The sequence below is a fragment of the Sus scrofa genome, chromosome 13 (assembly GCF_054392235.1).
Source record: "Sus scrofa isolate SSC_HxYL_T2T_F1_AM1 chromosome 13, Sscrofa_HxYL_maternal_Yorkshire_Landrace_v2.0, whole genome shotgun sequence".
NCBI classification, from domain to species: domain Eukaryota; kingdom Metazoa; phylum Chordata; class Mammalia; order Artiodactyla; family Suidae; genus Sus; species Sus scrofa.
Window position 1 is genome coordinate 48,490,850 of NC_139395.1, and position 124,506 is coordinate 48,615,355.

Here is a 124,506-nt window from a genome sequence, read left to right on the forward strand (position 1 = left end):
GGAGTCACTTCCCCACTCCTAAGAGTGGTCATGACACCAATAGCCTTCCTTGCTGTACCCATTGACACTGCTGTGGTTCTTGCTTTGGAAACCAACATTAGAGGCCTGCAAAGCACAGCCTAAACTCTCGTTTAGTCAGCAGCGCCCCCTGGTGGTCAAAAGGCTGAGTTGGACTAGGAAACATGGAGGTTTTGATTGATCCTCTTTGAACAACTCAGTTATGCTGGGACTTAGCCTCCATGGGGTTTACCGGACTACAACTCAAATAGTTCAAAAGTCTCGTGATACAAAAGCCCTTGTGGTGTTTAAATGATTTCTTGAGGAGTAGCCACCATTCTTTCCTGCCCAGGGAAGACAGCAGTGGGAAGCAAGTAAGATAGTACAATTAGAAAATCTAGGAGTTCCTGTTGTGGCGCAGTGTTAACGAATCCGACTAGGAACCATGAGGTGGCGGGTTCAGTCCCTGCCCTTGCTCAGTGGGTTAACGATCCGGCGTCGCCGTGAGCTGTGGTGTAGGTTGCAGACGCGGCTCGGATCCGCGTTGCTGTGGCTCTGGCGTAGGCCGGCGGCTACAGCTCCGATTCGACCCCTAGCTTGGGAACCTCCATATGCCGCAGGAGCGGCCCAAGAAATAGCAACAACAACAACAACAACAAAGACAAAAGAAAAAAGAAAAAAGAAAATCTAGTGGTAGCACAGAGTATCCTTTTATTTTGGCACCAGAGGGGCCTCCATAACATGGATACAAATCCTCAGCACAGCCTCTGGGGCCTACAGGCTGCTCTCCTTCCATCCTAGCCCCTGCAACGTTTATCAGGATTTTGAGTGCACAGATCTGGGGTTGGCCTCATGAGCCAGACTGTGAGCTCCATGAGGTCAGGGACCATGGCCAAGCTGAGCAAGGCAGTACACCATGTTCCAGCTGCATGCCTGGTGCGGGACGTGTATTAGATAGCAGTTAGATGTAACTAAGTTGGTGTAAGGGGTCTGTGTCTCTGTGCACACTCAGTGGGGAGTCACCCTGTCCAGAGCTGGGGCCAGCAAGACTCAGGGAGCATTCAGTTTCTCACTGGGAAAGCACTATAGAAAGCAGTGGTGTTAGGAGCATTTTTCCTTTTTTCTGTACAAAGCCATCTTTTTGAGGTTGCCTCAGAGCACACGTTCTAAAGTAAAATATTAAAATCAGTAAATATCCCAAAATAGTAGCAATTCAGGCCTGATTTCTCAAAAAAGCACACTCTACTCATTCCCTGTGAATGAAGGACAGTTTTTACACTAGGTCTTAAGGCTAGCCCTGAGTTTCTACAAGCAGACCAGCTGTGGAAGAAGTTTGCCTAAATATTAATTGCATTACTAGTTTTTAACATGTGCCTTCTTCAGCATATTTAAGCCTCATATTTTTGGACTAAAATGGATACAAGAGGAATTTCTCAAGAACTCCTGAGGCAAGCTGGCTGCAAAAGACCTTTTTTTAGTTGTACCCTGACAGTACCTGGACAGCACACTCCCAGGAGTGCTCAGAGACCCTGGTTATATGGACACAGAGCCTCAAGAGCTGCAGGTTCACCTCTCAGATGGAGCCCATGACCTAGTCTCAGCTCCCCAACATCACTAAGAGAACACCACAGAGAGGGGTTTCAACCACCTGAACCAGCCAGAGGCTTCCAGGTTGCCAGTGGACAAGTAGGGGGCATCAGGGTGACCCTCCCATGAGGAGTCCAGAAGACCCCACTAGTTTGTCATGAACAAGCTGGTATCTGTCACAATGAATGATGCCCATTTGGAGGGCCTTCTAAATTATATATTCCCAAGGAAGGCCTACAAGTTTATTCTCAGTACTTGTGTGGAAAGCCCCCTTGAGGTCCATTGGTTAACAGGTTCCTGGGTCTGCAGCTATGACCTGCATTGATGGGCACTGAGCCACACCACATCTGGCATGGTCTGGCCTCTATAACAGCCCCCTCAGACCAGAGGAGGTCACCACAGAGGCCTCACAAGAGAAGAACGTAGAGCAAGTCAACTAAAGAGCCTGGGTTAAAGCTCCACAACTCCCAGACCAGCTCCATGACCTCCAAGTTCACGATGGGCAAGTCTTAGAGTGAAAAGCCCTGGAGAGCCCCCTCTGTGCAGGGTCTTGGGCCCCCAGCCAAGCTGGCTGGGTCTGCAGCCGGACAGCCCAAAGGCAGAGGCCAGGCACTGAGGGCTGGAATCTGGGAAAAGGCAGTAGGGGCCAGCTGGGAATAGGGCCCATGGTGTCTGGAGAAGGTAAGTGTGGGGAGACACAGAGTGTCAAGTAAGAACTGTGCTGCTGTTATCTGAGTGTGTCTTGTTTCTGTGTAATGGCTCCATTGCAAGCTGGCCTAGGCCCCTGCCTGGGCCTCCTGAGAGAGTCCAGCATCCAGGCCACACCCATATCCCAAGAGTGCTGGATGCAGAGGGCCCCTAGGGCCCCAGCTCCAAACCCCAACTCTCCTCGCCTCTGAGCATGGTGAGGGAGCTGTCAGTGGGTCTGCGACCTCGTCTGTAGTAGGTCTGCCTTGGCTGGGATGCCAGGCGCAGCCCCCACCACCATCTAAGCACCAGGCTCTGCTTCATTCCTCCTGTGCTTGCTGAGCTCATCCTCACCCCAACTGCAAGGGGGCATCTATCCTGGTTCCCTAGCCGTAAGGATGCTTGCCCTCTGGACCCTCCATCTGTGGCTTGTCATCTGTGCGTGATTGTTCTCACTTGGTTACAGGCTCTCCCTCTCTGCCAGATAAGTACCGCCATGCTCGGGAAATGATGTTGCTGCTGCCCACACACCGGGATCGCCCAAGCAGTGCCATGTATCCAGCAGCCATCCTGGAGAATGGACAGGTAATAGACCCAGCCCACTGACTGTTCTCTGCTGCAAGTGTGTTGGTCTGGGCTTCCATCATTGCACTTGCTAGGCTCTCTACATTTCCTTCATGCCTCCCTCATTCTGCCATGAGACCCTCAGGAGGCTGCTGGGCTCCCTAATGAGAACTGCAGTGAATCTGAGGACCAGAGTCCAGAAGGAGTACAAGCCTTGGGTAGAGTGGTGGCCGGGTTAGAACGACCATTGTTTGTGTGGCTGTTTGTCCTTCTGGATAAGCCTCCTGGACTCCTCATCTGTAAACAGTCTGAGCACATTGGTTCTTTCCTGTCTCCAAAAGGCAGTTGTGGATGTGGACCTGGAAAATAGCTTTCCTGTATGTGTGAGGGACATCCTCATTGGGGCAGACTCTGCCTCTTTCATCCATCCATCCACCTGAAGCCCCCATCTACCCACTGGGACTGCTCCCCACGCCATTTACACAGCTCTCCAAATATCCTGTATGGGGCCCTTGAACAGGAAGCTGCAGGGATTAACCCCTTCCCCTGTCCACTTTGCCCTGCCTTTTTAGCAGAGTCCATGAAAGCTACCTCCAAACAATTGTTACTAGTCCCAGAGTGCCAGGACGTTCTCAGCAGTACCTCCCTGGGCCTGGTCAGCCCTGCCAGGTGGAAGGAGCAGGTCAACTTGGCAGCTGCCCATCACAACAGTGGCTCCCGTCTGTGACTTCAGGCCTGAGTACTGCCCCTTCCCCTATTCTCAGTGGGAGGCCAAACCTTCCTGTGCTCAGGGGTGAAAGGGGTCCCTAAATCCTTTCGATCAGTGGGTCTCCTGGGTAGGACAGAAGGATGCAGTTACATATCCTCAGGTGCCTGTGGCCTTTTTCTTGGCCATGGCAAGACAGCCTGGAGCCCAGCCAGACACTGGAGGGTGGATGCACATGGCAGGACTCAAACGATGCACATGGCAGGACTCAGAGCCAGATAACATGGACAGCTTTCCAGCTGGCCTGAAGTTCTCAACACATCTCAAGCGTGAGCTGTACCACTGCTTTGATTTTCCCATCTGATCCTGGAATGTCCTGGCTCCTGTGGCCCACCACACTGCCCCCCACAAAGTATAACTGGTCGTTTTCACTCTTTGATGTTTTTCTCCTTCCCTCAGCTGCCAAACTTCCAGCGGGCCCTGTTCCAGCAAGTGGTCGGAGCCTGCAAACCCTGCAGTGATCCCAATCTGTCAGTGGCTGAAAAAGGTATTATTCTCCCTCCCAGATGGCCTCCTCCCATGTTTATCCCCATCCTGAGTGTCTGACTCTTGTCCCTGAGCACCAGCTGGATAAGGCTGAGCCACACTCTTAACACCCAGGCCAGTCTATCAGTTCAGAGTCCTGACCAGTTCCTGTGTTCACTGTTTAACCCATGTCTGGCTTGATGCTAAGGTTTGGATCCTGTTTGTTTGTATCTTTCTGTCCCCAGGACCCACCCTCAGAGAAGCCCCAGCTACCACCTGCCCTGAGCCCACCTTTATGGAAACTCAGACTGCTGTGTGCAAATGGTGGGCAACCACTCCCAACCAGCCCCATAATTCAGCAGGCCCTGTGGCCCCTTTGGTCCCTCTCAACTTGGGCCCACATGGACCTTTCCTAGTTGCTCAGAACAGGCCTATGACCAAGCAAGCCCCCAAGAATAATGGGAAGGACAGGCCATGGCAAAGTGAATTTCCCAGAGACAGTCCTGTCCGAGGGAAGCCCTGGGTACCCTGAGAAAGCTAAGTCCTCCTGTAGTCGCTCCTGCCCACAGCTACTGCGAGTCCATTTTCTACATGCAAGCCCATCAGCTATACTGTGAGTCTGGGCAGTCCTTAAAATGAGACTGTTTAGAGAGTGGAGTTTTACCCTGTGTTCTGCTCCTGCAAACTGATGGAAGAACCAGGCTTGGCCCATGTGACCCCAGTCCAAGGCCCCAGACATGGAGACCTGAGTTAACTGTAACTCTCCTGTGCCGGGACTATGCTAGGTCTCCCTGCTACACAGAATGTGACCCCATATCAGCGCCTTGCCTCTCCCCATCTGTTAGAGTTTAGGGAACACTTAGTCCCCAACAATACAACCTGCTGTCCCATCAGAACATGTCCTTTCAAAGCTGTTGTCATGTTGTCATTGCACCTCCTCACCAAGTGTGCCTGCTGTCCCCACTATCATTGTTCCTCCCTTGCTCATCATGGAGGATGTGCCTTTATGTCCTCTTTAAGGAGACCAGACACTGGGTCCATGACCTTGGTATCTGGTAGGCGTCTGCACTGGGTGCTCAAGCACAAAGGGCATGGAGATTCTGGCTGAAGATGCCTTCCTAGCCTCAGGGCTGCACATCCCCAAAACATGCAGCTTTCTCGCCATCTGCACCTGCACCTGTGCCCCATAACAGAGTGCCCTTTTAGCCTCAAGGGCCGGAATCCACAGTGGCTTTTCTTTCTCTGAATTGTGGAGTCATCTCAGATCTAGCCAAGACACAGATGGGCTCAGAGCTCAAATGGGTGCTGGTGGCCAGACCAGCACCTTATACCAACTGGACCCAGAAGAGCTTCAGGCCTCAGAACAAGCTGCAGCAAGAAGCTGGATATGCCCATCCGCTAAGTGTGGGAAGGAAAGAGGGTTGTCTCCTCTCAGAACAAAGGCTGAGCCCAAAGCAAGAATATTCAAGCCATAAAGCCAGCACTTAGTGGGTAGCAAACTAGACATTCGCCTAGAGGGAACACATAGGCCCGAGTAATAACTCCCTAAGCCTCTACCTGGATCCTCCAGGGCAGGAACTGTGCATCATTTATTACTCTTCAGGGTCATTAGTCCCACGAAGACTCACTGCTCACTCCTATCTCTCTTTGCTGGGCAGTGACTCCCAGACCAGGCAAGCCTGCCCTCAAGGCTGTGGGCTCTACACTGAGGACCTCAGGTCAGCGGTGGCCTGTAGCAGAGAGAGAAAATGGCCAGGACACAGTGGGGATTGCCCCCTCTTCTCCTAGTACAGGACACTGCATCTTGGGTTTTCTACCAGCCCTGCTGCCCTTGTGCTGCATGGCAAAGGTCCACTGGTCTTGCTGGTCACCACCGCAGGTCACAGGGTGAGCTTGATGGTTTCTGGTTCACATGGAGGGACTCAGGCAGGCACCCTTTGTAAGCGATTTCAGCCTTGCCAGCTTCCTTCCCCCATAGTGTTCCTGCCCACAAGTTCTTTTGGGCCCTTATGAGTAAACATTTGTAGCCCTATAGTTCTTCCAAGGCCTAGATGTGCATGTGAGATCTTGTCAGAACCCCTTTGGGGAAGCTTCAAGCTTCTTATTCCCTGGGATTTGGGAGCTTTTTATGGAGATGGAATTTTTTCTCTTTGGGAAGACGGAGCCTCAGTGCTGAGGACCAGGAAGCTCATGCTGCATCATAGGGAGAGCCTACATGATATAAAGGCCTATCCTGTTCTTAGAGTGGCTCAGGCCTCTGAGGAGGCCTTCTGGTGGAACCTACCTGGTACTCACCAGAGTCAGAATTCTTTCCTCCCTTCAGTCCATGCCTAAGTGCCTGTCTGCCCAATAACTATCAAGCCCTCCCTCCTACCACCAGCTATCAGCCATCCCCTGAGACTGAGCCATCCTCCTCAGAACTGAAATCGTTGAGGTGGTCGAGTTCTCCCCTGTGTTCTGCTACAAGCCCAAGGCATTTCTTGCCCAGCGAGGAAGACAAGGGTGGACATCACCATGTTATCCCTGGACCTTGGGGGTCCGAACCCTTCCTGGCCACATCCTCCTCAAAGGCTACGCTCCAGCTCCTTCCCTTTCAGAGCCTCTCAGGTCCCATTAGGCCCTGCATTGCCCACTCAGTTCCTGGAGGGGGAAGAACCTGAACCCCACCCTCCTCAGGCTCTCTTTAGCTCTGATCAGAGCCAAGCCAATGGGTAGGGCATTTCTCTCTTGATGCTGAGAACCCAAAAAGGAAATTGTACCTGCCTGGCTTGGCCAGAGGAAGGGCATTACTTCTTATCGGTGGTATTTGTTCTTGAGGAGGAATCAACCAACAGCATACACACGCTCCCTGATGCTCCTACAGAGTGGCACTCGGACCCCAAAGTCTAGCCATTCCTCCTCTCCTCTCCCCTCCTACAAAGTCACTTACCCTAGCTGTCGCTGCTGAGAGACCAGTATTCTGGCACCGGACCCCCTTCTTACCATAGGTGGACGGACACCCTATGTTTCCCTTTGTCCAGGGCCCACCTTACCCCACATTCATAGCATGTGGGTGCCAGGAACTGGGCCTCTCTACATGTGCGAGGGCACCCATGGCCTCCACAAGGCCTCGCTCCTCTCTGAAACATTAGGTCCAGCTGGACCTGGGCCATGACTCTTTCCCTCCAGCAAGCACAGTGAATTCTGGTCCTTGCCTAGAAAACCCATCCCAAACCTAGCCAATGGGCACAGAAGCAACAGAGATGGGCAAAGCTTGTACTTTACCGGTGGCCCTTTGTGGAGCCAATTTAGGGGAGATTTCTGTCCACTCCCTGCCATGCACCAGCTGTGGAAGGAGGCAGTCTCTGCTGCCCACCTATCCTGCTCCCAGCTTTTCCCATTGGGCCAGGGCTGAGGGAGAGCCCTGACTCTTGACTTTGGTAAGAAGCTCCATGGTGCCTCAGTCTCCCTCTCTCCCTCCCTGTGTCTCTCTCTCTCTCCCCTCCCTCCTTCTCTCTTCCCCTCTCCCCTCTCAGTCTCATTGGCCTGTTTGACTTCCCTCTTCCCCTCCTGGCAAGTCCTGGAGGCTGAAGACATTCTCCTTGCTTGACGTTCTTTCTCAGGTTTCCTCATCCTGAGAACTCTTCAGACATCAGTTCACTCTGTTGCCATCCTCTCCAGTGGTTTCTGTCCCTGGCCAGTGGGCCACAGTGTCTTGCTTGGCCAGTGTTTTTTGTCCCAGGAGCTGGCGCGCCACTCCCACACATCTGAGCACCTGAGCATTCCTCACCTGGAGAAGCCATAGGCTGTAGGATGGGCTTCTCCCAGAGGGTGGCTCAAGAAGTAACCTCCCTGCATGCCATCTGTTTTCACCCTTCAGCGGTGCCAGCAGCCCCCAGCAGCTGGAGCCTGGATAGCGGAGCCCGAGAGGCCCAGCCCTTCCTGTCTGCCCACACGGGGTGCATCCTGGCCCCCCCAGTGCCTCCCCGAAGCCTGCTGCATGGTAAGAAGACCTCCAGCGGGTCCCCCAGATAGTCCTTGGTCTCAAATTCTGTTCAGGGGCAAGGGCAGCAGCCCTCAAGGCTGAGAAGATGGGCTGATTTTGGCAAGGAAAAAACATCCCACCTGTAGAAAGATCCCACTGGGCTTTGGGGTCAGTGAGGTTTCCAAGTGGAGCAGGTGAGCTCAGTAAGGCCTTTCCAACCAAGGAGGCTGAAGACAATGGAACTATGCCAAGCCCACCAGCAGGCTGGAAGTCACCAGCCTGCCATCGCCTAGCAGCAGGCAGAGACCTGCCACCATCTGCAGCTTGTTGTTCCACAGGTTCTGATGCACTCGACCTTCTTGACCTCCTGTGTGGCGTGGGTGCCTTGATTTCAACAGCCTGTGTTTTGGAGAACTTTGGTGAAAAGAGAGGTTGTCCTGTGGCCTTCAATGCTGAGGGGTCGCAGGAGACTCACATCTGTCCAGTTGGCCTGGCAAGATATGCTGACATGCAACCCAGGAGGGGCCCCAGCTGAGGCTCTGGTTCTGTTCCCTTGCAGGTCATTACTCCCTACACTTTGACGCCTTCCACCACCCCCTGGGTGACACACCCCCAGCCCTCCCAGCCCGGACCCTGCGCAAGGTAACGTACCGCATCCCCACCAGCCTGGGAGGTGAGTCCTCTCAACTGCTGGAATCACCCCTAAGGTCTGCTTCCCCTGCTCCTGTCCCAGAGAACCTAGCCAGGCAGAGCCATACTAGGGATGCACATGACCAGTGTGTCCTGCAACAGATGTGATGGGGGCAGGGGGTCAAAGGGTCCTGGAGACAGCAACACACGGTATGGGGAGTATGTGCCCAGTGAGCAGTAAGAAGCCAGGGCTTCTCTGTGGCACCACAAGACAGCAACACACCACAGTTCAAAAGCTAAAGAAACATTCCTGTGGTAGATCATAGACCACTTTAAACTGGAGTCCAGTCAGAGCAAGAAGCATCAGGTACCAAACCTTTATGAAAAGCCCATTAATTTTTCTGCAAATTGGAAAAGACTGCTACAGATTTTTAGCAGCACAATGCACTCATTTGGTCCATGGCCCATTAGGGTTCTTCCTACCCTCCCGAGCTGGCCTGATGACCCAGCCCTTCTGTCAGTGCCTCACTGGGACATGCCTTCAGGGAGCACAAATGCCCAGCAGCCAAGTTGGGGCCTTTGTTGGCCCACAGAAATGCAGGTGATTCTGGAGCTCCATTGGCTTGCTGGGGGCAGGGAGGAGCCAGAGGCTGCTGCTGATGAAATAAGAAACATGCTGTTGATGAAGGTTACTTTAAAATTCATTAATAAGCAGACTTAATTGGTCTTCTCTTCACATGCTGGGCCAGTTAGCCTGTCTGGAAAGAGGGATGCTAACATTTCTACCTTTTTTTTTTTGCAGTCTCCTCTCCACCCTATCCCAGCCTCCCCCACAAGCCCCCAGTCGGGCCTGGATGGCAGCAACTCTACGCTGTCTGGCAGTGCCAGCAGCGGTGTGTCTTCCTTAAGTGAGAGTAACTTTGGGCACTCCTCGGAAGCTCCTCCTCGTACCGACACCATGGACTCCATGCCAAGCCAGGCCTGGAATGCTGACGAAGATCTTGAGCCGCCCTACCTCCCTGTCCACTACAGCCTCTCTGAGTCCGCCGTCCTGGACTCCGTCAAGGCTCAGCCATGCCGAAGTCACTCAGCACCGGGATGTGTCATCCCTCAGGACCCCATGGACCCTCCTGCGCTGCCACCCAAGCCCTACCACCCCCGCCTGCCGGCCGTGGAGCACGACGAGGGGGTGCTGCTGCGTGAGGAGGCTGAGAGGCCTCGGGGCCTGCACCGCAAGGCCTCACTGCCTCCCGGGAGCACCAAGGAAGAGCAGGCTCGAATGGCCTGGGAGCATGGCCGAGGGGAACAGTGAGGTGCAGGGAGGCAACTGGGACACCACCCTCCATGAGCAGCTTGTCCAAACACTCCAGGTCTGAAAAGCAAGTCCCCCTGCAGGGAGCCAGAGAGGCCTGGCACTCAGGAGAGAACCATCCCAAGTCTACGTTCTACTGCCGTGAACTCGTGTGTTGCCATGTGCAGAGGCCACAGCAGCATGAAGGGTTGTGGCTTCTCTTTTTATTTCATTTTATACATTTCCATTTCTATGGGTTCCCCTTTTTCCTTTGTGCAGTAGATGCTTTCTTTCTCCTGCAGTTCCAGACCACATGGAGCTATATGGAGATAGTGCACAGACAGAATTGCTTTGCAGCTTTGCAGGGCCCCGGGGGTAGGAGCCCAGGCCCTCCTTCCAGGGTAGAGATGCACAGAAGAATGGGAATTGCACTAGCAACCTCTTCTTTTGGTGCGTGGACAGAAGAGCTCATGGCTATTATATTCAGGGATTGCAAGGACCACGTGGACTACGTCACAGGTGGACAAAGGGGCTACAAGCCATTTTGCACAAATGCCTGCCCACCTGCCCACTCTTCCATCCAGGAGTATGCGACTGGGGGGCTGTCTGGGCCAACCTGCCGGCTCAGTCATGTGACCTGGCCTAACTGCATGCCCAGGGCATACCGCCAGGCTTCCATTGGCCAGCCCTGCCTCCTACTCTACCTTGGACTTTCCCCTCCATCGTTTTTATTTCTGACCATTTGCTCCCCTCCTGAATATACCCCATGCCCTGCAGCAGCACCCCGTGCCCTTGGTGAATGGATCCGCAGTGGTTATCTCCTGCCTTCTCGGGCTTGAATGGGAGCGTGGAGACAGAGGGACTACCATAGCTACCTTTCTCCCCCGGGCCTGGGCAGCCACGGGTTGAGACAAGCTGGCATAAGGATGAGGCTGAGGTATAGCAGGAGCCAGAAATCCTCGGGGTTTTCAGAAGTGGCCAGAGTGCCTGTCACCCAGCTCCTGCATCAGGGATTTTCAGCACTACCTCCAAGCAGTGGGGTTGTCTGCCCAGCCAGGCTTCTAAGGAAGGCCTGAGGACTCCTGGTCAGGTTCAGCAAGCTCCAGGGTGAAAAGAGTGGGAGGGAGCTTCTTCTTTTAGAAGGAGAGCCACACAGATTGAATTATTCTCTCCCAGTGGCCAAGTGCTGGACCCCAGTTCCAGGCCCATGGGGACTGCCACTCAGGGTCAGGGTGGGCAGGAAGGCAGTTGCTTAAGCCTCTCCAGTCTTTTGGGCAGAAGACAGTGGTATCTTTATAGGAAACTCAGGTCAGAACACTGATTTTCCTCTTGGTTTATTATTTAGGGGGATAGGGTAGGGTGGTAATAGTGTTTTACCAGGGTGCTTCTAAGTTACTTAAAAAACAAAAAGTCTACAAAACATTTCTTTCATTTGCTTGAGTTCATGACTTTGACGGTCGCAAGCCTGCCTTCTCCTAGTTGAGCACGTGTGTTCTCCCCTAGCTCCTCTTTTGTTGGCCCATCTGACCTCTATGGTTAGGGTGTTTTTCACATGTAAACAAATGTAGCTTGCCAGCAAGTAAGGAGGAAAGATGGGGCTGGGGGAGGACCACATTACCTTCAGGATGTCTGGAGATATCTATCACCAGTGTAGATCCTTTCTTATACTTTAAGGGAGACTCCAGGCAGAGTGGGTTAGTCTGGCAGGCCTGGACCATCTAGTGTTCACAAAAGTGTGACAGTTGGGATTAGCTGTGAATTTCTTAGGTAGGATGGCATCTCTAGATTTTAGGGCACTTCTGAACCTCAATCCCTGGACAAGACAGTCATCACATAGGAACAGCCACTTCTTCACCTGGTGGCATAGGAGGGTAGAGAGCAGAGCGTGGCTTTGTTTGGCCTTGGCTTATGTAGGTTGAGCCAGGTTTGTGTTTTCCCTGTCTATTTTCCTTAATTGGATAGAAAGGATATATTCCAAATCCAGGTTTGTGTTTTCCCTATTTTCCTTAATTGGATAGAAAGGACATATTCCAAATCAGCCAGTCTGAGGGGAAGTGGAAGCCAGATATGAGAATCCTTTGAAGATCGTGAAATACTGACTTTCATTCTTTCAAGCTTATTTGTAAATATCTATTTGAATGCTGTGTATTTGTACAGGAATTTGAGCAAAAAATGTATAGAGTGTGATGTCCTATTGGTATTCAGCCCTATAAATGTGTTTTTAACCTCTGGCATTCTGTGCTTATTTAAAATAAGAAAACTTCTAACCATTTCTTTTGTGTATTTATGTTTAAAAGAAGTGACTTTAAAATGGTCTTAACCTGTACCAGAAAGCAAAGTTAAAAGAAAAAAAAATTTTTTTGTGCTAGTGTCCCAAAAGGTATTTTACTGTATATATTGTGGTAGCATGTTCTAAATCTAACAAGTAATGTGAATTTTAGATGTAAATATCTGCCACTTGATTTCCCCCCTTCCCCTACTCCCTTGACTGCTGTGATGTGAATTAAAGATGAATACCTGATACTGACCCACTGAATTCACTGAATGGGAGCAGCCCAAGTGCCCCCCACCAACCCTTGTCGCTGGGCTCCAAGCCCCACTTAGTCCCATAGAAATCTCTTTTCTGCCCTGAGCACAGAAACAACCTTTCCCACGTCGTGCCTTCAAGGACAGGTAGCCCATCCCTGCACCAAAATATAGAGGAAGCAAAGAGAAAACCACCTCCACTGCTTGTCCGCCGACCCACAGAACCCTCCTAAGGAAGCGCCCTCGGCAGCCAGGGCCCCTCCTGAGCGGTCGGCTGGGAAGCTGGAGGAGGCGAGCCAGCCTCCTCGGGCAAGGCTCCGGAGCTAGTGAGGAAAGGGGGAGACTCTCCAGCGTCGGGGACAAACCTCCGAAGCCCCAGGCCTCCCCACTGTGAGACTGGATGCACCTGACCAAAAGCAAGCAACAAGCCCTGACCAGGGCGCCTCTCTCAGCTCCAGGACGGCCCAGAGTCCGTCTACCCCGGCCGGGGTCCTCCTGTCGGCCGTCCGAGGCGGGCTCCGGCCACCCCTGGACCAGGAGATAGGAGCCTGAGCGGCTAGGACAATTTGGATGCGGTCAGTGGGCCTCGCAGGCGCTCCCCGAAGACTGGTTCCCCTGCCCACGTGATCGTCTACGAAAAAAGAAACCTCTTCCGAGCCGACCGCCCTCCCCGCCCTGCTGGGTTGAGTCTGACCCCAGAACCCCTGACCAGCGTCACGAGTTGAGGCCCGGGAGGGAAGGTCCGTAGGGTTTTTTGGGCGGGCGCCAGGCCTAGAACACCGAATCTGTAGGGCAGTTCAACAGGCGCGGGGCAACAACCAAACGCCACCCTAATCCCCCGCCCTCCGCCTCAGCCACAGCCGCTGCCCCTAACCAAGATGGCGGTCCGAACCGCTTCCGCCGCTGACGCAGCCGCTTCCGGCGGGCCTCCCTGGTTCAATCAGCGGCCGACAACTGTCTAGGGCCGAGGGCGGGCGACGCCACCAGCCAATGGAGAAGGGCAGCGTGGAGCGGCCCGTCTGGGCTCCGAGGCGCGTGGACCAATGGGGGCGCGGTGTGTGGGAGGGTGCGGGGGCCGCCCGCCAATAGGGAGCTACGGCGCGCGGCCGGGACCTGGAGACAGCGCCGCGCAGCGGGCGCGGTTCAGTCGGGCGGCGGCGGTGGCGGCGGCGGGTGGTGGAGAATGTGGTTCACTCACGGGCTGGCAGTGGCGCTGGCTCTGAGCGTGCTGCCAGCAAGCCGGGCCCTACGGCCGGGCGACTGTGAAGGTGCGGCGGGGTCGGGATCCGCGCGCCGTGGCCGGCCTGGCGGCGGCGCTGACTCCAACCAAACCACGGAGCGGCCAGGATGCTGGGGCAGAAACGGGCGGGGGTGCCCCGGGAGGGCCGATGCCGGGCCTAGAAAACATTTCCTGGGCCTAAAAAACATTGGTTCGATGAGAAAAAAGTTGGGACTAAATCATACAGAAAACTTGGCTAGAAATTTAAATAATGCCGGAGTTGTGGTCCTTTCCCATCACTGGGCAGAGGCGCCCAGGAGCGGCCCTGGCCCGGGTCGGGAGTCCTGAGGCCGGGCAGTAGGCACCGCGCCTGGTCTGGTTGCGAAGCCGCACCTCGGGATTCGGCGTTGTATTTGGAAATGAGCAGCATTCGGATCTTTTTTTCTCTTGGGCCTCGAATTGTCCAATTGCGAGGTCACAGTGGGTCCATCTCAAGGACACGTGTTCAGTCTCTGCATAAACTTTATGGAAAAAGCGAGGAGGAGCCCTTTTGTGGGTCTTTGGGTGATGCTCTTTCCTTGCATGCTCCAGGTGTACCAGGGGACTTAGCAACTGGAGCGCGGTTCCTTCTACCTGTGGGCACCTGAGAAAATCCGGTGATGGAAGAACTCCTCTCTCCGTGTCACCTATTAAAATTGCGGATGGAGTTCCTTCCTGGTGGATTGGGGTGCAACTCCATGATTGCTGATCATCTTCCTTCCTTCTCTTTTCCAGTTTGTATTTCTTACCTGGGAAGATTTTATCAGGACCTCAAAGACAGAGATGTCACATTCTCACCAGCCTCTATTGAAAAAGAACTTACAAAGTTCTGCCGTGAAGCCAGAGGCAAAGAGAATCGGTTGGTGAGTAGCTGGCCCTGGCCAGTGTTGAACCTTTCCTTTCACAAGCCTTTCAGTAAAAGGCCCTGCCCACCTGCCTGTTCAGGTCACCTGTTCTGTCAGGGAACTAAGATAAGACTGAAGTGCTTTCTGTATTCTGCAGTTGTGATGTTATCCTCTTAGTATTGGTTAAACACCTACTGTGTGGTGGGCACTGGGAGTATCCGGGGAGAGAAATGACAGGCAAATGATGCGGTGGGATGAGTGTCATGAAGAAAATGGGCCAGGATGGTACAGTAGAGAGGGTAGGTGCTGATTTAGGCAATAATCAAGAATTCTTCTGAGAAAGGGTCACCATTGAGGTAAAGGAAGAGCATCCCAGGCAGAGGGAACAACCAGTATGAGTGCCCAGAGGCCAGAGCTATGTTGAGCATGCATGAGGACAGAAGATAACAAAGTGTGCACAGGGTAGGCCACGGCTGAATCGAGGACAGAAGCCCTAATGAAGAGATGGCCTTTGTAGCTTTGACTCCCCTGGCAGTCTCTGGTTTGTCTTTTCTAATTAAAGCTTTGAATCCCGGTGACTTTTCAATTCCTCTAGTGTCTTGTCAGCTCTGGGACTAAGCATGTGTTAAGAGCCTGGCTGAATCTGACTGCCAGTCCAGGCGGGACATGGGAAAATGAGGCCCTGGCAGAGAAAGATTTTTTTGGGGTATCAGTATGTTGGAGGAGACAGCTCTGGAGCGGCACCTCCTGAAGGCCATTGTCCTTTCTTGCTGCAGTGCTACTACATTGGGGCCACAGATGATGCAGCCACCAAGATCATCAATGAGGTGTCGAAGCCCCTGGCCCACCACATCCCTGTGGAGAAGATCTGTGAGAAGCTCAAGAAGAAGGACAGCCAGATCTGTGAGCTAAAGTATGGTGAGTGTGGCCTTATTTAACTAACACTGCACCCCACTCTGCAGTAAAATTAATGAAGTTTACTTTCTAGTTTGGGGAGGCACATGATAAATTAGAGCCTTTTTGAGTGAGATATATGGCATGGTAGGTTGTGCTTAATGGGGGTGAGGAGTTGCATGTATTTGATCATTCATCATGGTGGGTGGAGGTCAGAATAGGCCTCATTGAGGAGGTGACATTTCAGCAAACTTTGAAGGAGGTGAGGGATTTACTAAGGACACAATTAATGGAAGAGCACTTCAGGCAGAGTAAACAGGCAATGTAAAGGCAGCCAGTGGCATGACTCATGGGTGGGCAAGTCACAGGGGGCCTTGCAGATTGCCAGAATTTGGCTTTTAGTTTGAGGAAAGATGGGAATGTTCGTTTTTGAGCAGAGAAGGGGTGTGGTCTGGCTTGGCTTTAACAGGGTGCAAGCTCTGCAGGCCAATGATCTTTATTGCTTTGAAAAGAAAGGCTCTTTCTATGGAGTTCCCGCGGTGGCTCAGTGGTTAACGAATCCGACTAGGAACCATGAGGTTTCGGGTTCAGTCCCTGGCCTCGCTCAGGTGGTTAAGGATCCGGCGTTGCCGTGAGCTGTGGTGTAGGTTGCAGACGCGGCTTGGATCCCTTGTTGCTGTGGCTCTGGTGTAGGCCAGCAGCTACAGCTCCGATTTGACCCCTAGCCTGGGAACCTCCATATGCCGTGGGAGCACCTATTAAAGGCAAAAAGACCAAAGAGGAAAAAAGAAAAAAAAAAAAAAAAAAAAAAAGGCTGTTTCTCAACGGGCAAGCGCAAGATTATGGGTGCAAGGCATCTCTTTTGCTGAATAAGTCTCTGGTGGGAAAAACACTCTTGGACTTCGGAAAGGAGTCAGGGCCAAGAATAGTTGTCATTTTCGTAAAATTTAAACAGCACCAACAAGAATTCTCTGGTGGATCAATAGGTTAAGGATCTGGCATTGTCACTCTTGTGGCTTGGGTCGCTGCTGTGGCACAGGTTTATCACTGGCCTGTAAAGTTCTCCGAGTGCAGGCATAGCCAAAATAAAAAGTGACTAAACAGCACCAGCACACTTGATTGTGAACTCATTGTCCAAGGGCTGTGTTTGCCCCTTGCCCCCTTGGGTCAAGGATTACTGGTCTTCTGAGAGTGATCCTGGTTCAGTGCTGATGGCTTGCAAGTGGCCATGGGGAGTAAGCTAACTCAAGGGCCTGACCAGGGTCTGTGCTGGGACATTGGAGCTAGGGGATCTATCTGTGCTGTCACCCTGGAGCTCTCATTCTACAGTGATGTGAGCTCTACTATTTAAAAGGCACTTCGAGTGGAAGTCTCATTCCTCTTGTAAAGTTCCTCTTGTCAGGACCATGTGGCCTCTGTCCCTGGTCAACACTGCATGTTTGTGGTAGACATTGCCACCGTGAGACCCACTTTCCTAGTGAAGTGGGGGCAGTGGGCACTGACACACACACCTGCATGTGTTGGCAAGTGTCTCTCCCCATGGGACAAGTAGGGCCACTTGTTTGATGGGATGTTTTCACTGCAGAGGACTATTAGAGTCCATAGTTGCTCCCACCCAGCTGGTTATTCTCCTTGCTCTCTCCTCTAGACAAGCAGATCGACCTGAGCACAGTGGACCTGAAGAAGCTCCGAGTTAAAGAGCTAAAGAAGATCCTAGACGACTGGGGGGAGACGTGCAAAGGCTGTGCAGAAAAGTCTGACTACATCCGGAAGATTAATGAACTGATGCCAAAATATGCCCCCAAGGCAGCCAGTTCACGGACTGATTTGTAGTCTGCCCAATCCCTGCTGCACCTGAGGGGAAAAACAGTTCATCTGTGTCTTCCCCAAACAGCCTTTTTGTAATTTATTTTTTAGGTGGGCTCCTGACAAAGTCAGGTGTGAAGCCTGGAGGAGCTTTCCTGATGATGCTGAGTCTACAGCGCCCCCTTGGAGGGGATTCACTTTGTTCTGTTGCGGGTTTACACTAGGACTTCCAAGTGTGTCTGGAATTTTTTTATTAAAGGAAGAAAATTTCTAGCTGTCCTTGAAGAATTAAAGAGAATACTGAAATAGGGTTTTACCCATAGTGAAGATTTCACCGGTTTGTGCTTTCCAGTTTACAAAGAGTTTTCAGATGCATTCACATTAGTCCTTCAACCATCAGTTAGATACGAGGGTGGGACAGGGGATTGAGGCATGTGGGGTTGTGCAGGACTGGAGGGAGTGCTGGGGAAGAGGTTCAGCTTGATACCCCACCCGGCAGGGACTGTCCTCTTGAGAGGAGCTGATATCTGGGCTCAGCTGAGGGATGTTGAGTGTGGTTTTCTGTGATGATGATTTCAAAAACTGTATGTTCAGCACCATCGCATTTCTAAAGATGCTCATCGCCTGGCTACCTCTACCAGTCACCGGCCAGATGTGGCCATCTACTTGTTCATCTGAGTTTGGTCTAGTGTCAGTCCCATTTGGGATTTTGCAAGTCTGGCAGAGTTGGACTGTACAAAGAGCCAATGAGAGGCTGCTTTTTACCTTTGTTTACCCAAGATAAGCATAACACTTAGGGGTCCTGAGAGTTTGTCCCAGAGTGTCCCCAAGATGGGCTTTTTAGTTGCTCCCTTTGAGGATGGTGCTTAGGAAACCCAGTTGTCAATGTGAGCCTTGACTCACCTCTGAGACCCCTGTTCTCGCACCTCAGGACCACCTGGAGGAAAGGCCTAAGAAGCAGTGCTTTCCAAGGAATTGCCCTGGCCTGGGGTCACAATTGTGCAATTTCTAAATTCAGTTTGCCTACATGAAGTGCCTCTCAGCCTGCTGTGGCATCCACTGATGCTTGTCAACAGCAGGACTGCATTTTCCGCCCTTGCAGCAACATGTCTGAGGAAAGCAAAAAGTTTGAGCCATTTCTCAGGCCAGGTCTTCCAGATTTAGACGAAGTAGATGAGCTGTTAAATCTAACAAGCATAGAGCATCCTGAGGCCCTGAAAGGTGCCAAGGAAGGTCCATGGCTGGAGCCAGAACTCCTACGAGGTGGAGCTGTCTCAGCACCCTAGGTCTGTGTTCCATATCCTCCAGACCACACCAAACGGAAAACAGGCCAATTAACTGCTACCCTCGGGCTGAGCTACAAGTGTCTCTGTCTAGGAAGGGGTTAACTCCTGGAAGCAGATTTCAGAAATGTTACAGGTGTTTCTTCGGAAACATTAACTCTTGGACCTGCCTCAGTTGCTCCGGGAGTTGCTTTCTCTGTGGGAGGAGGGAAGAACCGTGGTGCGTTTTGCTCACTCCATAGTTTCTGTGGCTGAAGTTGGGTCAGGTTCTGCGAACCCTCCAGCAACCCTGCAGAATGAACGCTTCCCCAAGGGGCTTGGATGCTGAGCAGGATTCTCCCTCCCCTCTCCTCGGGAACATATTCCCAGTCATCTCGCCATCTTGGAAGTGGATAGGAGGACGCTGGCCAGTGAAAGGTAAGCATGGCAAGCTGGGTAAGCCCTGGGTTTATTCTCCGCCATTGTTTCCGTGGCCCTGCCCTTACAGCTCTCTTTCTGCTCGAAAGCTCAGGGCAGAGGGTGGGGCCCCATGGCACCAAGGAGCCTGGTGCCACTCGGGAAACCGCCGGCATGTCTCAGCTTTCCGTGCCTAGGGCTTCTGCATGCGTGGCCATGCTCCTCATATGGCCTTTCAGAGGCCTGCTGTAGGTGTGCCTGAACGCAGGGGATGCTCAAGATATGGGGCGTGGGTCCTAGGGGGCGGCATGCTTTGGTCCTCAGGGTTGTCCATCCCGGACGACGGTCAGGAGACTCGGGCGAGGTATGGGAGTCACGCAAACCTAGTCTTGGAATTGGGAATATCACGTAAAGAGGCCGCTACTCCCGCTTCCATCCGGCTACCCTGGCCGCCCAGCCCGGAGCCAGAGGCCTAGGTGCAGCAGTGCTCTCGACACGACTATGATTTCCATAGAACTCCGGCCACGCGGTGGCGCCAGAGCTCACTGCCTAGACAAGCTCGCTGGCTTGCAACGGGGATCACGTGGCACGGGGCGGCGCATCCCAATGACGCACACCCGGCGCAGCTCTTGCCCCGCCCGCCTCAGAGTCACGTGGTGCGGGCGGCGCAGCCAGATAACGCGACACCCGGCCCCTGGGCGCCGCTCCCGCCCCGCCCCGCCGCCACCGCCGCGCCGAGTCCTTTTGTCCAAGATGGCGGCGCCGGGGGCGCTGCCTCCTCGGCCGCCGCCGCCGCCGCCGCCGCTGTGAGAGGCCCGCGGGCCGCCCGCCCGCCCGCCGCGCCGGCGCCATGAAGAGGCAGAGCGAGCGAGACTCGAGCCCAGGCGGGCGCGGCTCGTCATCATCGGCCAAGCGACCGCGGGAGCGCGAACGGGAGGCAGAGGCGGGCGGGCGGCGGGCGGCGCACAAGGCCTCGGGCGGCACCAAGCACCCCGTTCCAACGCGGGCCCGCGAGAAACCCCGCGGTAGCGGGGGCGGCGGGGGTGGGCATCGCGACGGCCGCGGCGCCGGGGACGCGAATCATCGTGCGAGCAGCGGCCGCGCCTCGGGTTCGGGCGCCGGCGGCGGGGGACGCGGCGGCAAGGCCTCGGGGGATCCGGGCGCTTCAGGCGCTTCGCCCCGCGCGTCTCCGCTGCCGCCACCTCCCCCGCCGCCCGGGTCCGAGCCCGCGGGTCCCGGCTCTTCCGCGGCCGCACCCGAGTATAAGACGCTGCTCATCAGCAGCTTGAGTCCCGCGCTGCCCGCCGAGCATCTCGAGGACCGGCTCTTCCACCAGTTCAAGCGCTTCGGCGAGATCAGCCTGCGCTTGTCGCACACGCCTGAGCTGGGCCGCGTGGCCTACGTGAACTTCCGGCACCCACAGGACGCACGCGAGGCCCGACAGCACGCCCTGGCCCGCCAGCTGCTGCTCTACGACCGTCCGCTCAAGGTGGAACCCGTGTACCTGCGCGGCGGCGGCGGCGGCGGCGGGAGCAGCCGAAGAAGCAGCAGCAGTAGCGCCGCCGCCTCCACACCGCCCCCGGGGCCGCCCGCGCCGGCCGATCCACTCGGCTACCTCCCGCTGCACGGCGGCTACCAGTACAAGCAGCGTTCGCTGTCACCGGTTGCTGCCCCGCCACTGCGAGAGCCCCGCGCCCGCCACGCCGCCGCAGCCTTTGCCCTGGATGCTGCCGCCGCCGCCGCCGTAGGACTATCCCGGGAGCGGGCCCTGGACTACTACGGGTTGTATGACGACCGCGGACGCCCCTACGGCTACCCGGCCGTGTGCGAGGAGGACCTGATGCCTGAGGACGACCAGCGGGCCACGCGAAACCTCTTCATCGGTAACCTGGACCACAGCGTGTCAGAGGTGGAGCTGAGACGGGCTTTCGAAAAGTATGGCATCATTGAGGAGGTGGTCATCAAGAGACCCGCCCGTGGTCAGGGCGGTGCGTATGCCTTTCTCAAGTTCCAGAACCTGGATATGGCCCATAGAGCTAAGGTGGCCATGTCAGGTCGGGTGATCGGCCGCAACCCCATTAAGATAGGCTACGGCAAGGCGAACCCCACTACTCGCCTCTGGGTGGGTGGCCTGGGACCCAACACCTCACTGGCGGCTCTGGCCCGGGAGTTTGACCGCTTTGGGAGCATACGGACCATTGATCACGTCAAAGGAGATAGCTTTGCTTACATCCAGTACGAGAGCTTGGACGCAGCGCAGGCCGCCTGTGCTAAAATGAGGGGCTTTCCCTTGGGTGGTCCAGACCGCAGGCTGCGGGTGGATTTTGCCAAAGCAGAGGAGACTCGGTATCCCCAGCAGTACCAGCCCTCACCCCTCCCTGTGCATTACGAACTTCTCCCTGATGGATATACCCGTCATCGAAACCTGGATGCCGACCTGCGGGTGCGGGATAGGACCCCCCCACACCTCCTGTACTCGGACCGAGACCGGACCTTCTTGGAAGGGGACTGGACCAGCCCCAGTAAAAGTTCTGACCGCCGGAACAGCCTGGAAGGGTACAGCCGCTCAGTGCGCAGCCGGAGTGGCGAACGCTGGGGAGGAGATGGTGACCGGGGCCTGCCCAAGCCCTGGGAGGAGAGGCGGAAACGGAGAAGCCTTTCCAGTGATCGAGGGAGGACCACCCACTCCCCTTATGAGGAACGGAGCAGGACCAAGGGTGGTGGGCAGCAGGCTGACCGAGGCTCTGACCGTACCCCTGAGCGCAGCCGCAAGGAAAATCACTCCAGTGAAGGGACCAAGGAATTGAGCGGCAACTCCCTCAGCAACAGCAGACATGGGGCTGAGGAGCGGAGCCACCACCACCACCATGAGGCTCCAGACTCTTCCCACGGGAAGAAGACACGAGAGAGCGAGCGCAATCATCGGACCACTGAGGCTGAAACCAAGCCTCTGGAAGAGCCAAAACATGAGACCAAAAAGCTCAAGAATCTTTCAGAGTATGCCCAGACACTGCAGCTGGGTTGGAATGGGCTTCTAGTGTTGAAAAACAGCTGCTTCCCGACATCTATGCACATCCTAGAGGGGGACCAGGGGGTTATCAGCGGTCTCCTCAAAGACCACACTTCTGGGAGTAAGCTGACCCAGCTGAAGATTGCCCAGCGCCTTCGACTGGACCAGCCCAAGCTCGATGAGGTCACACGACGCATCAAGCAGGGGAGCCCCAATGGCTACGCAGTGCTCCTAGCCACCCAGGCGACCCCCAGTGGGCCTGGCACTGAGGGGATGCCCACAGTGGAGCCAGGCCTACAGAGGCGGCTTCTCAGGAACCTGGTCTCCTACTTGAAACAGAAGCAGGCTGCAGGGGTGATCAGCCTGCCAGTAGGTGGGTCCAAAGGCAGAGACAGCACAGGCATGCTCTATGCCTTCCCGCCTTGCGACTTTTCACAGCAGTACCTCCAGTCAGCACTGAGGACATTGGGCAAGCTAGAAGAAGAACACATGGTGATAGTTATAGTAAGAGACACAGCCTAGCCCAAACCTGTCTTTTCCACTCATTTGTGTCACAAAAGCAGTTATTTTAAAATCTGATCCCCCTCCCTTTTTCCCATCTTACCCCTTGGTTTGAATTCTCTGCTGGGTTATTTCAGTTGGTTTGGTAGGGGACCAAAGTCCTGTCCTCCGCCAGAACTAAGTTCTTAGGTTTGGGGGTTTTTTCCTTTTTTTACAGTGATGAGAAGGGACTCCTGTCATGTTGGTTTCTAGTGTATGAAATACTGTCTGCTGTGTTCTGTATTATTTTTTGACTAACTGTATGGAAAGTTGTCAGTAAATACTTTGTCAGAGGATGGATTTTTAATTCTGCTCAGAATCCTGGTTTAATCACAGGGTTTTGTTTTGTTTTGTTTTGTTTTTCCCCCCAAAGAATGGAAAACTTCCCTGCTCCATGCACACAAAGGCCCTTCATCATCTTTGCACCAATGGTGTATCTCAGTCCTCCTGCATTGGTGGCTCTCAGCTCCTCAGCTCTTTGGGCGCTGGACTACATCTGCATTTGTTTTTTATCTTGGCTGAGAGCAGATGGGTTTCATTTTGTACCCAGTCCATGCCGACCAGCGCAGAGCTCATGCACGGGAAGGGTTTGAGTCTGAAGGGTAGCCTGCGGCTGTGGTAGTTTTTAGCTTTTGTTTCCCTGTCCTAAACAATGTGTGTGTATCCATCAGTTTGAGCTGTAGCTACAAAGCACCCATCTTTAGGCCTTTTTGAAAGCAGGTAGTCTTTAGCAGTTGCGTGGTCTTGTCATGGGAGGAGCAGTGCAATATTAATGCCAAGGGGTCTTGGGTGCCATGGATCTGCGCCACCTCCTTCTCTTGTTCAGCCTCCCTTCTAGCCTTAATGCAGCAGCCCGGGGATACCCAATTGGAGACAGCTGCCTCGGACTCCCAGGCACATTGGAAGCCACTTGCTGGAATGGAGAATAGGCGGCAGCTTTCATGGGTTAATTCTTGAACTTTTCCTGGTGTTTGTGAATTCTGGTTTTTCCTTCAGCTGTTTGGGGCTGATGTGTCAATGGACTGGGCTTCTGCGCAGTCACTGGAGCTTTGTGAGAACACTGAATTGCTGGCCTGAAGAGTTTTTGAGGGAGTCCTGTGGGCTATAGGAAGATGCTCTTGTTAACTGTCGTAACTTTGCCAGGTTCAAGGTGGGAACGCATGCCTTGGCCTCTTGCCCTGATACTGAGGAGGTGGGGACCCCTGGAAGATAGGTGCTTCTGTGGGGAAGTGTCACAGTTGCCGAGGTGTTGGGCAGTGCCAGAGCTCAAAGCCATTCAGGCTGAGCTGGGGAGGAATGTGGAGGCATCCTCAAGCTGGGAGGGAGAAATGGTTTCAGAGAAGTCTCACGTTCTTTGGCCACTTGTCTCTGCTGAGGGTATGACCAGCATTGGCCGATAAAGCCAGCAGTGTCAGGGACCAGAGAGGGAAATCAGTCACACAACAATTGTCACAAGAGAACATAGCTCAAACACCATTTTCCAGAATGTTTGTGGCAGTTGAGATGTTCCAAAAGATGTTCCAACTTGTTCACAGTCAAGGTTGAAGGAGAGCAGGAGCTCCAGTAAAGGAAATGAGTCCCAAGTGACCAGGAGCTCTGGGTTCTGTTGGTCCTGCCGTCCTCTCTGGGTCTGGTCCACCACCCTGGCTGGCACGAGGCAGCACGGGTGACAGCTGGGATGTTTTGAGAGTTTGTAAGGTAGAGGCAGGGCCTCAGTGTGCATTCATGGAGGATATGTACCTTTCCACAGGACAATGAAAGAGGTGACTTTTCCAGACCTTAATAATTGAAGCAGGAAAAGGAAGGGGCCTGGGAAGTACTCCTTGGGCTTCAGCTGATGCTCATGAGAGAACAAGCATGTTCCTAACAGAACATTTAACACAGGGAAGTGTTAGATGTGCTTGTCTGTTTGTACTTGAGCTTTGGTCACCACTGCCAGGTATCTGAGCAAAGCAGTGCAGGGCACAGGCCGCAGCTGCACCATTCCAGGCATTGGCACCACCAGAAGCAGGAGTGGGCCTCATCTTGTGTAGAGCAGATGAGGCAGAGGTGAAGGCACACTACCAAATGTCTGGGTCACTGGCCAGAGCTGCCAAGCTCTGTTTAAGCCCCAAACTTTTCTGGGCTCTTCCTTTATAGAGTGGGTGCTTGGGCCCCAGAGTACTATGCCTCCCAGCCTGTCTAGACAGAAACCTGCTGGGTAACCTGGTTGGAGAAGACACTTAAACCCTTGCTTTATTCACCGTTCTTCAGGGATAGGTGCTCTCCAGCCCCAGAATGAATGACTGTTTTGGCGAAGAACCACACCCCGCTGTCTGACCATCCTCCTCTTCCCTGGACCCTCTTCTCAACTCCTTTCTTCTGCTCTTAAGACACAGCAGATTCTGTAACAGTCTCTCAGAACGGCCTTGGCCAGCACCAGCAAGGGTAGGTCACGTGGTCAAGGCCCTGGCTGGGTGATGGTGCTGCTGCCCCCGAGAGAGAATGATGTGGCTGCAGGCATCCAGTGCCGCCTCCGGGGGTTCAGGTCCTAGCTGAGATGTGGCTTAAAGGCAAAATTTGTCCCACTGGTGGTTTGCTACTGTTCTACATGTTTCTTCCTCAGTGACTCAGATTCTGAGCCCTGGCAGAGTAAGAAAGGGCTGATGTTTCCGTAACCTCTTCGGGCACTTCCCTAAGGGTGTGTTGTCAAGTCAACCAGGATTCTGCTTCCTATTAGAGGTCCCCATCTCCACCTGAGAGACCTGCAGTGCTCCCAGGAGCAGCTGGCAGAGTTCAGGGAGACAGTGGCTTGCTTGAGTTAATAATTAGAATACAATGCTTTTAGTACTGCTTGACTTTAACCTGTTTTCTTCTAGTGTATCAGCAGTCAGATATTCCACGGGTTAGGTGTTAGCAACGTGTTTAAGCTGAGGCATGAAGCAATGTAAGAGCTGAGACCTCTGCTCTCTAGAGGACCAAGAGGTGCCTGTGTGACACGGGCCTACTTCATGTGTGTGATGACCTGTATGGTGCTCCGAAGCCCAGCAGGGCTTTACCGGCCCCTGGTGAGTTTTAGCTGTCTTGTCTTGCTTGTTTACTTCACATTTGTCCACTTTTCTCAGTAAAGGGGGAAAAGTCTCTTAAGCTATAAATAACTCTAGGATAGAAACCCTGTGAACCCAAAGGAAGAGAGAGCCTAGGGTCTCCTAGAAGGGGGCGGAGTGGGGCGGGGTGAGTGAAAAGGTAAGAGCACCCGGTACTTTTCCTGTTGGTAGCACAGTTTAATCACAGGCCAGTTTTAGAGGCCTGTGAAAGACCTGCAAACCCAGCCTGACCAAGCTCCAGATGCCCCTAAACCACCAAAACTGAAGAACTGCCTGGGTCTACTGTTGTACTCCCTTAAAAAAGGTCACGAGAGTCACCCAACTATGGGGATGGCCAAAATGCTTTCACTCCTTAGCTTTGCCAGCTCACTACTCCAAAACGTCCCAGGACCCCTAACTCTCCAGCTCCACCAAATCTCTACTCTGGAGCTGCCTTCTTGCTTCAGAACCTAGGAAAGAGAGGTGTGGCCAGTGGACAGTGCCCTGAGTGACCCCTCCGCCCCCTGCCCAGTCCTCTGGGGGCAGGAGGCAGTCCAGGGCTGGACACTGTGCCTAAGCTGCTTTTCGCCTCAGAGTGCTTTATTTGGGCAGACGGTGTTCTTCTCCCATCCTGGACTGCCTCTCTTGGAAGGCGTCTTCTTTGTTGCCTGGCTAGAGCTGAAAGGAAAGGGACAGACCCTACTTTGGTAAAAAAAAAAGAACAGGGAAAGGCCATAAACAAACGAAGACAGACTTGTAGTTTATTTTGTATTTTTTTTAAATAAATACACTTTACATTAAAGAAAAAGGCCTTTGATTTGTAATTTCCACATTGGGGAGAAAGGGAAGAAAAACAGATTTTTGAAAAACTGAATCACAAAGAAAAATAGAGGGAGTGAACTTATATCCTAAGTTCCCTCAACTCCACAAAACCAATATCCACAATGACCTTGCTGCCCCCAAACCATGAAGGTGGGTGAACCTAGGCATTTACTCAGCAAACAAGCAGTGTCTTCCTCCCCCCACCTCTGGCATGAAGGAAAACAAATTAACTTGACAGCATATGAGGCAACAAAATGGGTTAAAAAATCATATATTATATTTATAATAAAATATTCTTAATCCTTATCAATTTAAGAAACCACGATTTTCCTTTTCATTTAAATACGTATGTAAAAATGCCTCTATATTGTTCTTTAGACATCATTTTCTTCCATAGAAAATGAAGTGCCGGGACAAGAGACCTGGTGGATATAAGTTCATACCCTCAGTTATAAATGCCTTTTTTTTTTCTTTTTAAGTTTTATAAAAAACTATTTCTTGTTCTTTAAGTAAAGAACATTATACAAAGAAAATATATTGTGAAATAACCCCAGAGACATGTTTTGTTTTGTTTTTTTCCCTTGAGGAAAGATATGTCCATCCTAGGAGAAAGGGGAAGCAGAATAGGGCCTAACCCCTGTTGTCTTTTTTTTTTGTGGTTGTTATTGTTTTTAGAAGGACCTTCAGATTCCAGTGAGACTCTCTAAGCCATAATCCTCTGAAAGCAGGGCATGCAGTTCCTTATAAGAGCCCTGGGAGAAAGGGAAGGGAAGATGTTCTGAATTCATTTGACTTATTTTCTCGCCTGCTAAGAATCTCTTCCATGTGGCTCCTCACTCGTTTAGAGATAAGATGATGTCATCTTCCAGATCAGAGTTGTCAGAGGTGTCAGCTGAAAGGTAAGAAAAGGAGAGACTAGGTTATGCACTAGGCTTAGAAGCTTTCAGGAAGAAAGCACCTGCATGCACATACATTTATGTGTGAGCAAGGGTAATTAGCAGTCTCCAGAAATAAGAAAACACATCAATTAACTTCTTGGAGCTGGCTCTGGAGAATATACTGTTTTGGCAGTGGTGGTTACCTCTGGGACCTCTTGCTGGCTTACCTTTTAAAGGGCCTGGAAGCAGGGCCGTCTGCTTCCTAGAGGGTCTTCCTCCTACCTGAATGGCCCAAAAGGAACCAGGCAAGCCCTCTCTGAAGCTTTTGCCCATGGCACTTTGAGTGGCTGCAAAAGGTCAGGGTTGCTGGGAGCAGTGAGTGAGCCTACGTAGTCCTATGGCCTCTGGAGTCCTTCGGGGTGGGCAAAGGCCTACGTGACCCCCAGGACCGCTAAAAAGGCAGGCTGAACCCAAGCGAGGATGAAATTTCTCTTAAACTCCTCAGCCATTTTGTTCTCAGAAAGGCAGAGATAGCCTAGGGTTCATTCCTCTGCAATTTCTGAATATAATCTACAGGCAACAAAGTCCCCAAAAGGTACAAGCCAGCTTGCAGCAAAACCAGAGAAGGAGTACCTGAGAACTCCCAGCTAGGAGGAAGTGGCTATGACAACTCCAGAAGGTGGCAGGCATGGTGCCTCTGGCACGAGGAGCCCTTTGCTCAACCATGTGCCCTCCAGGCAATGAAAAGACCACATGAACAACTCTGGAATGATCCCTCAAGAGTGGATAACAGAACCCTCAAAATGAGGTGGATAAACCATGCCTGGCTGATCAAAACTGGAGAAACAGTACCTAGTCTTTGCCGAGGGAGGATATAAGTCAGGTCTTAGTGCCCATTTTGACCATTCACAGCTCAGGAAGCTGTGAAACAATTTTAACAAGGTCCCCAGGGCAGTAGGACAACAGATCCTTAGCTGGAGCCCTGCAAATGCCAACAGGCTCTGGGGTCCCCATGTGGAAAGGGATTGACAGGTTCCAAAGAATCCCTCATCTGCCCTTTCCCAAATATCGGAGAGACTCAACTCGGGGAAAGCTGAGGAAGAACTGCAAGTTTCCAAACCTTCATTCACTACAATCTCTTTTAGGAGGAGAACTGAAGTGGATAACGTAAAACCAAGAAAAGCGTGACTGTGATTAAACAAAGTCCTGAAAGTAAGCAAAAGAGAAGGTTGGAAAAAAATCAGTATTCCTGGGTCTAAGAGGGCACAAGTACGGCCAGACAACTGATGAGGAGTGAAGGGAAAGCAGGATGGAGATCAAACTAATACCTGACACAGCCAAACCACAAACTAAGCCTCATCACTATCTTGCTGAAAATCCCAGGCGGAAGTGTCTGCAGGGAAGGGGATGGGGAATCAGAATCCCCCTGGTGCTCATGTGATCTATGAACCAACAATGCCAGACCCACCTGCTTGAGATCTGTCTAGCCATCAGCTGTAGAGCTACTAAGAATTAAAAGGCTTAACAACTTGGCATCACATCTAAAGAGGACTGTAAATGCAGTAAGAGGAGGATATCACAATCTAAGCAAGTAACTGTCAGGCACAGAGTTTGGGGGAGAACCTTCAGGGGTCAGGCACTGACTCCCCTCCTGGTGGTCAGGTGGCAGGACTCCTTTCTCTACCTTCCTTAGCCTTTTCTCATCCTCCAAGTGTTGAAGATACCCAACCCCAGACCCTGGCTGGCACCTTTCCCTCTGGAAAGCCCTGAGGGCAAAGGCGGTTGAAGTTACAGTCAATCCCTGCCACGTTTAACCTGTTGCTCCACAACATACAGGCTTAGAGGGTGGCGGGTGGGAAGCAGAACTGACCAGAAAAGAGAAACATGACGACCTCAGAATGAAGGTGTTTCTCTTCCTAGGGCTGGGCTTCTGCATCTGAAATCAGTCACTGGGTCTCTGTGGGATCCAAGGTCTATGGCAAGGTTATGTGGAGGGTATGGGGGTGTGGTTTTCTATCCATCACAATGGTTTTCATCATATCTTAAAAGAGCTCCTTAAGCCTCAAAAGGTTAGAGCTAATGCTCTCGATGATGAGTATGAAGCAAAGTATCAGCAAACCAAGGGTATAGAGAGTGCTCCCTCTGTCTGCTCTGTTGCAGGCTACCATCAGTCTCTAAAACAGAGCAATGGGGTACACACTGCACATGCCACTTCTACATCGCCTCCTCAATTCTAGAGCCCAAACTGACATGTCCTCAAATTGTCAGCTACAAGGGCATTTTTCACAAATTTTTATAAATACTCCCAACGAAGTTAAAGGCACATCCTCATTGCTGACAGAATGAGGGTTTTCCAGATTACCTCTTAAGCTTGAAGGAATTTCTTAAAGAGTCAAAAGACTAATAAAAGAAGCAGGAATTTTACAGGCCAAATACAAATTTAATTTATATTCAAACTGAAAATGGAAAAATCAGCAATCCTTTTAGGTCAGAGGTACCAGCTGCCCCCCAACCTACCTTACTATAATTGGAGGAAAACAGAACTTGTGCACCACATGTTACAGATGACAAAAAAGTTCAGTAAAACTTTCCCTTTTGGGGGGGAAGGGGGACACTCTGAGGCATATGGAGCTCCCAGGTCAGGGATCAGATCCAAGCTGCAGCCACAGACCAGGGCACGGCTGCGCTAACGCCAGATCCTTAACCCACTGTGCTGGGCTGGAGATTGAACCCGCATCCCAGTGCTCTCAAGACACTGCTGATCCCACTGCACCACAGCGGGAGTTCCAAACTTTCCCTTCTGTTCCCATCAACATTGTCATGTGTCCCTTGCCCCTCAGTCCCTCTTACCTGGCTCTCTGACCATGGCCAGGGACAAGGCCAGTCCTCCTTCACTGAATCACCTCAACCTCCAAGTACAAAAAAATGGAAGTTGGCAAACAGCAGATGGGCAGACATGAGGCACTCCCTCCCAGCCCCACAGAGCTTCCTCAAAATACAACTGTGGCAAGAGGCCTTACGAAAGAAGGACAGTCTCCCCTAAGCCAAACTGCCTTCAATCTTGAGGGCTAGAAGCATGTATGAGATTTATCCCAAAGAAAATGGTTTCATGTCACTGGAACAGGAGAATCTTTCACCCCATATGCTTTAATATCTGCCGCCACCTCCCCTCCCCTCTCCTACCACACAACACACTCCCTCTTCCCACCCCACTGCTGTTCCCTACCACCAACACCAGTGGTTATGAAAACCAGGCATCTACTCTGAAGAGGCTTGGCATTTGTTGGGCCTAGGCACAACAGACATTTCTGTAACAATGTAAATGCTCTATATCTGTGCTATTCAATGTGGTAGTAGTGCACTTGAAGTGTGGACATGAAAATGAAGTGAATTTTTAATTAAAATTTTAATGGCCACACTGGCTACACTATTAGGCATAATACCTACCACGGCTGTGAGAATGCTGGCCAGGTTATTAAATACATGAAAAATGGCTGGATATCACAGGGATTGCTCCCCAGTCAGGCAGGGCAGCACTAGGAAGAACCAGGGCCAGAGTAAGCATGAGTCTGTCAACAGTGACAGGTGTGACAGTGATGCTGCCCAATATGTCCTCTTAAAACATGCACAGTACAGCTGCAGAGCTCACTGTCTCTTAGAACCATTATCTGATTTACTCAGGATCCATCAGTATAAGCAGGGGATGATGGACTTCAAAAACTGTACTACTGGGAAAGTACCAGAAAAACTGGAACTTGTTCTTCATAACTTGAAATAAGGAAAAGAAAAAGGAAGAAAAAAAGGGGGGGGGGGGAGTTTACACAACAGAAGGAGAAAGATTTGTCCCCGGGTCTTTAAGGACTAGGCAAAAGCAAATGCAAAAGGGCTCCAACCCACAAAAGGGCTTTTATTTCTTTATAACTTAGAAAGGAGCAGGTACAGCACCTCCATGAGCAGCTGCATCCAACGATGCCAGCCTGCCTCTCCGGAGAACTACACTTTGCCCTTCCATTCGAAGGTTAATCCTCTGAAGCTGGGGTCAACAAACTACATACAGCCCATGGGCCAAACCAAGCCCCACTACCTATTTTTGTAAATAAAGTTGTATTTGAACACAGCCACATCATTTATATCTTGTCTCTGGCTGCTCACACACTACAACAGCAGAGCTGAGTAGATGCAAGAGAGACCATATGGCCCACAAAGCCAAAATTACTTATAGTCCAGCCCTTATGGAAGTCTGCCAACCTCCTTTAAAGAGATAACAGCCACTTGGTTATCTAGTCGTCATGAAAGTGTGCACAGGATCAGAAATATGAAACTGCTTTTCCTCGAGGAGTCAGAACCCTGGTGTGGCTTGTCCTCTGGGCTAGGCTAGCACAGGGAAGGAACCTTTCCCTGGGTACCAAGGTTTAGCCCCATGGTCAGCCCTAGACTTACTGTCCCCCAGGATCAGTTCCACTTCCTCATCTGCATCGGAGTCTTCATCCTCCCCGTCCTCTCCCTCCTCTAGCAGGTTTGCTAGCTCCTCATCAGAGGGAGAAAAGTCATTGTCCCCATCCTCCCCTGCGTTTTCGTTGTTGTCATCCTCCTCCAACTCCGCCTCCAGCAACTGGTCAGTGTCAAGCTCATCTAGGTCATCAGTGTCGTCGTCATCTTCATCATCATCTTCTTCTTCCTGTTCTTCCTCTTCCTAGTAAGAGAGCATGAGGTCCATTAGAACTAACATAGAGATCCAGCCCATGAGGGCCACATACGAAGTCTCTCCCTCCTTCCCAAAGGACAAAGGAGGAGACAGTCAGTAGGTAAAGGCTACTAACTAGGTTAGCCAACTTCATGGGTCAGCTAGGTGTGCCATTGAAGGCTGAGATGGGCACATACATGTCCCCAAGACACTTGAGCACCCCTCAGACAAGTATCACTAGTCACTCTGTGAAGTCATTACTGGCCATGCAGCCCTTATCCAAGGAAATGGACAACTTGATTCACAGTGGTCTCTGCCATCAATACTCAATGTTCCTAACTAAAAAGGGGCTCTTCTCTCTTTCCCTCCTGCATCAACCAAACTAATGAAGTCAGTTGAGGCACTTGAACAACAAGCTTCTACCTGGATTCTAATAAAGCAATGCTTAGGAAAACAGGAAGAACACAGCTGCTAAGTCCTAAGCCCTTCAAATTTTTGACCTTGCTCTTGTAACCACAGATGTGTGTAAACTTCTAACAGTGTTACCACAGCATCCAATGGTCTAAATGTCCAACAAAATACTTTTACCATATAGAATACTAAGAGATGCTCACATTTCCTGTTACAAGTCACGCACACACACAGTATGCTAGAGAAATTGTCCATTCTTCCATTCTTAAGAAAACTTCCCAAAGGCAGGAAGACTACCAGAAAACTAAGTATATACTTGGTTCAAGGTGCCCTGGGCTTTGCAAATTATACATTTTGGCATCTGCCAGACTTCAATTTTGCAGTAAGATCCAAATTGTTTCCCTTTAAGCAAGAATGGACACAAAGACACCTCTTTGCTTTGATAAGGATGACAGGTGGTCCCAAATGTGACCAACATTCAGTCACTAATCCTCTTGCTCAAACATCAACTGTCAGCATTGCCAGTAGCAAAAGGATTCTAATTCCTGCAATAATAAAATATAAAATCCATTTAACACAGCAGCCTAATAAAAGTCAACACAGACTAAGCCCTTTACATAAGCAAGAAAAATATTTTAAAAACATTTTTGAAAGCTGATGCATTCCAATCACTTAAAAACCAGATACTCTGTGCTTATTCAGCTACTAGCTCATCAGCTGTAATGTAAATCAGGTTCACAATCAACAGAACAACTCTGCTTTACAAACTTTTGATAATTTTGTGACCGCCATTTAGACTTTGATATGCTGTTCAACCCACCGATTAATACTTTTCGAAAATTTCTGGCAGCTATATGGGAAAAACTTGACCCCTTTAAATACTTAGTAATCCTAATGCTTGTACAAGAATGTGTACGGTCCCTCCTAGAGTTTGCACAAATGTGTGAATACACACCCATTGACCTGAGACCACTGTTCCACAGCCTTGCCACACACCACCTCCACACGGATGGCTACTAAGCAACTGCCACTGGAAAGGAACTGAGAAAACTTGGAGGTAATAACAACACACTGAGACACAGACAAGTTTCTGGCCCCTACAAGCACATCAGCTCATATAAGTAACTGGGAAAGGAGAAGGGAGTCATAATAAATTACCACAGTTAAAAACAAGTACATTAGAAAGTGAGCACTTTGTTTCTTATGCCTCTAGGAGACAGAATAAGTACATTTAAAATTGAAGATAGTGTTAACTTTTTATTTTTGATTCTGAAGTTAATTTAAGACATAGTTATTGATATGCACACTCATTGTTTTCAGAGTACAGAATAGGATAAAATGCCTAGGCTTTGGGAGCTAACAAGCCTGGGTTATAATCCTGGCTCTGCCAACCTCATGCTGTGTGAACTTGGACAATGCACATACATTTTTAGTATTTCAGGATAGTATAACTTTAAAGGCCCATGCTTGAGGGGGTATATAAAAGGTTTAAGAGTCAAAACAGGCATCTGTTGGCAAGCAAATTTAAGGAAGATCACTCTTCATTTCTAAAAACATCAAAGCTTAGCTGATCAGGGAGAACTAAGAAAAAGGTCCCAAGTCAAGAACAATCATAGAAAATAGGTCAATCAGGGTCTAAGCTTTCAACTACAGATACCATTCCAAATTCTTCCAGGAGCTTACAAACCCAATCTTTACTTAATCTTGTAGCAGAAGTACTGCTATAGTTTATAGTCTCCACTAGGCTTCTCACCTTCTCTGAAGAGATTCAGCTTCCCCAAACCTAACAACTTCTCAATCTACACAGGCTTCCAACTCCTTCTATCAGTAGACTTCTGAAAAAGGTGACCTGGGAGTTCCTGCCATGACACAATGGGTTAGGAACCCGACTGCAGTGGCTCAGGTCGCTGCAGAGGTGCAGGTTTGATCCCTGGCCCAATGGAGTGGGTTAAATGATAAGGCGTAGCCAGAGCTGTGGCAGCTGTGGCTCAGATACAATTCCTGGCCCAGGAACTTCCTTATGCCATGGGTGTGGCCATAATTTTTTTTTTTTTAATTAAAAAAAAAGGTGACCTGAACTCTCTTCCTGGCCTCTGGGTCCTCAGCTGCCACTTGCTCATTCATCCACTAACTCTATCTTCTCTTCCTCTAATACTTGACAGTCTGGCTTCTGCCTATAGCACTCTACAGTGTAGCAGTTAATGGTATGTGCTCTGGAGCCAGGATGCCTCCACAATATCCAAACTCTACTGACACTATGACTGGCTATGGAGGGACTTACTTAGCCTTATGAGGTTGTTGTTAGGCTTTAAAGGGGGAAAAAATGTATATGCAAGTATGCATACGAGCTCTTTGGAAAGTGCCCAGCATATACTAAGTGGTCAATTAGTCTGTTCTTCCTATTACAATAATTGTAATCTTTCTAAAGGAACATGAAGCCCTCAATGGCCAACCACAGGGCTTTTCTATAATGACTGACACTAACCAATCCTGGCCTCCACACCAGGCTGATCTTTTGTTTTTTAGGGCTGTACTGGTGGCATACAGAAGTTTCCAGGCTAGGGGCTGAATCAGAACTACAGCTGCTGGCCTACAGCACAGCCACAGCAATGCTGGATCCCCAACCCACTGAGCGAGGCCAGGGATCAAACCCTCGTCCTAACAGATACTAGTCAAGTTTGTCACCATTGAGCCACAACAGGAACTCCAGGGCTGCTGATCTTTATCTAATAATAACCTGCAAGATCTCCTAGGCAGAGATGTCCTTACAACTTCAAATTTATTTCTAGGATTTCCCTCATGGTGCAGCAGATTAAGGATCTGGTGTTGTCACTGCAGCAACTCAGATCGATGCCGTGGCGTGGGTTTGATCCTTGGCCCCCAAGTTCCACATGCCACAGATGCAGCTAAAAAAAAATGTCTTCATATTTCCTCCAATTCGTAAATCCTGAACTCTCATTAGATTGCTCTACTCATTTGTACCACAGAAACTTAAAATCCCTTAATTCTAAACTGAACTCCAGAGTTCCCTCATGGCTCAGCAGGTTAAGAATTCAGTGTTGTCACTGCTGTGACTCTGGTTACAGCTGTGGCACGGGTTCAATCCCTGGCCGGGAAACTTTCGCATGTAGGGGACACAGCCAAAAAATTAACAAAAACTGAACTCCAAGCACCCCTAGACTGAACACCTTTCCTATACCTCCCCAAGTTACCAAGTGAAATCTCAAGCACATTCCATTTCTGCCACTTCTACAGCCTCACACCCAGTTAACTACCACCTCCCACAGTTCTGGGGTGCCCCGTACTCCCTTTTCCTTGCATTCATGTACTACATTCTCCCTCCTGTCTCTCCAACTCTCTGTGGTCTTATCCCTGCCCAGACCAAAAAACCCAGGAGCTCCATAATGCTGCCCGTGTCTCGGAACTACAACAGAAGCACTGACTATTTACTGAACATCCAATTAATGCCAACTTCTCTAAATCCCAATTTCTCATTAAATAAGGTGATTTTCATCAGTGGTTCCTACTCAGGTATGACCATCAGAATCATCTGGGAATGTTTTCCAAAATACACAGGCCAAAGCCCCAGCCAAAGTCCAGGCTGACAGAACCAGTCTTCACAAATGAAGCTTCCACAGGAGGATTTTTAGAAAGGTTCCCCAGAAATTGTGGAGTGCACCATAATGAAAAACCACTGCACAAGATGACCTGTGAAGTACCTTCTGGTTCTAAAGTTCTACTTTTCTGTAATAATGTACCCTATGCAAAGATTCCTAATGACAGAGCCAAAAAGGTGAATGCAGGCATACCTTGTTTTATTGAAATTACACTTTGCAGATATTGCATTTTTTACAAATTGAAGGTCTGAGGCAACCTTGCATTGAGCAAGCCTATCAGCATTTTTCAAACAGCATTTGCTCACTTCATATCTCACATCACATTTTGTAACTCTCCAAATTTCAAACTTTTCCATTATTATTTGTTATGATGATCTATAATTGGTGATCTTGGATATTACTACTGTAAGTCACTGAAGACGGAGATGATGGTTAGTATTTTCAGCAATAATGTATATTTTAATTAAGGTATGTATACTGTTTTTTAGCCATAATGCACACCTAGTGGACTACAGTACAGTGTAAATACAACTTTTGTATAAAAAGCCCTTGGAAACCAAAAAAATTCATGTGACTCACTCACTATACTGTAATATTCGCTTTAATGCAGTAGAGTCTGGAGTTCCCATCATGTCGCAGCAGAAACGAATCCAACTAGGAATCATGAGGTTGTGGGTTCGATCCCTGGCTTTGCTCAGTGGGTTAAGGCTCTGACGTTGCCATGAGCTGTGGTGTAGGTTGCAGACACGGCTCAGATCCTGTGTTGCTGTGGCTGTGGTGTAGGCCAGCAGCTGTACAGACAATTGGATCCCTTGCCTGGGAACCTCCATATACTGCAGGTGCAGCCCTAAAAAGAAAGAAAAAGAAAATTCTATAGAGTATGGAACTGAATCTGCAATATCTCCAAGGTATTCCTGCACAGGTATTACCACTGACATTCCCCCCTACATCAAACTGTCTTCCTCTCTGAGACTTAAATTGAGTTTTTAAAATTAGTTTCTAGGCCATTCAAAATTCTTCCTGAATACATGTCTGTTTTTCAAGAGAAATAGCTTTCAGCCTGTGCTGCCTTCAAAAATATAAGTCTCTTAGAAAGCCAAACCTCTGGTCATACTTTAAAAACAGTTACTCTAAAAACTACGATAGCTTTTTTAAAAATGCAATACCTAAGCTAACTGTCTTGACACTTCAACATGTTATATGTGCAAAATTTAAACTCCTGCTTCTCCTCCTGAAAACTTGTTCCTGGTGCTAACTATCCTCAAAAGCTATAGATTCATTTCAGGATCATAAATGCTTGTGTTTTTTTCTTCTCACCAGCACAATCTAACTCACATATATTTTAAATTTTTAGAAGGGAGAAAAGGCTTTTCAGGAATCATGACCAAGCTTACAGCAGGTGTGTAATCAGTAAAGACTCTTACCATCCGCTTCTAGGCAGTGGAGAACACACAGGAAGCACAGCACACAGTGTGTCCCAGATTCCAAAACGGAGTGGAGAAAAGAAAGCATTATTCCCTTGGTTTTTTTGTTTTTGTTTTTTTAAAGAAATTTAAGATTAACTATAATTAGTTGAAATATAATGGATCTTCAAAATAGGAACAATAATCACTTGCTAATCTTTGGTTTTATATTTTCCTTAAAGTTGACTGGATTTTTAAAAACAACACAGATACCAAATTCCAATGGATAGTATGAGCTTTGATAAGTGAGTGGCTTATCTCTGCTTTCATCAAATGCCTGAAGGCTGGCAGATTAGTAGCCTCAGGAATCAAATATTTATAGCTGTCAAATACATTGTATATGTTTTCATTCAACAATGCGGTGGTACAGTTTACCCCTTCTTGTTAATCTCCAAGCTTATTTAAATATAATGGTAAAAGACAACCATTTTTATGGTATGTAAATTATATCTCAACAAAGTTTTTTTAAGCAACCAATGAAAACCATTTATACAGGCGTTTTATGTTGGACTACCTTATCAGATCACAGCTGACTATTTAGGCCTCTAAGTTTATTTTGCTAAGATGAACAGGCAAATTCAAAGGTGTTGGCCCCAGGTGCCTGCATCCCTGAGCCATGTCATACCTGGGACATCTGAGAAGACCTGAGAGCAGATATCTGGACTAGGACAAAACTTTGAATAGCAAACAATTCACATGAAAATGAAGTATCCAGTTTTAAAGTCAGGTGAAACAAACAAAAAAATCAAGTGGCTACCAGGAAGAGATAGAGGGAAGAAATCTGATAGAGCCAGTAAATATAGGAAAACACTACTGCAAGATACTAGGAGGACATGAGAATCAACAGAATTAAGGTTACAAATGAAGTCAGTTTAAACAGATATAGTATTATCCCACTGAAACATCCCTAACTCAAAAATCAAAATGTCTAGGGCTTAAGACTAAAAACAGTTCTTTAATGGATGTCCTTCAAACATGAAATGTACCAGCTGATGCTTAAGGACAATGATATCAGTACGTAGTACAATGTGCCTTTATCCTAAGAAATCCAGAAACAACGATAAGTCACCCACATTGCACACTTACACAGACACCCAGTCGTCTTCCAGCTAGAAAGCTTTCAGGTTCTTCCACAGACTGAGCCCTCAGGCCACTCATTAGGGACCTCCTGAATCTGCCCCTCTCGACCTTGGCTGTCTATGCTCAACCTCTATTTTTCCTTCCTGCACCAATCAGAAGTCCTAAAAACCACCATACCCCTCTCTCTAGTATCTTCATCCCTTAACCTCTCAAAACTAAAGTTAAACAAAACCCAGAAGATGAATAAATCAGTCTCTTCCCTGACCCAAGCCTCCCTGGAGTGGGTAGGCTCAGAAGAAAGGAACACTTAAGGTATTCCTTTATGGTGGTCTCTTGCTTCCACAGCCAGTCACCCAAGATTCAGTTCTCATCCATCATTCCACACCAGCAAGAAGAATGAAGCCAACCCCAAGAATAGCCCTCCAGGATCCAAAATATCTAGCTTTTCTTTTCTTGACTTCCTCCTTAAAGATAGACACTGGTATCAAATAGACCTAGCTACAGTTCCCAGAGAAGACTGTTGCCCACTGTGCTATAAATTGGAAGGATATGGGAGAGTAAGTATAATGGAGTTGATAAGTAAGTTTAAATAAACCCAGTTTTTGCTTCAACATGCTCGAACTTGAAGCTTGAGACAAAACTAATAGCTTGTAGGGATCAATATAAGAGGGGTAGTGATGCATAAACCCATGGAGGACAGGACAGTCTACAACCACCTATACCCCTATGATATACCAATGAACAGTATAACATCACCTTCTATAGATAAATTACATCTACTCACAGATAAATTACATCTTGAATCATGACAGCTAAAGTGGCAAAGAGTATGCATGAAGGGAAGGTGGTGTCTAAGGAAACAAAAGGCCACAAGAATAAAAGAACAGACCTTATTAAGAAACTGGGAGTTCCCATCGTGGCACAGTGGTTAACGAATCCGACTAGGAACCATGAGGTTGCGGGTTCGATCCCTGCCCTTGCTCAGTGGGTTAACGATCCGGCGTTGCCGTGAGCTGTGGTGTAGGTTGCAGACGCGGCTCGGATCCCGAGTTGCTATGGCTCTGGCGTAGGCCGGTGGCTACGGCTCCGATTCGACCCCTAGCCTGGGAACCTCCATATGCCGTGTGAGCGGCCCAAGAAATAGCAAAAAAAAAAAAAAAAAAAAGAAAAGAAAAAAAAAGAAACTGACTCAAAGCAACCACACGATGTCTGGAGGATCTAATACCACTTGCAAACTCTGGTATCAAGAAATACTAGCAACATGTACAAGTTAAATAGCACAGCACTCAAGAAAACATGAAGAGGAGTTCCCATCGTGGCTCAGTGGAAATGAATCTGACTAGCATCCATGAGGATGCAGGTTCAATCCCTGGCCTTGCTCAGTGGGTTAAGGATCCAGCATTGCCTTGAACTGTGGTTTAGGTCGCAGACGCAGCTTGGATCCCGCCCTGCTGTGGCTGTGGTGTAGGCTGGCAGCTGTAGCTCCAATTAGACCCCCAGCCTGGGAACCTCCATATGCCACTGGTGCAGCCCTAAAAAAGACAAGGAAAAAAGAAAGAAAGAAAAAGAGAAAACATGAAGATCCATGTCGCAAATAAGTCAAAGATCTCAAGTATCCATATGAAGACCTCTCTCTTTTACCCATATCTCCTAACTCACATGAGGTTTATATGTGGATTCTTCTCATCCATGAAACTAAGGAAATCACTGAGGCCCCTACAGGCCATGCAGCTGGAAATCATTAAAGGAAATCCTTTCTATAACAGGGATTTCCTAGCTACATCTGGCAAAGTGGCTTAAACTCAGGAGCCTAACTGTCCTTTATCATACATATAGAGTTTAAAAACTTATGGTACCGCTGGTTTCCAGGCATCTAAGAAGCTACAACTCACTGAACAAACCAAAAAAAATCAGTTAACTCCTCTTAGATTTGACAAAGAGGTGAGGTGACAGCAAACCACTACCCCCAAAATTGGAGAGACCAACATGCAAATGCAGAGGACTGAACCCTGCCAGAGCATAAACCCTGAAACACAAAACTCCATAGAAATCAGTGCCAAGGTAGGAAAACTTGAACTTTCACTGACCACTGGCTGGAGACAATTCTGAGGAAAGTTTAAGAGAAAAAACTTCTGGGGGACCCAGTCATCAGGGTCCCCACACTTTTGTTTTCCCTGGTTCTCATGATGAATAATGGAGAAAAACCCCCTTGTGCTTCTGGCAGGGGAAAGGTAACACTTTGAAATACAGCAAAACACACTGTTTTTCTTAACAAGGACTGCCCTTAGGAGAAACTATCTGACCAGAGCCTTATCTGCTGGGATTTTATCAGAGCCTAACTGACCTGTGGGAAGGGAAATATCCAACTCAGGCCCACTCTAACCGTCCAGTACCACCAAAAGGGAGTGGAAAAAATGGAAAACCATGTGTGAAGTTCACAGTACAGAGGTACAGACTCATTACAAGACTGAGACCTGGTTATAGGACTATAAAATGCTTCCCCTTTCCCCACATCTTACCACATTACTAAAGACCTACAATAGTTCCTTTTATCCAGCACATCGTGTCTGGTTATCAAGAAAAATCACAAGACATACTAAGAGGGAATAAAACAGTATGCAGAGACAAAAGCAAGCATCAGAACCAGAATCAGATAGACGGGATTAAGAGACCGAGAATTTAAAATACCTACGATTAAGATGCGAAGGGAAGTTCCCGTTGTGGCGCAGTGGTTAACGAATCCAACTAGGAACCATGAGGTTGCGGGTTCGATCCCTGCCCTTGCTCAGTGGGTTAACAATCCGGCGTTGCCGTGAGCTGTGGTGTAGGTTGCAGACACGGCTCAGATCCCGCGTTGCTGTGGCTCCGGCGTAGGCCAGGGGCTACAGCTCCGATTCGACCCCTAGCCTGGGAACCTCCATATGCCACGGGAGTGGCCCAAGAAATAGCAAAAACAAAACAAAACAAAACAAAAAGATGCAAAGGGCTTTCTAAAGGATAAAGTAGACAGCATGCAAGAAAAGATGGACAAGAGAAGCAGAGAGATGGAAATTCTAACAAAGAACCAAAACGAAATGCCAGCAATCAAAAATACTATGGCCAGAAAAGAAGAATGCCTTTGATGAGCTTTATTCATGGATGGATACTGCTAAGGAAAGAATCTCTGAGCATGAAGGTATCTCAATAGATACCATCAAAACTAAAAACAAAGAGAACAAAGACTAAAAAACCCAGTAGAATATCCAATTAACAGTGGGGAGTTTGTAGTTAACAAAAGGCATAACATACACATAATGGGAATTCTAAAAGAAAATAAGGAACAGAAGAAGTATTTGAAACAATATGACTGAAAATTGCCCTCCAAATTAATGTCATATACCAAACCATAGATCCAGGAAGCTCTGAGAACAATGAGCAGGTAAATGCCCTGCAAACTCCTGAATCAAATCATTTTCAAACTACAGAAAATCAAAGATAAAGGAAAAATCCTGAAAGAAGCAGGAGGGGAAAAAAACACCTTATGTATAGAGGAACAAACAAAAAAATTACATCCCGTATCTCCTCAAAAACCATGAAAGCAAGAGGACATGTAGTAGAACATTTGAAATGTTTAGAGACCAAAACCACCAACCTACATAATTCCATACCTGTGAAAATATCCTTCAAAAGTGAAGGAGAAGTACTTTTTCAAACAAATAGAAACTGAATTTGTTGCCAGTAAACTTTTTTTGCAAGAAATGTTAAAAGGAATTCTACAGAGAGAAAGAAAATAATCAAGGTTAGCTAGAAACTCTGGGGTCTAACTAACTCTGTGAGGATGCAGGTTCAATCTCCGGCCTTGATCAGTGGGTTAAGAATCTGGTGTTGCCACAAGCTACAGCCTTGGTCAAGATGCAGCTTGGATCCAGTGTTTCCGTGGCTGTGGTGTAGCCCACAGCTGCACCTCTGATTCAAACCCTAGCCTGGGAATTTCCATATGCCACAGGTACAACCATAAAAAGAAAAATAAAAAACCACTCTAATCTATATTCAGGAAAATCACTGGCGAAGGAATAAGTGAAGACAGAATAAACATCTTATTCTTATTCTTAACTGATCTTTGTTCAAAATAATAATACCAATGTATTCAATTATGTACACTTTTATATGTAAGTAGAATGAATGATAGCAATATAACAAGGGGCAAAAGGAAAGAATTTAGGACTACTTATTTTGTTATAAGGTGCTTGCACCACTCATGAAGAGTAAGTGCTGTCTGAAAGTGAACTTGGATTACTTGCAAATGTATATTGCAACCTCTGGTGCAACCACTCAAGAAAGTTAAAAAAAAAAAAAAAGTGTAACTAATATGCTAATAAACAAGTAAAAATACTCAATTAAAACGACAAAAAGCAGGAGTTCCCTTGTAGTAAAATGGGTTAAGGACCCAACAATATGTTGTCTACAAGAAACTCACTACAAAGACACATATAATTTAAAAATAAACGGACACAGAAATCTGTATTATGTTAACATGAATCAAAAGAAAGCCAGGGCAAGGAGTTCTCTGGTGGCGCAGTGGGTTAAGGATCCAGCATTGTCACTGCAGCGGCTTGGGGTACTGCTGTGGCACAGGTTCCATCCCAGGCCCAAGAACTTTCACATGCTTCAGATACAGACACACACACACAAAAAAAAAAAAAAAAAAGCCAGGGGTAGCTGTATTAATTGTAGACAAAGCACCTTCAGACCTTCACAGATAAAGAAAGGCATTATACGACCTAATCAAACTTATAAGCTTTTACACAGCAAACGAAATGATAAACAAAATTAAAAGACAAACTACAGAATGGGAGAAAATATTTGCAAATGATGCAACCAACGAGAGCTTAATTTCCAAAATACACGAATACCTCATACAGCTCAGTTATCAAAAAAAACACAAACCCAATCGAAAAACAGGTAGAAGACCTACATAGACATTTCTCCAAAGAACACATACAGGTGGCCAACAGGCTCATGAAAAGATGCTCAACATCACTAATTATCAGAGAAATGCAAATTGCAACTGCAATGATGATACTTCATACCAGTCAGAATGCTATCATCAAAAAGTCTACAAATACATGTTGGAGAGGGTGTGGAGAAAAGGAACTCTCTCCTAAACTGTTGGTGGTAATGTAAATTGATGCAGCAAGTATGGAGAATAGTATGGCAGTTCCTTTAAAAAGTAAAAACAGAGTTACCATATGATCCAGCAATCCCATTCTTGGGCATATTATCTAGAAAAGATAAAAACTCTAATTCAAAAAGATAAATGCACCCCAGTGTTCATTCAAAGCTGCACTATTTACAATAGTCAAGAATAGAAGCAACCTAACTGTCCATCAACAGATAAATGGAGAAAGAAGATGTGAGGTGTGTATGTATGTGTACACAAAATGGAATATTACTCAGCCAGAAAAATGAAATAATGCCAACTGCAGCAACATAAATGGACTTAGATTATCATACTAAGTGAAGTCAGAGAAAGACAAATATCCTATATCATATCATTTCACTTATATATGGAATCTAAAAAAATGATACAAATGAACTTATCCACAAAACAGAAAAAAAAATTACGGTTACCAAAGGGGAAAGGAAGAGGAAGAGATAAATTAGGAGTCTGGGATTAAAAGAAACACACTACTATATGTAAAACAGATCAACAACAAAGACCTACTGTAGAGCACAGGGAACTATATTCAATATCTTATAATAAACCATAATGGAAAAGAATCTGAAAAAGAGTATGTATATCACTCAATCACTCAGCTGTATACCTCCAACACACCTATACCTCAATTAAAAAGTAAAAAAAGGGAGTTCCTATTATGGCTTAGTGGAAACAAATCTGACTAGCATCCATGAGGACGCAGGTTTGATCCCTGGCCTTGCTCAGTGAGTTAAGGATCCAGCATTGCCATGAGCTGTGGTGTAGGTGGCAGATGTGGCTTGGATCCTGCGTTGCTGTGGCTGTGGCAAAGGCCAGCAGCTGCAGTTCCCACTGGACCCTTAGCCTGAGAACCTCCATATGCTTCGGGTGCAGCCCTAAAAAAAAAAAAATGATTGCTCGTAAAAATTATTTTAAATCTTAGGTACAAGCTGCTGGAGAAGGATGCTATTCCATTAGCCCTAACCAATGGGCATGACTTACCAACAAGGGAGGGATGAAGATGAGAGAGCAATGGCAGCACAAACAGAAGAAACTATGCTTCCTCTTATCCTATGGTGGCCTCTGCCCTCACCCAGAGCGTATTTGTGCCCTTAAAGAGGAGACAAAGCACCAAGACCAAGCAATACCATCGTGGAAGAAAAAGTAGAAATGAACCCAAGATCTAGAAAAAAGAAACTTTAACTGTTTCATTATCTACAACAAGAAAGTAAAAACCTAGTCATTCATTTTCAACTCTATACTACTCAGCAATAAATATTTCTCAGATTTGTCTACATAATCAGGCCTAGAGAGTGTATGCTTGCAAAGAGAATGTGATATGAGCCTAGTAGACAGGAAAGATCTGCTGAAACTCTTCATAACGTGACATCAACTGACACCAACTGACACACCACACAGATAAGCACCTAGCATAACATGACCATAAATTAAAATCCCCTATGAAAAAGGAAAAGGCAAAACTCTGTGGAATACATCATCTACCTACAGTTTAGAAATATTTAATTTCTCAAAAGCATCAGTATCTTCTCTTCATCTATAAACTCCATTCTATTACTCTGAAAATAGACTATGCCATAAAACTGAGAAAATGCAAACCAGAACTTTATAAAGATTAAGCCATTTCTATGATCCATCTCAGCAGAGTGACTTTTCTATTTTTCACTGACACTATTTTTCATTGATTCCCCACTGGGTAAATGGCAGCTTGCTTATCCTGAAGCAAGAGCACTGGCTCTGAGGGTTAAGTTCAAGGAAATCTCTAAAACAAAATCAGAGGTTGCTGACCTGCAAATTCATTTATAAATGGAACTCACTGGACCATCAGGTACTGATAAAAATCTTGCAATAACAAAAATCTGCTTTCTTCTGACTTTCAGTGATCAAAGACACATGACAGGCCTTCAGAATATGCCAATAGATAGCAAACACTCCTACAGCAAAAATATTAAAAAAAAAAAAAAAAAAAAACCCACGAAAAACGCAAAAAACACTACCTACAGCAAAAAGCAGAAGAGCATAATCTATAAAACATCTTTCAGCAGAAATAAATTTCAAAGAGCACTGACCTGGTCTTCCTCTTCATCCTCATCCTCTGCCAGACGCTGCCTGCCCACTTCATAAAGCCTGCACACCGTGTCCATGTTCAGAGAATCCATGCTGCCTTGGTTCTGAAATAGAAAACCCAGTCAGTCCACAAGGAGCAGTTAGTTTTCAGAAGGCTCACACCCACACCTCAGCTATGACTGGCACTCATGCAATCTTGACCCTGTAACTATCAAAGCTTGTGATACCCAAAATTCTAGAACTATAAAAATATTATGCCTAAGACACAGAGAAAAAGAAAAACAGGATGAGAAGGGCTGGGCATTAAGGGAGAGACCACCATCTCTAAACAAATCTATTCCAAGGATCCTGTGGTGCGAGATCCAGACTCTTCTAAGAAAGGGATGACAGTGTGAGCCCAGGATAATAAGGGATGGGACTCTCCAAATTGTTCTGTGTAAGGATTTTCCTACTACTTCTCTATACTGTACATCATCCCAACAAATGAGTATGTTATCATAATCTACCACCGGGAATGCATAATCTTTAGAACTTATGTTATTTCAGAGGAAATGCTTGATTATAAATGAGTGTAAGTTGAAAGTGATCTTAAATATCAGAATAAAGCAGTAGAGTTTCTGCTAGCTCCCTTTACCTCAATGACAGCAAGATAGCAGTCTTTGGTGTCTGTACACAGGTCAAAGATGTTCCGTTTCACATCAATGGTTGCTGGAAAACAGAATGTGATAAGATTCAGCATTGGGCTACTGCTGTGTTTTGTTTTGTTTTCTTTTCTTTTTTGGCCACACCCACAGTTCCCAGGCCAAGAATCAAATCTGAGCTGCATCCTTAACCCACTGTGCCAGGCCAGGGATTGAACCTGCACTGCTGCAGAGACAAGGGATCCTTAACCCACTGTGCCACAGCAAGAATTCCTACTTCTGTGATCTTAAGACCAGCCTTTCTGTTAAGGGAATTCGAGGTGACTGTTCATTAATATTTCTATAATTCCTCTGCTTTTCAATAAAAAATTGTAACTCTCTCAGAAAAATGGAGGATCTTAAATAAGGAACACCAATACATGACAAAATCAATGCCTGCCCCTTCACACTTACCTATAGGTTTGTAGTCAGTTGCATTAAATGTTCTGAAAGATGATCCAAAAGGGCTTTTCATTCTCTCTTCCATTAAATCATCTTCATCATCTGCCTGCAACATAGCTGATTGGGAGAGAAAGGGGAAATGGGGCAGGGGAGCAAAACACTATTAGAATCAGAAACATCCGGAGTTCCCATCGTGGCTGAGTGGAAACAAACCCCACCAGTATCCATGAGGACAGGGGTTCAATCTCTGGCCCCACTCAGTGGGTTAAGGATCTGGCATTGCTGTGAGCTGCAGTGTAGATTGCAGACGTGGCTCAGATCTGGCGTTGCTGTGGCTGTGGCATAGGCCGGCAGCTGTGGATCCAATTTGACTCCTAGCCTGGGAATTTCCATATGCCGCAGAGTGGCCCTAAAAAGCAAAATATAAAATAAAATAAAAAAAAAATCAGAAACATCTTTTACTCACAACTGCAGAAAATATTAATGGACAATCAAGACTTTAGTGAGTTTCCCTGTAGTAAATTCACTGTGCATCTAGTTAGTTCCTCTCAAAGCATCCTCCCTGCATATCCAAACAATATCCTCAACTTCTCATCTAGCTCCCAACGACTGTCATAGACAAAGGCTTAGAAAATCACAAGACTAAAAAATGCAAAGATTTTTAAGTTCATAATGCTACACATGGAAAATACTGCAGGAAATTTATTTCTATACAAGATTTACCCATTACTTTAAAAGCCAGTAGTCTTTTACTCTCAATCAACATTATTTTTATCAACAAATTTTGTCACTATTTTTAACCATTATTTTATCTTTCATGTTACAACTTTGAAATGTTTTCCAATTCACATTTGAGAGATATTTCTAAACAGGAAGTATCAAATTAAGTGAGTAGGGAGAGAAGAGAGAAAGAATAATGAAAAGTAAAAAGTTGATTACCTCCATACATCACTGTCCCCGTGTGGTTAAATACCACCCGACACTGATCCAGAGCAGGAACTGTGTGTAAAAGATGAAAAGTACGAAGGTCCCACTAGGAGGAGGGTGGTCAAGGAAAACTTTTACCCAAAACTTACTAAGTGGAGTTCCCATCATGGCTCGTGATTAACAAACCCAACTAGTATCCATGAGGACGCAGGTTCCATTTCTGACCTTGCTCAGTGTGTTAAGGATCCTGCATTGCTGTGGCTGTGGTATAGACCGGCAGCTGTAGCTCCAAATGCACCCCAGCCTGGGAACCTCGATAAGCCACAGGTGTAGCTCTAAGAAAAAAAAAAAAAAAAAAAAAAAAATCTTTCTAAAGACATATAAAATTCAATTTGACACTTGGGGAAGTAGGAAGCAGTAATCTGGTCACTCTTCCTAATACAAAGAAAATACACTAGTAAAAGTCATAATTACCAATACTGATAAGAATCCACTGGAGATTCACTAGCACTTCCAACCAAAGGAAAGGCAACAGGTTATTAGCTATGTGGGTATTTCAGCCAGGTATTGGTAGAAAGATAATCTATTTCTGCATTACAAACTAGCTAACAAATGGCAAGTAAGACATGGGTATAAAGGATACAATCTCAGTATTAATGATGACCTCCAGCCCATTCGGATGGAAAACACCACTGATGTTCATGTTGAATTTGTCAAACTTGTGGATGGCCTGTGCAGAGCGGACATCCCAGAGGACGCCATCATTTAAGACAAGATCATCTGTAGGATTAAAGGTGGCACAGTTCCTCTTGTAGTTGTTGGCGAGATCTGGGTTAAACAGAGTCAACAGCTTGTTGCCAGTCTGAATATCATAAATCTTTAGAGAAGAAGGGGTGGGAAGAGAAAAATCAGACCAATCCAGCCTCTGACAAATTCAAACAGAAACTGTGTAAAATATCTATCCCATATTTTCCAAAGCCCATTGAAATTATAAAAGCCCTAATATTGTAAATTAACTGGAAAATAGGAAGACCACAGCCATCCAAGCAAAGTTTATGAGCTCTGGTTCCCATTCAAGGTTTGAAGTCTCTTTCCCGCAAGTTAAGAAAATGAAAAGTAAGAATGCAGTAGGGATAAGAAAATCCTTTCTTCCCCATCCCCCTTTCAAGAAATAGAAAATGTTTTCTAAGACTGAAATACAATTCTCCATATGGATTAACCCACATTACCCATTGAATACTCTTACAGGTTTACTTTTTGGAGGAAGGCATCAATGAAATATGTTTTTCTCCTTTAAATCTCCCAGTATACTATTTTAGCTCTACAACACTAAGAGTCCCAAAGTCTACAATATCCAAGCCATGTAAAGACCAGATCTTTCTCATCAGCTTAGAAGACATGCTACAATATTTCCAATCTTTTTTTAAAAAAATCCTCCTTTAATAGAGGAACAAATAAGGAGACACCACAAGGAAACAATCAAACAAATCCAGATCACGGGACAAGACAACTAGCCTGGTCGCTTCAAAAGTCAATGTCATGAAAACTGGAGAAATGGTTCTTGGCTTTAAAACATTACTAAGACATAACAACCAAATGCAATTATGTGAATCTTGGCTGGATCCTGGTTCAAAAAAAACCCAAAACATTTGAAACCAAACATATCAGGAACAATTGGGAAAAATGATATTTGGGAATTACTATAAATTTTCTTATATTTGATAAGAGTGTGATTATGCAATAAAATGTCATTATTTGTAGGATATACATGCTATAAGACTGAGGGACCAAATGTCACAATGTCTCCAACTCACTTTCAATGATTCAGAAAAACACACACATTTATACTGAAAGAAAATACGGTAAAATACTAAACTGATGAATCTAGATGGTAGTTATATGTACTACTATTTGAACGTTTAGTTTGGGAGAAACTCTCCCTTTACCAAACCATATTCCCCCACCTCAAGCTACTACCCCTATTTCTCTGCTTTGTTTTTCAGCAAAACACTTCAAAAGACATTTAGACTCAGGGTCTCTCCACTTCTCCTGTTCTCTCATGAACCTACTCTAATTGGATTTTCATCCCAGTGCACAGAACTAGCTCCTAACATGGTTAACAATAACCTCCAAATAGTTAAGTCAAAGGTCATCTCTCAACTGTTGAATCTTGTGTAACCCGGCAGCAGTTTCTGACCCAGGAGATCAATCCTTCCTCAAAGTCTTCCTTTGCCTTCTTCTTCCTGGGGTCTCCTGCTACCTAACTAGCCACTCTCTCTGTTCTCCTTCCCAAGTTCCTCTTTACATGGAAATTTTTAAATACTGGCACATGCCAGGAACTCTGTCCTCACACTTCTCTTCTCTAGCCTCCTTAAGGATCTCATCCAAGTTCATGGTTCATATTATAGACAAGTGAATAACTCCTATATTTATTATGTCCCATCCCAGACTTTTCTCCTGAACCCCCAATCTGTATATTCAAATGCCCATTCCCTACTTGAACATCTAAGAGAATCACAAGCTTCATGTATCCAAAACCCCAGGGCCCAGCCACATCACAACCCATTGCCTTCGTCATGCACACATGCACCCAGCCCCAATGCAGCTCTCACATATTAGCTGGCACAGCACCCTCCTAACTGGAAAGCCTGCTCTAGCTTCTCTCACAGAAACCAGACTCACACTTTAAGAATTTGACATCCAGTCATATGCCTCCTTGCTTACCTTCCAGTGTCTTCATCTCAGAGGAAAAGCCAAAGATCTTAAACAATACTACATAATATGTCCTCCCCACTCCCCACAACTGACTTCAACTCTTACCCCTCCTTCTTTTCCCTCCCACCTCCCAAGTAAGGGATTTTCCCTTGCCATTCCCTGTCTTACATCATTTTCCCCAGATATCTGCATGATGCCCGTATGTCCTTCAAGATGCTGCTTAAACATTACCCAGTGACACTGACTTATCCTAGATAAGAAAGTAGTCCCCCAAACCCCACCAAGCACTTCCTACATCTTACCCTGATTTCTTTTCTCTAGCAGGACTTACCACCTGATGTACCATATTATCTGCTTCATTTACTGTCTCCCCAATGAGACTCCATAAAGGCAAAGATTTTTTTCATCTAAAACTTAGTGTTTGAAAATATTTGCTGTGCTAATGAAATTGTTCTCAAATTGCCAGATTAAGTTCATGTTCAATCTTTTCACATTTTTCCCATACAGCTTCACTATACTTCTAGATTCTACCTGGAAAGAGTATCACCGAGTAATTTCTCATCACCCATGGGACTTAAGTTCTCACATTCAGTCCAGAAAATTTCAGTATGAACAAAAAGGCAAATCAGTTTGAAAGCAATAGATTCTTAAGTACTTACATGGGCAATGTCTCCTTTTGTGCCTATGACCCGATCCTGAGAGTGCTTACTGAACTCAACATAGTGATCTTCTGTAAAGGAATGCCTACAAACAACAGAAGTACTGATGTAACTGACCTTCAAGACATACTTACTCAACTGACAGAAAATCAAATGATCCTCAGCCTCCTGGCATGACTATATTATCCGAAAGATTCTCACCTCCCAAAGAGAAAAACATTGTATGCTTAAATTTCAAAATAAAGTTCCCTCCATCAGTTTGTCCAAGCAGATCCAAAATAATTAATGAGCACTACTTAAAGAAATGGCTGGGTAGATGTGCCTTTGAAATATGCTTCAGCAAAGAGTGCAACTTTAAAATGTAAACATGAGAAAATACAGTTATCATTTGGGACTAATGAAGAGTCTGTTGTGTGATGGGATGTATATACCTGGTAAGAATATCCAGGAATTAAGAAAAGTAGCTCTAAAAAGCAAAAAAGAAAGAAAGAAAAGAAAAAAAGAAAAGAGGAAAATCTTATTAAACATGTGCCACAGAAAATGATGAAGAGAGAGGTCAGCAATATAACTTACAGCATTCCTCTTTCTCCCAAAAGACTCTGAGTCAAAGAATCAGATGAAGGGGGTAAATTGTAAAACAGACTAGGTTATAAAAGTAGATACATACTTCATATCAAATACTGATTTCATTCCCCAAAGTGCAGAAAGAGGCTGGCTCCAAGTAGCAGATGTCAGCAGCAAGGACCCGTCCTAAAAGGAGATGGAGGCCCAAAGTGAGTAATCACATATTTATATAAATGTCATCTGCCATTAGCATTCTAAAATACAGGCATAAAATACATTGTTGGATTATTTAAAAAATAGGAAAACTCTTAGGAACAAAGAAATGGTCAGAAGCTGCTAGGATTTAGGTTAACATGCACCTCTTATGTCCTAAAGAATAACTAAATTTAAGAGAATATTAAATGCTCCTGAACTAGTAACATAAATATAACAGTTACAAGGGTAGGGGGAAAAAACTTGGAAAAATGTCAAAGATGATTCCTCCTTTCCTAATATTTGGCCATACTTCTCCATCTCCCTCATTTGAAACATCAGTCAACTGAAAACAACTTATATTTTTTAGCTAAGGATTCTTAAAGGTTTCTCTTTTTCAAAGAGAAAGCCCAATACAACGTGAGCCTCCTTTACTCTAAAATCATAAAACCATTCTAGTCAGCCTTTTTTTTTTTTTTTTTTGGCTTTTGTCTTTGTCCTTTTAGGGCTGCACTCGCGGCACATGGAGGTTCCCAGGCAAGGCGTCCTAATCAGGGCTGTAGCTGCCAGCCTATGCCAGAGCCCCAGCAATGCCAGATCCGAGCCAAGTCTGCGACCTACACCACAGCTCTTGGCAATGCCAGATCCTTAACCCACTGAGCGAGGCCAGGGATCAAACCCACAACATCGTGGTTCCTAGTCAAATTTGTTACCATTGCACCATGACGGGAAATCCTATCCTTGTCATTTTAACAGTCCTGAATTTTAGAAACAGCAAAGGCATCAATTTCACCCATGGACTAGTACTAATATGCAATGACTCACCACTGGAATCATGTCACAATTGTTTTCATAAAAATCACAGTACTTTATATATCTTCAGATCTTAGAACAAGGGTTGGCAAGCATAAGGGGCACATAGTAAATACTTCAGGTTTTGCAGCCCATATCATCTGTGCTGTATGCAACTACAGGACTCAACTTTGCCACTACAGCACAGAAGCAGCCTTGACAATACATAAATATATGAGCATGGCTGTGTTCCAATAAAACTTCATGTACAAATACAGACAATGAGCCAGCTCACATGCCTATAGTTCACCAACCTATCCTAGAAGAATGATGGAGAAAAATCTAGGAAGGGACATTTACCCTGGAAGGTTCAAGGTGTGTGATAGCTGAGTTGTGACAGTTATAGCTGGCCTCCTCCTGTCCACTAAACACATTATACAGCTTCAACTGCCCAGTGCAGGTGCCAAGCATCAGGAACCGCTCCCGTGCTGAGAATGCACAGCAGGTGAAGCCACTCTCATCCTCATTGGCTTCCCGGAACACTGAAATAGGACGGAACCTAAGCAAAAAACAACAACAACAACAACAACAAAAAAAAAAAAAAAACGAGAGAGAATCAGAGACAAAAAGCATGCAAGGACTCAGAAAAATAAAACTTTGTTAGAAGGACAGAGGAAAAACAGCATTTATGTTTCAAATGTTCTTCCAAAATATCATAGTGACCTTCAGTGGTTCATCTTCATTTTAAATGAGAGAAAAGTACCTACTTAAAAATTTTAATAATAACAAAAATTCCCATGTTTAAAATCTGAGATTCCAGAGTTCCTACTGTGGCTCAGTGGAAATGAACCCAACTAGTATCTATGAGGACACAGGTTTAATCCCTGGCCCCAGTAAGGGGGTTAAAGGATCTGACATTGCTGTGAGCTGTGGTGTAGATCACAAACAAGGCTCAGGTGTGGATGTTTCTGTGGCTGTGGCGTAGATAGGCAGCTGTAGCTCTGATTTGACCCCTAGCCTGGGAACTTCCATATGCCTCAGGTGTGTCCCTAAAAAGCAAAAAAAAAAAAAAAAAACCAAAATCTGAGATCCTGTAACCTTTGTGTAATATTTGTAAAGAATCAAAATAGGAGACAACTTGGATAAACACAAAAACAAATTTGGGAGCCTAGTTAGGGACAGAGTGTTACATGAGCTCTAGAAGACATACTAGTTAGAACAAGAACACTGAGTGTCTTATAAATATATTGCCAATAGTCACAAAAGGAACCTATTGTTGATAAAGGGAACAGTCACTTTGCTCATGTATTCACACAAAGTGTTAATTCCTAGTATTTCAGGCCAACAAATGGTTTTCTGGACTAATTACTCTATGCTGATATTGCCCACATACTTTGATTTAAATAGAGAAATCAGGAGTTCCCATTATGGCAGAGCAGAAATGAACCTGACTAGTACCCACGGGGATGGAGGTTCGACCCCTGGCCTCACTCAGTGTGTAGGGAATTCAGCATTGCTGTGAGCTGTGGGGTAGGTCCCAGACGCAGTTCAGATCCTGCGTTGCTATGGCTATGGTGTAGGCTGGCTGCTAGAGCTCCAGTTCAACCCCTAGCCTGGGAACTTCCATATGCAGTGGCCCTGAAAAAATGAAATAAATAAATAGAAAAATCATTCCAGTTTCCAAGGAGTGAGATAACCTCTCCTTACCTGCTAAAGATAAGGTGCCTATCAAAGCATCCGCCATCCACCCCTCCATACTTTGGAAATGATGCCCTGCGGTTTAGCCTTGAGGTAAAGTTTATTGGCGCTTGCCGCCTCTGTTTTGGCTCAGGACACTGATGAGGAGTAAAGAGAGAGAAAGGTGGGCAGGTGGCAACTGGGTTCTTGCAGCGAGCATGCTGCTCTCTAAGATATTCTGTGATGATACTGTCCAGCGTAGGTGGGGAAGGAAGATGTCTGTCCAACTGTTTTTTTATGGCTGGGCTTTGGCTGTAGGCGCCATGGTCCGATTTCTGCCGCAACACTCTGATTTTCCTGCCATTACAGGGTGATGGCCTCTCTCTGATAAAACTGATCCTACCAATCAAAGGGGAGTTGCCTACATAAGATGGGCCAGGCAGAGCTAGTGAGCCCTGGGGGGCCCGTGGCTGAGGATGAGCAGGGGGGGCAGAAGGGGCAGAGGCACCCACAGCAGCATGGCTGCCCAGTCGAGTTGCAATGCCATTGGCGATGCGAGGTGTACGGGGAAGGGAAACAGGAGAAGCAGCAGCAGTGACGGGGGTAAAGGCAGAAGAATGGGAGGCAGCAGTCATGGGCAGGTCAGCCTCTTTAGTCAGCACGGTTGCTGTCTCCCCAAGCCCTTTAGAAATGAGATGGTTGCGTATCAGCAGAAGCAGCTCTTTCTCAGGAAAGGAGATCCTTGACTGGGCAACAACATCTGCTTTCTGCAGTCGTGCCAGGGACACATCGGTGCCAATGAGAAGTGGTTTTCCTGACACCCGTTCAATGAGCTCAGCAGCATACTTGCAAAACTTGACATGGTCACTGCGCTTGTCCTGCAGCACAGGCTCTTTCATCAGTTGCTGGATTTGGCAGCTGCTGAACAGGGGCAGCTTGCTGATGATCTGCCGGACGGTGCTACTGCGAGACAGGCCCACTAGGGCCTTGCAGGCCAAGGCCCGGATCTGGTCTGCATCTGTGATGGGCATCTTGATGGACAGTAAGGACAGAAGCACCTTGATGCCATTGTTGGACTGGACCACATTCCACATCTTGGCCAGAGTGTGCTCGCTGCTTTTGGGAGTCTGAGGCAACTTTCTCCGAGGAGTTCCAGATATAAATTTGCCAATACTAGAAATTCTGTTATCCGGACCACATACACAATTGATGATAATTTGAAGTGCTGACTTCTGAATTTCAGCATCATGAATAAAGAACTCACCCTCTGCCACTCCCAAAATAATGCTGATACCTATCAGGGAAAAAAAATTCGAAACATATTACATTATTCCTCATAAAAAAAATGGCCAACTTGAATGGTTATTCAAGTGTCAAAATTTGGAGTTCTATTCATTTTGTTCCACTTAAAACTACCGCACTTTTTTTTTTTTAAGTACAAGCAATAGTTTGTATAAAATGCAGTAAGTTCTACTACAATTTATCTTTATGATGCAGTATCTCATATGCTGTTGTTAAATAACGGAATGATGTCAGTAATATGTGGAAGTTACCAAGGTTCGTGTATAATTTTTCCTAGGTAAGGAGAGCAAAATTAGTGGGAATAAATAAAAACCTTCAAAGAAAACCAAAAAGCCTTCAGCCTGGCTGCTGTAGTGGCAGCAGGAATCCTTTCTTCTATATATGAAGAAAGTTAAAAACAAGTAGCTATGCCTTGGACTTTCTCCCCAGTGTGGTGCACACTAGGACCCACAGCCAGTCACACTTCTTTCCATGTTCATCTTGGCAGCAGCTCTCATCAGCCCTGCTCTTAATAAAAGCCACTTTCAAACAAAGTGTATTTACCTTTTGTTTTTGTATATAATAGCTTCTATCCATTTCGAACTGTTTGCCAATTACTAATTTTGTTAGGGCTCAGGTTACAGAGCTGCTTAAGTTTTTTCTTACTGTCTACCCAACCCATTTTTCTCATAAATCCTATTTTTAGCACACTACAGAGTACAAGGTTTTCAGGAATGCACATGTACCATTACAGTAGAAATGCCTAACCACCCAGAAAAGCTGAGTTCACTAATAACATGACTCCCTTATAAGCAACTGATGACATGACTTATGAGGTACCCTCCTCTACAATACCTTCTAAGACTGCAAAATTAGGTCGAGTAACTACAACCAGAATGGCAAAAGAAACAAATCCAGACCATGCAATAATAAAAATGGCAGGTACAACCTACCTACAGTGGAGACAGTGGAACCAGCCTCATCCAGTACATCCACTGATTCTGCCAACTGGAGCTGAATTTTTGGCACAACAGTGAGAATAGCCAGGACATCCAAAGCAAAGCGCACAGTGTCATTCCTGGATAGAGAGAAGAATTAATCTAAGGGAAGCTAGGATACAGCCACAAGAAACAGCAACAGTCAAAACAGAGACAGAGAGACAGAAAATGGATCAGAACTACTACCTATATGGCCCTGTCCCTAGCCATGGCATCAAGAGAGGATCTGTAAGTCACCATGACATTATTCAAAAAACATAGGAGCAACAACAACAACAACAACAACAAAAGACAAAAAAAGACAAAAGACAAAAAAAAAAAAAAAAAAGGGGAGTTCCCGTCGTGGCGCAGTGGTTAACGAATCCGACTAGGAACCATGAGGTCGCGGGTTCGATCCCTGCCCTTGCTCAGTGGGTTAACGATCCGGCGTTGCCGTGAGCTGTGGTGTAGGTTGCAGACGCGGCTCGGATCCTGCGTTGCTGTGGCTCTGGTGTAGGCTGGTGGCTACAGCTCCGATTCAACCCCTAGCCTGGGAACCTCCATATGCCGCGGGAGCGGCCCAAGAAATAGCAACAACAACAACAACAACAACAAAAGACAAAAAAAGACAAAAGACAAAAAAAAAAAAACATAGGGATGAAATTTTAACTTATCAAACTGCTAAGATAACAAAAGATAGGAACTCCCACTGTGGCGCAACAGGATCAGCAGCATCTTGGGCGTGCTGGGATGCAGGTTCAATCCCCAGCCCGGCACAGTGGGTTTAAGGATCCAGCACTGACACAGGTGCAGCTCAGATCTGATCCCTAGCATACTCTTTTTAGAATATTATCTAGAAATATGAAACAAAGTTCTTAAAATGCTTATAACCTTTGGCCCAGAATTTCACCTCTAGGAATCTTTCCTATTATTAAGGAAATAATCAGAAGTACAAACAAATATTTATATATTAAGATATCCATTACTATATCATGTAAAATAGCAAAAGAATTAAGAAAACTTAACACAAAACAATAGGATCACATGTGCTAAATTATGGTACACTCATATGATGAACTACTTTGCAGCTAATGACAATTATTTTCAAAGAACTCAAAAAAACAAAAAAAAAAAGATTCAAAAATACATTAATGAAATAAAAAAATAAGATATAAAATTTTAAATCCAACAACACCAAGTATTGGCAAAAAGGTATAAAAATGAAAACACTCATAGACTGCTGCTGGAGGAAGAAAATAGTATGAGCATTTTCCAAGCAATCTGGCAGCATCCACCGAAGACGAAACATGGACACACTATAACCCAGACTATACACATTATATATTCAAGAGGTTCCTGATACCATTCATTTGATGGGAAAAAAAACAGACACCAAATATCCATCAATGGGAGAATAAACTATAGTACAGAAACACAAAAGTTCAGGTAAATATCAACACAAATAAACACATAACAATGGCTATGGTGTAACGGAATGGGCAGCAGCTTGGGAGCACTGGAACGCAGGTTCAATCCCCAGCCTGAAAGAGGAGTTTAAGGATCTGGCATCGCTGCAGCTGTGGCATAGGTTAAAACTGCAGCTTAGATCTGATCCCTGACCGGAGAACTCCATATGCCGTGGAGCAGCCAAAAAAAAAGTGACTGTATGCCTAAAATTTATATTTTAAAATAAATAAAAATAAGGGTGAAAAAAGCAAGTTGCAAAAGACACATATAGGATAATATTTATATAACTTTAAAACATATGAAAGAATACTATATTATTATTTACACACCTACATGTATGTATAGCATAACATCAATGGAGAGAACATACACCAAATTCAGAAGACCAGTCACTCTAGGGAGGCAGAAAAAGGAAAGGAACTGAAAAAGAAGCAAATACAGAAATATGCCAACCCTGGGTATGAGGCAGTTGTTGTATAATTCTCTGTACCTTGATGTATTTTGAGCTATTTCATTTAAAAGATGAATCTGGTTAAATACTATAATCTCAATTATGTATATTTATATACATTATGAAAAAAGACAACTGAAATTAACAGTGGCTAAAAATATTTTTCATTTCTAAGGTTCTATATATTCTAAGCAAAACAAGTATTTGATTTGGGGGGGCGGGGGGGAGTCACACTCAAGGCATGTGGAAATTCCCAGGCCAGCGATGGAACCTGACACACAGCAGCGACCCCAACTGCTGCAGTGACAACCCTGGATCCTTAACCTGCTGTGCCACAGGAGAACTCCCTAAATTTTTTTTTTTTTTTTGTCTTTTTGCTATTTCTTGGGCCGCTCCCTCGGCATATGGAGGTTCCCAGGTAAGGGGTCAAATCAGAGCTGTAGCCGCTGGCCTATGCCAGAGCCACAGCAACGCGGGATCCGAGCCACATCTGCAACCTACACCACAGCTCACAGCAACGCCGGATCGTCAACCCACTGAGCAAGGGCAGGGACCGAACCCGCAACCTCATGGTTCCTAGTCAGATTCGTTAACCACTGCGCCACGACGGGAACTCCTAATTTTATTTTTAAAAATAAGCTTGTGGGAGTTCCCTGGTGGCCTAACAGTTGGTATTTGGCACTGTCACAGCTGTAGCTCAGATTCAATCCCTGCCCCAAGAACTTCTGCATGCATGGGTGTGTGTGGCCCAAAAAAAAAAAAAAAAAAAAAAAAAAGAGGACACTTTTTTCATTTTTGACAATCCTGCAACATATGGAGTTCCCAGATCTGACCACAGCTGTAGCAACACCGGATCCTTTAACCCACTGTGACAGGCTGGGGATCGAACTTGTGTCCTGGCAATTCAGAGATGCTAACAATCCCATTGTACCACAGGGGGAACTCCTAAAGTCTATTTTCATAATAACACTAAGATGTTATTTTTCTTTCTCACTCTCATTCTCTCATGAGTGTATAGGAGACCTTTCCAGAGCCTGTATCATGTGTGATGTCACGAAAGATTGAATACAGAAAGAGATATGAGATTTTAAGCCAGATATTTTAAAAACTTGCTGAAATCATCTGGTTTTATTTAGAGAAACTTTTCATTAAAAAGTGTTAATAAGGGAGTGCCCGTTGTGGCTCAGTGGTTAACAAACCCGACTAGGATCCATGAAAATTCAGGTTCAATCCCTGGCCTCACTCAGTGGATTAAGGATCAGCATTGCCGTGACCTATGGTGTAGGTCACAGACACAGCTCAGATCTGTGACGTTGCTGTGGCTGTGGCGCAGGCCAGTGGCTACAGCTCCAATTCAACCCCTAGCCTGGGAACCTCCAAATGCCGCAAGTATGGCCCTAAAAGACCAAAAAAAAAAAAAAATGCTAATAAGCAATGGGTTCAGATTTTTAAATAATTCATAAATATTTTTACATTTTGTTTTAATTTCTGATACGTTAAATATTAATCGATCTAATATAAAAACAAAAGCTTTTGGGGGTTCTAATAATTTTTAATACAGTAAAGGGATCCTGAGACCAGAAAGTTTGAAAATGGCCACTCCAAAGTATTCTCATAGATTTGATAACCTGGGACTTAGCAAATAAGCTATATGTACCCTAAACAAGATCCTCTTGTTTTTATGGTAGTGGATGGATAAGGAACGGAGGTCAAGAACCACTGGTTTTAAACTTCATTACTATCTTCCCTTCAGACTCCATCTTTTCCAAAATACAGTTTTAATCCTTTTTACATCATCCTCAATCTCCTGATTGCATTAACTGTTTTTTCTGAGCCTTGTCCTGCTTTGCTCTGTTTTTAACAGAATGGTAAAAATCATAAGAGCAAAAAATACAGTTTTACGTGTAGATAAGATAAATATTACATATAGATGTCAAGCACTAGAGACATTTAAAGTCTAAACACCAAAGAATACTGGGCGCCAGTCTCAAGATAGGACTTCAACCCCACCTCTGCAGCTAAAATATATCTTATATAACATTTTCTAAGAGTACAGATGTTGATCTCTGCCTATTGTGCAGTATTTATTAAAGCCAAGACCAACTACTCTCTAAATTACAAATGATATGAAGATGCTTAATCTAGTTTCTCAGATTCAAGCCCAAAATTTCATTCAACAAAGATTTGCTACACTATGTGAAAACCAACATTAACTTTAGCAAAAAGCAGAATCTAACTTCATTTGAAACCTTTCTCTGGTCCCACCTTGCATAATAGGTCTTCCAATTGCAGGCAATAGAAATAAGCTGCAGTAAGAGTTGGACACAAGAAAGTTTGAGGAAGACTTCAGCTGGTTCCCAATACAGCTGTGCTGGGCCATATTCTATCAAAAACTCCATCATTTCCACAATCTGTTCATGAGTATACGAACATGCCTAAAAGGAGAGATATATATTATTAAAGTATATTATTATTAAAGAATTTTATCAATCTGCCTTATCTTCCCCAGCACAGCTCAATGGCCAACTTTTACTTTTTTTTTTAAGGGCCACACCCATGGCATATGCAGGTTCCCAGGCTAGGTGTTCAATTGGAACTGTAGCCACCAGCCTACACCACAGCCACAGCAATGCAGGATCCAAGCCACATCTGCGACCTACACCACAGCTCACGACAACGCCAGATCCTAAACCCACTGAGCGAGGCCAGGGATCAAACCCACAACCTCATGGTTCCTAGTCAGATTAGTTTCCGCTGTGCCATGACAGCAACTCCCCAACAGGTTTTAATAATAAAGCTAAATAATTTTAAGAATTTTCTTTTTGTTTTGTTTAGGGCTACACCTGAGGCATATGGAAGTTGCCAGGCTAGGGGTCAAATCAGAGCTGTAGCTGCCAGCCTCACCACAGCCAGAGCAAGGAAGGATACAAGCCACATCTGTGACCTATACCACAGCTCACGGCAATGCAGGATCCTTAACCCAAATTAGCGAGGCCAGGGATCAAACACATGTCCTCATGGATACTACTCAGGTTCATAACTGTTGAGCCACGATGGGAACTCCAATAACAGTTTTCAAATCCTACAATTCTTCAGTCCATAGCCCACATATGAAATAATGAATATATAAAAATAATGTTTAATCTTTTATTTAAAAACTAGACTCGTAATACTTTTTGCTTAAAAAATAACACAATGTTCAAATAATTGGTGCATATATTTCACAGCTTAAGATGCATCACACAAAATGGTTTCTATTCAGTTTGAGTTTTCTTCATTTTTGGCTGCCCCATGGCACATGGAGTTCCCGGGCTAAGAATCAAATCTGAGCCAGAGCTATAAGCTACAGCCATTGCACCACAGCAGGAACTGTGCAGATACTAATCTTTGTTCCAAAACATACCAATTAAGTTCAGAAATGACAGTAAAGTGGAATTAAAGATGGATTCTTTCAGAAAAGATTTTCACATAGAAGGTAGGATAGCTAGCACTTTTCCAAAAAAGAAAGCCCTTTTACACACATCTCAGTTCATCTTTTAGTTCCGGTATCCCAGAGAAGTAGCAACTTAAAACTGAGATAAAGTAATTCCTTGGTACATTCATTTTCAAGTATTCTGCCTCCAAACAGTGCAAATATAATTCAACAATGTACATCTTACATGTTGAGACTCACTGATAATGAATGTGCATTTCAGGCCCTAGATATTACAGAGAGTGTTAACAACATTCCCTTTTAAAATAAGCTTCTCTCACCTTGTATGGGGGTTGAGGATGAACAAGAATGCCACCCTCAGTCCTCTGAAGTGACTGCTTCACTTGTTCTAATTTAATGGCCAGGTGAGCCTCAAAGTACTTGCGCAAGGCCATGCAGGTATGTTTCCCAGTTTGGCGGCTAGCAAATATTTCATCATCACTCAGAAGTGCACCCTGATCTTCCAAATTTAGAATCTCCAAAGTACTGATCTATAGGCAAAGAGGCAAAAGAACGGGCCAAAAAAGGAGCAACAACAAAAAGGAAAAGGAAAAGAAGAAAGATCTCAGTAAAATTTTATGCCCAAGAATACTGATAAAAATTAAAGTACATCGGTCTATACATGCTGAGAGCAGCCATATGAAACTAAAACATTAAATCTATTGAAAAGCTGCATAGCTTTCAATCATGTTGAAATACACAGAGGCACAAACTATAGCTTTTAGAAAGATTAAGCTGTTCCACTTTAGATAACTATATCCAAGGCAAGTCTACAATGGCACAGTCCTAATATGAGAAAAAGAATGTACATATATATGTACAACAGGGTCACTATATTGTACAGCAGAAAATGTCAGATTATATATTGACTATACTTCAATAAAAAGAAAATACAAAGGCACAGTCTTCTAACCACTTAAGAAGAAGAGAAACTTGTGAATGAAGGAGGAAAAAAATACTTCATCCATAAAAATGACAGCAAAATTCCTCCAGTCGGTGGGTCTGAAGGAAGATCCCTACTTCGCACAAAGAGAAGCCACTGAAGGATCTCACCAAGTTCACGAGACGACGGAGACCATCATAGCGGTCAAAGAGTTCCAACACAGCCCGAAAGGAGAAGCAGATTGAGAAAAACATGGTAGCATGGCAGCATCCTGAGGCATGAGAACATTCCATTAACCACAAGGTATAGTTCACCACATCAGACAGAACATTGTGGGGATGCATGCAAACCTGAAAAACATAAAAATAATTTTTTAAAATTTTGGGGAAAGGAACCTTCAAAGGGGATGAAAAGTTCACCAGTGTAGTTAGATATCTTTGCAGAATACAATAATCACCCCTAGACAACTGATTCTGAGTTTAAAGCTTAAGTTACAAATAAAATTTTCTAACAATCTATTCCAAGCCTAAAAATAACCTAAATTTAGAGAAATATTTACATTAAACCTATACTGAATGAAATTTTGCAAATATTTATATCCTTTAATGCTCACAACATTCTGTTAAGTAAGTATTAGGATTTCCACTTAACTGATGAGGAAGTGGCTCAGAAAATTAAGGGACTTCCCCAGGAGGATAAATGTGATTGAACCTTCTGATACTAAAGTCTACTTAGTATCCATTCACTCACTGTCACACACATTTTTTTGTCTCCTATAGGTCAGACTATGAATTATGAAGCACTGCCCAGGTTTGCTTGGTATTTTTTTATCTTAACCACAATTACTTTTGTATATACATACACAAGTTAGGTTACTATTCTCAAAAGACTACACATCCTTGCATAATACTGATCTCAAGGGGTAAAAAAAAATTAAAATCAAAATATTACCTTATTAATAAACATGTAAAGATAAATACAGACATGGCTCAAGAAGAATTTACCAACTTCAGGAGTTCCCATCATGGCGCAGTGGAAATAAATCTGACTAGGAGCCATGAGGTTGGGGGTCCCATCCCTGACCTCGATCTGGCATTGTCACGAGCTGTGGTGCAGGTCACAGACATGGCTCGGATCTGACGTTGCTGTGGCTGTGGTGTAGGCTGGCAGCTGTAGCTCCGATTCAACCCCTAGCTTGGGAACCTCCATGTGCCATGGGAGTGGCCCTAAAAAGCAAACAAAAAAAAAAAGAAAAAAAGAAATTACCAACTTTACTCCACCACACAGAACTTTAGAAAAATATTACAGGCACAGAAATGACAAGCATTTTGCTAGTGGTATCTAGGGACCCATGTCTTTTCAAATGTACAACCCACTTACATTTTTTTTTTTAGTCACTAAGTCTCAACTAGAAAAACAGAAGAACCAGATGGGGAACCTCTGGAGCTCTGCGAACAACTGGAATGATTTTACTATCTCCACCAAGCTATTTGTTAACATATACAACCCATCATCTCGTATCATCTGTTGTTTTTATAACAGACTGACACAAAAATGCAAAATATAACTCCACTGAGGGATATCTGAAAGGAACCTGAAAATAATTCTAATGCAAAAGAAATGGCAAAAACTAAAAAAGTTCCCTGACCCCAATCCATCTTGAATTTTTTTTTTCAGAGACTCAAAAAAACAAAAAGGACCTTTTTTAAAAATTTTTACATTTTGGACTTCTCCTAAAAAATTTTACATTTTTAGAATGCTTTGTAAAAATCAGACATTCATGCTCCTTGCTTCTTTAAAACTTAATCCAACTATTCATTTTTTTCTTATCCAAAGGTTGTCCCGTGACTGTGTAAGAGTGTTCCTCATGCTACCTTATTTCCATACATTTGAAGGGACTGGACTTACTCTTTCCATGGCATCCTGGTTGTAGGACAGGTAGTACAAGCACATGGACACACCAGTTGCAGCCATAGAAGGACGAGGAATTTCCAGTAATTTCTGTACTCCACCATGCGCAACAAATTCTGTAGCAAACTTGTTATGGAGCAGGAGAGATGCTAGATGCTAAACAAAGAAAACACATGTCACAGTGGAACAGTCTAGAACAAATATTTCTTCACAAATTATCAAGTTGCTAAATACAAGGACTCTTCTGAAATAGACAACCATTGTCCTACAACAGAAGTAAAAACAATACTTGCTTAAGGGAAACAAAACAAAAACACAACAAACCAAAAAACTTCCAGTTTCATCCCACTGTCCAATCATCAGTTTACACATTTTATACTCACACACATTCTGCATCCCACATACAAAGATACATGCTACCCCAATAATTATCTGATCTCCTCAAAATTTTAAATTCCTGGGGTCCAGGAGTTTCTGCTGTGGCTCAGTGGTTAACGAATCCGACTAGGAACCATGAGGTTGCGGGTTCGATCCCTGGTCTTGCTCAGTGGTTAACGAATCCGACTAGGAACCAATGAGGTTGCGGGTTCGATCCCTGGCCTTGCTCAGTGGGTTAAGGATCCGGCACTGCCATGAGCTGTGGTGTAGGTCACAGACGCGGTTCGGATCCTGAGTTGCTGTGGCTGTGGCGTAGGTCAGCGGCTACAGCTCCGATTAGACCCCTAGCCTGGGAACCTCCGTATGCCACAGGAGTAGCCCTAGAAAAGGCAAAAAGACAAAAAAAATAAAAAATTTAAAAAAATAAAATTTCTGGGGTCTGAAAAGCAAATTACCTTATTTCTATTTAATTTCAATATTCTCTGGAACTACACTGTCCAGTGCAGTAGTCACTGGCCACATGTGGCTAATTTAATTAAAATTAGTTACAAATTCAGTGCCTCAGTGATACTAGCTATATTTTAAGTGATTACATATGGCTAGTAGCCACTGTATTGAATAGCACAAAGAATATTTTCCATCATCACAGAAAGTTCTACTACACAGCATAGCTCTGGAATGTCAGGAATGAAACTCTAACTTTAAAGAGCCAGAGAGATCATCTCTTTTTCAGAGGTCTTGTCCAGAAGCTACTATTTCTCAGGCAGGACATATCATTTCTTTCTTTGTGTCCTATACTTTTTTGACAATATCTATAATATCTAAAATCATAAGCTTACATGTCTGTCTCTTAACCAAATGATAAAGAGCAGAGGCTTAATTTGTCTAATACTGCAAACACCATAAAATGCCACTGTGTTTATTTAGCTACCTGTTGGGTAAAACTATAATAGCCACAATGTTATTCATTCAATTTTTCTCCCTTCAGATTACCTTAATTACTATGAATAGTAATGGACATGGTGGACTAGACTTACCTGCCCTCCCATACTTAGCACCTCTGCAACCTAGAAAATCATCTACTTTTACTGAATTTGGGTATACCTTTGTTTCCTACTCATTTTCTGGTTTATATTTTGTTCATCCTAGATAATCTGACATCATAAAATATGTATACAGTTAAGAACTTTTTTAAAGTGTTGAGACAAAAAGAATATTTAAAAGACAGTATGACACAAGGTACTATACACTTAGTTTTCCATTCCTATCCAGTAATAACTGAGGCCACTCTCAGGTCTAGATCCACCTTTCTCCCTTAACATTTAATCCGACCCCTGGATGTGATGAGGCTCTTGGTAACCCTCATCTCTTCTAAATAAGAAATTCTCGTTTGTTACTGTTTTGACACATACAGCAATAGAAACGCCCTGAACAATAAAAACCAGAGATGCTATATACCAAAATGCATAGGTATGTCCATGTCAGTAAAAGGCTCAGTGACCTAATATTTTTAAGAACTTTACCTTGAGTGCTTCAAATGTAAGCAGGACATCATTAGTCTGTTTCAAATCGATATAGAACATCATCAACTCTCGTGATCCAAGTTGCATAAATATGGGAAGTAACTGAAATCAATACCAAAAACAAGTCTTAACATTTGGATTTATTTTCACATATTTCCTATTCCATTATGAGAACAGAAAATCAAAGAAATGAGATGCCTCTTCCCCTCTCCTTTATGAAGATAAATGTACAAACACTCTTTGATCAAAAAGGCCTTATTAGAAATGACCTGCAAAAAACTTTACTAGTTTGAGGCAAAGACTTTTCTGTATTAGAATAAAAACACACCAATTTATAAAATGCTACCATAAAACACCCCCAAAATAAACAAAGTAGTCCCAAAGTTTGAACAATATTCTTCCCAGTAAGCTTACCTCCTGATATTCTCCTAAGGGGGTCAAATACTGGAGAATAAGTCGCTGCTCAATAGCAGGAGTCATAGGATAAAGGGTATAATTGGTGCCAATCACCCAAGGGGACATTTCTGACCAGCTGCTATTAGACAGCTCAATAAACATGCGATCTGGATCAGATGATGAGAAACCTAACTTTTGCTTGGCTTTCCTAAAACTCTCTCTGTCACCCTGTTTTGCTGACTTGTTTTTCCGCAATCCTCCTTCCTCAGGTTTGGTTGCTGAGTTCACTCTGCTACTGGTCTTGTGGCCTGAATCAAGATGAAAGGAGATCTCCATATCTCCAGAGGCTTCCTCTTGTTCACCATCCACTACATCTACAGCCATGTCACCATAGTCCATATCCACAGCTTCTTCATCCAGAGGCAAAAGGGGTTCAGAGGAGAGCTTGCGTGGGCTAGGACGCTTGCTTTCTTGCCTCAAAGCCACTTCCTGAAGCTGCAGCTCCCTCAGTCTTCGAAGCACTATTGCCACCTATCAACAGATATTGGAATAAAAGTGGTTGTCTCCTCTGTATTTTTTGTTTATTTTTTGGGTTTTTTTTTTTTTTTTTGCTTTTTTTAGGACCACACTGGAGCATATGGAAGTTTCCATGCTAGAGGTCAAATGAGAGCCGCAGCTGCTGGCCTACACCACAGCCAGAGCAACTCAGGATCCAAGCTGCATCTGCAACCTACACAGCTCCGGCAACACTGGATCCTTAGCCCTCTGAGCAAGGCCAGGGATCAGACACTCGTCCTCATGGTTACCAGCTAGGTTCATTTCCACTGAGCGACAACAGGAACTCCTACATTTTAATTTAAGTGAGTCTTAATAAACAACTCATATTTCTACTTAAGGAGAACTGGATACTCATACAGTTATCTCAATGGCTGGTAATAGCAAAGATTTGATAAACAAGTCAACTTGATTCCTACAGCTTGATGAAATAAGCAATGCTAAAAGTCTCATTCCCTATAACGTTTCCCAGAGAACCCAAACTGATTTACATATAAAACACATAATTCACAACACATCTGTCTGGATCAAGCTGGGCTGGATCATTATACCTGAAGAGGCAGATACTAAATATTCACAATTTTTCTTTTTAGGGCTGCACCTGTGGCATATGGAAATTCCCAGGCTAGGAGTTGAATTGGTGCAGCAGCTGATGGGCTACGCCACAGCCTGCGGAAACATTAGTCCCTTAACCCGCTGAGAGAGGCCAGGGATCGAACCTGCATTCTCATGGATACTAGTCGGGTTTCTTAACTAGCTGAGCCACAACAGGAACTCCATCACAATTTTTAAGGTGTCTTTGAAAATCAAACACGAAGGTTTCTCAACCTTTTATCTGTGACAAGTTGTATTTTGTTAGATATTTTCAGCTACATTACACATTATTACATAAACTATTTTTCAAGTTGACCACTTATGCTTTACTTTTTCCTTTAAGCACTCATTTTTTGGGCCCACCCTAAACTGTACTACATACTTAGTTTTTTGGTTGTTAGTTTTTTTTTTTGACTGCAACCATAGAATATGGAAGTTCCCAGGCCAGAGAGCAAAGCCACCAATGCCAGGGAGCCATCAATGAGACAATAGCTGAGGCAATGCCATATCCTTAACCCACTGTGCCACAGTGGGAACTTCATATCATGCTTAGTTTTAAAAAGAGAGAATGATTAAGTCTACTTTAACCTGCATTTAAAAAAAAAAAAAAAAAAGAATGATGGATGGATAGAAAGGGGCGAATAGATGGATGGATATATCACAAAATATAAGTATGATAAAATGGTCACATCAATTTAAGTGGTGTGTATACAGGTGGTCAACATAAAATTCTATTTTGATATATGTTTGAAATTTTTCATAGTCCAAATGTTGAGAAGGACAAGGGAATGGTTACTATTTATCTAATACAAACTATCATGACTCGTGACAAGATGAAATACAGCTATTTCCAAGTTAAGAAAGAAGTAAAATCAAAACTCTTACTAAAAGTAATCTTGGAGTTCCCACTGAGGCTCAGCGGAAACAAATCTGACTAGTATCCATGAGGATGCGGGTTCAATCCCTGGCCTTGCTCAGTGGGTTAAGGATCCAGCATTGCCATGAGCTGTGGTATAAGTTGCATATGCAGCTCAGATCTGGTGCTGCTCTGGCTGTGGCATAGGCCAGCAGCTGTAGATCCAATCACACCCTAGCCTAGGAAATTCCATGTGCTACAGGTACAGCACTAAGTTCAGGCAGCAAGAAAGAACATGTGAATATCTTAGGCAAAAAAAAAAAAAATCTAATATGGTCCTTACCAGCTGTGAATTTTCATCCCTATAGTTAGCAGCAATGTCTTGATTTTCCATAGCACCTCCTAACAGACCAGTAGAATACGTCCTCAATGGCTGATCAGCCTCTCGGGCCCATTTGAAAAGATTCTCCACAATTCCTTCCTATAGTAAAGGAAATGAAATAGTACAATTCAGAAAAAAATTCATAATTAAAGATAAAAGCAAAGACTTTAACCTTGTAAAAAAATTTTTTTTAATATTTCAACATTGCTCGTAAGACTAAAAAATCAAAGTAAACTAAATGTGCAACATAGGTGGTTTAGTTAAATAAAATATCTGTGCATCTGTGAAACAAACTTCTACTTATCCATTAAAACTCAAGCTAAAGATCAACAGTCACATAATACAGTCCTACTTTAGCTACTAAGACCCTCGAAGGGCCCATAAGCAAGTGAGGAGCACTAAAACTTATACATCCCTCTTTGAAGTTAAAATGCACAATTAACATTATCAGGGCTCTGAGAAGTCTTCTACCAAACAAGTATTTTAATGGTGGGGAGAAGAAATGCATGTGACTGAGAGATTCACTTCTAATTCAGTGTTTATTAGATCTTTTCTCATCAACCTGACCCTCGGAATGTTTCAAACTTTTTTTAAATAGTGCCCCAATAAATTTTAATATCATAAAAAAACAAGTATTTAACTTCACATATTCCACTTTTATTTTTAATGAAATAAAATACACAGGTACAGTGCAAAGAAAACGAAAATCACCCATGTGATTTACCACTGAGTTTAAGAAACAGAAGAGTTTCTGGTGGCATGGTGGGTTAAGCATCTCGTGTTGTCACTGCTGTGGCTCAGGTCACAGCTGTGGCTGCACGTTCAACCCCTGGCCCAGAAATTTCTGCATGCTGTGGGTGTGGCCAAAAAGAAAAAAGAAACAGAAAAAAAAAAAAAAAAAAAAAAAAAAAAAAAAAAAAAAAGAACATTGGGAGTTCCCGTCATGGCGCAGTGGTTAACGAATCTGACTAGGAACCATGAGATTGTGGGCCGACTAGGAACCATGAGGTTGTGGGTTCGGTCCCTGCCCTTGCTCAGTGGGTTAACGATCCGGCGTTGCCGTGAGCTGTGGTGTAGGTTGCAGACACGGCTTGGATCCCGTGTTGCTGTGGCTCTGGCGTAGGCCGGTGGCTACAGCTCCGATTAGACCCCTAGCCTGGGAACCTCCATATGCCGAGGGAGCGGCCCAAGCAAAAAAAAAAAAAAAAAAAAAAAAAAAAAAGAAACAGAAACATCCTATGTATCCCTACCTGTACCACTTGCCTCCTCCTTCCCCAAAGAGTACCTACATTACTAAATTTTAATAATTTTCTTGTAAACCTTCTGTTAAATGTTATATGCTTTGGGAGTTCCCATTGTGGTTCAGTAGGTTAAGAACCTGACATAATGTCCATGAGGATGTGGATTCAATCCCTGGCCTCGCTCAATGGGTTAAAGATCCAGTATTGCCACAGGTGCAGTGTAGGTCAGAGATGTGGCTTGGATGCAGTGGTGCTGTGTTGTAGGCCTGCAGCTCCAGCTCCAATTCAACATCTAGCCTGGGAACCTTCATATGCCTCAGGAACAGTCCTAAAAAAAAACACCAAAAAATAAATGAAAGGGGGGATATTACAACCAATTGTACAGAAATAAAAAGAATTTCAAGATCTGTTGCCTCTCCCACCAGCTGGATGAGCTGCAGCAGCTCCCCCAAGGCAGCACCGGCCTCCACCACATCAGCTCCAGGCCCGGAGGCCGCAGTCTCAGCCCCCACCACGCTGCCCACCGGCACTGCTTTAGAGAATAAGGCCAGCCCCAACGGGACAGCTGAAGGGCCTGGGGCCAGAGCTGCAGCAGGGGGCATGGAACCGGTGGTAGCGTGGGCCGGCTCTGGTGTCAGCGGGCTGCGTGGCACCCCCAGAGGGGGCCATGTCTAACGGGGTATTCATGCTGCCAAGCATGGCCAATGAAGACGTGAAGCCAGTGGTGTCCAGCACACCTTTGCTTGACTTCATGATGCAGCTGAGGGATTACAGGCCTACCATCCCTGATGCACTTACTGGTAACTACTTGAACCTCAGTGGTTTTGAGGCCTCAGACCCACGCATAATTCGGCTCGTCTCCCTAGCTGCCCAGAAATTCATCTCAGATATTGCCAACGATGCCCTACAGCACTGCAAAATGAAGGGCACAGCCTCTGGCAACTCCCGAAGCAAGAGCAAGGACCACAAGTACACTCTAACCATGGAGGACTTGACCCTTGCCCTCAGCGAGTATGGCATCAATGTGAAGAAGCCGCATTACTTCACCAGTTTAAACGTCCTTGTCTGTCCCCTTGTCCCCACACCAACCTGTTTTCATAATAAACTTTATTGTGACAGGCAAAGAAAAAAAAAAGAATTTCAAGAGAACACCATAGGAGTCCCTGTTGTAGCTCAGCGGTAACGAATCCAACTAGTATCCATGAGGACACAGGTAACGAATCCGACTAGTATCCATGAGGACACAGGATCTCTGGCCCCACTCAGTGGTTTAAGGACCTGGTGTTGCCATGAGATGTGGTGTAGGCTGGCAGCTGCAGCTCCGACTCAACCCCTAGCCTGGGAACTTCCATATGCTGCTGGTGTGGCCCTAAAAAGACCAAAAAAGAGGGAGTTCCCGTCATGGCGCAGTGGTTAATGAATCCAACTAGGAACCATGAGGTTGCGGGTTCGGTCCCTGCCCTTGCTCAGTGGGTTAACGATCCGGCGTTGCCATGAGCTGTGGTGTAGGTTGCAGACGCAGCTTGGATCCCGTGTTGCTGTGGCTCTGGCGTAGGCCGGTGGCTACAGCTCCGATTCGACCCCTAGCCTGGGAACCTCCATATGCCGTGTGAGCGGCCCAAGAAATAGCAACAACAACAACAACAACAACAACAACGACAACAACAACAAAAAAAGACCAAAAAAGAGAACACTACAAACAACCATACACCAACAAACTGCGATCCTCAGATTAAATGGACAAATCCCTAGAAACACAATCTACCAAAAGTGACTCATAAAGAAAGAGAAAAAGTGAATAGACAACGAATAAGGAGACTGAATCAGTTATCAAAAACCTCCTAGGAGTTCCCATTGTGGTGAAGCTTAAACGAATCTGACTAATATCCACGAGGATTGCAGGTTCAATCCCTGGTCTTGCTTAGTGGGTCAGGGATCCAACATTGCAGTGAGCTACAGTGTAAGTTGCAGACAAGGCTCAGATCCTGCATTCCTATGGCCATGGTGTAGGCCAGCAGCTGCAGCTCTGCTACAACCCTCTAGCCTGGGAACCATGGGTGCCATTCTAAAAAGAAAAAAAAAAAGGTGTTCCCGTCATGGCACAGTGGTTAACGAATCCAACTAGGAACATGAGGTTGCAGGTTCGATCCCTGGCCTCGCTCAGTGGGTAAAGGATCCAGCATTGTGTTAGCTGTAGTGTAGGTCGAAGGTGCAGCTCAGACCCCAAGTTGCTGTGCAGGCTGGCAGCTAGAGCTTCAATTCAACGCCTAGCCTGGGAACCCCCATATGCCGCAGGTGCAGCTCTAAAAAGTCAAAAATAAAAAAAGATTAAAAATGTGAAATTTAAAATATGACACAAATGAACTTTTCTATGAAACAGAATCAGACTCACAGATGTAGAGAAGAGACGTGGTTGCCAAGAGGAAGAGGTAATGGGAGAGGGAGGGAATGATAGTTTGAGATTCACAGATGCAAACAATTATAAATAGAACGGAAAAATAACAAGGTCCCTACCATATAGCACAAGGAACTATATTCAATCTCCAGTGATGCACCATAATGGAAAAGAATGTAAAGAACATATATACATATATATAACTGAATCACTCTGCTATAGAGCAGAAATTAACACATTATAAATCAAATATGACACATTATAAATCAAATTAACACATTATAAATCAATTTAAAAATAAATAAATATGAGTTCCTGCTATGGCAGAATGGGATCAGCAGCACCTCTGGAGCACGGAGGCACAGGTTCAATACTTGGCCAGCACAGTGGATTAAGGATCCCACATTGCTGCAGCTGCAGTGTAGGTTACAAATGTGGCTCGGATCTTATCTCTGTCCCAAGAATCCCATACGCCGTGGGGCAGCCAAAGAAAAAAATAAACAAACAAACCATAAATAAATAAATACAATCTATTTAATATGGGGCACAGGAGACCTCCCAAAACAGAAAACTGCAGTTCCCATCACGGCACAGAAGAAATGAATCCAACTGGTATCTATGAGGATACGGGTTCGATCCCTGGCCCTGCTCAGTGGGTTAAGGATCCCACGTAGCTGTGAGCTGGGGGATAGGTCGCAGACTCAGCTCAGATCCCACATTGCTATGGCTGTGGCGCAGGCCAGCAGCTCTAGCTCCAATTCAACTCCTAGCCTGGGAACTTCCATATGCTGCAAAAAAAAGCAAAAAAAAAAAAATCAGGAGTTCCTGTCGTGGCACAGTGGTTAACGAATCCGACTAGGAACCATGAGGTTGCGGGTTCGGTCCCTGCCCTTGCTCAGTGGGTTAACGATCCGGCGTTGCCGTGAGCTGTGGTGTAGGTTGCAGACGCGGCTTGGATCCCGCGTTGCTGTGGCTCTGGCGTAGGCTAGGGGCTACAGCTCCGATTCAACCCCTAGCCTGGGAACCTCCATATGCCGCGGGAGCGGCCCAAAGAAATAGCAAAAAGACAAAAAAAAAAAAAAAAAAAAATCAAAGAAAAACCTAGGACCAGACTATTTCACTGGTGAATTCTACAAAACATTTAAAGAATTAATGCCAATCCAATCTTAAAAAAAAAAGATACAAATGAACTTATTAGCAGAACAGAAACAGACTCACAGACTTTGAAAGCAACCTTACAGTTACCAACCTTTGGACAGGTGGGGGGTGGGGGTGGACTGGGGGTTTGGGACTAGTATATGAACACTGTGGTATGTGAAGGGACTGGCCAATAGGGACTTGCTGTATAGCACAAAGAACTCTACCCAATACTCTGTGATAATCTAATATTCTATGATAATCTATATGAGAAAATAATCTGAAAAAGAATGGATGTGTTTATGTGTGTAACAATCACTTTATTGTACAGCAGAAATTACAACACTGTGAATCACTTACACTTCAATAAAACTTTTAAAAATGAAAGAAAAAAAAAGAATAAATGCCAATCCTTCTCAAACTCTTCCAAAAAAATTAATGTGAAAGGAACACTTCCTCACTAATTCTATGAAGCCAACATTACCCTGATACCAAGCCATACAAAGACAGTACCAGAAAACTACATATTCCTTATGAATACTGACGCAAAAATTCTCAACCAAATATTAGCAAACTGAATTCAGAAGCACAGTAAAAGAATTATGCACCACAATCAGGTGGATTTACCCAGGAATGTAAATATGGTCCAAAATACAAAAATCAATCTATAGGAGTTCCATTGTGGCACAGTAGAAACTAATCCGACTAGGAACCATGAGGTTGTGGGTTCTATCCCTGGCCTCACTCAGTAGGTTAAGAATCTGGCATTGCCGTGAGCTGTGGTGTAAGTCGCGGGTGCAGCTCGGATCCTATGTTGCTGTGGCTGTGGCGTAGGCTGGCAGCTGTAGCTCCAATTAGACCCCTAGCCTGGGAACTTCCATATGCTATGGGTGCGGCCCTAAAAAGAGAAAAAACAAAAAATCAATCTATGTAACACACAAAATTAATAGAATTAGTGTGAAATTAACTTCCGTGAATTAGTAGAAAGCCACACAACCGTATCAACTGATGCAAAAAGAATTTTGCTTTTGGGTTTTTATCCTTTAATTAAAAAACACTTAATAATCTAGGAATAGAAGGAAACTTCCTCAACATAACAAAGGATGGTTACGAAAAACCTGCAGCTAACATTATACTCAACAGTGAAAGATTGAGAGGCTTTCCTCTAAGAATAAGAACAAGACAATGATGCCCGCTTTTACCACTTCTATTCAACAGACTACTGGTAAAGGAAGGAAGAATGGGAGGAGGGGAGGGAGGGAGGAACAAACGAACAAACTAGGATTTCCCAGGATTTCCCGTATCAGCTCAGCATGTTAAGGGACTGAAACATATTCCGTGAGTATTCAGGTTCAACTCCTGGCCTTTCTCAGTGGGTTAAGAATCTGGCATTGCCACAAATTGTGGCATAGGTCACAGATGGATCCATTGCTGCTGTGGCTGGGGCAAAGGCCTCAGCCGCAGCTCTGATTTGACCCCTAGCCCAGGATCTTCCAAATGGCACAGGTGTGGCCGTAAAAAAAAAAAAGAAAAGAAAAAGAAAGAAAAAAAGAAAAAGAAGTAAAGTTACCTATATTGGAATGAAGAAATGAAATTATCTGTTCACAGAAGACATGATCTAATACACAAAGATGCCACACATACCCCCAACAAAAATTAGAATAAATGAATTCACCAACATTGTAGGATACAAAATCAATACACACAAATCAGTTGCATTTCTATAAACGAGTAAAGAAAAACCTGAAAAGGAACACACCCAATCATTTAAAAGGCATTTTCTGGGGAATTCCCATTGTGGCACAGTGGAAACAAATCTGACTAGGAACCATGAGGTTGCGGGTTTGATCCCTGGCCTCGCCCAGTGGGTTAAGAATCCAGCGTTGCCATGAGCTGTGGTATAGGTTGCAGACTTGGCTGGAATCTGATGTTGCTGTGGCTGTGGCAGAGACCAGCAGCTACAGCTCCAATCCGACCCCTGGCCTGGGAACTTCCACATATAGCAGGTGTGGCCATAACCCCCCCCCCCAAAAAAAGAATAAATAAAATACCTAGGAATAAACCTACCTAGAGACAAAAGACCTGTACTTTGAAAACTGTAAGATGCTGATCAAAGAAATCAAAGATGACACAAACCAATGGAAAGATATACCATGCTCTTAGATTGAAGACTTGATATTGTCAAAATGACTATACTAACTACCAAAGGCAATCCACAGTTTCAATGCAATCCCTATCAAATTAACAATGGCATTTTTCACAGAACTTGAAAGAAATATTTTAAAGTTTTTTTGGAAGTGCAAAAGACCCAGAATAGTCAAAGTCATCCTGAGAAAGAGAAATGGAACTAGAGGAATCGGGCTCCCTGGCTTCAGACTATACTACAAAGCTACAGTTATCAAAACAGTATGGTACTGGTACCAAAAAAAGAAATATAGGTCAGTGGAACAGGATAGAAAGCCCAGAATTAAACCCACATACCTATGGTCAACTAATCTATGATAAAGAAAGCATGAATATACAATGTAAAAAAGACAGTCTCTTCAGTAAGTGATGCTTGGAAAACTGGACAGCTACATGTAAAAGAATGAAATTAGAACATTCCCTAAACCATATACAAAAATAAACTCAAAATGGATTAAAGACCTAAATATAAGACCAGATACCATAAAACTCTTAGAGGAAAACATAGGCCAAACACTCCCCGACATAAACCACAGCAATTATCTTCTCAGATCTACCTCCTAGAGTAATGACAATTAAAAAAAAAAAAAAAAAAAAAAAAAGGACCTAACTAAACTTAAAAGGTTTTGCATGCAAAGGAAACCCTAAACAACACGAAAAGACAACCCACAGAATGGGAGAAAATATTTGCAAATGAAGCGACTGACAAGGAATTTCCAAAATTTATCAACACTTCCTGCAGCTCAATACCAAAAAAACGAACAAACCTATCAAAAAATGGGCAGAAGATCTAAACAGACAATTCTCCAAAGAAGACATACAAATGGCCAAAAAACATGTGAAAAGATGTTCAACATCACTAATTATCAGAGAAATGCAAATCAAAACTACTATTAGGGGCGTTCCCGTTGTGGCACAGCAGAAATGAATCCGACTAGGAACCATGAGGTTGTGGGTTCAATCCCTGGCCTTCCTCAGTGGGTTAAGGATCCAGAGTTGCTGTGAGCTGTAGTGTAGGTCGCAGACATGGCTCGGATCCCACATTGCTGTGGTGTAGACCAGCAGCTGTAGTTCTGATTCAACCCCTCGCCTGGGAACTTCCATATGCCGAGGGTGCTGCCCTAAAAAGCAAAAAGAAAAAACCTACTATGAAGAACCACCTTACAGCAGCCAGAACAGCTATCACCAAAAAGTCTATAAACAATAAATGCTGGACGGGTATGGAGAAAAGGGAACCCTCTTACACTGTTGGTGGGAATGTAAACTGGTGCAACAACTATGAAATACAGTATGACGATTCCTCAGAAAAACTAAAAACAGAATTACCATTTGATCCAGAAATCCCAACCCTGGGAATCTATACAGAGAAAACCATGACTCAAAAAGTTACATGTGCCCCAATGTTCACTGCAGCACTATATACAATAGCCAAACATGGAAACAACCTAAATGTCCATCAACAGAGGAGTGAATAAAGAAGATGTGGTACATATACACAGTGGAACATTATTACTCAGCCATAAAAAGGATGAAATAATGGATGGACCTAGAAATCATCATGCTAAATGAAATTAAGACAACGAAACACGAACATCACATGTTATCACTTATATGTGGAATCTAAAAGAAGGATACACTGAACTTATGAACTTATTTGCAGAACAGAAACTGACTCACGGACTTTGAAAAACTTATGGTCTCCAAAGGAGACAGTTTGGGGGGTGGGGGAATGCGCTGGGGTTGTGGGATGGAAATCCTATAAAACTGGATTGTGATGATCATTGTACAACTATAAATTAATAAATTCATTGAGTAATTTAAAAAAAAGGAAAAGAAAAGAAAAATTATGGTTACCAAAGGAGACAGGTTGGTGGGAAAGGATGGGCTGGGGGTGTGGGATGGAAATGTAAAATTGGGTTGTAATGATGGCTGTACAACTATAAATATAATAAAATTCATTGAGTTTAAAAAAAAAAGCATTAAGTCCCTAAAGGTCCTGATCTAACTGGATTAAGAGCAAATACTGACAAACTAAACAGTATGAAAAGTCTGGTACATAAACAATATGAAAGTACCCAGTTCTATAACACACTTAATATAATGAAGAAACAATACAGCCAAATAATTTTTTTTTTTTGTCTTATTAGGGCCTCACCCGTGGCATATGGAGGTTCCCAGGCTAGACGTCAAATTGGAGCTGGTTAACAAACCCGACTAGTATCCATGAGGATGCAGGTTCAACCCCTGGCCTCACTCAGTGGGAGTTAAGGATCCGGCACAGTGAGCTGTGGTGAAGGTCTCAGATGAGGCTTAGATCCTGGGTTGCTGTAGCTGTGGCCGGCAGGTGTAACTCCAATTCGACCCCCAGCCTGGGAATTTCATATGCCTCAGATGTGGCTCTAAAAAAGCAAAAAAAAAAGCAATAAATAAACTTTAGGAAGTTCCTGTTTTGGCTCAGCAGTAATGAACCCCAACTAGTATCCATGAAGATGTGAGTTTGATCTCTGGCTTCACGCAGTGGGTTAGGGTTCCAGCATTACTGTGAGCTGCAGTATAGGTTCGGCTTGGATCTGATATTGCTGTGGCTGTGGTGTAGGTCAGCAGCTACAGCTCCAATTAGACCGCTGGCCTGGGAACTTCGGTATGCTGTGGGTACAGCCCTAAAAAAAAAAAAAAAGACTAAATAAATAAAATTTTAAAGCTATTTCAACAACTCTGAAAGTACAAGCTAGGTATTTTTTAAAACAGCAGCTAGAACAGAGTCTACTAACTTACAACTAGCGCTGAAATAAAAGTGCAATTTTATAGGAAATATAAGAATGTATCGCACAGGAGTCCCCATTGTGGCACAGTGGAAATGAATCCAACTAGTGACCGTGAGGAAATCGCGAATTCGATTCCTGGCCTTGATCAATGGGTTAGGGATCCATTGTCGCTGTGGCTGCAGTGAAGGCCAGCAGCTCCAGCTCCAGTTAGACCCCTTGTCTCCTGGGAACCTCCATATGCCACAGGTGCGGCCCTAAAAAAAAAAAAAAAGAACGTTTTGCACAAAGGGTAAACAATGTGACTCAGCGGGATAAGAACCCAGCTAGTATCCAGGAAGATGTGGGTTCCATCCCTGGCCTCACTCAGTGGGTTAAGGATCTGGCGTGGCTGTGGCATAGGCAGGCAGCTACAGCAGTTCCAATTCAACCCCTAGCCTGGGAACTTCCATATGCCACAGGTGTGGCCATTAAAAAAAAAAGAAAGAAACAAAACTTTCTTTCACACATACAATGTATGGACCAGGCTGCAATGTAAAAATAAAATTAAAATGTGTAACTATGGTTCACAAAGTTTAAGAAACACTGCTCTAAAGTAGACACTTATTTTTCTTCCTTTTTGGCTGTACCTGCAGCATACAGAAGTAGTTCCTGGGCCAGGGATCGAATCTGAGCTGCAGCTGCAGTATATGCCACAGCTGTGTTAACAACAGATCCTTAAACCACTGCACCACAGTGGGAACTCCTAAAGTAATAAGTCTTAATTGTAGTTTTGTGAAACACCAATATGTCTTAAAAAAATTACTTCTGGGAATTCCCATTGTGGCGCAGCAGAAACGAATCCAAATAGGAACCATGAGGTTGGTTGCAGTTCGGATCTGCTGTTGCTGTGGCATAGGCTAGCATCTATAGCTCCATTTTGACCCCTAGCCTGGGAACATCCACATGCCACAGGTGTGGCCCTCGAAAGACAAAAAAGACAAAAAAAAAAAAAAATTATTTCTGGAGTTCCTGCTGTGGTGCAACAGGGTCAGCAGTGTCTTACAAGTGCTGGCACACAGGTTTGAGCCTCAGTCCAGTTCAGAGTTAAGGATCCGGCATTGCCACAGCTGCAGCATAGGTCACAACTGTGGCTTGGATCTAATCCCTGGCCTTGGAACTCCATATGCCGCATGGTGGTCCAAAAAAAAAAAAAAAAAAAAAATTTCTTTCTTTTCTTTTTTAGGGCCACAGCCTCAGCATGTGGAGGTTCCCAGCCTAGAGGGCAAAATGGAGCTATAGATGCTAGCCTATGCCACAGCCATAGCCATGCAGGATCCAAGTCACGTCTGTGACCTACACCACAGCTCAAGGCAACACTGGATCCTTAACCTACTGAGCAAGGCCAGGGTCAAACCTGCAGCCTCATGGATGCTAGTCAGATTTGGGTTTTTTTGTTTGTTTGTTTGTTTTGCTATTTCTTGGGCCGCTCCCGCGGCATATGGAGGTTCCCAGGCTAGGGGTCAAATCAGAGCTGTAGCTGCCAGCCTACACCACAGCCACAGCAATGCGGGATCCGAGCCACGTCTGCGACCTACACCACAGCTCACGGCAACGCCGGATTGTTAACCCACTGAGCAAGGCCAGGGATCGAACCCGCAACCTCATGGTTCCTAGTCGGATTCGTTAACCACTGCGCCACGACGGGAACTCCCTAGTCAGATTTGTTCACTGCTGAGCCATGAAGGAACTCCAAAAAATGATTTCTGATTCGTTAATGTACATGTTCTAATTAAATGTTTTTTAGAGAAGTAAAACACTGATTCATACCAAAAAATGTGCATGGGATATTTCTGAAAGGTAAAGACCATCATGCAATCCAATGGTAAAGTCTCATAAAGTCAAAGAGGTTTGTAAGCTGCACTACAGGACACCAGATTCAAGGCAATGTTATTTCCAACCTAATACAGAATAATTCATTTCTTTATATTATCTGTGAATGATTCACTTCTCCCAACTTAACAAAAATCAGTTATTACAAAACAAACTGTTCTTGAAGAAAGATTATTCCAAACATCCTTTCATGTTTCCAACATCTAAAGCGTAGTCACTTCATTCTATAAATCCAATGAAACCATATGAGAGTTGCTGCTGTGGTGCAGTGGGTTAATCCAACTATAGTGTCTTGGGTCACTGCAGAGGCAAAGATTCGATCCCCAAATCAGTGCAGTGGGTTAAGGATCTGGCACTGCCACAGCTGAGGTGTAGGTCGCAGCTGTGGCTCAGATTCGGTCCCTAGCCCAGGAAATTTCCATATGCTGCGAGTGCAGGCAAAAAAGAAAAAAAGAAAAATGAAACTATGAAGAACCAGAGATGATTTTCCTACAATTACAAGCAGGGAACTTTCACAAAGCACAGTAAAGTCATCTATAATCTTCTATAAATCTTACATATACAAACTATACTACTATAAATGCTTAATTTTCATCCTGATTTTCACAAGAATTCATATTAAAACTTTTTTTTTTTTTAATGGCTGTACCCCCAGCATATGGAACTGAATCTGATGGTGTTTACCCTTCAGGCAGCCACAGCTGCACCAACAACGGACCCTTAACCCATTGTGCCAGGGTAGAGGTCAAACCTGTGCCTCCACAGCAACCCAAGCTGTTGCAGTCAGATTCTTAACCCACTGTGGCACAACAGGAACTCCCCTATTAAAACATTTTTGACAAGAAGATTTTTTTTTTTTTTTTGGTCTCCCACAGTTGTAACTAATTGGAGATTTTTAAATCTAGTTTTAAAATAGTACTTCAAACTAGAGCAATAATTACCATGTTATCTTCTAAAATACACTGTGGTAAAATTCTCTAATAAAGTTGTCTTAAAAGTTAAGAAAACCTGTTTCCAGATCTTTCATTTGGTTTGTACATTTACCTATACTGAGACTTCCATATTGTTTCAGAAGATTAAATTTTTAATATCTTTAAAAACAAAGAAAGCTTTGTGGCATACCCAATTCACATTGCAAATTCTTACTGCTAGAAAGCAAAGTATCTATATTACTTCTAAAAAAAGAGCGACCAGTTTCTGACAGTTGAAGTATACACACAGTCACTATCAAATTACGATTATCTGGTCTGCACAGCACTTATCCTTACTTGAAATTATCAGTTTATTTGTGTCTGCCCTCCCAAACATATATATAAATGCAAAGTCCTATCGTGCTAACAAAGTATTTCCCAGCACATAGCATAAAACACAACACTGAATAGGTCTTCAAATATTAACTAAATTAATAGTAAGTACTGTTAAGAACAGGACAGGCTTCCTCAGAATCGAAAATCCTTTATCACTGGGGAAAACTACTCACCATTAAGAATAAGAATTTGGATAAGATCATAAATCCATTCAAAAAACCTATGATCTTAAGTCTTTAAAAAATACTAAAGCACCCTAGCAGCAAGTATTCATTAAAACTGTCAAATATTTTTCTTACAGTTTGTCTCAATTTCTTTCTTTTTTTTGTCTTTTTAGGGTTGCACCCACAGCATGGAGGTTCCCAGGCTAGGGATCTAATCAGAGCTATAGCCGCCAGCCTAGGCCAGAGCCACAGCAACACAGGATCCAAGCCGCGTCTGTGATCTACACCACAGCTCACGGCAAGCCAGATCCTTAACTCACTAAGAGAGGCTACGGATCAAACCCACATACTCATGGATGCTAGTCGGGTTCATTTACCACTGAGCCACAACTGGAACTCCTTAATTTCTTAAATTTCTATAATATTGATTACTAATGCACTAAGAAAAAACTACAGGAGTTCCCATCATGGCACAGTGGTTAATAAATCCGACTAAGAACCATGAGGTTTCAGGTTCCATCCCAGGCCTCACTCGGTGGGTTAAGGATCTGGTGTTGCCATGAGCCGTGGTCTGTCTAGTTTGCAGACACGACTTGGATCCCGCATGGCTCTGGCTGTGGCGTAGGCTGGTGGCTACAGCTCCGGTTAGACCCCTAGCCTGGGAACCTCCATATGCCACGGGAGCAGCTCTAGGAAAGGCAAAAAAAGAAAAAGAAAAACTGTAACAATTATTTTAACAAAAATCAAACAGATCACCATTCAATTAAAAAATAAAATAATGACTTTTCTTATTAGTAAGTACCTTTTCTTGAAAGACAACAGCAGTTTCCAGGCCTGGCATGATGTCCAGTAGGAGTCTGCAAGCTGCAGTGTTTAAAGGGGGCTCTCGGCTTGTCATCACATATGCATTCACCAGCTGTAAAGAAGGAATACTTTTCATCTGAAATTCAACCCAATTAAATTAATGAAGTCTAATAAATCCTTAATACAGTCCTATCACTTGCATGAAGGGATTAAAGAAGGCTATACCTAACATTACTTATTAAACCTTTATTATAGGTATGATCTGATCCTGCTGAGCCATGATAACATCACATATAATTTCTTCCACAATTTCAAAGTCAAATCCCCCAAAACAATTTAGCAATGACAGAAATTAAAGCTCAAGAGGCATCACAAAGAATTTACTCCCCATTCTCATATACACATTTCAGAAGGATAAAGTAGACCAAGATAAGCCTCCTCTCACCTCTTCCCACCTCATTCTTGACAACGGCTACTGAAAAACTTGAACTTTATATTTTATATATATAAATGTATTAATAAAACTTTCCTTCTAGCACTCATCAAATATTTACTAGATCTCTAAGTGGCACTGTGTTAAGTATACAAGAGGGAATAAGACACAGTCCCACCATCAAAGGGTTCATAATGCAACATAGGTGACAGCTGGGAAAACAAATACCGTAAGTACAGGATGCAAAAGAAGCCTGCAGAAGGCCCTACAACCCTGCAAAGGAATCAGAGAAAGCTTTAGAGAGGAAGGGATTCCAATGAGAACATAAAGGACAAGTAGGAATAGCTAAGGAGTAGAGGGCCGGAGAGGAGGATTAAAGGCAAAGAACTGAAAATTGAGACAACAAAGGCCATAACACTGAGTTTATAAACCAAGTAAGAAATTTAACACTTATCTTCATGGCAGTGGGAAACTACCAACGGATTTTAAGCAAGAGAGTGCCATGATCACTTTTTGCATTTTATGAAGATTTCTTAGCTATAAAGTAAAAAATGGGCTGGAGAAAAACACAAAAGAGAAACCAATTAAGAGGGTACTGCAGTGATCAAGGGAGAGACAGTGGTGGCTAAACTAAGGTCTGGCAACAAGGACAGGAAGAAATGGAGGGATTTGTGAGATCTGGGATTTGTAAGGGGGGAGAGAACAATAAGTTCACAGAATAAGAGTGCTTGGAGGAATAAAGGATAATATCTAGCTGACTAGGAAAGGACACTATTACTGAGCTAAAGAATAAGAGAAAGAGATTGTGGGGCAAACTGGATACAGAGAATTCAAGGTGCCTGTGGGAAATATCCATGTGGTAATGTCTAGAAGGCAACTGGAAGTGATCTGAATCAGAGAAGAGATATCAGAGATAGAGAAATAAAACTGGGTGTTAATATAATACAGATAATAATAGTTAATAATTACTGAGCCCCCATGTGCCAGGTTCTAAAGTAAGCAGATTTTTTTCATGCTTAATTTTATTCAAGGATTGTAAAAACATTTTTAAAACATTTTAAGGTAAGAACTATCATTCCTATTTTATTGATTAGAAAAATAATAAGGCTTAGAGAATATAAAGTTTGGAGAGGCTTAAGTTGCCTAAAGATCAAAATGTCAATGAACAGTGGACATTTGCACTTAAACTCAAAACATCAATCCCAAAGCCCATGCTCTCAAGCATCATGCTATTCTGCCTCCAAAAACAAGCCTAAAAGTGACAAGTTATTGAACAATTACTATGTTCAGGAGCTGTGAGTAATACATACCTTTTCTTCGCCCCTCATTTACTCCTCAACAGACCTACATTAAATAAGGTACCTTCCTCTCCCTCCACATGCCCAGTGCACACACCCATAGTGTCACTGCAGAATCATGCTGCACACATCACTCTTATTTTTCTATTCAGAACCCTAGAGGACGCCTATATTTCCAAACTCGAAATGTCCACAAGTGCCTTGGGAACCCTCAGCAATACTCAACAAAACACACAACAAAGAGAAAATAACCTGGCCTTACCAAGACTTTGGTAATAAAGAAGCCTATGATTACTCTTATTTCATCAAAACAATACTAAATTAAAAAATCTACCCAGTATATTCCCAACTTTGTCAAGACCTCAGAAGAAAGCAAACTATTTATAAAAAAACAATAATGGTACAGTATCTGCTGATGATAATCTCTAGAGGAAAGAAAGAAGTAAACCTACTGCATTCATGAAATCATCATTCTTGAAGAGTATTCTCAGCAAGTGGCCCAGCATACACTCTGGATCAGCTCGACCTACCAAAAGAGGGGAGGAACAAAGGAATGAGTTCGTTATCCCAGTCAAGCAACTTAGATCTATGGAAAGGCACCTGGGTTGTTCTAAGTACCACTAAAAGGCCAGCAGAAATTAAAAGAAACAAAGAAAAGACCCTTTTTGATGACCCTTTAGATTTCCTAAGAAATATTTTTTAAAATTAAGTGACAATATAAAATTTGAGACACTGCTCTCTAACCTTCCCATCTCCCAGTATATTGCCTACGTTAATGCTGAACTAAATAAATGGGCACTAGACCCAGACGAGCATCACTAAGAGAGTATATAAGGTCTACAAAAGAATCATAAAGGAGCCTAAAAGAAGGAAAACCCCTGACTTTCCAGATAAAGGAAGGAAGCACGCCTTCTTTTGTTGGGTGGCCTGGAGAAGACAGGCTCCAAGCCCAATCTCTCAACTATAACGCCAACAGCAGCAGAAATGTGTCTTCAAACCTGCAATGACACACCAGGTTTAGGGGAGGAGGGCATCCTACCAAGCAATCACCAAGTCTAAAGATAACATATCCTTGGCCATCTTAACTTCTGGAGCTCCCAGAAAGAAAGGAGGCCAGGAATCTAGTCAACACAGAGCCTAAAAGATTTAGGTAACTGTTGGAAAAACTATTAGTTTGCTTTTAAAACAGACATCATTATTTTATTTAATTTTCCCTTCGGAGTGGCAAATTTAGTCAAAAGATACAATTTAGGATAAAGAAAAGAAAAGATTTAAGCTGCTAATACAAAGTTTTTTCCAAGCTGTAATTAATATGCCAAATTCACAAAAACAGAAATTAGAGAATGGCATCTTAAAAACAAATGTAGAGGAGTCCCCATTGTGGCCCATCAGAAACGAATCTGGGAGTTCCCGTCGTGGCGCAGCGGTTAACGAATCCGACTAGGAACCATGAGGTTGCGGGTTCGATCCCTGCCCCTGCTCAGTGGGTTAACGATCCGGCGTTGCCGTGAGCCGTGGTGTAGGTTGCAGACGCGGCTCGGATCCCGCGTTGCTGTGGCTCTGGCGTAGGCTAGGGGCTACAGCTCCGATTAGACCCCTAGCCTGGGAACCTCCATATGCCACGGGAGTGGCCCCAAAAAATAGCAAAAAGACAAAAAAAAAAAAAAAAAAAAAGAAAAGAAACAAATCTGTTAGTATCCATGAGGACAGAGGTTCAACCTCTGGCCTCTCTCAGTGGGTTATGGGGTCCGGCATTGCCATAAGCTGTAGTGTAGGTTGCAGACGCAGCTTGGATCCTGTGTTACTGTGGCTACGGCACAGGCCGGCAGTTGTAGCTCCAATTCAACCCCTAACCTGGAAAACTGCCATGTGCCACAGTTGCAGCCCTTAAAAAAAGACTCTAATTACTTTTCTCTGTTTATAAAAGATGACATGGAGATCCTTATTTTTATTAATAAAAATTAGGCCCAATGACAAACATTGCTTAAAATAAGAGGTAGGGAGGAAAAAATTGGCTTTAAATTTCTACTAAAAAAAGAAATATCAGGAGTTCCGTCGTGGCCCAGCAGAAATGAATCTGACCAGAAACCATGAGGTTGCAGGTTTGATCCCTCGCCTTGCTCAGTGGGTTAAGGATCCAGCATTGCTGTGAGCTGTGGTGTAGGTCACAGAAGCGGCTTGGATCTGGCTTTGCTGTGGCGGTGGCCGGCAGATGTAGCTCCGATTAGACCCCTAGCCAGGGAACCTCCATATGCCACCGGTGTGGCCCTAAAAAGCCAAAAAAAAAAAAAAAGACATAGCATTCTCTTTCTTTCTGGTTATCATTTCATCCTTTCCAAGGCAATGTCACTAAGCATGATCTCCTCTTTTTAATTCTCATGAATTAACTTAATTTCTTTTCACTTTCGTACTTCCTCATGCTCTGATTGCCTCACTGATGACATGAGTTAAACAGGTGAATAATTCTCGAAGTCATAAGAAGGGATATCTATGGAGTTCCCATTGTGGTGCAATGGAAATGAATCTAACTAAAAACCATGAGGTTGCAGGTTCGATCCCTGGCATTGCTCAGTGGGTTAGGGATCCGGCATTGCCGTGACCTGTGGTGTAGGTCACAGACGTGACTTAGATCCTGCGTTGCTATGGCTTTGGCATAGTCCAGAAGCTGTAGCTCCGACTGGATCCCTAGCCTGGGAATCTCCATAAGCCATGGGTGCAGCCCTAAAAAGCAAAAAAAACAAGTAGGGATATCTAGGACAAGAGCAGCAGGTAATGTCACATAAACAATTGGACACTGAATCTGAAATGCCTAGCTTACTTGCATTGGGGAATAAAAGATTAAGAAATAGAAATAAACCTTGGAACATTCTGGTAGATATATAATATTCTCATTTTTATAAGTCCCACCATTCTATCTTTCCACATACAATATCTCAGACTCTTCCCTCCACAAAGCACTGCTTCTGGCTTTATAAAGAGAAAGTTTTTATGAGAGTTCCCTTGTGGTACAGTAGGTTAAGGATCTGGCATTGTCACTGCAGTGGCTCGGGTCACTACTGTGGTGTGGATTCGATCCCTTGCCCAGGAACTTCTACAAGCCATGGACGAGGCAAAAAAAAAAAGAAAAAGAGAGAAAAAAGTTTATATGTAGTGTGACCTAAGCTTGGCCCACTGGTAATTTCTCCTAGAAAGAACATAAATGGCAGTCTCAAGTCCCACATAGTTCTATATTATAGGTAATTCCATGCCAAAATAAAAACATTAATGAGATGGCATAATTCAGCTGTTGCGATACTAAAGTAGACATCAAGTTTTGTTTTTGTTTTACTCTTATGGTCGCACTAGAAACATATGGAAGTTTCCAGGCTAGGGACTGAATCTGAGCAGCAGCTGCTGACCTACACTGCAGGTACGCCAGTGCCAAATCCCCCAACCCAATGGGTGGGGCCAGAGACCAAACCTGCACAAAAAGTCTGTTTATTATTCAAGGTTCCAAGTATCAATCTCGTAACTAAAAGCAAGGCTCTGAATGCATTCTCAACCACATTTCCCCATTAGTAAAAAGATAAGTATTGTTGTTAGAAAGATAACAGCACATCTTTTAGTTTAAAAGTCAGAAAGGAAGAACACATTTTTCTCTCATTAAATCTTTGTAATCATAGGAACTGAGTCAAGAAGGCATGTTTATAATAATTTAGTTCCTTTTAGTTAGTTATCTTCTATTTGATTGGTAAATATTTAAAATACTTCCATTTTTCCAGGAATTTATTTTTTCTCACTTGCCCCCACCATGGGCAATGTTTTAATAAACAAAAGGTCTCAGCATAAAAGATGCTATTCTAATTGAAAAATACTCCTTATATAAAGCAGTTTTCTTTTTTAAGAAAGTTAGAACCAGACTTAACACAGGTCTCACCAGGATGTCGATCATCAAATGGGTCTGGATCCCCCTTACGATATTCTTCAGTTTCTTTTTCAATCAATTCAGACATCCTAGCACAAATGGAAGACAGAGTCAATTCCAGACAAGTTTAGCAAAAAAAAAGTATCACCACTTACAACAGTCAATTCAATGGTCAAGGTACAAAATGAAAGCAAAATATCAGAATAAGGTCATTTTCCTGACAAACAAAGATTTCATAAAACAATTTCTACTTCCAAGTTCACTCTTCTCTCCAACTGTCTTAAAAAATAGCACTTTCAGAGTTCCCGTCGTGGCGCAGTGGTTAATGAATCCAACTAGGAACCATGAGGTTGCGGGTTTGGTCCCTGCCCTTGCTCAGTGGGTTAACGATCCAGCATTGCCGTGAGCTGTGGTGTAGATTGCAGACGCGGCTCGGATCACGCGTTGCTGTGGCTCTGGCGTAGGCGAGTGGCTACAGCTCCAATTCGACCCCTAGCCTGGGAACCTCCATATGCCGAGGGAGCGGCCCAAAGAAATAGCAAAAACACCAAAAAAATAAAAAAATAAAAAAAAATAAAATAGCACTTTCATCCCCTCAGAAGGCAAAAAAATCTAGGAGTCATCGTTAAAATATTCCTTTTCTCTTCATCTCCAATGGTAATTCCTATTAGCTCTACCTACAAAATATCTCCTGACTTCAATCATTTCTTTAAATCTCAACCATTTCTACCCTTGTCCACACCACCTTCCTGGTCTACTTGCAACGGCCTTCTCCCTGGACTCCTTTCTTGCTTCCATGCTTGACCTGACACAATTCATCTCCAACTTTTTTTTTTTCAGGCCACACCTGCAGCATATGGAATTTCCCAGGCTAGGGGTCAAACTGAAGCCGCAGCTGCCAGCCTATACCACAGCCATGGCAACACCAGATCTGAGCCACTTCTGCAACCTATGCTGCAGCAACATCAGATCCTTTAACCCAGAGAGAGAGGCTAGGGCTCGAATCCACATCCTCACAGAGGCAACATTAGGTCCTTAACCTACTAAGCCACAATGGGAACTCCTGTTGTTTTGGTTTTTTTTAAGTATAGTTGATTTATAATGTTATGTTGGTGTCAATCATACAGTCAAGTGATTTAGTCATACATATATAAAGGGTATGTATGTGTAAGACTCTTTTCCCTTACCAGTTATTACAAAATATTGAACATGGTTCCCTGTGCTATACAGTAGATCCTTGTTGGTTATCTACTTTATATATGTAGTGTGTACGTGTTAATCCCAAACTCTTAATTTAACCCTCCTCTCCCTTAGTAACCATAAGTTTGTTTTCTATGTCTGTAGCTCTATTTCTATTGTGTAAATAAGTTCATTTGCATCATTTTTTATTAGGTTCCACATATAAGCAATATTGTATGATATCTGTCTTTCTCTGGCTTACATCACTTATGAAAATCTCCAGGTCCACCCATATTGCTGCAAATGGCATTATATCATTCTTTTTTGTGATAACTGTTTTTTTATTCACATATTTTGTGAGATAAGAAAAATCATTTTTTGAAGTTCCTACTGTGGCACAACGGTACTGGCCATGTCTTGGGAATGTTACACAGGTTCAGTCCCTGGCCTGGCACAGTGGGTTAAGGATCTAGCATTGCTGCAAGTGCAGCTTAGGTGGCAACTATAGCTTGGATCTCACCCCTGGCCTGGGAACTCCGTATGCCCAGACCAGTCAAAAATGAAAAAAAAAAAAAAAAAAGAAAGAAAGAAAGAGAAAAATCATTTTTTGAGTACCCTAATAAGCAAGACTGATTTAATCTATTATAATGACAATCAAATATAAGGCTATCACTCTGGCAGGGCTCATTTCCTCACTGTCACAAAAACAGGCCCCAGTTCATTCTCCCGTGGATGTCTTTTTCAGTCCCATTTTCACTATTCCTAAAAACTCTGTTTCTTCACTTTTCATCAAGTCATATTCTACCAAATTTCAAATCCCTGTTCCAAGGAACAAGCCCACTGGAACCGGAGTTAAAACCTAGTGTTCTAACCTTGGCTTTCCACTGCCTGGCTGTTCCATCTTTTGCAAGCAGCTCTAAGGATGGCTAGCTTTTAACAACAGCTCTGTGATATTTTCAGTGACAAAAGCAGAAGCTGAAGTTCAGAGAAGTGTCTCCTACAGTTCTGGCCCACAAAAAGTCCTCAAACAGTTGTTGAGTGAACAGAAGAAACTCAATTATTCAAATTACTTCCATTCTCCTAACCCCTGTAATATTTACAAACCATACTGCACTATCTAGCACTTCACTATACACTATTTTACACTACTACACAGTGTTTTGTATCTGTTAGTTGCCTTCCAGATAGTTATCTCCTTGAAGACAGGGCCCCTCTATTTTAGGCTTTGCACTGCTGAATATCATAGCATAATAACAAAGTTCAGGGTCAAATATGATAATGGATGTGAAATAATCCTAAAAATTAAGTATTTTTAGTGTACAAGCTCAATATTTTTTGAGTGATTAAGGGAATCTACAACTAACATTATCAACCCACTTATGACTCTCCTCTTTCAAAGTTACATCAATCAATAATCCACATGAATCAATAATCCACGTGTTAACTGAACACTTATGATTCTTTAATTCACTGTGGCTACATTTCAAGCAGCTTGTGATTAGTAGTTCTTAATCTCTAGTACCTCTACAAATGAAAATCCACTTTCCACTAGTCAGCAATAATCCTTTCCCTAAAAAAACTGTACTTTCACATGTCCCCCATGTATCAAGAACAGTTATAAACAAAGCATTTATCCCTCCTTTCATAAGATCATAGTTCTTTTTTTTTTTAGGGCTGCACCCTTGGCACACAGAAGTTCTCAGGCTAGGGGTCAAATCAGAGCTGTAGTTGCCCGCCTACATCACAGCCACAGCAACATGAGATCTGTGCCGTGTCTGCAACCCACACCATAGCTCACAGCAACACCAGATCCTTAACCCACTGAGCAAGGCCAGGGATCAAACCTTGAGTCCTAGTCGGGTTCATTACCACTGAGCCACACTAGAACTCCTTGATCGTAATTCTTTTTATCCCTAAAGAATAGATCACTCCATAAACAAGGTTTTTTTCACTGCTACGATATCAAAGATTAGATGTTAAGAGCCCCACGTTCCAGTGCTTCTTGCTTAGAAAAACCATGTGGGAATTTTAAAAAACCTTAGAAAAACTTTACAAAAAAAGGAAAAGAAAAACCATGGGCATTGCTCTCCAGCCTTTATCACATTCTCTCCTCAACACATTCCGCAAGTTCAATAAAATTACGTCACTGGGCTAGTCAATGTCTGAGATGACACCAATAAAAAGGAGAGGTACCTGTTTTCAAAAAGATTACAACTGGGGGAGTTCCCGTCGTGGCGCAGTGGTTAACGAATCCGACTAGGAACCATGAGGTTGCGGGTTCGGTCCCTGCCCTTGCTCAGTGGGTTAACGATCCGGCGTTGCCATGAGCTGTGGTGTAGGTCGCAGACGCGGCTCGGATCCCGAGTTGCTGTGGCTCTGGCGTAGGCCGGTGGCTACAGCTCCGATTCGACCCCTAGCCTGGGAACCTCCATATGCCGCGGGAGCGGCCCAAGAAATAGCAACAACAACAACAAAAAAGACAAAAGACAAAAAAAAAAAAAAAAAAAGATTACAACTGGAGTTCCTGTTGTGGCTCAGTGGTAATAAACCCAACTAGCATCCATGAGGACCTGGGTTTGATCTCTGGCCCAACTCAGTGGGTTAAGGATCCGGCGTTGCAGCGAGCTGTGGTGTGGGTCACAGACATGGCTCACATCTGGCATTGTTGTGGCTGTGGTATAGGCCAGCAGCTCCAGCACTGACTCAACCACTGGGCTGGGAACTTCCACATGCCACAAGTGCGGCCCTAAAAAAAGATAAAAAAAAAACCACCTAACTTACAATTTAGTGAGGAGACAAATATATAAAAAAAACTATAGTACAATATGGTCATTAAAATGAAGGGCAAATATTTAATATTTACATATGAATAAAAGGAATATTTTTTAAAGGGGGGAAAGGAGAGCCCAAACCTACTGGGATGTCAAAGACAGAGAAGGTTTTATAGACATGATTCTTGAACTGCTTCTTGAAAGGACTAGAGTTTGCCAGGCAGATATACCAAGGAAAGGCATTTTAGGCCAAAGAAAGAGCAAGTATATAGGCACAGAGGCATTGGAAAATAAGGTTCTATTCCTCATTAAGGAGAACGACACTACAAGGCAAAAAAAGGAAGCAGAGGTCAAATCATAAACGGCCTCATAGGCCACTCTAAAAAGTTTACATTTCATTCTGTAGGAAAAGAGAGCCAGGGAAGAATTATTAGCTGAGATATAACAATCAGATTTGTGTATGAGAAAAATGAATCTTTCAGCAAAGAGGATGATGTATTAGAAGATGGTAAATGGAGAGAGAGGGATAATGCACACTGCCTAATGAGCCAGTCAAGACATAATCAATACCTAATGAAGGAAGTGAGGATGAGAATAGGGAAGAGGAAGCAGAAATCCTCCGGGTTTAGTGACTAAGTTGTGCTAGTAGAGGAATACACTAGGGAGACTGGTTTTCAGTTTTTAATTTAAAACCATTTACACCAAGGTAGGGAACACTAAAGCACAAGCGGTGAGTGAAGAAGAAGAAGGTAGGATGAAGATAAGCTCTATTTTAGACACAGTATGTTTAGGTGTCAGTAAACTAACCAGGGAAAAATGAGTATAGCAAGCAGCTAAGAAACAGGTCTGAAATTTTTTTAAAAGAGTGATCTAAAGTAGAAATAGAAATTTGCGGAGTTCCTATCATGGCACAGTGGAAACAAATCCAGCTAGGAACCATGAGGTTACAGGTTCAATCTCTGGCCTCACTCAGTGGGTTAAGGATCCAGCACTGCCATGAGCTACAGTGTAGGTCACAGATACGGCTCAGATCCTGAGTTACTGTGGCTGTGGTGTAGGCTAGCAGCTGTAGCTCCAATTAGACCCCCAGCCTGGGAACCTCCATATGCCAACCATATGCTAAGGGTGCAGCCCTAAAAAGCAAAAAAAAAAAAAGAAAATATGAGAATAATTTTTAAAATCATGGACAGAGAAAAAACTATCTAGGTAGAGTATTTAGGGTGAAGAGAGACGAGAACCACAAACAAAACCTCAGGGCTAAAACAGTGGCAGGGAGAAGAACCCAGGAAGGAGAAGGAAGACAAAAGGGCATGAGAAGGGAAGAAATTTTAAAAGAATTCAAGAAGTACAGAGGTAAAGACTGGTTGTAACAAGGGGAAAAAAAATGGATTTAGAATTCACAAAATAAGACTGTTCTCTATCATTCTCCAATTTTTGCTAAAAAAAAAAAAAAAAAAAAAAAAAAAAAACTTAACTGTTCATACCTGGTAAGGATAGGTACCATGTCCTGCCCACTGCCATGTTCCTTTTCCCACTGCTCCAGCAGGGTAGTGAGCTCAGCTTTGGAGTCCACATGTACCGCTACTGTAGACATGGCTTGGCCTAAGGAAAAAAACAAAACAAAACAAATCAACTCAGGCAAATAAATGTGATGTACTTCCTAGAAAAGGAAAAGTGAGGAGGGAGGAAAAAAGGATGAGCAAGCAAGGGAAATAATTAAAGCAAGCGAAATTTAATCTTTGGACCCTGTAGATAATTTATGGTACAGTAGGAAATCTGGGATTGGGATCCTGGATACTCATCAAGTCATGACCAACAAGTCTTTTCACCTCTCTCAACCTCAGTTTGTTCAACTATCAAATGAGACTGGAACTGGATCAAAATCATAACTCTTAACCTTCCTAGGATCAGGTACCCCTGGTTTTCAGAAATTCACCTTATGCCACTTTATTTTTATGGAAGACCTATATTACTATCTGTTTTTGCTAACCCAAAGAAATCCAGAGGGTTTTCACTTTTATGAAAAGAAAAGTAAAAAATAGCACTCAGGAATTTCCGCCGTGGCACAACAGGATGAACAGTGTCTCTGCAGCTGAAGAGACACAGGTTCGATCCCCAGCCCAGTGCAATGAGTTAAGGATACAGTATTGCCATAGCTGTGGTGTAGTTCACAGCTCCAGCTCAGATTCAATCCCGGGCCCAGGAACTGCATATGCCACAGGAAGGCCAAAAAAAAAAAGCATTCAATGTTTGTTTTGCAGTGAGCCATTATAAAGGCAGTGGGGGACGTTCCCTGGTGGTCTAGTGGTTAGGATTTGGCACTTGCACTGCTGCGGCCTGAGTTTGATCCCTGGCCTGGGAATTGAGACCCCACATCAAGCTGCTGCCCACTGAAGCCAAAAAAAAAAAAAAAAAAAAAAAGGCAGTGTGCACCCAAAAAGTGACAGGGTCACCACCAAGATCCTTTCACCAGAACTACATTCAGCATCAAGCTACCAAAGCTCTGAACTGTGTCTGTGAGCATCCATGCTTTATCTCAATTTTTGTGCATCCATTAGCAAGCTGTGTCCTAAGGAAATTGCTTCTTCACTTATGTCATTTCAGTGCTTAAGAAAGGTTTCACAGGGAGTTCCCGTCGTGGCTCAGTGGTTAACGAATCTGACTAGGAACCATGAGGTTGAAGGTTCGATCCCTGGCCTTGTTCAGTGGGTTAAGGATCCGGCATTGCCATGAGCTGTGGTGTAGGTTGCAGACGAGGCTCGGATTCCACGTGGCTGTGGCTCTGACGTAGGCCGGCGGCTACAGCTCCAATTCAACCCCTAGCCTGGGAACCTCCATATGCCACAGGAGTGGCACAGAAATGGCAAAAAGACAACAACAAAAAAAAGAAAGGTTTCACAGAAACGCTCAGCAACCTGTACCTACACACCATACTACAATAATTCCAAGTCTAGATCTCTGAGAATATTTTTTTAATACAGGATGTAGCAAAAACTACTCCCAGAAATATTTTTCTCTTTTAAGTCTTTGCAGAAAAATTATGTAAAGATAAGCAACATATTCCTGTTAATTTTCTCCCCCCGCTTTTTAGGGCCACACCCACAGCACATGGAGATTTCCAGGCGAGGGGTCTAATCGGAGCTACAGCTGCCGGTCTATGCAACACAGGATCTGAGCCTGCCTACACCACAGCCACAGCAACATGGGATCCGAGCTGGTCTGTGACCTACACCACAACTCACGGCAACACCATATCCTTAATCCACTGAGTGAGCCCTGGGATCGAACCCGCAACCTCATGGTTCCTAGTCATTCGTTTCCAGTGCACCATAGTAGGAACTCCATATTCCTGTTAATCCTTAACAAATGATCAAGAAATGAAGTGGATATCATTACCAACATAAAAGTTCAGAAGAAATATTATAAACCCATTTTTCCTTCAGGCTTTCTAATCTCAGACCTGATCTCCTGGAATGAGGATAAGAGGTCGGAGAAAGGCAGAAAAAGTTACTGGGTTGAATGATCAGCCCAGGAGTATAGTAGGACAGGTAGCTGAGACAGGCTCTGAAGGAGCCACATGAGGCACCACATGGGGAAGAGAGGTTGATAAGGGACTCCAAAAGGGTTAATTGAGACCCAAATGTTTAGATGGTTTATAGATCAACTTCTTTACCAGAGTCTTAGGATCAAAACATCAGATCTTGTCATGCAAAATGTGCATTTTCATAGAAATAGCAACGGTTCTATAAAAAGTTTCACTTCAAGAGTGCCCGCTGTGGCACAACAGGATTGGAGGTATCTCTGGAGCACTGGGACACAGGTTCAATCCCTGGCATGATGGGTTAAGGATACAGCATTGCTGCAGCTATGGCTCAGGTCACAGCTGCGGCTTGGATCTGATCCCTGAGCTGGGAACTCCATATGCCTTGGGATTGCCAAAAAAGGAAAAAAATAATTTTACTCCAGAAAAGCAATACTAGCTGATCTAGCATCATTGTTCACTCCTCTAAAGATACTACCATAATACCAAAAGAGTTCTCCTCGCTGTGGCACAGTGGGTTAAGGACCCAGCATTGTCTCTCAGCAGAGGTTCCCTCCGCGGCCTGGTGCAGTGGATTAAGGATCTATAGGTCACAGCTGCAGCTCTAATTCAATTCCTGGCCCAACAACTTCCATGTGCACTGGGTGTGGCCAAAAAAAAAAAAGACCAAAAGGAAATATATCTATAAAAGATATTGCCATCTACTCTCTAAATTTTAAATATTTATGTTTTAACAAAGTTGAGTTTTTTTGGGGGGTTTGTTTGTTTTTTGGGGTTTTTTTTTGCTTTTTGCTTTGTTTTGTTTTGTTTGCTTTTTAGGGCCACACCCTCAGCACATGGAGGTTCCCAGGCTAGGAGTCTAATCGGAGCTACAGCTGCCAGCCTATGCCACAGCCACAGCAACACAGGATCTGAGCTGCGTCTGCGACCTACACCACAGCTCACAGCAACGCCAGATCCTTAACCCACTGAGCAAGGCCAGGGATCAAACCCACAATCTCCTGGTTCCTAGTTGGATTCGTTTCTACTATGCCATGATGGGAACTCCCAAGTTGAGGTTAACTGTAATAGGAAACAGTGATTCATGTCACCAAGGCTACTCCTAAATCCAAAGGAGAACAAGTATTCCCAAAACAAATATGAAATTAAAAGGCTTTTTTCAAATTTTCCTCATGGCACAGTGGGTTAAGGATCCAGCACTGTCACTGCAGCAGCTTGACTCACTGCTGTGGCTCAGGTTCAATCCCTGGCCCAGGAATTTCTACATGCCACAAGCATGCCCCCCCCTCAAAAAAAGCTTCTTTTCTACAAAGAACACCCATTTTCAGTCTTTTCAGCCAACATCACAAAAAGGAAATACTGTGACCAACTAATGTGGACTTCTGACCTTAACTTGAGAAAATCCAGGATGTATTTTTCACTGCAATCTACTAACTATATATGTATTTCAACAAATAAATTTATTTGGAGTAATTACAGATTTATAGTTTCAAAGACGGTAGAGAGAATCCCATATATCCCTGTCAGTTTAGGTTCCCCAATGTGATCACCTTATTTTACATAGTGTCAAAATTAAGAAAATGAAAAGTGGTACATTATCATTAACTGAACCCCAGACTTGATTCGTACTTCAGCAGTTTTCCCATTCATGTCCTTTTTCTGTCCCAAGATCTCATCCAGGATACTACATTACATTTAGTTGTCATGTCTCCCTCACATTATCTGGTCTGTGAAAGTTTTTGAGTCTTTCCTTACCTTTCATGACCTTGACAATCTTGAAGAGTATTAGCCAGGGGACAGAATGGCCAATACTTTAACCAACTTTTCTCCACAGTAAATTTTTATGCTAAAGTAAAAGATGTAGAAACTGGGCAAAGCAGTAACATATGTTAACACCAGAATTAATTTCTTAAGACACATCCTAGAAGTGCAAGAGAGAGATGGTGGCTTTACTAGTGAATACTACCAAACATTTAAAGAATTAACACCAATCCTCAAATTTTTCCAAAAAACTGAAGCAGAGGGACACTTCCTAATTTACTCCATGAAGCCCACATCACCCTGATAACCAAAGACAGATAAAGACGTCCCAAGAAAACTACAGACCAATATCTCTTATGAAAATAGATGCAAAAATCCTCAAAAAAATACTAGCAAGATGAATACAGCAGCATATTAAGAGGATTATATACCATGACCAGGTGGGATTTATCCCAGGAATACAAGGTCAGTAAGACATATGAAAATCAATTAAAGTATCATAACACATTAATAGAATGAAAGAAAAAAATGATCATTTGACATAAAAAAAAGCATCTGACAAAATCCAACATCCTTTTGGAATAAAAACATTCAATAAAATGGAAACAAGAGAGAACTTCCTCAATATGGTAAAGGGCATTTTAAAAAACCCACAGCCAACATTACTCTCAGTGGTAAGACACTGAAAGCTTCCCCCTAAAATCAGAAACGAGAAAAGGATCCATGGTTTCACCACTTAAACACTGTACTAGAGTTCTAGCCGAAGCAATTAGACAAGAAAAATAAAAAGCACCCAAGTTGGAAAGGAAGAACTAAAATTATCATTACTCAAAAATGATATGACCCGGAGTTCCCATCGTGGTGTAGTGGTTAACAAATCCAACTAGGAACCATGAGGTTGCGAGTTCGGTCCCTGCCCTTGCTCAGTGGGTTAACGATCCGGCGTTGCCATGAGCTGTGGTGTAGGTTGCAGACGCGGCTCGGATCTCGCGATGCTGTGGCTCTGGCGTAGGCCGGTGGCTACAGCTCCGATTTGACCCCTAGCCTGGGAACCTCCATATGCCACAGGAGCGGCCCAAGAAATAGCAAAAAGACAAAAAAAAAAAAAAAAAAAAAAAAAAAAAGATATGACCCTATCCTAACTCCTAAAAAAACTATTAAAAAAAAAAAAACTATTGGAGTTAATACATTAGCAAAGTTACGGGGCACAAGATTAACGCACAAAAATTAGTTGTACTGCTATACACTAGCAATGAATAATCCAACATGAAATGAAGAAAACAATTTCACTTAAAATAGCACTAAAAAGAATAAAATATTAAGCAATCAATTTATCCCAAAAAAGGCACAAGTTTTGAAAACTACAAAACACTGACAATAAATTAGAGGACCTAAAATAAATGAAAAGACATTATTTGTTCATGGATTGGAAGACTTAAGTCTTAAGAAAACAAGCAAGCTTCCTTATCTTGTTTCTGATTTTAGGGAGAAAGCTTCCAGTCCTTCACCACTGAGTATATCGTTAGCTTTGGGGGGTGTGTGTGTGTGTGTGTATGGTTTTTTTTTTTAATGCCTTTTACCACACTGAGGAAGTTCTCTTCTGCTCCGTTTTGTAAAGATGGCAATACTTGGAGTTCCCACTGTGGCACAATGGGTTAATGATCTGGCTTGTCTCTGTTGCGGCACTGGTTCTACCCCTGGCCTGGAACAGTGGGTTAAGACCCCAGCATTGCTATTTGGTTGTGATTGTTGTACACCTATAAATGTAATAAAATTAAGTAATTAAAAAAAAAAAAAAGAATCAAGCATTGCTGCAGCTGTGGCATAGGTCTCAGCTGCAGCTCAGATTCAATCCCTGGCCCTGGAACTTCAAGATGCCATGGGTGTGGCAAAAAAAAAAAAAAAAAAAAGGCAAAACTTTCCAAAGTGGTCAACCATCAATACAATCCCTACCAAAATCCTAGTGACTTTTTTTGAATTAATGGAAACATCAATCCTAAAATTTAAATGTAACTGTAAACAAATGACAAAAACAATCTTTTTATTTTTTTGTCTTTTTGCCATTTCTTGGGCCACTCCTGAGACATACGGAGGTTCCCAGGCTAGGGGTCAAATCAGAGCTATAGCCACAGCAACACAGGATCTGAGCCGAGTCTGCAACCTACACCACAGCTCACGGCAATGCCGGATCCTTAACCCACTGAGCAAGGCCAGGGATTGAACCCGCAACCTCATGGTTCCTAGTCAGATTCGTTAACCACTGAGCCACGATGGGAACTCCGACAAAAACAATCTTGAAAAAGAAGAAAGTTAGAGAATACTTACGATTTCAAGACTACAAAGTACAATAATCAAAACACTGTGGTACTAGCATGAGAAGACATACATACCAATCCAACAGAATTGAGTCCAGAAATTAAATCTCATATTTATGGTCAACTGATATTCAACAAGTGGGCCAGGGCCAGTCAATAGGGAAAGAATTTGTTGAAAGACCATTAGACCATTACTAGAAAGACTAATGGTCTTTCAATTAGTTGTGCTGAGACAACTGTATATTCTCATACAAAAGAATGAAGTTGGATCCTTGCCTCACACCACATACAAAAATTAAATCAAAATGCGTCAAAGGGGAGTTCCCGTCGTGGCGCAGTGGTTAACGAATCCGACTAGGAACCATGAGGTTGCGGGTTCGGTCCCTGCCCTTGCTCAGTGGGTTAACGATCCGGCGTTGCCATGAGCTGTGGTGTAGGTTGCAGATGCGGCTCGGATCCCGCGTTGCTGTGGCTCTGGCGTAGGCTGGTGGCTACAGCTCCGATTCAACCCCTAGCCTGGGAACCTCCATATGCCGCGGGAGCGGCCCAAGAAATAGCAACAACAACAACAACAACGAAAGACAAAAAGACAAAAAGACAAAAAAAAAAAAAAATGCGTCAAAGACTTAAATGTAAGAGCTCAAAACTGTAAAACTTTTAGAGGCAAACATAGGGTAAATCTTCATGACCTTGAAATTGGCAAGGGATTTTCATTTAACATCAACAGCAAAAGCAACAAAAGAATAAACTTTATCATTTAAACTTTTGTGCATGAAAGTGAAAACACAAACCCAAAGAATAGGAGAAAATATTTGCAAACCATGTATCTGGTAAGGATTTAGTATCCATAATATATGAAGAACTCACACAACTCAACAACAACAAAAAAAAAACTGATTCAAAAACGGGCAAAGTGGAGCTCCCACTGTGGCACAATGGGATTGGTGGCATTTTGGCAATGCTGGAATGCAGGTTCAATCCTCAGCACAGTGGGTTAAGGATCCAGCATTGCTGCAGCTGCAGCTTAGATTGCAACTGCAGCTTGGATCTGATCCATGGTGTGGGAACACCATATGCCTGGGGTAGCCAAAAAAGAAAAAAAAAAATTTGCAAGGAACTTGAATAAACATTTCTCCAAAGAAAACATACAAATTGCCAACAAGTACATGAAAACATATTCAAACATCAGGTGTTCCCCTGTGGTGCAGAAGATTAAAGATCTGCTCGGGTCACTGCTGTGACACAAGTTAGATCCCTGGCCTGGAACTTTTACATGCCACAGGCAAAGGAAAAATAAGTAAATAAAAGGTATTAAACATCATTAGCCATTAGGGAAATGAAAATCAAAACCACAATCATACCTACTAGGATGACCAAAACCAAAAAATCAGAAAATAACAAGCATTGGCAAGGATGTGGAAAAAAATGGAAGGCACACTTTTGATAGGAATGTAAAATGGTATAGCAGTATACAAAAATATTTTATGGCTCCTCAAAAAGTTAAAAAAAAAAATTTATCATATGACCCAGCACTTCCACTCGAAGGTATATGCCCCAAAAAACTGAAAAGAGATAGTCAAACACTTGTACACACATATTCAAAGCATATTCACAAGAGCCAAAATGTAGAAACAACCCCAAAGGTTCACCAAGAGATGAGTGGATAAACAAAATGTGGTTATATTCATACAATGCAATAGTATTCAGCCACATAAAGGAAGGCGGTACAGGGAGTTCCCATCGTGGCTCAGTGGTTAACAAATCTGACTAGCATCCATGAGGACACAGGTTTGATCCCTGGCCTCGCTCAGTGGGTCAAGGATCTGGCGACACGGTGAGTTGTGGTGTAGGTCACAGGTGCAGCTTTGATTCTGCATTGCTGTGGCTCTGGCGTAGGCCGGCGTCTAAAGCTCCAATTCGACCCCTAGCCTGGGAACCTCCATATGCCGCGGGAGCGGCCCATGAAATGGCAAAAAGACAAAAAAAAAAAAAAAGGAAGAAGGTACATTACAACCATGGATAAACCTTTTTTTTTTTTTTTTTTTTTTGGTCTTTTTAGGGCTGTACCCCTGGCACATGGACGCTCCCAGGCCAGGGGTAGAATTGGAGCAGTAATCGCTGGCCTACACCACAGCCACAGTAATGCAGGATCCAAGCTGTGTCTGCAACCTACACCACAGCTCATGGCAACGCCGGATCCTTCACCCATTGAGCGAGGCCAGGGATCAAACCTGCATCCTCACAGATACTAGTCAGATTTGTTTCCACTGAGCCATGATAGGAACTTCCCATGGATGAACTTTTAAAAGAATATGCTAGGCTTTAAAAAAATATACAAAAGGTCACATATCATATGATTCTATTTAGTCTTACACAAAACACCCAGAATAGATAAATCCATATACAGAAAGCTGCCTAGTGATTGCCAAGAGGTATGTGTGAGGGGGAAATAAGAAGTGAGTGATTAATAGCCATAGGGTTTCCTTTTGGAGTGATGAAAATGTCTTAGAACTAAAAGAGGTGATGGTTGTACAACACTGTTAATCTAATAAATGCAGCTGAATTATGCACCTTAAAGGGGTTAATTTATCGTATGAAAATTTTAAAAAAATTTTTGGCCACTCCTGCGGCATGCAGAAATTCCTGGGCCAGGGATCCAACACAAGTCACAGTGGCAACCAGAGCCGCAGCAGTGACGATGCCAGATCCTTCACCTGCTGTGCCACAAAGGAACTCACACATTTTTTTTAATATGGGAAAAATGGTCCAGGAGAGAATGCCTCTTGGTTAACTTAAGCAATCAGCCTAGTAGAACACATAAAGGCAAAGTTTAAAGAAAATACTATGTCTAAAAAAGATCAATTCAAGGGCATTAAAATAGTAATATTTTACAGTTCAATTTAGACACACACGTGATTTTGGTATTATTTTCAAAATTTCCAACTAACTATGCCTAAGAATAATTATAACTTTGAGAATAATCACGTGCCCAGGGAAATATAAACTTAGACAAAAATAATAATACCAATAATTCATTTTACTATCTATGACAGACTACTAACAAAAGGCAAAAGGTGCAGTCATCTTGTTATGGACAAGACAGTGAAGATACATTACTCAACTCACCATGTTTCAAAGTGAGTTGTTTTAGTGGTATGCAGAATTTATGGCCTGTCCAACAGTGACACAATAGTTATCGAATTGTGAAAATTAGTATAAGATAAACACTTGTTTAGGTAATTTACTGACATTATTCTGAATTTCCATAACCAATATGCCCCTGTTTTTACAGACAAGGAAAGGGGCTCAGAGAGGTCCCCAAGACCAATCGATTGGTACTTGGTAGAAAGGGGTTTCAAGCATTCAAATCCCAGCTCTGCCAACATACCTCTGTGAGATCTTGGTCAAGTTATTTAACTTCTCCAAATCTCAATTTCCTTATCTGTAAAATGGAAATGGTTGTCATGAGGATTAAATAAGACTGTCCATAAAATGGAATAACATAAATTTCCACAAAAAATATGTAGAAAGTCCTTATCCTAAAGGATGTCTGCCAAAGTATTTAGGGGTGCTGTGTCTGCAAATTTATTTCAAATGGTTCCACAAAAATAAATGTACGTCATATCCACCTATAAGAGAAAATATGGCAAAATATTAATAATAACTGTTGAATCTAGATGGATAAACAAGTATTCATTTTACTATTCTTTCAACTTTTTAATACGCCCGAATTTTTTTTAATTAAAAAGAAGAAAAAAAACTAAGAAGGATTTCCTTTCCTGATTTGTGTTTTGTTTTGTCTGCTTTTCAGGGCTCACCTGGGCATATGGTATTTCCCCGCCCAGGGGTCGAATCAGTCCTGGAGCTGCTGGCTAGGCGTTATGTGAGCAGTGTCTGTGACCTACACCACAGCTCATGAGAATGCCAGATCCTTAACCCACCAAGTGAGGCCAGGGATGGAACCCTCATCCTCACTGACACCAGTTGGGTTGATTTCTGCTGTGCCACAACAGGAACTTCTTTCCTAATTTGGACCAACTCTCAAAATGTTGTCAAGTGAGAAAAGTCTGTGTGTGTGTCCTGGAAAAATTCATAAGAAACAGATAATAGGCATTCCCTTGTGGCGCAGTGGAGCATTATCACTCTCACTGCAGCAGCTCAGATCACTGTGTGGCACAGGTTTGATCCCTGGCCCAGGAACTTCCACACAATCAGTCAAAAAAAATTTTAATTAAAAATTTTTTTTAAAAAACAGATAATAACTATTATTTTTGCGGCAGGTAACTGACTTTCTAAGGGATAAGGGTAGGAGAAAGATTTTTTTCACTGTTATTACTCTAGATTCACCATTTTTCCACTATTTTGTTATCTTCTGTAACTTTTAAATTAAACCAAAAAAATATGTGAACCTCTAATACACAATACTGAATGGACTGTTCTGCAGAAACTATTCCAAAGCCTAAAAAAAAAGTACTCATTAAGGATAGATCCCACAAGGGTAAAATCCCATAAGGTTAAAATGTCTGTACACCTTCTTCCTTATTTGAAAAAAAAAAAAAAAAAAAAAAACTGGGAAAAAAAAAAAACCCAAGTTTGGAGCTTCGAGTAAAATTTACCTAATTACGTCTATAACATATAAGAACATGTATAACAATACTCTATTACTTTTTATGACCATGACAGAAATATAAGAAAACTGGTAACAAACCAACTTCGATCACTTCAAACATGTGTTTCATACTACTGGACAACAGACAGAATAGTAAAACACTGTGCTCAGCAATTACTCAAGAGATTTTGAACATAAAAGGATTTCCATTCTAGCTCCCAAATTCTGTATCTAATATCTCACATCCAAAAATACACTATCACTGGAAAATGGACAATAACTGTTACATACAAAGGCCAAATCTTGACAGCATCAAGTAGAAAAAATACAAATTGATTTCTAAAGAGTGTAACTATACAAGTTCACATAAACCTTAAAAGTAAACTCCCGTAAACTTGGACAAGAAAATTACAGAACAATGCCAATGAACCTCTCACTCTGTACATTAAAAAGCTTTTAGAACACGAAGATGCTGCTAATAATCATTAAAACACGTAGGCTAATTAAAATCCTTCATTGAAAAGACAGCGTAAGAAAAATTGAGGCCAACGTGACATAGACAAGGACAAGTCAGCTGGGACTTAAAAAGAACTACTACAAACACTCCAAAACTACTTCAACACAAGCGAAACCCGAGTGCTAACATGCAATAAGAGGAAGTGAGACCAAAACCGTCTAGGAAGAGAGAGTTAAGCCAAACGCCTGACACCCAGTTAAAAACGACTATAACCCCCAGAAACAGGCTCCTGAGAAACTTGGCGGGTACTCCAAGGTTTGGCTCCAAGCTGCAGGACCCACACACATCTCATTCCACCCCTCCCTTCCACCATGGGAGTGGGAGGAGTGCCAGGAGAGCTCCGCCCCCTCGACCCATTACGGTGCCCAGCTAGTGCCGGGGGAGGCGGCAAGAGGCCGAGGAAGGGGGAAAGCCCTCCCAGGTGGCTGGAGGCGGAGACAGTATAGGAAAGGGGGGGGGGGGCCGTACAGCAGGAAGATGGAGGCCCCCAGTCCGTACGGAGGAAGACTGGGGGGACTGGAAGGTGAAAGGTGATGAGGAAAATAAGAGGCGCCCCTCCTCCAGGTAGGGGCGGGCACAGCCTTGCCCCCTACTCTGGGCTGAAGAGTTACTCTAGGGAAGTTTCTTTTGCGGGCTGGAGCAAGAACGTGAAAGCCCCGCCCCTGAGCCAAGAATCGGGAGGAGAGAAAGTCCTGTCAGGCCGCAGACCAAGCCTCCCCCGAGGCTCGGCCCGCCCCCTCTCCGCCGGCGGCCCAGGCAGGTGCCGCCCCTCCCCCAGTCCGGCGCCCACTCTCCCGCCCGCCTGGCCCGGCGCCCTGCCTCCTCGCGCCACTCCGAAAGAGCCGTCTCCCTCCTTTCTCTACTCACCTTCCCAGGCGGCTCCGCCGCACCCCCCTGACCCCGCCAGTGGCCACAGTTCACACACACAGCCTCAGGTCCCGCACTCACTCTCCCTCACTCACACACAGTGCGACCACGGCTCCAGAGCGGCCCACATATTATGCGTCACTCGCGTGCTACGTACCCCGCGCACGCGCGCGCGCGCGCGCCTCTCCCGACTTGGCGCGAGGCTCCCTGGCAGAAGGCGGGAGGAGAAGGCCAGGGTGAGCGGAGGAATATCGACGAGCCCCAGAGCCGCCTGGGAAATGGAGTTCCGCCTCTATGGGAGGGGCCCGCTAATCCTAATTGGCGTTCGAGCACTTTGCCCCCGCGCATTGGCTTCTGGGAAGTGTAGTTTTTAGCGTAAACGCGAACTGCTACATACTCATTGGTTACTCAGGAAACCGGAAGCGTGAAGTGAAAGACCCGATCCTCCCAAGCTTAGGCTCTAATTGCTAAATACCCTCTCAGTATCTTATTCGGTCCTGCGTGACAAGGGCCTTTGCTTTATTCTCTCATTTGCCCCATTATACCTAGAATATACCAGGATCTAAGAGTATTTCCCAAAGTATATGTGAAATGCCAGCACTCATTTAACAGAAGGCTCTGTTTTTTTCTTTGTCTTTCTGTTTAAGACCTTGCCTGTAGGATCAATAAATATTCATCCTAGGTATTATATGTGAGGCAGAGAAAAGGAAAAAAAACCAAAGACATAGATTAAGACAGGGCTGACCTCAAAAGCCATCTAATTTAATTCCTTTATTTTACAGGTGGGAGAAGAGAGACCAGGTCATACTGAGTGACATGACTAACATCACACAACCAGTTAGCCGCAGAACCAGAGCGACCCCTGACTCTGACACTGGATTTCTTTGACACTGGATTTCTTTTTTGGAGGCATGAAAGAGAAATGTAGCTCCATGGGTAAGCAGAATCTCTCCTGGACAAGATCCTACCAAGGCTTTATTTCTGGGAGTTCCTGAGCAAGTTTCTGTACATTTTTATGGAATTCTCACAGTCAGCACTCTCACATGAGGAACATGGAACATAGCAAGCCTGCTGCCATGCTCACGTTCTATAGCTAGTAAGAAACTAGCAAGAGCCTAGATGGTGGGTCTCTTGATTCTGTTTCCCACCACAGCCCATTGCCCTCTTTCCAGAAAGAGACGTCCCTCCTTCACTTCAGTGTGTAACTTGAAGCAGCTACTCAGGCACAAAATTCTACAATGATGGGTGGCAGTGCTATAGAAGTGTGTCTTCTCTCTGCACCTCTGTCTCTCTGCACCTCTTTCATGTCTTGTAACTCTCTGTCTCTGTGGTTCTGGAACTTTGCTGATCTCAGTAATGGCCGCTAGGACCCCACAGGGTAGTACAGTTAGCCGCCTATACAAATGAGAAATCTGAGCCCAGACTGTGGCCCAAGGAATGGGGCCCAGGTTCATGGGTGCAGAGAGCCTGGACCGTAACTTCCTACATCAATCCTGTAGCACTCCTTCAGCTGACTTTCCTGCCATGCCTCCCTGGGCTCTGAACCCAAAATGCATGAGGATGGAGCATTTAGGACTTAGAAACTTTCCCTCTGTCCTTGATGTAACCAGTGTGGTTGTGACTTCCCCACTGACTGAAATCCTGAAAGGAAGAGAGCCCTCGTGGGAACCCAGGGTCCAGCTCTCCTGTTCCTGGCACATCCCCAACCTGCCACCTGATGGCACTGTTCCCCTTCAGAAAATCAGCCTGGGACCCTGGGTAAATGATGGGAATAAAGGGTATCCCAGAGGGCCTATGGAGGAGCCAGGGCCCAGGAGGCTGGGGAAGTAGAACAGGAGCTAGCTACACAGGCCCTGTCCAGCAACCTCTCCTTCCAGAATCTCTGTTCTATAATGCCTGTAGCCCTCCTACCTCTCCCAACACACACACACACACACACACACACAGGCACTCACAGAGCCACATACCTGCAGGCACTCCCAGACTCCTGCCCCAGGAAGAGGAAGAGACTGCACTCAGGTTATCGGGGCTGTACATACATTTTAAGCATGCTCATTGATACATTTCACAGGCCAGGCATATGTGTCAGAGATACAAGCATGCACTCCTGTGCATTGGCACCACTCCTCACAGCCAAAACTTTGACATCTAAGTATGTGCAAACACAAAGCTCCAGATAAATCAGGCCCACACACCCAGCTTGGTCTGGCACATCATGCCTGAGTCATTGGAAAAATATTCCTTGGCCTCTTTGGAAGACCATTTCTGGACTCTCTCTCTCTCTGTTCTGCCTGTGTCCATCTTACCCTGTGGTATATCTCAAAAAGAAGCATCCAATATCCAAATGGGCAAGAAGTCTTGCCTGAGGGCTGCCCAGTCACAGAGGAAGGGCAGGAGTGGCCCAGCCCTGGCCCAAGCACCAAGGTCTACAGGCTTAGGAATGTTCCATCCTGCCCTCATTCCCCACTCCTGCCCATACTCTGGGGCATCAAGTCCTCTGGGCTTCAGGATGCTCTTCCCCTCTGCATCAACTCCTCTCATCACTTTTCTGCCACTTCTCTCTGATCACTTACTTCCAGGCTCATCTTACCCAGGTGCTACCATCAGCCCATCCCCACTCTGGTGCTGCCATAACTCCTGTGTCTCCTTCTGTCCCACACCCACTATCACTCTACTGTTGGCTGAACAAGACTGCTACCGCAAGTGTCCAGGGTCACAGGAGCCACCAAAGAGGCTCGGGGCTTCCAGATTCTGGGGACCCCCAACCTGGACAAAGAGGAATTGTTAAAAAAAAAAGAGGGAATTCTAATCATTCACTTGGTACCCTCCCCCTTCCTAGGAGCCCCTCTAGCCCCCTAGAAAGCTGGAGCACTTGCTCAAGTGATATGCAAAGCAACTACCCCTGTGTAATTACATCCATGTCCACTATTCTATGTTTCACAGAGGGAGAAATGGAGGCTCCACCTTGTCCTGTAGCCATAGACACTGCAGTCCCCAGGAATCAGTCCCCTTCCTATTCCTGTGGCCCAGCTTCATAGAGGGGCCTGAGACTCAAGTGGGAAGTGAAACAGCAACGCCCCCCAACCTCACCCCCACTCCCACACACCAGGATCCCATCCATGAGGAGCCCCAGGCAATATATGTGACATACCTAGACTTTTCAAAATTATTATCTGAAATTAAAACTGAACTGGAGGAATTCCCTGGTGGCCTAGTGGCTAAGGACCTGGCATTGTCACTGTTACTGCTGTGGCTCAGATTTGATCCCTGGGCCAGGAACTTCCACATGCTGCAAGTGCAGCCAAAAATAAATAAATAAAGTGTGTGCAGAAGATACTAATAAAAATGCTTTTTTTAAAAACTGCACTGGACAGTCTATATTTTATCTAGCAGATCCACCTCAGAACCACTGCTCAGCCAGACTTCAAGGACTCCCCTTGGTGGTTCCCAGGGCCTCACTTAAATCATCTGAATAATAGAAGTAAATCAGAACAGCTGCCTCCCAGTGGGTCTCATTAAAGATTAGAGAAGCCAAGCAATCAAGGGTCCCTTTTCCAAGAGCTGATCTGGGTAATATCAGGCTCAAATTCCCCCCTTCCCTCCTTCTCTCTTTAACCCTGTCGCTGATGGGCAGGGCTGAGAAAACATTTTCCTCTTTATTGGCAAGGGTTTGCAGAAGGAGATTGGCCACAGTTGAGTCTAGCTTTGGAGGTAAACAGACCTGCATCCTAACACTGGTGTTCCCATTTACCAACTAGGGTGGCTTAATTTATTTTTCAAGCTTCAGTTTCTTCAGCTGGAAAATGGGATAAATAACACCTCCTCTCTAGCAGTTGTGAAGACTAAGCATGATCATGCATCTCAAGTGCTTAGCTTGGGGCCTGGCAGGCGGGAGGTGCTAGCTAGGTGATAGCTGTTCCTATTGCGATCATTCTTGGTCCCTGACTGTCCCTGTTGCCTTTCTTCAGGATGACCTCAGCCCTGGTTGATTTCTATTTGCCCCCACTTCTACTGCCAGCTGAAAGAGCTCAAGCTTTCCTCATCAAAATGAAAAACAAGCTCCTTAAACAGAAAACCCCTAGGGCACATTTTCAGATACACTGGGAAGTAACTACTCTTAGGGATCATCTATCCACTCTCTGTCCCAGCACAGAACTGAAAAATGAGTAGATTTAAGAGGATCTGCTCCCAGTGGCTAAGTGACGAGATCCTGCTGTGTAGCACAGGGAACTATGTCTAGTTACTTGTGATGGAACATGATAGAGGATAATGTGAGAAAAAGAATATATATATATATATATATGTATATATATATACACATACATGACCAGGTCACTTTGCTGTACAGCAGAAATTACAGAACATTGTAAACCAACTATAATAGAAAAAAATAAAAATCTTAAAAAAAAGGGGAGACTGGAGCTCAACTTCTCTCCTAGAAACAGCAAAATTCACACAACTAAAGGCTGAGCAATCTTCAACCAAATGGACCAGAAACGTTCAAAAAGATATCCTACTCCAGAAGACAAAGAGGAGGCCACATTGAGAGGGCCACACCTGTGGCATGTGGAGGTTCCCAGGATGGAAGTCAATTTTGTACAAAAATCATAGGTAATCTCACTATCTAGAGAAAATCACTTCTAAATATTTTGATGATTCTACCTACCTACCTACCTATATACCTGGATATGTGAACATATATTTAAAAAAGAGACTCTGAAGATATATTTAAGACTGTATCTTGTATATTATTTATGATCTATTTATTCAGTTAATACAGTGTTATTTTTCATGTCACTAAACAATCTTCTATAATGTAATTTAAAAATGAACTATAGGAGTTCCTATTGTGGCACAGCAGAAACAAATCTGACTAGGAACCGTGAGGCTGCGGGTTTGATCCCCAGCCTCGCTCAATGGGTTAAGGATCTGGCATTGCCTTAAGCCGTGGTGTACATCGCAGACGTGGCTTGGATCCAGGGTTGCTGTGGCTGTGGTATAGGCTGGCAGCTGCAGCTCCAATTGGACCCCTAACCTGGGAACATCCATATGCTGCAGATGCAGCCTTAAAAAAAGACCAAAAAAAAAAATTACAGCATATCACATCTTTTAGAGATAATTATTTTTCATATTTTATATATTTAATTTATATAATATACATATTGATGATATATAAAATATAACATTCTATTTATTATTAAATACTTATGTATTTAAGTTATTTGAATTACTTCAAATTATCAAATGTTTTTAAATATTTGTTGCTTTCAGGAGTTCCCGTCGTGGCGCAGTGGTTAACGAATCCGACTAGGAACCATGAGGTGGCGGGTTCGATCCCTGCCCTTGCTCAGTGGGTTAACGATCCGGCGTTACCGTGAGCTGTGGTGTAGGTTGCAGACGCAGCTCGGATCCCGAGTTGCTGTGGCTCTGGCATAGGCTGGCAGCTACAGCTCCGATTGGACCCCTAGCCTGGGAAACTCCATATGCCGCTGGAGCGGCCCAAGAAATAGCAAAAAGACAAAAAATAAATAAATAAATAAATATTTGTTGCTTTCGATTTTGCACCTCATTGTAATCTCATGTATGGAGACAAATATTTTCACAGATATTTATTTATATACTTAGAATAAATTCCTGGGGTATAACTGCTGAGGCAAAGAAGGAAAAATACATGCATTTTTTTCTTTTAAGAGTTTTATAGTTCTAGCTCTTACATTTAGCTCTTTAATTCGCTTTGAATTAAAGTTTATACATGGTGTGAGGTAGAGATTCAACTTCATTGCTTTGTATGTGTCTACTCAATTGTTCTAGTATCATTTGTTGAAAAACTATTCTTTCCTTCATTAAAAGGTCTTGACATCCTCCTCAAACTCAAAAAAAAAAAAAAAAAGAGGATCTGCTCCTAGGCCACATAATGCTTGCAAAAGCTATCATCCATCAAGGGTGAGAGCAGTCAAGGCTAAGGAGCCCCTTGGATGTGAAGCCAAACATGTCACCTACCCTAAACCAGCCTGTCAACCCTGCCTCCTAGTTGAGATGAGGGCTACATCTGGAACTCTTGCCCAAAGCACTCTCACTTCTTCCCTGGGGTCCTCTGACAGGATGGGGATATCACAATGAAAGTAGAAGCCAGTGGGGATGGCAGAGATGGGCCACCCTCACAATGGACCTGCCCAGCAAAAACAGGAGCTGGAGCATGAAAAGTGCCAAACTCTTCTCTCCAGTTATACCCAGGACCTATCAGATCCTGGAGCCTGACTGCCAGTTATCATCCTTGCTGGCTCCTTGGGCCCTGCCCTTCCCAGAAGCTATGCACCAGCCAAGAGTTAGAGGGTGGGGAACAGGTGCAGAAAAGGTAAAAAGAAAGCATCTTCAGCCTCTTTTGCATCAGATTCCTAAAATCATAAATCCTTCCAGGAGGAAACAACAGTGGGTTTAGCACTGGAGAGAGAAGCCCTTGGATTTTGACAATGCCTGTTTGTAGTCAAAATATTTTCCCCAGGATTCAGGGCTTTCTGTCCTAACCCACCTGAAGATACTCTGGATGCTGCTGGGACAGACCCTGATGAAGAATCAGGTCAGAGAGTTCCCACCATGGTGCAGCGGAATGGAATCTGACTAGGAACCATGAGGACTCAGGTTCGATCCCTGGCCTTGCTCAGTGGGTTAAAGACCTGGCATTTGCCGTGAGCTGTGGTGTAGGTCACAGAGGTGGCTGGGGTCCTGCGTTGCTGTGGCTGTGGTGTAGGCCAGCAGCTGTACGTCTGATTACACCCCCAGCCTGGAAACATCCATATGCCTCAGGTGTGCCCCGCCCCGCAAAAAAAAGGTCAGGTCGGATAAAGCTTCCCAGCCTATCAGTTCTTTCATTTTGAAAGACCTGGAGAAGAATGAGCTCGTTTAATGGGAGGAGGCTTATCTGACCCCCCAATTCAGAGGTCAAAGACCCACCACCATCACTTGAAGACATCACTTCCTTCCCCACCCCCAAACCTGACTGCGATGGGCCTGGGCCCTGAAGAAATATAGCCAGAAGTACTCAGGCCTGGGAAGCAGAGTCATCAAGGGGAGGTGTTTCTAAGGGCAGCGGGTGTCCTGGGCTCTTACCATGAGGCAATTCCTCTTCATTCCCTCAGAGGTAGGGGTGTCTCTCCATGAAAAGTCACATGATGTTCCTGAGTGCGGGGTGGGGCTCTGCCCAGCTCCTGCTTCACCAGGCTCAAACTTGTCAGATAGCCTTTTGTGAAGTCACAAAGCTGGCTGACCACACCCCCCACACCCCCTACTAGACCAGGGACCAGGACAACTAGGGACTTGTGAGCACGACTTGGGGGAAATGGAAGACTTCAGAAGTGGCCTTTAGGCGTTCCCGTCGTGGCGCAGTGGTTAACGAATCCGACTAGGAACTATGAGGTTGCGGGTTCGGTCCCTGCCCTTGCTCAGTGGGTTAACAATCCGGCGTTGCCGTGAGCTGTGGTGTAGGTTGCAGATGCGGCTCGGATCCTGTGTTGCTGTGGCTCTGGCGTAGGCTGGTGGCTACAGCTCCGATTCGACCCCTAGCCTGGGAACCTCCATATGCCGTGGGAGCGGCCCAAAGAAATAGCAAAAAGACAAAAAAAAAAGTGGCCTTTGGACTCTGGAGAGGGCTCTGGAGGGGTTGATGTTGTAGGGAAGAGGGGAGCTGTTAGAGATCTGGGGAAGAAGACAGTTTCTCAGGCCCTGGTCATTGCCAGTTGAGAACAGCTAGGGCCTGGGCAGTGGTCTTTGGCTATGGCTCTGTCCCTCCAGGCCAGGCAGAGGGGGAAAGGGGGGCCTTGCCCCAACTGAGTATATATAAAGATCTGAATCCCTGATGTCCTTGGTGTTCCACAGCAAAGAAAGGTTAAGACCTCTGAGCTGGGAACCAGATCTTTCTCTCCAAGAAATCCATCCATAATCATATATTTATTGAACATTCCACCTGCTTCTTGGACAAATGCATGTGGCCAGATTCAGTTGCCATTGATAAGCAGCCCTGATGGCCTTGGGGTACCTTCAGCTGTTGGACTGCTCGGAGGAAGAAGAATATCAGGAGAAGAAATGGAAGTGCCCAGCATTCACTCTCTCCAGAGTGTAGAGATTCCCACTGCCAGAGGAGCCAGTCCAGGGGAGAAAACGGGAGGGAGGAGAAACCTTCACTCCATGAAGTGTGGAAAGTCAGCCACTGTTGTCCGAGATCACAGTTTGTATGTAGAGAACAAGGAGAGCCACTTAATGGAAGCCCTGTTCTAAAAACAAATGAACACAATTGTTTTCAATAAAGTTAGGGATTCCTGTGCTGAGCCCTATACCTGAGTACCTTGGGCTTAAGAGGTTGCAGTATACATAGTGATGACATGTCCTGTCCTCAAAGGGCCCATCATCTAGGGACTGAGTGACCGTGCCCAGCTGCCTCCCTTAAAGAGATGGCTAGTGTCCTGGGAAATGATGGAGCAGCCTGGGATCTAGGAGTCCCACCTCCCGGGCCAAGGCCTACATTTCCCTGAAGGTAAAAACAGACTAGAACCTTGAGGGCTTTTGACAGTTGAGCCAAGGCAGCTTCACGCTGCCTCTTAGTGTCTACAAGCCTGGGTTTTGGGGTCACTCATTCTTTTGAGAGTGCCTCTTCCCCACACAGCCCCTCTCTTAGCCATTTTTGTTGTTGCATTCGAGCTATGCCTCCAGAGAGAACCTCCTTCTGTCTGATCTGTGAAGCCAGTGGGGTGCTGTGGGGGTACGACCTGGTCTGAGGGGTTAGGGACTAAACCGTGACTGGGCAAGTTTCCCTATCCATCAGCTCTTAAATTTACTAGATGTATGGTTTTCACATTTTGATAGCCTATTTTACCTCTTTTTTTTCCCCCTTATGAAATTATATACACTTGTTCTTTAAGTAGAAAAAGGGACGATGTTGGGAGCTCTGAGACATAGTGTGGCAAAGTCCCTACCAATTCTAAGGAACCTCCTAGGGTTCCAAGAAACTCAGTTTGAAAACCACATGCCAAATGGCTTCCAGACCCTTGCAGGTTGTCTTCCTTTGAGTAGCCAAGGCCACGATGGCTACTAGGTTTGCCCTGCCATCAGTCTATGACTTCAAAGTCCAGGCTTTATGGAGGATGAAAAGAAGCCAAGGAATGCCAAATTTAGCTGCCATTTCAGAGCCCTGCCCTGAGTGCCTTCCCCACTATCACTTCCAGTTCCTGGTTCCAACTCAGCTTATTTACAACTGCCAGGGTGTCCCCAGCCCACCTCTTACCTGGTCCTCTGCCCCTAGTCATTCTTCTCTCTTGCAGTCTCTAAAATCAGCATCCAAGGCTCTGTGGCCTGAAGTCTACATATGGGTCCTAAGTCAGGAGAATATCAGGCACCTTTCTGTACCTAAGTTCATTAGGTAGGAAACAGGAGACTCTCTTCTTTCAGATAACATTCAGCTTTGCTCGACTCTCTTCTAAGACTTTGATAAGGACTGTCCTTGTCCTTTTTTGAATACAGGACATATTTGATTTGGTGGGGCTGATAGCCTCACCTAGGAGCTGAAAAATGGCCAGTGCAGCCTAGATGGAGGACAAACCCAGTCTTCCCTATTTCTTTTCCCTGAAGATGCAGAGCAGAGAGGACAGAGGCAAGGTGGGCTTCCGACCACACAAGCTAGGGCAGGTCTGGATTTCAGGGGCTTTTCTTCCAAAGAATCCATGAGAAGTGTTGTGGCCTTGGCTACTCCAAAGAGGACAATAAATTCAGGAAAGCAAAGTAACGATGCTGTCGCATTTATCACAGAGAAAGGCAGCTACATTGCATCTGAGAACAAAGGCTGCTTGGCCTTTTTGGCCAGGGAAGCAGGGCAAAGAGCAGACACTCCCTGGGGCCAGGTGTGGTGAGGGAACAAGTAAGGATCCTCACTAAGCTGACAGCCTAAGGTGAGGTTCCCAGCCCAGATACGGCTGCGCATCTGAATCACCTGTGGCGCTCTTATGCCCAACCAGTGCTAGGACCCTCTTCCAGAAAAATTCAAGCAGTATCTTTGCAGGTGGGGCACAGCCAACCTTTCTTTCTAAATCTCCCTAGGTGACTAATTCACAGCCAAGGCAGAGAAAGAAAACCAGCAGCCTAGGAAGAGAGATTAGCATTAAACAGGATGGGGGTGGTAATGGTCTTCACTCTGAGGTGGGGCTGTTACTGGAAGCCAGGGGGCCCCCTCTTACCCACCTACCTACAAACCCACCCACACGCCACACACACACACTAGAACGCTTATTGCAGGAAAAGCAGGACAGAAGCCTCGGGGAACCAGCCACCAGGGAAAGAGAACATGAACAAAATATTACCTATTTTGACGGTGGTTGCAAGAAAACAGCCAGCTCACAGGAAGAGCTCCAGAGATGGGGCTGTTAGCAGTAGCAACAGCTCTAACTCAATCTGTCAGCACAGGCAGCCCAAGTGATCACCTGTTCAACCCCTTGGTTTTTTTGCACAAAAACTTCAAAGTCCAGAGGGGGGAAATTTTTGAAGCCCATGCAGCCAGCCAGAACCAGAATCTCCTTCCATTAGGCCACTTTGCATAGGGCTTTAGCTTCCCTCATCCAGCAAAACTCTGAGAATGAATACTCCGGGGCTTCTAAAGAAGCAAGCACGGATTTTTAAAATATCTGTTAGAATGTTTTATTTAAGATTCCTGGTTGACCCTTGGGTGTGCTCAGCCTGTCTGGCCACTTGGCCCTAGTGTGTTCCTTGTCTCCAGTCCCTTCTCACGTTCCTAATCCAGAGAAGTAGTTTCATTACCTTGGTGCCAAATGTGTGACCCCCACTGGGTGTATGGAAAGGATTCACCCCAGCCCATGGGGCCTGGGCCTGAGGATAGAGGGCAGGAAAGAGGCATGGTCAGTTTTCCATTTAAGCCTTTTTTGAACTCTGACTTTGAAGCCACTGAGCATGTACTACTTTGATAAAAATAAAATTGGTACAAAACACTGTAAATCAGCTACACACAATAAAACTTTAAAAAATGAAAAAATAGGAGTTCCCGTCGTGGCGCAGTGGTTAACGAATCCGACTAGGAACCATGAGGTTGCGGGTTCGGTCCCTGCCCTTGCTCAGTGGGTTAACGATCCGGCGTTGCCATGAGCTGTGGTGTAGGTTGCAGACGCGGCTCGGATCCCGCGTTGCTGTGGCTCTGGCGTAGGCTGGTGGCTACAGCTCCGATTCGACCCCTAGCCTGGGAACCTCCATATGCCGCGGGAGCGGCCCAAGAAATAGCAACAACAACAACAAAAAAAAAAAAAAAAAAAAAAAAAGAAAGAAAAAAAAAAGAAAAAATAGGGGAGTTCCCATCATGGCACAGCAGAAACAAACCTGCCTAGTATCTATTAGGATGCAGGTTGGATTCCCGGCCTTGCTCAGTGGGTCAGCGACCCGGTGTTTCTGTGGCTGTGGTGTAGGCTGGCAGTTGTAGCTCTGATTTGACCCCTAGCCTGGGAATTTCCATATGCTGCGGGTGCGGCCCTAAAAAGGCAAAAAATAAAAAAATAAAAAATAAAATTGGTATCAAAAAGTAAAACTATGCATGTTATTATACATTTGTCAAAACCTGTAGAATGGACAATCAGCAAGAGCAAACCCTAATGTAAACCATCAGGGTTACCTATGGACTCCAGGTGGCACCAATGTGTCAAGTAGTTTCATTAATTGTGAAAAAAGTAACTCTGTGGTGGGGGATTCAATACTGGGGGAGGCTGTCCATGCAGGGGAAAGGCATTTGGGGGAACTCTGCTGTCTGCTCAGTTTTGCTATGAACCTAAAACTGCTCTAAAAATAGCCTACTTATAAGCAAACAAATACATTTAAAAAAATAAAACTGATAAATGCCTGGAGTTCCTGTTACGACTCTGGGATAGCAAACCCGACCAGTATCCATGAGGATGTGGCTCAATCCCAGGCCTAGCTCAGTGGGTTAACGATCTGGCATTGCCATGAGCTGCAGTGTAGGTGGCAGACGTGGCTCAGATCTGATGTTGCCATGGCTGTGGCATAGGCTGGCAGCTGCAGTCCCAATTCAACCCCTAGCCTGGGAAGTTCCATATGCCATGAGTGTGGCAAAAACAAACAAACAAACTGACGAATGCAAAGAATAGTACCCTCTCAATAGTATTTGCAAAGATTATATGATCTAATGGATATAAAGGGCTTAGCTTGACCTCAATGATTGCTCAATATGAGTTGGCTTTTGTATTTTATTCTAAAGCCACCTGTGTCCCATAGTTTCCCCTCAGGTGCTTCCTCATGAGAGGAAGATTGTGAGAACTAGCCCTTTATCTCAGGATGCTGAGGCACCAGAGACTTTGTTGCTAGCTCAGCCACATGGTTTAATTGGTGATGCTACAGCCAGGCCTTTGGGGACAGTTACTACCTCTGTTAGGGCTGAAGTTCTTCACTCCATCTAGATTCCTGAGGGCCTACTTTTTGCGAGGTCCTGTGCTCAGCCCTACACAGTCTTCCCACATCAGTCCTATGAGGTAGGTATCACGTTCCACTTTGACAGATGAGAAAGCTATGGCTCAGAGAAGTTGACTAACTTGTGCAAGGGTGCTCAGCTTATTGCTTATTGACTAAGTCCAGAGCCCCCATTCTCTCCTCCATTGGGAATGGAGGTGTAGGAGGTGAGCACTCAGCCAACACACCAGGGACTGCTTGGCCTGTGGCATTCCACCCTCCCCACCAGCAACCACCTTGGAGGACCACATCTCCTTCCCAGAAGGGCTAGAACAGCCCAGTGGCCTCCACCAGGTGTTGGGACACCTGCCCTGGGGAGGGATAAGGAAGGATGCACCTCTCTTTTGAGGACCTGGTTTGGAGGTGCTGGAGCAGGAAGCCTGATTTCCCCTCCTCCCTCCCCTGGCCTACTATACCCTTTTTGGCAGCTCAAGTATCCCTTTGTGAACCCCCTTGTTGGCCTCTTCCTCCAGGTGAGAGGGAGATAAGGAGACAGAGAAATCCTTCAGTGTGGTAGCTGGCCCAATCTGGGAAGGCCTCCTGCAGGTGGTCTGGGGAATAGGCTGCAAAGGAGGGAGGAGAAATAGATGAAGGAAACCACTGGAAGAACCTGAACTGTGATTTCTCCCAGCCTCCTTAGAACTGCAGGTCATCTCTCTCCTGCTGCTCGCTCATTGCTTCTTTCATCCATTGAGCGTCATGTGTGGGTAGAAAACAGAGTCCTGCCTCATTTTCATAGGCTCTTAGGAGAGACACACAGTCATACAAAGTGACAAAGTCTACAATGAACATGTTCTGGGCCCCCCAAATTCTGCTTAAGGGATCAGAGAATCAGAGAATCCAGGACAGCTGATACGTAGCTCTTTAAAGGACAAATTTATGTTTCTTAACTCCCAGATATGCTTACAAAGGAAACGAATGCTTTTTATAAGAAAAAGATGTTGGAGTTCCCCTCGTGGTTCAACGGAGTATGAACCCAACTAGTAACAATGAGGATGCAGGTTCTATCCCTGGCTTCAGTCAGTGGGTTAAGGATCTGGCATTGCTGTGAGTTGTGGGTAGGTCACAGACACAGCTTGGATCTGGTGTTGCTATGGCTGGGGCGTAGGCTGGCAGCTACAGCTCTGATTGCACCCCTAGCCTGGGAACTTCCATATTCTGCAGAAGCAGCACTAAAAAGAAAGAAAGAAAAAGATGAGAAAAAGATATTACTTTGCTCTTAAACAATATTGAGTTCCCCAATGTGTTTATAAGCCCCACATCCAACTATGAAACATTTTTTCTGAATCCTAGTGGTTCTTAAATCTTTTTTTCCATTTTAAAATTGTGACAAAGTAAACACAACATAAAATTTACCATCCATTTTAAGTGTACAGTTCAGTGGTATTAAATACATTTGTAATGTGTAACTATCACTACATCCATCTCCATAACCATAAGTCTTTTCATATTGTAAAACTAGAACTCTGTACCCATTAAACAATAACTGCCCATTCTCCCCTCCCCCCAGCCCCTGGCAACCACAATTCTACTTTCTGTTCTATGAATTTGACTACTTTAGATACCCCATTTAAGTATAATCATACAGTATTTGTCTATCTGTGACTGGCTTATTTCACATAGCATAATGTTCTCAAAGTTCATTCATATAGTAGCATATGTCAGAATTTCCTTACTTTGTAAAATTGAGTAGTTTTCCATTACATGTATATACCATACTTTGTTTATCCATTTATCTGTTGTTTTTGTTTTGTTTTTTGTTTTTGTCTTTTCGCCTTTTCTAGGGCTGCTCCTACAGCATATGGAGATTCCCAGGCTAGGGAGCTGTAGCTGCAGGCCTACACCAGAGCCACAGCAACATGGGATCCAAGCCAAGTCTGCAACCTACACCACAGCTCGCAGCAATGCCAGACAAGATCCTTAATCCACTGCAAGGCCAGGGATTGAACCCACAACCTCATGGTTCCTAGTAGGATTTGTTAACCACTGAGCCACAACAGGAACTCCCTATCCATTTATCTGTTGATGGACACTTGGCTTACTTCCACATATTAGCTATGTTAATAATGCCACTGTGAACATGGGTGTGTAAATATCTGCTTTCAGTTCTTTTGGGTATAGACTCAGCAGTACAGTTGCTGGATCATATGATAACTCAATTTTTATTTTTTATTTAGCAACTGCCACACTGTTATCCATGGCAACAGTATCATTTTACATTCCCACCAACAAAGGACAAGGATTCCAATTTTTCCACATCCTTGCCAGCATTTGCTGTTCTGTTTATTTCACTGGTAGTCTAGAAAAATACGCAGTTGTGTATTGAGTTTGTATCTGTCTAGTTTGCTGACTTCATTTATCAATTCCAAGAATTTTTTGTGTGGAATCTTTAGTGTTTTCTACATATAAGTTCCTACCATATGCAAACAGAGATTATTTTACTCTTCCTTGCCAATTTGTGTAACTTAGTCTCTTTTTCCTGCCTAATTGATCTGGTTATAAATTCTGTACTGAAGTGGCAAAATCAGGCATCACTGACTTATTCTTGATGTTATAGGAAAAGCTTTTTCACCATTAAATATAATGATTCTTACTATAGGTTTTTCATTTATGGCTTTTATTATGTTGAAGTATTTTCCTTTTTTTTTTTTTTTTTTTGTCTTTTTTGCTATTTCTTTGGGCCGTTCCCATGGCATATGGAGGTTCCCAGGCTAGAGGTCAAATCGGAGCTGTAGCCATCAGCCTACGCCAGAGCCACAGCAACGAGGGATCCGAGCCGCCTCATCTGCAACCTACACCACAGCTCACGGCAACGCCGGATCGTTAACCCACTGAGCAAGGGCAGGAACCAAACCCATAGCCTCATGGTTCCTAGTCAGATTCGTTAACCACTGTGCCACGATGGGAACTCCTTCCTTCTGATCATAGTTTGTTGAGCATTTCTTGTGGGTTTTTTTTTGCCTTTTTCTAGGGCCGAACCTGTGGCATACGGAGGTTCCCAGGCTAGGGGTCTAATCAGAGCTGTGCCACCAGCCACAGCCACAGCCATACCAACACCAGATCCGAGCCATGTCTGTGACCTACACCTACACCTACACCACAGCTCACAGCAACACCGGATCCCTAACCCACTCAATGAGGCCAGGGATCAAACCCACAACTCATGGTTCCTAGTTGGATTCGTTAACCACTGAGCCACGATGGGAACTCCCTGTTGAGCGTTTTTATCATGAAAATGTATTGAATTTTGTCAAATACCTTTTCTGCATCACTTTAGATGGTTCTGTGTTTTCTCCCTTTATTCTGTTAATATGGTATATCATTTTTCTTTTTTTTAATCTTTCTGCCTTTTTCCAGGGCTGTACCCACCGCACATGAAAGTTCCCAGATCCTTAACCCACTGAGCAAGGCCAGGGATCAAACCTGCCTCCTCATGGATACTAATCAGGTTCTTAATCTGCTGAGCCACAATGGGAACTCTTTGATTGACTTTAGTATGATGAAACATCCTTACATTCCAGGAATAAATTGTACTTTGTTGTAGTGTATAATCTTTTTAATATGATGGTAAATTTAGTTTGCTGGTATTTTGTTGAGGATTTTTACATCAATTTTTTTTCTTTTTTTGTCTTTTTGCCTTTTCTAGGGCCGCTCCCGCGGCATATGGAGGTTCCCAGGCTAGGGGTCGAATCGGAGCTATAGCCACCGGCCTACGCCAGAGCCACAGCAACGCGGGATCCGAGCCGCGTCTGCAACCTACACCACAGCTCATGGCAACGCCGGATCCTTTAACCCACTGAGCAAGGCCAGTTACCGAACCCACAACCTCATGGTTCCTAGTCGAATTCGTTAACCACTGCGCCACGACGGGAACTCCTACATCAATGTTCATAAGTGGTAGTGCTATGTTTTCTTATAGGATTTTATCTGCCTTTGGTATCAGGGTAATGCTTGCCTCATAGAGTGAGCTAGCAAGTGTTTCCTCTTCTTAAATTTTTTTTTTTTTTTTTTTTTTTTTTTGGCTGCGCCCATGGCATGCAGAAATTCCTGGGCTTGGGATCCAATACCAGCCACAGCAGTGACAATGTCAAATCCTTTACCACTAGGCCTATGCCAGAGCCACAGCAACGTGGGATCTGAGCCGCGGCTGCGACCTACACCACAGCTCATGGCAACGCCGGATCGTCAACCCACTGAGCAAGGGCAGGGACCGAACCCGCAACCTCATGGTTCCTAGTCGGATTCGTTAACCGCTGCGCCACTACAGGAACTCCCTGTGGGACATTTTAAAGGCCACTTTTTCTATGACATCTATTGACTTGGCAAATGTACATGGTCATTTATCAGGTACCAAGTAATCTATGCTGTGTCCCTAAGAGTTGACCAGTAATATCTTTCATACTCTCCCAGAACAAGCCCTGAAAGTGATTCCTTTATGACCATGAAATCGGAAGCAGAGCTACCAGGTATGTCTCCACCCTCCAGGGCAGTCATCTGGAGGGTCTCACCCCACCCATTCTTTCCTGAGCTTTGGTTCTTCCGCCTAGGATTCTCTTCCTTGAGCCATCTCATGCTTCTCTCTAGCATTCCTAGCATTAGGATTTCAGCTCAGAGGTCACCTCATCAAGGTGGTCTTACCCAATGTTTCCCTCTCCCAATAGCATCTCTCCTATGCAGGTCTCTGGTTTTAAGTTCTTTTCAGCACTTATTAGAATTTGAAATTATTTCATACTGTTTGTCTTCTCTTTTAGAAGAAAAGCTACTTTAAGGTAGAGACCTGTATTCTCTTAGTGCCAGATTAGCATCTGAAATATAGTTTGGGGACAACAAATGTCTGAATGAAGATCCACATGGGACAGATTTTTATTAGTTACACTTTACTAGAATCCTCCAAGCTTAACTTGGAGTATAAATTTTCATTCACTTCAGTACATGGTTATGAGTTTCCTATACTCAAACACCACCACCTTCTTATGTCCCAGATGTTCCTGGGCCAGGGATCAAACTCTCACTATGGCAGTGACCTGAGCCACAGTAGTGATCTGAGTCAAAGAAGTGACAATGCCAGATCCTTAACCCACTGAGCCATCGCGGAACTCCAGTTTTTCAATCTTTTTTTTTTTTCCTTGCTTTTTAGGGCTGTATCCATGGCATGTGGAAGTTCCCAGGCTAGGGGTCTAATTGGAGCTGTAGCTGCTGGCCTGCACTACAGCCTCAGCAACGCCAGATCCAAGCCTCAATGGCAACCTACACCACAGCTTAGGGCAACGCCGGATCCTCAACCCACTGAGCAAGGCTAGGGATTGAACCCAAATCCTCAGGGATACTAGTCAGATTCATTTCTGCTGAGCCGTGATGGGAATTCAAGTTTTTCCATCTTTGAAATGAGATGATACTTGTACATGTTTCACAATGTC

At 44.4% G+C, this 124,506-nt stretch overlaps 4 protein-coding genes, 1 long non-coding RNA gene and 1 pseudogene across 56 annotated transcripts in view; 5 read left to right on the plus strand and 1 right to left on the minus strand.

Moving 5' to 3' along the window:
* DOCK3 (dedicator of cytokinesis 3) overlaps positions 1-12,472 on the plus strand; it is a 507,677-nt gene extending 495,205 nt beyond the window's left edge. For 12 of the 32 annotated variants that reach the window (XM_021068832.2, XM_084988420.1, XM_021068836.2 and 9 more), the window contains 5 exons: positions 2,738-2,856; positions 4,001-4,088; positions 7,926-8,048; positions 8,590-8,672; positions 9,463-12,472. In XM_021068832.2, the coding sequence (XP_020924491.2) occupies positions 2,738-2,856; positions 4,001-4,088; positions 7,926-8,048; positions 8,590-8,672; positions 9,463-9,972 (923 nt within the window). In that variant the 3' untranslated portion in view covers positions 9,973-12,472. The remainder of the gene's footprint in view (positions 1-2,737; positions 2,857-4,000; positions 4,089-7,925; positions 8,049-8,589; positions 8,673-9,462) is intronic. The other 20 variants (XM_021068840.2, XM_084988429.1, XM_021068842.2 and 17 more) reach the window with 3 other exon arrangements.
* A 1,145-nt stretch (positions 12,473-13,617) lies between these two features.
* Positions 13,618-17,556, plus strand: MANF (mesencephalic astrocyte derived neurotrophic factor). Its single transcript, NM_001244655.1, is given in 4 exon segments — positions 13,618-13,745; positions 14,471-14,598; positions 15,357-15,498; positions 17,123-17,556. Coding segments are annotated over 4 exon segments (540 nt in total). The 5' UTR covers positions 13,618-13,660; the 3' UTR covers positions 17,308-17,556.
* A 2,149-nt stretch (positions 17,557-19,705) lies between these two features.
* On the plus strand, positions 19,706-26,382 carry RBM15B (RNA binding motif protein 15B). The gene has a single exon (XM_003132238.5). The coding sequence runs from the start codon at positions 19,810-19,812 to the stop codon at positions 22,489-22,491; it is 2,682 nt and encodes an 893-aa protein (XP_003132286.1). The 5' UTR covers positions 19,706-19,809; the 3' UTR covers positions 22,492-26,382.
* Positions 26,312-113,835, minus strand: DCAF1 (DDB1 and CUL4 associated factor 1). Of its 20 annotated transcripts, none has more exons than XR_002337544.2 (26): positions 106,586-106,689; positions 103,981-104,034; positions 94,460-94,577; positions 89,038-89,114; positions 85,574-85,647; positions 83,389-83,502; positions 69,486-69,623; positions 67,156-67,668; positions 66,742-66,843; positions 64,838-64,996; positions 63,100-63,279; positions 62,328-62,537; positions 60,840-61,009; positions 56,633-56,757; positions 54,429-55,692; positions 53,082-53,280; positions 51,841-51,923; positions 51,174-51,258; positions 48,443-48,676; positions 47,812-47,905; positions 46,885-46,989; positions 46,425-46,498; positions 45,793-45,894; positions 31,715-31,967; positions 30,125-30,183; positions 26,312-27,288 (listed from the first exon to the last, which is right to left on the minus strand). XR_002337544.2 is itself a non-coding variant. In XM_084988449.1 (25 exons), exons 3-25 carry the CDS (start codon positions 94,567-94,569, stop codon positions 27,230-27,232), a joined length of 4,524 nt encoding a protein of 1,507 aa, XP_084844575.1. In that variant the 5' UTR covers positions 94,570-94,577; positions 103,981-104,034; positions 113,693-113,794; the 3' UTR covers positions 26,312-27,229. The 20 variants fall into 20 exon arrangements, 5 of the variants coding, with proteins under 5 accessions (XP_084844575.1, XP_020924508.1, XP_084844574.1 ...); XR_014823180.1 differs by lacking the exon at positions 106,586-106,689 and adding an exon at positions 113,693-113,794 and having other exon boundaries at positions 26,891-27,288; positions 45,789-45,894; XR_014823171.1 differs by lacking the exons at positions 103,981-104,034; positions 106,586-106,689 and adding an exon at positions 113,693-113,824.
* LOC102159636 (transcription initiation factor TFIID subunit 10 pseudogene) lies at positions 71,195-75,526 on the plus strand (annotated as a pseudogene).
* LOC110256236 (uncharacterized) lies at positions 106,992-112,126 on the plus strand. Of its 2 annotated transcripts, XR_002337546.2 has the most exons (4): positions 106,992-107,267; positions 107,368-107,521; positions 111,025-111,196; positions 111,857-112,126. It is a non-coding gene; the product is annotated as an uncharacterized LOC110256236 (long non-coding RNA). The 2 variants fall into 2 exon arrangements; XR_014823184.1 differs by lacking the exon at positions 111,025-111,196.
* Positions 113,836-124,506: the final 10,671 nt, after the last annotated feature.

Bases quoted from the DNA above. Each gene is read 5' to 3' on its own strand.
- RBM15B (XM_003132238.5), top strand. From the start codon at position 19,810: ATGAAGAGGCAGAGCGAGCGAGACTCGAGCCCAGGCGGGCGCGGCTCG.
- DCAF1 (XM_084988448.1), bottom strand. From the start codon at position 94,569: ATGTCTACAGTAGCGGTACATGTGGACTCCAAAGCTGAGCTCACTACC. The intron at 67,669-69,485 runs GTAAGGACCATA...ATCTGTTGATAG, and splicing joins GGGATGAAAATTCACAGCTG to GTGGCAATAGTGCTTCGAAG. The intron at 48,677-51,173 runs GTAAGTACTTAA...TCTTCTCTAAAG, and splicing joins CAAAAGGAGACATTGCCCAT to ATTTATGATATTCAGACTGG.